The 141,120-nt window shown below is 36.2% G+C and overlaps 1 protein-coding gene across 1 annotated transcript; it reads left to right on the forward strand.

Annotated features, from left to right (window-relative positions):
• Positions 1–37,388: 37,388 nt before the first annotated feature.
• LOC131054347 (E3 ubiquitin-protein ligase APD2) lies at positions 37,389–116,905 on the forward strand. The gene is made up of 10 exons (XM_057988833.2): positions 37,389–38,296; positions 52,044–52,150; positions 52,270–52,392; positions 52,627–52,717; positions 67,631–67,705; positions 91,674–91,756; positions 91,858–92,004; positions 115,839–115,908; positions 116,037–116,337; positions 116,507–116,905. Exons 1-10 carry the CDS (start codon positions 38,029–38,031, stop codon positions 116,580–116,582), a joined length of 1,341 nt encoding a protein of 446 aa, XP_057844816.1. The 5' UTR covers positions 37,389–38,028; the 3' UTR covers positions 116,583–116,905.
• The last annotated feature ends 24,215 nt before the right edge of the window (positions 116,906–141,120 follow it).

Genomic DNA, 141,120 nt, shown 5'->3' on the forward strand with positions numbered 1-141,120 from the left:
GCATGCATAAAAGGATTAATTCACATTGATTTTCAATTGTTATTACTTTAGTTTGTTGATAATGAAGCGGGTATAGTTAGTTAATTTATTGCAACCATCCTTAGTTGCATAGTTGTTCAATTTTGGGAAGATTTTTGTACCAGTAACCACTAATGTGGTTCTACTAAAGCACCCATAGTCGCTATTGATCAATTACTTTCAATTGCTTCAATCTTGTTTATAGGTAATGTACTTTATTTATGTAATGATAAGAGCTAGAACCCTTCACTGCACATTTAGTGTCAGTGCCATCTTTGAGATACGTCCCTGCTTGATAATTTAAATGAGCCTCTATTTAAGTTAGTTGGTTACCCCTTGAGCACTTCAACAAGGTTGATTACATGGTAAATTGTTCCAAAACAATTGAACATAGTGAAGATCAGTTAGTGACACCTTTAAGAATGCCTATGAAAATCCATGTGGTGATAGGATGCCTCTCATTTTAGCTATCTCTACTCCAAACTTACCAACATCAATACATCCAACACATCCCTTTCCTCTACTATTTTCATAGTCTCTCCCACCACCCTATCCCCCTCCTTCACCCACTCTATCCTTCTCCACTTTTAATATATCTCTATCTATCACCACAAATCCATATACCTCTATAGTGTATTAATATTCTCACTCAATGACCATGCTAATCTAACCTCCATAATCTCCTTGTACCCTCAAGTATCTTGTAGATATGCTTTTAGTTGCACTAGTGAATATCTCTCCCCCATATTTTCTCATTTTTATCTATGCTCAATATTCATCTCCTATAAACCTACTCCACTAGCCCCTCCCCACAATATTCATCACCTGAATTCCCTCACTACTTCCTACCTCATATTCTTACCTCCTATACAATCTCCCTACTTTTATTCTACACCATACTTTCTTGTCGTGATATCAATATAACTAGGACATGTTGTCCCCATTATTACCTATAAATTGGTGTCACCCCAACATCCATTATATCTACTCTATCATCCCAATCTACCCACATCATGTAGTGCCTTAATATGATCAATATTTGTACCCCAATATGCCACCTCCATATCCACACATGCAAATACATGTGGCCCCTTTGGCACAATCTACTGTAATTCCAATAATTAAAGAACCTTGTTTGGTTTATTTCTCTCAATAATATATGCATATCTCTCCATGAGATAGCATGATGTCATCACATACCATAGGTATTAGGTATCATCTATCCATCCTTCACCCTCTCTCCACAACCTCCATGTAACGTCCCCTTCCTCCAACTCATTCAATACTCTTTGTTAATCCTCTATCACACTTGTATCCTTATATTTGATAATATGCTCCTAGTTAAAACATTTGGCTCTCCAAATCCCATCTCGACTATATCACCAATTTATAAAAGAACTACATTGTGATTTGAGACCAAAACTGTAATGTAATATAATATGGACAAAAATTTATCCATAGTTGCATATGATTAAATGCAAGTCTCTATATAAGTTCATCTATATACATACACCCCATGCAAACCCCTATCTACTCTCAGCCACCTTTGCTACACCATTTTATAGATCAATACGAAATGAGTGTCTACTCTTATTAAGAAACATGTGATGTTATTCACAAGAGCCCCATGATCACTGGAAATTTTGCTACCATCCCTCTATAGTCATCCAAATCTAAAATCATCATTTTCCTTAGGATGCCTATCCTCTCAAACAATCACTACAAAACTACATGTGAGCCGGTTCTAGACCTATACACCAATCAAGTCTTGATAGCTACCTAGAGTATCCTCCAAACATTCTTTTATATGATGATCATCTCCCCCAGTGGGAGATGGAATCATCTCACTCTACCATCACTCCACTAGCACTATTAGCATGGCTCTATGAGCTCAGATGATAGCAATCCTTACAATCTAATCCAACTTAGCTACTCACAATCTCTCTCTCTCATCCTTCCTTAACTAGGGCATGGGGCTAATCAGTCTCGACCTACTCTATTACTTTTCAACTGAATATAATATCTCCCACATCACATCCCACACTATTCATCAGTCTTCAAAAACATACTAACATGTTCATATGCATCTTGCATTCACATCTCCTTTAGCCAGTTTCCCCAAAGCACAACAACTAAATTTCTTAAAGCATTTGATTTGATCCTCACACATCTGCCTTTTAACATTATTGTACTTGTCTAATCATAAGCTACATCCCTACCCACCTACCATTTTTTAAAACCATAATGATTACATAATTGTTACGAGTTATGCAATCAACCCAGTTTTTGTGCAACAACCAAAACACTATACTATTATTACATTTCCTATCAAAATTGTTGCAACCCTAAAAGTATTTTTTGAAGGGTTATTTTCTCAGTTCAATAATTATGTGTTTGACCTAATTCTACCCCCAACTAGTGATCTAAAGAGAATTAAATGTAAAGCTTTAGAGTACATATTAATGGACTTGCCCCCGTGGGAGCCTATATCTACTCACTCGCTCCGCATGATTTTCTCCAATTGGTAAATGCTTAATCTTTCATTGGCTTATCTACTCTCCAATTTTCTATTGCTAGAGATTAAAATAAATATTTTTTTATCCTCTGAACCCATATATTGACCCCCAATCACTATTTTTGCTCTCATTTCTTCCCCCATCCTTTTTTTTCTCCATTTTTCTTTGTTTCATCCCCATTTTTCGTTCTCTATCCATTTCCTCTACTATTTTTTCCTTTCAAGAGGCCACTCAAATCACTTTTCATCCACTCAACCTCTTAAAGATGCATCATCATACTACTACATTTTCTCATTCTTGCCACATTCAGGCATCATTTTCTCCCCATCACTCCTTGAGTGACCTTTTTTAAAAATAAAATTATTTTAACGCCATGTCAAAGAGGGGCAAAATATAGACACCTAAAATTGACACTTTGTTAATTCTCATTTTTCCTTTAAAATTGTTGATTATCCATATTCCTATTTCCTATATTAATTCAATAATATTTTTATTGTTTAATTAATATTCCCCATCAATTCCTATTATTCTTCTAAGATTCCTATGTTAGTTAAATAATATTTCTTATTCCCCTTCATCATCCAAAATCATTTGAATAGTTATTTAATAGTTATTCATGCATAACCTTACCCATCCCTTCCAAAAATTAAATAAATATAAACATTTATTTTTTAATTACCCCACTCTAAAATCTATTTTCTAATTCTCATGAATTTAAGTATAACCTGTCTTGCATAGGCATGACAAGGGGAACCTAAAAGGGTGATTAAGCTCTCAAGAACTCCCTACTACACGTCCCTTTGAATTAAAGTCCTCTCATTTTTGTAAAATCTCTCCATCCCAAACCATTATCAATTAACCAATTTGAATGCAATGTTATGATGGTACTTGGAGCACTCACATTTTCATATCAAGAGGCAATTCCACTTTTGTGTAGCTTGAAATATTGAACATGGGTTTTTGTTGAATAATTTATGCTTGTTTATGTCTTTTGAATGCCTTATCTAAGTGTTTGTAGTTAATTGTGGTTGATCAATCTTTATTTGCTCTAAGTTGTTCTTTAACATCACAATTACTTGCACGCAACTGTTATTTATTTTTATAGGAGGTAGGTATATTAATGCATGCATTGGATGTATTTTTTATTACTTATTTAGCCAATCATCAATAATCACAATAGGGTGTCCTTGGATTTATATATAGATTTCATACTTGTCAATATAATTAAAGGCATACAATCTTTTGAAGAAAAAATTATCAACTAGCTTTGATCATAAAAATAATGGATTGTTTGCTTAGATAGGGACTACATAATTAAAGAAGACTATGGTCACTAGTTGTGTTGAATGATTATGGTGAGTTGTATGTAGCACAAAGTAAATGAACAATGCCAGTGATTGGTAATATGGTGTAGACTCCTATGAAGATTAATAATATTTTTGAAACTAGATCCAAAGCTTTCTTGATATTTTAGGTCAAAAAGAGCCAAAGATAGTGAAAATATTTGTAAAAGAGAAAAATCATTTTTTTTCATTTAGTGAGGTTTTGTACAAGGAGAGCATACAATTTTCCACTTTCAATAACTTTAGATAAGTAAATTTTCAATACATGTTCAACTGTTATTTCAAAAATTTGTTACACTAACATGTTCTTTGAAATAATATTTAATTTATTGGCTTGATGGGTGTATTTAGTCCCATTCTCCCAAATCAAATATTGTTGATCATATTATTTAATCAATAAATCTATTTATGTTAATATTGTCACTAGATGATTGAGTGGGATAGGCCAATAAAATGAAGCACTTGAGATAGACAATTGTTTGAAGATTCAATGAGAAAGATAGTACCTCATGAAACCCAACTAATCATAATCAACCAAATAGCTTAATAACTTATATGATGTTAATTACCAACTAGACATGAGATATAAATAAGGTGGAAACATCAATCTAATGATAACATGGTTCCACCCTTTATGTTAGTTGTTTGAATTGATGCCTAAAATTCTCTATAGGATACACATATCTAATGATAAAACAAAATTACGATGCTAGCCAACAAAAAATGTATAAAATCCTTCTTGAGATCAATAGGACCTAGGGGGTTGCCCTTTTATAATTTCATAAGTAATAACAATTTCAACAAGATTTTGATTTATCATAATTGTTCTTACTCAACTAGACAAGGATTTATGAGATGAACTAGATATAAACATTCCAAATTCCTTATGAATTCTTAGATCAAAGTCTATTAACACCAAAAAATTAAGTAATTATTTGAGATTTGTCATTTTATGAATTGTTTTGGCTGCTAGAAAACACTATTTGCTTAGATCAGTGTCTTGAATATGGGCTACAGTCATTTGACTTCATAAATGTTTCCTAATAGCAATTCAACACAATTTAGAATGATAATAAATGTTATTTCTTTACAATAATATATCTTATGGATGGCATTAATTGTAATTCTACTTAGCAACCCCTAAATAACACAACAATCTCAACATTCCAATAAATGAAGATTAATTCAATGCTTGAACAAAAGCTATTGATAAAACATTCATTGCACAAAATTTGCAAAGATGAACTCAAAGATACTTTATCATTTCATTTGTGGGAATCTATTGAATTACACATTTCAAAAAATTATAATTGAAGTATTTTGTCATTTACTTGCATATTGAAACACTTTGTTGTGACAAAAAGAAATTATTTACAAACAAACTTCTCTATATCCTAAGACAAAACTATACTTCTCTAAATATAAGATGGACACACACGCTTTTAAGCCTAGTCGACTCATGTGACCTATTGTATATTTGACACCCTTTATATTCAATTAGAACATAATGTGGACAAATCCATTTCAAAGTAATATTCTCTTTTCAAAATTGATTAGCTAAAGCTATTAAATTTGTTGGAGAACGTTAAAATTGAAGTTGAGTGTGCCACTTAAGCAAAAAAAGTTAATCCATTGTGCTATTCATAAATGTAGAATTTGGCTCTCAACTAGCACAATGAATGAAGACAGAGAAAAATTATTGTGTCAAACTCACTTTTTCATTGACTGGGTGACTTAATTATTCCATGGCCTTCCAAATTTTTGGCATAATATTCTTTTCTATGTTCAATGATTTCAATTTACCTTTCAAGAGTTGTTTAAGCTTTGAAATTGGTACTATGTAACTTCTCCCAATAAACCAATCATCTCATGTGTTCTAATTGAATCATTTTAGTTGTTGGATCAAACTTGGCACATTTTTAGACTCTTTGTATAGTTACAATCCTGAAAGTCCACTTGCTAATAATTTCTTTCAAATTCTCCTGATTCTGCATATATTGTGCACATGCATTCTTCAAATTATTATACTCCTCCCATGTCTCTTCAAGTTTTTTGAATATCTTAGATATATTTAACCAATAAAATGATCAATTATATCAATAATTATTGTGTTTATATATCCTCTTTGTCCTCTTTCAATTGTTCTTATAGTTCCTTTCTTTTCAACGATAGAGCATTGTTAGTTGGAACTAATGTGTCAATTGAGCCTAATGGACATGTAACAACTATAGTAGATGCACTTTATGGAGATGGCAACAATGATTGGACTTTATGATACTCCATCATTAACCTCAAATGTTCTACATGTAATTTATTAGAAGTATCTCGTAGCTTGTTAGTGGAAACCTCACTAAATAAGGTAGTGTTCACAACACGAGAGGTTTCCTTGAGAGTATAGGTGTCAAAGAACCTCTTAACAATCAAAATTTTAATTAATTATTTTAGGCTCCCTTCTAATTGTGTCTTATGTGTAGATGGTTTTACCACACAAATTACCAATATTTTATATCTTGCACTAAACCAAACAAAAATTATGTCTACTTTGCTTGTTTCTCAGTGGCAAAAGATTCTTCATCTTACCTTCTAATTATATCCAAGACTATATCCCAATCTTGAAATAGGAGTAAACTAACTTCTTGCACCATTTTCTTTCCCTCAACAGGAGTAATATTGCTAATCTTAAAGTCAACCTATTTCAAAATATCATACTGGGTCTACCTCTTCTTTGTCTCAATTCATTTTTTCTTTGAATTCTTCCCCTTTTTATTTTAGCACAAAATCTTCAAATTCTTTTGACTTCATAAAATTTTCATCTAAAATAAATTGAGTGCAATCCAAGGCCCTTATATCATTGGTCTCATCGCCCCTATCTTTGAGATTAATGACTTGCCTATGTTAGTGTCTATCCAAAAGTTGCATCCTTGGGGGAGAAGGTATATTAAGACTCACTTATTCTTCTCCCAATACGTTTTTTGCAATCTCTATAGTCTCCTTTGCTTCCACAACATCCAAAGTGTATGCAACTAGAGGTGAATGGATAACCTTCATTTTCTTATTGTGTTGCTTTGTAAAGGATACAAATGATTGTTTAGGTCCTTCTTACACCTTTTGAGCTATCATACATGTTTTTTCTCTTACTTTATGACCATATATCTATTCTATTTCTTGTGGATCCCTATTAGTTTGATATTGTGGTCTCTCCTCAAGCTTTGGATTTGGCGTTACAAAAGGTTTGTATGCTAAAGTATCAACATTGTCCATCATTATTTTGATTCTTGTCCTTAGGATTGGAAACATCATGAAGGGCACCTAGATATTTAGAGTCCTCCTTCCTTATTTACTCCTCACCCTTCCAAATTGTAGACCACTTCATTCTTTTTAATCTTACCTCTTGATCGGTCATGCAATTTTGGACCACATCTTCTTTGAATAGAACTTTATGATAGAAATTAAACCCTTTGTCATTGATTCTAACTTGATTTATGAAAATTTTGGGTTATGATCTCTCTTAACATCTAAATATGTTCTATAATATTTATAGGATAGGATACAACAACTCTAATCCTTCTTTGTTAGTGATGACAAAATCAAAGAATACAAGATAAGGGTGGAAGAATGATCCATTTTTTGTGACTCCTTAGGTGAGTATTATATAACTCATTTAATTTCTAAATGAATTCCATATTGGCCGTCCTTTTTGGTACATGTCTAGGAAAAATATGTGGCCTAATTGAAGTTGCATAAACTCTTATGACAATTGTATTTGAATGGAGAGACCAATCTCCTTAAAATTATGTTGAATACCCAATTTAGACATCCTATCCTTTAGTTTCTAAGAATCCATTATATCATCGGGCAACCTATCTGGACAAAATATTCTTCGAATACCACATAATTTACATTTTGGCAGTGCATGTCCCAAATACATGTCCAATATTATCAAGGCAATGGGGCCTTATCATCATCATATAATCTTATTTGCATTTTTCTATCCCAAACCTTTCTTCCTCCATATAGGAACACGTGATAAAACAATGAGTACCATTTGAAATAGACTACCTTATCGCCACTCTTTACTGCAACCAATTGCTTGTGTATATTTTCTGTTATGAATGAAGCAAAGCCAAACTCTTTATGTAGGTCTATATTTTGAATACCAACAACCATCATCATCAAAGGCGCAAGTATCTAAGTCTTGGCATCTATTCCTATATCATGACATAAAGCATGATTTGCCTTAACAAAGTAGTCCCAAAGATCTCAACTTTAAAATACTCTAATTCCACACTATTGAACTTCATTGGTTTTCTATTTGTATCTCTCAACTTGTCCTTTGATAGCCATTTCATCATATAACAACTTTTATCACTATGGTACTCTTTATTCAAGACACCAAAGTTAATAGCCTTATTGGATGCTAAATTTAGGTGAAAAAACTCTACAATGTGCTTGTCAATTTTGACCATCTTACCACCTTTTTTAGCCAAAACAATGCTAATATTAGCATTATATTTTTCTTCCCCTATTTTGATAAAATCCACATTTACAAAAATATTAAGAACTATTAATTTTCCTAAGTCATTTAATTCTAGACAAAAGGAAATAGATTTCTTTCAGAACTTTTTTTTTTTATGAATGTTCAGAAAAGTGACCAACCATTTACATGGATGGTTGCATCCATACAATCTCTATATTGGTCTCTTAAGTGGTCTGATAAGATCCCATCTCCTTGTGCATGCATAGCTCATCTAAATGATCGTGAGAACTGGACCATGAGGTTCTCATCCAATGGTATTTTTACTTTTGAGGGTTGGGAACTGGTTTGATTCATTAAAAGGGTTTTACGAGAATTAGAGTCTAGAAATATCAGAGGATAAAATACAATTCTATCGTACCTTCCATGCAAGTATGAAACACTAAAAATGCGAGAACACATGGATTTGATAATTTTACAAATTAAGGAGAAGATTGATGGCTTAGCTGCGAACACATGTACACCCTAACATGTTTTCGAGAAGATGAAAGAACTTTAAAATTCCATAAATTCTTATCATTGGATGTCTTAAAAGACTTGCAAACTCGATTGAAAGCTGATTGAAAGCTGATTGATGCAAAAATCCATCAAAAAAATCAATTCTCACCATTAATATTTGTCCATGTGAACAGAGTGTCGGGACAAGCTAGGTATTCTACCAATTTGAATGTCATCCGGCATGAGCTAAATTTTAAGCAATCAAGAGTTGAAAAATAGAAGGTAACTTTACACATCATGACAACGGCCCCACGTGACCATACAGCCATCAAAAGAAAGCGAACAACTAGCCGTTGCCAATATAGCTTCGTTGGGCTCACCTTTTAAAATCTTGCTATGTGAAGCTGATTCAATTAGGCAGTTGCTTTACAGAAATAAGGAGAGATACTGGTGCTTGAAAGCTACCACGTTATGCTTTTGTGACATGCATACAACAAAGATGACTTAAAAGCAATTTTAAAGAGCACATGTATTAACAATTATGAGCGATTGAGTGTGCAATTTTTTAACCATCAATGTTCCAGATCACATTTCATAATCTATTATTTAGATGCAAGAGAGTTCAAAGAGATGTAACATAATCTCTTTTGTAAAAAGTAAAAAATATACTATGGTTTATTTGATTCCTTATCTTCAACTTAGAGGGATGAATTTTCCAATCCTCCTTTTTGTTTCTTTGGTCTCTTATTTCCAACTTAGAGGGATGAATTTCTCAATCTTCCTTTCTTTTGTGCAATATTGAATCCTTAGAAGATGCTCTACTTAGATGCTTATCTAAATCCTTAAGATTTCTCTGATCTACTATATTAAAATGACTTTTTCTCATTTTTTCTTTCTCCTTTTCTTCTAATTCGTTGCCTTCTCTTCTTCAAGGGGACTATAATCTATCTCCATAACTCCTCCCCCAACCCACTTGAAAATATTACTACATAATAAAAATTCACCTCTTGAATTTTACAACTGAATTAAAAGAAAGAACCTTTTGGAGAACCAAGTCAAAGAGGTTAAATTGTAAAAGCCTCATTCAAAATACAATATAGTTTATTGGGTACAATTATTAAACCTTCATATAAAAATGTAGGGCATGCACACATAGTATTTAATATACTTCTTTTTCAATCATCCTCATGAACAAGAAGTTATATATCTTTGACATTCCATTGGTTTTATTGTATTTGTTGTGGTTATCAAAATGACTACATTTCTATTTTATTTTCTTCTTCTTTTGCTTTCACTATCTACTTTTAATTATGGAAATTACAAATGTAAGTTGGATAATCTTATATACTTTCTTAAAATTAATGTTATTCATTAATGTCTTAGATATACTACATGTTTAGAAGCAATATGATTCTAACTAACCATATGATTTTGGCCTTTGGTGTTGCCACAATATTCAAACTTGCCCTACAAGTTCAAGAAGGAATTTTCCGAAGTTTAATAGAGATCATATAATTATTAGCTCTTTTAATGACGATGTCATGCTAAATGGAAATATATCATTCTAATAATAAAACTATTCATACTTCTTGTACATCTCTCTACTTTATATATATATATATATATATATATATATATAAACCTATTCATCTTGTTCTACTACATCATAATTCATTAACTAGACACCACATATCATTTCTCCTATGTTCAATTTTTTTCTCTTAAAACTCAAATCAAATCATTGTAAAACTTGTGGAAGAAATAATTAAAGCTTCACAACTTCACATAAACATAAATATTAGAAATATTGCAAGCAAAGAAGAATTTAACTTTGAAGAAGGTATGCCAAGTAGTACATTCTCTTAGCATGAGAGACCTCCTATTATTCATTATACTTATACAAAATCAATGAAGTTGATATTATTACTTTAAAACAAAAAAATCATAATTAGAGAAAATATAAGTTCATTGTCTTGACAAAAAAAAAGTTTTGATAGAAAAATTGTTTGCAGTGTTGGTATCTAATTTTGAGATAACTATTCCAATGATGTGTTATAAATACATTAATTTGGTTCTAACTTCAATCCAAGGTTATGAATTGTTGTAGTACATAACAATTAATCTTTTATCATAAGCTATTTCTTTTGGCATAATTGCTTATATGATTAATTTGTTGTCGTATATATCTTTTGCAAGAAATCAAAATTGTAAATGAATGGACTATGGAGCAACAATTGCATAAAATAGTAAAAAATCATAATGATAAATAAATGCAATTAATCATCACATGATAGAGAAATTGCTAAATTGATTAAAGTATCAAGAAAAGGGGGAAACAATCAAACAATTCTAGATTTTACCCTCAATCTCATGAATTTGAGATATTATATGAATCAAGGGATCTATAGAGCCGTTAGAAAATGTACAAATAGTCAATATGGTGAATAACCCTCCTCTAGGTTCTTTCCCACACCTATAGACATGTGATTATTAATTTTATTTAAAAAATGTGTTGCCTTGCTATTTTCTCTAACTCTGTCTTTTCCCTTTAGATTGAGCTCCAAAAGCTTTGTGCCAATCTCTCTCTTCAAATAGCTAATCTGCTAATAAAATGATGTAACACATTTCTCTACAGGGGAGAATACATGATCTTCTCCTACAACTTCAAGATATTATTGAAAGACAATGTTTTTAGGAGTCAATTTTAGACTTACTGATGAGTTGATTATTGCTAATGTTTGCTTGAAATATTTTCTAGATTGAACTAACCATCATCTTCAATGAGACATGAGTAGTTGCCTTTTGCTGCAAGCTCTTCCTCAGAGAGCATTATGCCAAGAAGTTGGTTTTGCGGTTGCACTTGTTTCTCTCTCTCATTTCCTAATGGATACATTTGTGGTTAAGCTAGAATTTGGAGATGCTTCTAGATTTTTGAGCTTTATAGTTATGTTGGATACCATTTTGATGCCCCAACAATCTTTATTGTATCTCTATCGATTTTGTGATGTTGTTGTTGCAAGTTCTTTGTTTTCTATAACGTTATTGTTCCATGGTGTTGCAATAATGTCTTGGTGCTATAATCAATGATTGATTGTAATACTTTATTATTTTTTTCTAGTAAAAAAAATGGTGATTAAAATAATGACTATAATATAATTGATGTTGATTATTAAGGACCATTGATATATAAAAGGAGATGCAACATATACTTATGATAGAGCTACCATATCCATGAAATGCATCATCACAATGACCAATTTTTCCTCTACAAAAATTTAGATCCATGTAATTTTTTCTCAAAGCGACCTATTTTTCCCTTGTCCACTTTGTAGACTAGCTTTAAATTAGACCTAATTTATGTCTATCCTACCAATTCTTGCAATTGAAGTCTCAAGACTTTAGGAAAAGAAAACATGAAATTCAAAACCTATACGTCAAGGATTCAAAGTTCAAACATTCTATGAACATAAGGAAATATAAAGGCATTAGACCATTCACATGGGGTTGTTATGTTGTAAGAATCAAGGACCCCAAGTCTAGGTAATGTCAATGGATTAGAATATTTGATATAGTAGAAGAGGTTGCTATGCTTATGATCAGAGATTACTTTAGTGGTGAATATTCACCAATGGTGAATTTTTCACATTGGTGACCTTGGAAATGGCGAATATTTTGTACCGACTGGGGGTGGCCATGTCGCCAGAATATTATGAATTTCCGTCAAATTCATGGCCTGATCGCCATATGTTTTATGTAATTAAATTTTTCTATGTGAGGATTTCGACAATACAATATACGGTGGACACATGGTAAATTTAATTTTTTCACCTACACTCTCTGAGGTTGCCTTGATAGATGACCATAATTTGCCTATAGGCATGTGAAGATTTGTTAGCCAGGAGGACCTAATTCACCCGACATTTTGCCGACGCGTGTCTCCATTCACCCCAAATTTCGCTAACTATATTATATTTGCCAATTATTTGGATGACCCATAATCACCCCGAAAATTACATAAGTCATGTTATAGTTACACAAGATTCGCCAAATATTTGTATACCATATAAAATTCACGCGGAATTCGCCATATAAGGCTTGGTATAAATACATGCAAAGATCATATCTATCTCAACACAATCTGGTGGGTTCTAGGCTCTCAATTCTGATCAATGGCGAAGTTTCAAACCAAGGAAAATCATTGTTGTTGACTGCATTGGTGACTGCTAGTGACCTAAAGGTGAGCGATCATATTTTTAAAGTGTTATAATAGTATTCTAAATTTATCTATATTTGTTTGCACTGTTGAGTTCATTTTTATTTAGTGGTGACCCATCAATGCCAAGTGGTTAGCTAGGACATTCAGACCTCAGACATCTAGATTGTAGGTCGTAGGGCCCATGAAACATATATTATACTTTATAGTCTATTATTGCTTCTTCAACAAATTGATATTTTTTTGGCAGCCTTTATTTCGTTGGAGATGTCAAACAGGAAGAAGGGTAGGAAACCTAAATGTGGGGAAGGCCATGAGAGGCCAACAAAAATCAGAATGTTATATTCATACTTTGGCTTTGGAAAATATTGTGGTGAAAATCAAGAAGGTACATCATCACAAGTACAAGTAAAAAATTTGCAACCTACACCGCATGTTGAAGACGACGACGAACCTGATATCTCAGATCAGGATGATCTTGAAGAAGATTATCTGGTAGATGCCCCAGTTAGTCGGAATGATATAATCGACTTGGGTGATAATGCCATTGATGATAATGCACAGAAGGAGAAAAGAAAAGCCAGATCAAAAAAGGATGAACCACAATAAAAAAAAGGATCAGGAGTGGGATATGTCAGTGAGGAATTTTCAAATTAATTAGGCATCAAAGTATCCATTCATTGAACCAGTGGAGAATCCAATTGAAGGCGAGCCTCCAATAGAATGCAGGTGTAAGATTTGCACTTGGAAACATAACAAGGAAATTAGGTTGCAGCTAAAATTTGACACCATAGAAAAGCATATGGGTAAATTTTATGAAAAATAAATGATAGATGAAGTTGAAAAATCAATGATAAGATGGAAAACAAAGGAGGAATGTAAGCATGTGAGCAATGCCGAAGAGTATTATTTTCATGAGAAAATAAAGACGAAGCCTGTTGAAGTTAAAGGTTCTATTGAAGCTAGTTTTGGAAAAGCAATGCAAATAGAAAAACTGGGAAAAGTTGTTCAGTTAAGCATTGTTTTCTATATTTAGAGCAGAGGGTACGCTATAATATATTTCCCATCAATTAGTGGTTTGTTACACTTTTTGAAAGTTCCTAACTATCCTAGTAGACATTCGTTAGTAAACAGTGGATGGGAATGGGCAAGTTGTCTTGCTAAGGTTGAAAAAGAAGATGTAAAGGAAAAAATAAGAGAGTCAAACTTTATTGTATTTTCTTTAGATGAAGTTACGATAGTAGACAATACTTCATGGGTATGCATGCATGTTCATACTGTACAAAATCATGCCCGTCAACCTCATCTACTATCTGTTGCTAAAATGAAGGAGAGTGCGATAGCAGAAAATTTATTTCAACTAGTAAAGAGAAGTTTAATTGAATATGGAGGTATGGATGACATGACGGTTGCCAAAAAATTGGTGTGTGTTGGAGTAGATGGAGCTTCAGTAATGCAAGGTCACAGGAATGGTCTTTATACAAAGATTGAAACTTCATTTGCACCGTACATTACTATAATTCACTACATGGCTCACAAAATGAATCTAGCTTTTGGAATTGTGAACAATCATGCTTCGGTAAAAAAATTGAAATTTTAATCAGAGAGCTCTACTCACACTTCTGTCGAAGTCCCAAACGATTTATGGAATTTCAGCACTTTGCTGATAGAATAACTGATGGGAACAGGCTTCTCAAGGATAATGATACCAGATGGATCTCTTTGGATGGTCTAGCGCATCGAGTTTTTTAGAATATCCATCCTTGATTGGACTATTTCACACAATTCATGATGAATCAGAGCAACAAAAATTTGCTGACCTTCTTCGGAGGTTAATTAATCTAGAGACACTGTTAACTTTAACAGCTCTTCTACCCATGCTAGAGGAAATGAGGAATATTATGAAGGCTACCCAAAAAAGAGCTATCTATATTGTAGAATATGCTACGCTGCATAAGATGACTTGCATGACCCTCGACAATCTCTATCGAAATCAACCAACACTATCTAATGAAAAATTTGTTAAGTGGTGGACATTCACAGATTTGAACAATCCTAATAACTTTTTACAAATTGGTGCAAACGGGGAGGTATGTGCCAATGTATGGGGAGTTGAGATACCAATGCACTTATATGCCATAATCAACCCCGAGTAACCAAGAAAGCGCCCCAAGAAGCAACTAGCAAGAGTTACAAGGGAAGATTTCGACAAGATTGTTGAGATTGTAACTACTTCTGTGAAAAAAATTGTCTATGATCTTTCCTCATAAATTAGAAGCAGATTCCCTCCTGACAACCTACTCGAATCCATGTCTATTGTATTTCCTCAATATTGGAGCCTCAACAATGCAACTGATTTTTGAAGTAAGCTACTGACTTTAATAAAACAATTTTGCATATCTAGAGAATTGAATGGAGTAACTATAAATGAAATATTAGACAAAACTCGTCTACAAGAGCAATCATCTCATTTTGCATACACTATGAGAGACCAATATGGCACAATGGAGAACCCCCGTGAAGAGGGATCAGTAAAAAGGCTTTGGAAATATATAGCTGAGAATGTATCGTTGTGTGATTCAATGCCATAATATTTGAAGCTTGTTGATTTATATCTTACCATGATATTGGGTTCGGTGGAAGATGAGAGAGTTTTCAATGCTTTGGGGTTCCTAAAATCAAAGCTAAGAAACAAACTAGACAAAAATTTGGAAAATTGTTTGAGGCTCTATACATCTAGGTATGATGTCCACACTTTTCCTTACGATAGGGGACTACAAATCTGGAGGTCCAAATGTGAAAGAAGAGGTTTGGGCAAAATTTCAAACCAAAGTGCCAATGGGACTATTGACTCATGTACTGGACCTACTGGTAGAATTGAGATGCAGTTCAATGAAGGTATGCAGACTTAGAGTGAAGAAACCATAGACAAGAATCAAGAAAGCTCTGAATTTGATGAGGATGAATGGCAATTGTAAGAGATTGGTATTTATTAATCTTATTACTGTATCTCATCTTTCATATTACAAAAGCATTTTATTATAATTGATAACTTGATGATACTTTATGAGTCTGTTAACTTTTTGCAATTAGAATTTAATATTGAACTGTAATTGTATTTTTCAACTTTCTATTTCCAGATTTAAAATAGCATAATAAGATACCATAATGTGTTTATTGATACATAGATGTTTATTTAGACATGTTTGAGAACTTAGATTTTCATTAATTCTTTCAAAATATAGCCATATGATACAATTCATTCAATAGTAATACATCAATCTGTGTGATTCTCCATGCAAAATTAAAAGTCAATACAAAGTTTCAGAACCCTTTGCAAATGACCCTGAATTCCCTTTTATAGAAACAAGGGAGCAACAACAGCTTCAGGTCGAATTGCAACATGTGAAGACTCAACATCAAAATCACAAACTCAGCACAAATTTACATGGCCATCACAAGCTGGATTAACAATTTAACAACTGCTACACGTCTGATGTCTCTTGTTCAAAAAATAGAGTTCAAAATTAAATATTAATTCAAGCTATGATAAATTAAATATAGATAATAACAGTGCCCAAAACCTAGTAATCAGAAATAGAGAAATGCAGAAATGTTAAAGCTTGGGTGAATTTGAGAATACAAATTTACAGGTTGAAGTTTTGCACTGTGCATCATAGATTCATAGGCTGGATTAGCAATTTAGCAATAGTGAGTGCTGATTTTTTCCTTTTCATAAAACATAGTTATTTCAAGCGATGCCAAATTCCAAATAAAAAAAACATAAAACCTTGAAATTAACAGTAAAAGAAGAAAACTATGCAATACATACTATGATTCTTAAGATTTATGTGCCAGTTTTTGTAGGGTGCTCCACTCTTCGTCTGATGGAAGGTCAATATTATGTAAACTATGGAAAGTCAACTACAACTTTGTCAACAATCCATATTTAGAAGAGTGACTTGACATCACTGTTTCACCCAATACCGCATTTAGAGTTGTAAATGGTTGGATGAATTCCAGAAAGCTTTGGGGAGTTGTGTTCTTAGGAAACAAGTCTAAATCAGACTTCATTTTTATCTCCATGCTTTTTTTGTAAGCTTCTTTTCCAATGAATTTATTTGATGGGTCAACGGTCTTAGGCAAACCAATTTTAATCAAAGTAGTTTTCTTTTCTTGCAGCTTCAATATCTTTTTGCCACATTTATCCATAACTTTTGATGTTTCCCTTAGTTTCTAGCATTTTTGAAGGATAGATGATGTCTTAACTGTGGCATCAATGTGACTCTTAATTCTCTTGGATGCCAAGTAGCTGTCATTGATATTGTAGACTACTTGCAGAATCTATTTTGCCATGTCCTCTTTTGAATAAACATGTATGCTCTTCTCAAAGTGCCCTTTGATTTTCATATAAATTAATCTCAAACTTTCATTCAATTCAAACCATTCACACAACTTGTCACTCCTCTGCGTTATTTGTCGCCAAATGTTTTCTTGTATATACTTCATTGTATTTTTCATATTATCTTTCAATCTATCCTCCAAAGTTTTAATTTTATCATTTGCATTGTGCAGGTCTTCTTTCATTTGTGCACATTTTTTTCTTTCTTCCTCTACTTCCTCTTCCAAATGTTTTTCTTTTTCCTTCTCATGATCCAATAGGTCCTATATTTTTCTTATTTCGGTAGCAACAGACTCATAACTTTTGTATAATTTTTGAAAAGTGACTCTTTCCTCATCAATTTTTTTACTACTTTTAGTCAGTTTTTCTCTCGAGTTCTTCAATTATGCATCCATCTTTTCCTGCTCTGCAATTTCTACTGCAGAGCCATAATTTTTTATCCTTTTCTATAAATCATTGCATTTGTTATCTGTTGCTTTCCTCTTTGATTTTTTGTTTGCCAGGTCTGCCTGTAACTTTTCTATTTGTTTCTCTAGTTTATTTTTTCTCTCTCCACCTTTAGCAATGAAGTGTAGACCACTTCGTTAGTCCATTTTGACACACTAATTTTGTCCACATTATGAGCTTTGGAAAAATCCATTTGGAAGGTGCTAACTTGAAATTCAAAGGGATCTATCTGACTATGTGGTGGATTTTTATCTTTAGTTGGGGGCATAACAACCATGAACTCCATCATATCTTTGTGTGGGTCATATGTTGGAAATACCCTATTCCTTGCAGGTTGTTCATCTAAAACTTCAGTCAGGGCAACCCTATGAAATGCTCTCTTTTTTTCTTTATTTGCATTTGTTGTGTGTTCAAAATTTTCATAGTAATCACAAAATTGAAAATTTGGACTTGTTGAAGCAATTGAATGTTTGAAAGGTGACATAGGAATAGCAGAGGCTCCAGTTCCACTTATGCCTGTGGTTTTAACTAATGCATTACTAGGATTACCAACAACCATTCCCGATCTTGTCCCACTGACACTTTCATGTGTAGTTTTTATAATCTTTTGAGGTGTGTGATCTGAAGCTGCAAATGATTGATTTGTAGTGTCAGTGGCACTTGATATAGGATTCTGAATAGTATGAGTATCTACCACTAGTGGCCTCTTGCGAGAGTTATTTTGTTGTTGCCCTTGTCCAACACCAAGACAACTAGTATCAGTAGTAGTACCCATGCCAACCCCACCAATCACACCGGCACTTGACTGGACACTAATAAGAATATTATCCCCATATTCAACACCAGTGGCAGTGGCACTTGATTCACCACCAATAGGAATACCATGATGTGGTGGCAGTTGTGGATTTGAACCTGAAACAAATGCAGGTGGATCCTGAGGGTAATGATAGTAACTTTCTGTGATGAATCTGAAGAATCAAGTCCAATGACTGGTTTAACAGGAGCTTTTGATTTTGAATATGATGGAATTTGTACCTCAAGTGGATACCAAATGCCTTCTCCTCTGGGACCTAGACCACCACCTAAAAAACCCATTTTTTCCACAATGTTTCCCCCTTTGCTATATTTTTCTTTCATGGACTTATTGACTCCACCTAATATTTTAGGGACTGTAGTAGTTGTTGGAGTGGCCTCAACCTCATACTCATCATCATCTTCACTTCAGTCATATGTTGTTGTGGGATGCTCCATATTCCACAATTTGCTAAACTCTTCATCCTCATCGATGGTCTCGAATTCTACACCGGTCTTTGGTTCACCGAGATTCTTCCTCATAGTCCAAAAATCATTTATTTTGGTCTGAGTCCAATAACTCTCTTTACATTCTTTCATAATTGATTTGGGAATATATTTGTTAGACGAATTAGCAAATTTTTGGTAGAAATTGTAGGACCTCCTATTTTGGATGCCCTAACCCTCCTTTGTTGTCCTTTGTGTGTCCAATGCCATAATTTGTGATGACATTTCTTCTATTGAAATGTTATTGTCAGCGACAATTTTCTCCATCTCTTTTTTTACCTCATCCCAGGAGTCCATGTTTCTAATCTTTTCTAGCAATGGTTTACTTTCATGTTGACATAACGTTGAAGAGTTCCCATTTTTCTTAAGCCTTGCTTGAACTACACCGATTGGATCATACTGCCAGAGACCCTCATCACCAAAGCTAAAAACTGTCAAAAAATCATGTGCCACATTGAATGTTTTTCTCTCAAATGTGAACCCTCCACATGAGAAAGGCAAGGAAGGAAATATGTTCTTCTTTTGTTTACCATGGAAGTACCTATCTATGCTCTCCAACTTTCGTACATATTCGAATGCAAATAACCTCTCTGTCACATGTATTGGAAGTATGTATGGTTTTACTGCTGATCCGTAAAACCTTAACACAATGTATTCTTCCATGAAGAACCAGTCAGCTAATTCTATTTGACTTCCGAGTTGAATGCAATCTCTACAAGACACAAGCAATCTAGGCATTGGAGTGCTTATAGCTTTATTATACATTGGTGCCAAAAAGAAGTCTACAAAATGGTTGTAATTCTTTCTGTTATCATGCATCCTTATCTTTGGTGTCCATTCATATATTGGACACTCTGTTCTGTTCCAAGTCTTCTCATCAATCTTATAGTTCACAATGTGAAGATTGTTGGTCTCGAATATTGCATGATACTTGGATAGAAGGAGATAGCACAAGTAGGATGAGAACCTAAATGTCTTATAGGAACCTTTTTTTATCATTAGTAATTATTTTTGCATGGATTGAACAATGTGCTCAACAAAATTATATCTTACTGGCTAAGCTACACAATGGATATTAAAAATCATTTCAAGAAGGCTTGTACCCACTTCCCTATCATCTTCCAATCCCAGGCAAAATGACAACAAGGAAATAGTATCCCCAACCCATGGAACAAAAATGTTAGAATCATAAGAGGCTTATGATTCTGATTCAACATAGTACCATGCTTTATTAGACATTTGATAAATGATTATCTGCTTCTTGGATCGAGACTCTCATAATTCTCTGCCAACTTTCCTAGGTCAATTTGGACGTTTGTGTTTTGTGCTTCAAACCCTAGGTTCAACAAACGAGCAAATTCTCCCACGTTTATAGATAGAATTTCCTCTTTTGTATTTTTATTGACAATTGCTTTTTTATCTTCATCATAATTTTTGATGCAGACCATGACAAAATCAGGGCAAGGGAATACTTCAGGTAACACCATGCTTCCCAATCCAGCATCCCACGATGCGATTTTATTTGTTCTTTGTTTTAACATTGTGTTGAAAAGAGTAAATTTTGCCCTGGTTGGATCTGTCGTCTTACTAGGTAATTCATATCTAATATCTATAATACGCTTTTCACCATGGATAACAGGGTCATAAATATCATGGTACTCATTAGTGAAACCTGGTGTTTTAACCAGTTTGGTTAGGTACATTTTTTTTTCACTTGGCTTCCTGTTGAACTACTGCTTCCCATTTTCCCCATCGTTGTTATTGTTAATAATTCAAAATAATGCTATATACAAACGTGAAAATGCTAACCCTCAAATTGGACCACAAGATTAAAAAAATTAAAAAAGGCAAGATGTAGGTGTTCTAGATTTTACCCGAAATTTCTATTTCACTAGATTGGCGCAGACAATCTTTGTTGCAACTTGCATTCCTCAATTTACTAGTTTGTCCATGAAATGAAATACGATTATGATTTATGAGTCACTTATTTTGAAAACTCTGAAAAGTACAAAAGTAATACCTAAAGGGTAAAATATCTAGAATCATGTTGTAATTTTATTAATTATTATTAATATCTATTCGTTGCTGAAGGACAAAACATTCATTACTTCAGTCTAAATTCTGAGGACATTAAATGTAAAACGTTCAATTCTAGGCTAAGTTCTCACAAATGTGTTCACTTCCCACATTTAGGCCGAAATCCACCCTAAGTCATTAATCTGTGCTCATCCAATGGACGATGGTATTTGTTGTTAGTTGTCATGGGTCCCATGACTTTTGCCATTTTTTGGGCATGTCACCCCACTCGAGTCACTTTTCCAGACTATTTTTTAAGTCTTTTTAATCCTTCAACTTCCGCCCCAAATAGAGCTTTATCGACTTAATTATATTTAATTAAATGTAAAACATTCAATTCTGGGCGAAGTTCTCAGAAATGTGTTCACTTCTCACATTCAGGCTGAAATCCACCCTAAGTCGTTGATTTGTGCTCATCCAACAAACGATGGTATATGTTGTCAGTTGTCATGGGTCCCATGACTTTTGCCATTTTTCGAGCACGTCACCACACTCTAGTCACTTTTCCAGACTAATTTTTAAGTCTCTTTAATCTGTCAACTTCAGCCCAAAATAGAGCTTTATAGACTTAATTATATTTGATTTAATGTAAAACGTTCAATTATGGGCGAAGTTCTCACAAATGTGTTCACTTTCCACATTCGGGCCGAAATCCACCCTAAGTCGTTGATCTGTGCTCATCCAACAGATGATGGTATTTGTTGTTAGTTGTCATGGGTCCCATGACTTTTGCCAATTTTCGGGCACATCACCACACTCGAGTCACTTTTCGGGATTGTTTTTTTAAGTCTGTTTAATCATTTTAAACTTCCACCCGAAAAAGAGCTTTATAAACTTAATTATATTTAACTAAATGTAAAACATTCAATTCCGGGCGAAGTTCTCACAAATGTCTTCACTTCCCACATTTGGGTCGAAATCCACCCTAAGTTGTTGATCTTTGCTCATCCAACAGACGATGGTACCTATTGTCAGATGTCGTGGGTCCCATAATAAGAGACATTTAAAGATGTGCAATAGTTTGAGATAAATATTAAATATAATGTTAATATTGTTAGGCCCAATATGGAAAGCTAATGTATTGAGAGGGGAGGGGTGAATTAGTACTCCAAAACTTTTCTTGAATAATAACTTTACTGTTATGCATAAACAGAATAGTACAGTAACATAAAATAAAGTTAAAGCAAATAGATAACAATCATACATGATTCACTCCATAACACATATATTTTGGTTACGCAAAAACTCTTGGTTAGAGAGAAAAACTGCGGTGGGGATGGCACCCACAACTTCACTACTGCAATAATAAAGAGTGCTCGGTTAGAGCTACATTTTAGCTATTTCTGATAGCTTACCCTGTTAGGAGTAACAAGATCTGTTAGATCTACCTTGCTAAAGGATTTCTCTTTCAACTTCACAATATTACAATAAAATCATTACAAATATCTACAACTTTACATCTGAAATGTTATAGCAGATTCTATGTGCTAGAATAGATTACCTTGCTTATAGCATAACTCGGTAACCCATATAGTAACTCGGTAAACCCTTTTGTTTACTCTGTTCTTTGACTGTTCTCTGAAAACCTTCTCGGTGACCTCTGTGTCTCTGTAACAGTCTTCTTACACACACATATATACCCTTAACTCATGTTGTATAAATAGATCTCTTAATACGGTGATCTAATTCATTGCTTCGTTCTTACAAACATGATTCCTTGAATGAATAACTAAACAAAATATTTTATTGGTTAGATTGATCTCAAAATCATACACAATCTTCTGGTGCAATTTCCAATGTAATAACGGTTAGATGTGCCTCGATCTTGTAACACGTTTTCATATGCATGTCCAGGTTCAATGTATCTGGTAACACGTTTCACTTGATGTATATCAACTCGGTGTGTCATCTTTACTGCTCGGTAGACATAAAAAGATACTCGATAGACAGCTCAGTGTATACTACGTTCTGTGACTGCTTTATTCTGTAACCGACTAGACTGTGCATACCGACTTCTCTATGTATACCGACTGCATGATTCGGTAGTGCTAACCGACTAGAGTATATAGTGTGACTTTGAATATAAAAACTAATGACAACTTGATAAGTAGTAGCAAATATTATATTTGTAAAAATATGAAATTCAAAAATAATATAGAACATGAAACTTAGATTCTAGAATTAAAAAAATAACTAAATATAAATATAAATTTTTATATACAATTTGAAAGGTAAAAGTATAATATAAAAAAGAAAACATTCAATATTAAATCTAAAATATTAATTTTAAAGTTTAATAAAATTCTTAAAAAATATGTTTACGATATATAATTTTTAAAAATAGTTTCAAAATATATATAAAATTTCAACATAAATTTAGTGTAATATAAATTTTAATTTAATTTAATTTAATTTATTAAATAAATAAAAAGACTAAAAATATATAAAAAAGTTCAACATAAATTTAGTTTAATATAAATCTAATTTAATATAATTTTAATTTAATTTAGTTCAAATTAATTTAATAAACAAATAAAGACTATAAAAAAAAAATATGATTTTATTTACAACAAAGTTTATAGCCTCTATGAAAAATCCATCGTAAGTCGATGTTCTCTAATTGAGTCTAGAATCTTGAATTTTCTTCTAATGACCTTGGCCTTGAGTCTGATAATATGGTGAATCTTATTGATAAACCTACACCTCCTAAGGACCTATGCAATATGCATTACCTTTGATCCTAGTGAGATTATTGAAACACCTAATAGCCCACTATAAGTCTATATATCATTGCAAAGATCAAAGACATACTCTCACGAGGGGTTCTTATTGATGATTATTAGGTTATACATGCATGGTGAATGTAACAACTTAAGAATATCTTTATACTTTACAATTTCATGAAGTAACATATTGATATGTTAAATTTGATTTAGTGGTTAAGATCTTTGATGGTTTCTCTTGTCCTACTATAGGTTCTATTACTCTTCTCGTTAAGGTTGGTACTAAGTGCTTAGATGTCATTTTTGCTATCATTCCTAAATCCTACATCAAATCAATTTTGTGTGAAGTTGGGAGATCCTTTCCCTTGGTTCTCTTCCATGAAAGCGATCCCATCTACCCTTCATAAATGTCTCAAATTTCTTCATTATGACAAAATCTTAAATATAAATCATAGCATGTACCCAATACCAACCCACACATGCACTAGTTCAAAACTTCAACAACAAGTAATTTGGACTTTTAGTTTTAATTCACTTGTTTTTCGCGAGATAAACATATTTTTTTTAATATATTTATAAAACTATAATCAATGTACAAATAATTAATGGAATGAATTGAATTTTTTTTTTTATATATTAAACATAGATGAAGAAGCATTACATAAAAAAGATCATAGTATTAAATTTATTTCCATTGTGTCACAAAATATTGAAATAACATAGCTCATAGACAAAAAGCATTTGAAAAAATTTCATTAATAAAAATGAAATAGAAAGCATTTTTATATCCATAAGAGGCAAACTGAAACAAACTGGAATTTGAAAAATTATCATTAATATTTATGCTTTGGAAATTTATAATTTTTACATGTCTGAGACTTGAGTCCCTCAAAAACTTTAAAGCCAAAATGAGTGAGCCACTGAGCCTATGAGGTTTCGAGGACATAGGAAAAAAAAAACTACTAGGGGGTCGGGGCTAGGGCACAGGTAGTGGATGGTTTACCCTAACAATCTGGCCCTCCTTCCATGTAGAATTCTTCAGACAACACAAGATGAGAGAATTCTTCAAGCCACCAGTAGTTTGGAAAGTCATCTAGGAGCAACCATTTCAGGAGAAAGTCCCTGCCAATCCGCACCCATTTCCTGTGACACGTTAACTGCTCCGCATTTAGGTTCAAAAGAAACGGTTTCCTAGCCACTGACACTATTTGGTCAGGGAGGAGAAGCTTGGTTAATTCACTCACCCAAGGGATCCCCACCCCTATTTCTGCAAGGACGACAATAGTAACCTCATCTCCAAGGAAGTCTTCCTTAAACACCTTCCTCAATAGCATCAACATATCCACCTTGTCTCCTCCGAGGTCCAGAAGAGACACCAAGAACCGATATGTAATTTTCGTGTTCACGATATCTATTTTCATTTCGCAGAAAGTCGTTGCCTAGCACCATCCGCACAACCTCATTGGTGAACAACCCAACCTCCTTGCAAACTGATTGGAGGGTTGGGTCTCTAACGGAGCCCAGAAAGGCCCTCTGGTCCTCTGCAAAAATGCTTCTCAAGTGGATGTGAGTGTCCATCTCGAGAAACCAGATTACCAAATTAAACAACCCAAGCCTATAGACCTAAACTAGAGGCAAAATTTAAATACCGTGAGCTCTGCCGATTTATCTACCAAATGGCAAAGGCTAATTGAAGATGAAAGAAGCAGAGATCGTATATAAACAGTTGAAGCTCTTGATTGTAATAATTACTTCTCTAACCATATTAATTGCTTAATTTTTTTTTAAATCTTTTGTATCTCTACAAATCTTTCCCATAAATGCACTAGTGTGCGAAATTGGAAACAACTATAAACCAGTACCAAGTTGGCAAGTACCACATTGGAAGTCGTGGGGACAAAGTGGATTGCAGTTAGTGACTAGATATATATTAAATGACCAAAATTATCGATCGTGACATTTGATACGTGTCTATTGAATCCAATTCCATTTCAGGCATTTTCTGGTGAGCTATGTTCTCTTCAGAAAATTGGGCTGAAATAAAACTTTAGACATTGATCTATGATCATCGAACAGTTTAAAATCATTGATGGATTTTAGGTATGTGTCACCCTTCACATGTCAAAGAGGTCGCACTTATTGATACATCATGCAAAGTTCAGACTCAATGTGATGTACTAATGTGATGTGATGTGCCTTGTCTATTAATGGAAATGAATTCATGAAATCACCAATAAATTATATAATTTTCCATAAATAACAAAATATTTGCCAAAACAAATTAAATAATTTTCAAGCGGTGGATCAAAATCGCCAATACATTTAAATAATTTTTCCTTTGGAATAAAATTTTTCACCCATATAATTATATATTTGTTTCTTTTAACAAAAAATATCTGCCTCCTGCAATATATATTTTCCCCATAGAACAAGGTATTATTCACTATAAATTTATGGAATTTTCGTACCCTAGAAAAAAATCGCCAATGCAAAATAATTTTTTTCCCTATTTTGAATTTTTTTTTGCCATTAATATGAAAATTTCCCCTAAAAAATAATGTCTGATTCGTTAGGATTTTACACTTTTTCTCGGGGGGTGGTTTCTTAAAGTTATCCCTGCTTGTGATATAGCTACAAATTGATATGAGGAAATATATAATTTCCCATTGTCTCTCATGAATACGTGGATCCAAATTGGCATGGAAGAAATCTCATTGTTGTATCCATGAGAGGGTTTTGGAAATGGCAAATTTCCTCCATATCAATTTGGAGCCATGTAAGTTCCTCTCCAAGAAATTCATTGTCCTTTCTTGCTTTGAAATCTAGCTCCAAAATACAAATAGATTATGCTCAACCTACCAAGATGTTGCATGTTGCTTGCTTCAAATATACATGTAGGAATTCAAATGTGAAACAATTTATATTCAACTTAGTCGAAATCTACAATAAATTTGGTCACATGTTCTTGATAATTCCATGTAGTCTTAAATGGATATAGTAGAGATGAATTATAACTTTCTTATAGTTGGTTCTAACAATTTTCACATACTTATCTCTAGTAGCCTCCAAGGGAACATTCCTTAGGTAGGACAATAAACTAAATATTAATTTTTTTCCTTTAACTTAATTTCACCATCCTAAAATTTGTTATCAAAGTGCTATTACTAGACTTGATCATTCCATGCTCATTTTCATGTCACTAATCCTTCTTCAACTCTATTGCTTAGATTTCTCTTGATACCATCAACATTACCAATGCGATTCCTGGCATGAATTATATTACACTTGCTTTCCCAAAGAAAATTAAAAACCAACATCTTCTTTGTTTCTTGGAAGAGTCTACTACAACACTCTCATTTGAGATTTGTAGGGCCCACACTCACCAAAACCATTGAATTTAAACATTTAAAATGTTGGTGCTAAGAATTGTTATATAGATTCAAGATACTTGGATTGAATAACCAATAAGTTCCTTCCTTTATTGAACCCAAAAATAACAACAAAAGTAGTACCAAGAATTTTGAATATGATATTAGTGCTCCATATATAGCTAGCACTATTATCCCCACATTTCTTGCTCATAAGCTAAATCTAATTTGTGTGGTATTGGTTTAAAAAAGTTGATGAACTCAAAATATTGATGATTGTACTTCAATTAGGACCACCAATTACAATTGGGGAAATACATGACATGAATGATAAGCTTATCACTAATGAATTCCTAGAACTATCAATGCTTCAATTCTACCATCAACAACCTTGGCCCTTTTCTTGAGCATATTTTGTAAGAAAACAATTCAAAACAAATGATATGACTAGTCAAAATGACTTTATTATTAGTTACTACCAAGACAGGATACAATTGCATCCATTCAATCCACTTTTTAAATTATTTTAGCCAATCAGTGCAAAGAATTAGAATTTTTAAAGAAGGAATCTATTGTGTTTGTTTAAGTTTTATTTTAAATAATTTGTTCTTGCCATGTTTCTTTCTTTCTATTGATTAGAGTAGGTGGAGAATTCAAATTTTCTATTAAAAAAAAAACCAAATTTTTCTATTAATTTTTTTTTTTTAGGTAAAAGGCAAGAGCCCAAATATTTTATTAATATTTATTGATAAGTACATAGTTGCAGAATGAAGAAGAGAGAAGAGAAGATATGCAACCAAGGATTACACAATGCCTGATCATATAGGCTTGGTTCACACATAGCTACACAATTGCAGGATATAAATAGCTAGAGCCTTATGGCAAATGTGAAATACATAAGACTGATATAATATAGCCAAAAAATATACGTCCTCGACTGGTAATCCATACTAATGGATATCTTCCAAAAAGCTTGCAACTATTCATTCATTTTGCTTATACCAAAGGCATTTTCATTCACAAGTTACATAGAATGCTGAACAGGGGACCACATCAGTTCTCTATTTATTATCTGAATGGCATTTGCTATTATTACATGGGACAAGTGGCTCCTTTTATATTTATAAAGGGCATACATTGTTTAATTACTACTGACATAAAAAATAAGCAAATTTTGCCATAAGCTTTTTGCATTTAGTTGATAATTGGGCATATATATAATAAAATGCAGTTAACGTACACTTGTAACTCATTGACAGGAAGAAGGAATGAGAATGCATTGTACTATCACAATTTGAGTAGAGTAGAAATTATTTATCTTTACAATTATCCCAACAATTTGGTCCACTAAGGAAAAGATAAAGAGTATAATCATTAATTACGATAAACAAGGTGAAAATATGATAGAATAATAGTGGCTATTTTGAAACGCTAACACAAATGTTATAAATTAATCGTGAAGTATTCATATAAGCTTTTTTTTTTAAATATAACTTGATAGTCTTTCTTTTTAAAATCCTATCGAGGTCTTTCTAGATTTTTTGTGAGCAATATATTTTTAAAATTTAATGTTGACTATTAACTTGAAGTTGTTGTGCACAAGAGGCTTACAAATGCATTTAATGAAGTTTCCTCTTTTAAAGACAAATTTTGAAAGTAAATAAAGATTTGGAATCATATGTTACTAGTATTCATAGGTTTTATTTTATTTTAAATTATAATTTTCTACTTTTACCTTCAAAGTAATCATAAAGTTTCATTTTTATTAGAACTCAACTAAGATTCAATTCACATTACAATTACAAAATAGAATTACTCATTATTGTAAATTGTAAAGAATAATTACAAGGTATTAACTAATTTATAGAATAAATTATATATATGTATGCATACATATATATAATTTATATGTATATGTATATGTACATGTACACACACACACACACACACACACACACACACACACACACACACACACACACACACACATATATATAAAACTTACAATTAAAATATAGAATTACTCATTATTGTAAATTGTTAACTAATTCATAGAGTAAATTATATATATAATTACAAAGTATTAACTAATTCATAAAATAAATTATCAATCAGTTTTTTAGTGCAAATATGTGTGTGTGTGTGTGTGTGTGTGTGTGTGTGTGTGTGAGAGAGAGAGAGAGAGAGAGAGAGAGAGAGAGAGAGAGAGAGAGAGAGAGAGAGAGAGAGAGAGAGAGAGAGATTTAAGGAATATTTAAATTATGTACAATTAGTTGGTTTAATTAAATCAACATGTGTTATGTAGAGTGTAACTAGTTGATGACAAGTTGTGGACAACAATTGTGATCTCTTGCAACATCTTAGATAAAAAAATTTAATTATTTTCTAGCACCTTCAATGACAATTGAATATTGGAAACTCAATTGATGAGGTCTTAATGAAATTGGTGTTCCAAAAAATACCTATAAGGTTTGTCATCTAGAAAATGAGGTTAGAGTAAAGCAATCAAATACCAACATCCTATGAATGTAGAAGAAAAGTTAAAACAGCTAACATATTGGTATTCACATATTTATTTCTTTACAATTTTTTTGTATGATAATGCTTGCTTTAATCTACATTAATACATTATTTTCTTAGTAATCATCATAACTTTTTTTATTATATTTTTAACATTGTTTAATACTAATTCTTTTTCTTAGATATATTATTATAAGTTAATATAAATTCTATTCTATAGATATCTTCATTGTTAATTTATTATTCGTTGAATATCATTCATAGTGATTATTTCGGCATTTAGCGATGACAATGATGAATTTTAATTTTTTCATAAATTAACTTAATTTATACAATCTCTAAAAATATTTTTGTTTTCTATACAAGCAAAAATATTCATTGTTAATTTATTATTTGTCAAATAGCATCCATAAGAATTACTCTAACATTTAGTGATAGAGATGATGAATTTTAAATTTTTAATAAGTTGAATTAATTTATACAATCTATACAAATATTTTTTGTTGTCATTAGTAAAAAAAAAATTCTTAGTAATATTCCCCACCCCCCCCTCTCTCTCTCTCTCTCTCTCTCTCTCTCACACACACACACACACTTCATGTTTCTCCCTATCTATCTATGTATCTCTTTATCTCTATCTTTCTCTATCTTTATTTCTACCTCTACCTCTTCTTGTCTATCTATCTAGCTCTTTATATCTATTTCTCTATTTTTATCTATCCCTTTTACCACTCTCTATTTATCAATCCAAATATCTCTTTCTTCCTCCTCCCCTCTATCTTCATCTCTACTTTTATTTACTCTACACTAATGACACTATTGGAGGAACTTGACACATTGCGCCCCTTGTTATGAAAAACATTTCCTTCTCATCTACTTCAATTTTGTTTATCAATGTTGGTGCCATGAAAGCAACAACATAACACAATCTCAATGACTACGATTTAATAGAAGATCATTTTCTATTTTTGTAAATTATGACAAAGAGCAAAGGTTAACATTTATATTCAAGTACTTACTACACACATTCCATAATTATAAGTTCCAAAAAGTTTGTTCCAGTGCATTCAGGTTTGACACACTCAATACAATATAAATACAATCTAAAGCACAAGGCATGTTTTCAATATTAACTATGATAAAACCGCACAAATTCAAACATTGTTAGATGTGAAATAGCAAACAACGCTTAGAATATGATTTAAAATTTATATTACTTAATAATTTTTTTTTGAATAAAAGGGGTAAAAACTTTATTGAAACACAGACACAAAAATTACAAGGAGGACCAAAGCCCCGAGGCCACAAAAAAGAGCCACAGGCCCAGTCCAAGATCAACCAACATCATAACTATCCATGTCCTCAACAAAAATCTTCTGCAAGACCTGATAGTAATCCGGGGAGAGATGCTCCCAACCTTCAATTTTCCAATCACTGTCATGTTTCGAAGCCCACTTAGCCAAACAATCAGTTGCTCTATTCCATTCATGAGGAATGTGGATGAAAGACACCTGCTCCATTAAAGAACTAATTTGAAGAATCTGATGAACAATCCCTGCCAGCTGTCAATGAATCCCACTCACCTTCTTCTCTGTCAACAAATTAACAATAATTTGTGAATCTGATTCACAGATAACCTTCCTTCTACCCAACTCCCAAGCCCGCTCCAAGGCATAGAGAATAGCAAGTCCCTCCATAAAATTATTATATTGCCTCCCTTTATGCGCCAAAAAGAAGAAAACCACCTCCCCCATACAATTCCTACCAACACCACCAACCCTTGTAGGGTTTGGGTTACCCCTAGAGGAGCCATCGATGTTAATCTTGATAAACTCATCCTGAGGGGGTCTCCACCTTCCCACCCTTTGGACCGTCTTCATAGCACATCTACCTCTTCTGACACAAGCGGAGGCAGAAGACAACTCCTGCCAGCCAAACCTACTCACAATATCTACCTCATCTCTATCCAAAGGAAAATTCACCTCACATTTAGCTTCCACCATCTCCCGAATCATAACCATGATTCTATTCCACACTTGCTGCACTAACAGTCTGGCCTCACGAAAGATCCTTCTATTCCTCTCAAGCTAGATCTACCAGAGTACCGTCTAGAGGAAGGGGGACAAGATAGGAGGTCTGCCCAAACTGCTCCAAAACTCCACCAGAGAATCTGCGTGAACACAAGGACACTTCCACACCCCCCACCAGTAATGCCAAATAAGCATAGAGAAGGGGCATCTGAAGAACAGATGTGAGGAATCTTCCTCCCCATTACCACACAAAGCACAAATAGAAGGCCCCAATAATCCCTGCTTGCGAATATTATCCCAAGTTAGGCATCTACTCAAGGCCAGAGTCCAAGCGAAGCAGTTGCACTTCGGCCATGAAGAATTTTTCCAAACCTGTTTCTACCAGTGCACCTCTCTTCCCTCCAATATTTGGTTCAACAGTTCTCGGTATCCACTAGCTACAGTAAAAATGCCCTTAGGATTCAGAGACCACACAAGTCCATCCCTACCCTTGAGGGAACTACAGTGTCTACTCACCAGAATGCCATGCAACTCAGCACACTCTTCCTCCATCCCAACAACCAGCCACTCATTAGGAGCCTTCCACCACTCCAACTCCAACTGCCCACACTTGTAAACTGCCTTGAAGTCACTCACCCTTGACCACCCTGCCTCCAAAAACCTCTAGCTAAGGTTCCAAAGATTAGGAAACTGATCAAGGATTGGGGGGTACCCATCCCAAGAGTCGTTCCAGAAAAGGACCTCTTCCCCCATCCTGCAGATCCAAAAGAGTCCTTCCTTAATGAGAGAGGCCCCCTTCTTGAGAGTATACCAAATTGTTGTGCCTTTTCCCTCAAGCGGATATCTTGGAACCTCCTGCACTGGGATCCTCTAAATATATTTGTAGGCCAAAATCTTAGCCCAACCACGATCCTGCTCGACACACCACCTCCAGTACAATTTAGCCGCTAGAGCCTCCCCGAATAAAATAGCCTGCCTTAAACCAAGCCCCTCCGACTGCTTCGAGCTACACACCAAGTCCCAATTGACAAGACTCCATTTAGAAGAGGATAGATTGCCTGCCCATAAGAATTGTCTTGCCAAAGAGTCCAAACCCTTCAAGAACCACATAGGAGCCACTTGAAGCATACATCGATAAATCGGAAGAGCCTGAACCACCGACTGAATCAGTTGAACCCTCCCAACAAATGATAACCATCTATGAGTCCAATGTTCAACCTTCGAGCGAAATTTATCCAAGATACCCTGCCATGACTCCCGAGGAGGGTTACCAGGAGAAATAGGAATACCCAAATAAGTCAAGGGAAAAGAGCCAACTTGGAATCTCAAGATAAGAGAAATCCTCCTTTGAATAGTTCCAGGAGTGTTGAAGAAAATGATAAAAGATTTATCTTCATTGATCAAATTGCCCTAGGCCACCAGATAAACATCCAAAACCTTATGCAGATTAGTAGCTTCTCTGATCCGAGCAAGTCCCATCAAGGCCGTGTCATCAACAAACTGCAAATGAGACTGTCGCTGTAAGTCATTACCCCAGCTCCAACCCTGAATACTACCCAGACCCACATTATGCTTGATTAGCCTCCCCAGGTCCTCGACCAAGAGAATGAATAAGTAAGGGGAGAGGGGGTCCCCCTGACGGAGGCCCCTAGATGCACCAAACAGCTCAGTATGATCACCATTGATTAGCACTGAGAAAGAGGTGGACGTAACTCCACTCATAACCCATTGGATCCATTCCTCAACAAAGCCAAAAGCCTTAAGGATCTTCTAGAGGAAGGACCAACGAACTCTATCGTAAGCCTTAGCCATGTCCAACTTGATAAACATAGCTTTTTCCTTGGAGGTTACCATAGAATGAATGGTCTCCGTAGAAATGACCACACCATCTAGAATTTGACGCCCTTCCACAAACCCGCTCCGTTCCTCAGAGATAACATCCCCCAGACACTTCTTCAGCCTCTCTGCTATCAGCTTAGAGATGATCTTATAAATCACATTGCAGAGAGATATAGGGCAGAACTGGCCTAACCTGTCAGCCCCATCACACTTAGGGATTAGCACAATGAAAGTCGCATTCAAGGCCCGAAGCATCTGTTTATTCCTCTAGGACTCTTGGACTACTTCCAGTAAGTCTAGTTTGATAATATCCCAGAACTCTTGAAAGAATTAAACTAGGAACCCATCCGAGCCAGGGGATTTTCCTTTCCTCATGTGAAAAACAATCCTCTCGAGTTCTTCCAGCAAAATAGGGCCCATAAGCTGCTCATTCGTCTCCCCAGTAACAAGAGGAGGAATGCAAGAGAGAACCTGGTTCTCCTCCACCAACTCCCCCTGATAATCCTCATTGAAGAGGGATCGAAAATACTGTACAGTCTCCCTAGATATCTCCTGCAAGGATAATAACACCTCACATCTATCATTGACCAGAGCAGGAATGGAATTTCCAAGACATCTTGCTTTCACAGAGTTGAAAAAGAAAGCAGTGTTCTTATCACCCGCTTGAAGCCAATCAATATGGGCTCTCTGTTTCCAGTAAATTTCTTCCCTGAGCTCCCATTCCTCTAAAGCCTTGAGAGCCCTGTCCTCCTCCCTAAGTAAGGCTTCAGACAAACCATGCTCTCTGATTTCACTGGTGATGCCATTTAACACTGTTTGGGAAGCTTTCTTAGCATGAAAAATGTTCCCGAAACCCTGTTTATTCCACTATTTAAGCTAAAACTTAACAAACTACTGCTGCTTGGAAAAAGTGTACATAGCAGTGCCAAAGGCCAGCCTCCCCTTCCTCCACCATTGCTCAACAAGAGCCTGCAAAGCAGGATCCCGAAGCCACATAAGTTGGAATTTGAAGGAAGGAGAGCGAGCAACCCGGGCAGAAGAAGAAACCAACTTGATAGGCCAGTGGTCTAACCCTCTCCAGTCAAGAATCTCAGAACTTGTGGACCACCCCCCCCCAACCCAAAAACTGGAAACCAAAAATTGATCCAGCCTCTCTGCAATCCAATAATCCCCCACTCTCCTATTGTTCCAAGTGAACAAACCATTACCAGGCTTAATGTCAACAAGATGCAACGAAGATATACCATCCCGAAAAAGGAAAGAAGAAGGTTCCAGCGACATGACACCCCCCTTCTTCTCACTCAACTCAAGGATAACATTGTAATCTCCCGCCATAATCCAAGGATGAAAAGGGACCAGCCTCCGCATACAAGAAATATGAGACCATAAGTTCTGCTTTCCCTGAAGATCGATGGGGGCATAGATATTAGTAAACAAGATAAGATCCCTGGTCTCAAGACTAGAGGCAACCCCAGATAATGAAGATCTGGAAGCCACCCACCAGACATGGCGAATCCTTGAAGGGCTCCAAAGATAGGCCACCCCTCCAGAGGAACCAACTGCCCCAATACACTGACACTCGCCTCACCCCCAGAGCTTCGACACCAAACCCACCATACTCTCCACCGAGAGTTTAGTTTCTTGCAAGAAGAGGACATCAGGTGAATGATTCCTAATCAATTCCCGAACAACATTTTGTCTAGGGCTGCTATTCAAGCCCCTTACATTCCATGAGAGCACAATCATTTAGGAGGATTGGAAAAGTGAGAATCCAAAGTCTTTATTGACCCTGACTCAACCAAATTCTCTCCCACCAATTTGATTTTATCCAAATCCTTCTTTCTGCCAACCTTTGAGGTCTTCTCCATAGCAATTTTCTTAATATCTTTCTGATGTAGACCCAGGTGAACGAAAGACTTATTACTTTTAGCCCCAGCCGGTTCCAATTTCAGAGCTATCGGAGAACCCTCCCCCCAACCAAATTCACCTCCGAACTAGGAGTGAGTCCCAACTGGACCCCTACTGTCTGATCCATCTCCATTTGCTGGCTTCCAATCACTTGTAGGGCCTGGGTAAAATCCTTAATAACTCTTTCCGGAACCCCCCTGAAGCACCTTGGTCCAAAGGAGTTAACCTCAGATTCACTTCCTGATGGCTAAGGTCATCCAAGGCCTCAAATCTGTTAAAGGTATCCTCCTCATGTCTCTCTTGTAAGGACCTCTTTTGTCCTCGATTCTTGTTCCTTATCTTAACTGAGACAAAACCATCAACACCCACTACCTCGGCCGACATACCAGCTTTTCCTTTATCAACCCTATCTTGACTCTGGGCTAGCTGTTGAGGTTGGCGCACCACCGGTTTATATCTAGGGCACTTACGCTATAAATGACCATACTCATGACACATATGACAACGAAAAGGTAAAGTCTCATAATCTAGCTGTTGAACTTATGAGTAAGAGCTTGCACACATATCTATAGCATCCGACAAAGGTTTACTAAGATCAATTTCAACACAGATACGCGCAAAGGTCATTACCTTTCTCCTTAGGGTTTGCGTTGAAGATCCCACTGGCTTCCCAAGCAGTGCGGCCAACAACCGAAGCACATCCTCCCGACAACATTCCATTGGAAAACGTGGTAAATGAACCCACAGTGGAACCCTATTTGGGAGCTCCTCCGAAGGGTTAAACCCCGCATGCCAAGGTTTGATGAACAACCCCACCTGGTTGTAAAAATACGGGCCTCTTTCAAAGACCCTATTGCGATCCTCCATGCAGTTGAAAGTAACTATGAAATAGTTGTTTGCTAGTAGCATAATCTCCATTTCCCCTTCCGGTGCCCAAGTTCTCTGCGCCCAGTTTTCCAAAAACTGCAAAGAAACCCTCATTCCCAAAAACTTGCAATATAGCGAGTGTTTTGAAAAGTACTCAACGTCTTCAGCTATCAACTCAGGAGGAATAACCAGCTTCGACCTCTCACTGCATCTCTCCAAGCAACCATTAATCTTCATAATGCGAGAGCTACCAGCACTCCCCGATCTAGATTAAGATGAGAAAAGGTTATTGTTTAAAGTCTTCATACTCTGGAGTGGGGGTTTTGAGCCCACCGCAACCCGAAAATCCATGGCGAGAGGTACCTGCGAGGCCTCACCACCAATACTCGTCATCCAATATATTACTTAATAATTAGTTGAACTTCAACTTTATGTTTTCTTCACGACCAAAAAATCATTAAAATAGATAGGAAATAAAAGTAAAAAACATAACTAATTTAAAAAAAAATTATTATTATATTTATATCTTATTTTAAAATATTGTTAAATTTACAAAATTGAAAACATAATCACGTCTTTTTCATATTTGATTCTAACCATCTCCCATATAAACTCCACTATACTTGAACTCATTTCCTTAACAATGATTACAATTAATTACAAGAATTATCAATTATATATTTTTTATCATTAGCTCGTTTACAATTGCTTTCTTGTTTTGATTTCTAACACATTCACTAAATGATTACAATAATTACAAAGAATAATCAAATTCTATATAACATTTCAAATTGCTATTACTTCCACAAATTCCCAAAAAAACACAGATTAGATAACTCAATTCACCACAAAACCAAGATGTGCTCACACGCGACTGGTTAAAATCGAATTCGTATTCGTATACCTCAACAATAATTGAAACATTTAAAATCTTACAGTTCTGAAAGCTCTTAAACTTCATCTTTTTGAACAGTTAGTACATGGGTTAAGAAAGCTGTAATGGAATAGAATGCTCTTAAATAAGTTGCACAGAAATGATCAAGACTGTAAAATTGGAGCACATCTGCTCAATTCATTATGTTTGTACTGACGGCACTCTTGAAGAATGCACTCGTTGTTCTTGCAGTTGCATCAATGGAGGACTGGTTCGATTATTATTCCAAACCATAAAAATTCTAACTTGAGGTATAACAAAAAAATATAAACTAATTAGAATTGTGTAACTTGCCAAACACGCAAAGTGCACACGCTTTTCCTCCGACAGGTTGCGCACAAGTATTTAAGGAAGAAGCTGCAGAGCCTGGTTTTCAGCTGTAAAAATTTATAGAGACAATGATGTACGGCATGTCAGACAAATAAAGGAAGCATTTTGGAAATTCTAGCCAAGAACTAAACCAGGCATCGGATATATATTCAGTTAAGGATAATTGATAAGAGCATAAGAGGAAGGAAAAAATTGATCTGAAGAAGCGAAAAGCTTGGATTTGATGAAGGGCGGAGGTTCGAGCTTTGGGCAGCAAGGGTCTGGAGGAGCAATTAACAGTCATCATGGTAGTTGTGGATCGGCCTTCTCTGGCGAGGGCTCAGGTGGCTCACTCGAGCAGCATGAAAACAGGGCTCAACATCATCCCTGGATTGCTGGCTACGAAAACCCTCCGGTCATCGTCTACCACCACCATGAAAGCTCTAGACGGTCGTCTCGGAAATCCATCTGCTTGGGCTGGAGCTTCACAGCTTCAATCGGTGCGCTAATAGGTATAAATAAGTCATAAAATTATAGGGCAGTTCAGATTGTAAGGGTCGTTTTCTTTCTTTATTTTTTTTTTCATTTAATTTTTTTCAAAATTCTGGTAAATTTGCCATGTGAGAGCAACCTTCGACTTAGATGCCACCTCCTGCAATGGTTTATACCGCACCTAGCGAGCTTGATCCCATGTTTTATCCAATTTCATGTCTTTATCCTGTTTTATGAGACTTTTTAATGTAAAGTGGTAAATTTCTTTCCCAGAGAGTCCTTTGGCTTAGATGCCATCAGGTAGGAGTATCTTTTTGGACAATTTGACTGAGGAATTGAGCCTTCCTTGTGCGTTACATACACCATACTCAGAATTAGATGTGATAGTTTACTCAAAGATTTAAACAATTAACATGCTTTCCATCATTTCTATCGAGAAATTTTACCTGTCCTCTGCGTATGTTGTTCTCATAGTTTACTCAAAGATTTAAACAATTAACATGCTTTCCATCAAATCTATCGAGAAATTTTACCTGTCCGCTGCGTATGTTGTTCTCATAACTGGATGTGGCAGGCTGTTCGATTTCATTTTTACCTAGGAATTGTACCTCTACATCAGGTATCTCTTGCACAAAATCTTGATGTAGTAGTTTCCTGGATTCAAAAGCTTATTTGTGTATATTAACATCTAACTTGTCTTTTGGAAGTTGAATACCCCCTTCAGCTACTAAGGACACATTGATTTACCACTCAAAGTCATCCAATGGACTTATTTTGTCGGAGCACTGTTAAAGCCCTGATGATTTATCACTTGAGTTCAGTCCATTCGACCTGTTTCGAGGGATTTGAATTTGGGGATCCCGTTTGAAGCCCTTGGAAGGTCACTTCACTGGACTTCTTATCTCTATTATTATATAACAATTTTCTTTTCATTTTTGAAAGTTGTTTTTGTAGTATTTCTTTTTAAATTTCAGCTTGTCATTTGACATTCAAATAAGTCTTTCATGGAAGGAATTACTACGCTTGGAGTGAAATCTGCAGGATAAGATTCTTATGTAATTTCAGCTCTCTACAACAGATTTTCCAGGCTATGTACCTAATCCACTCTCTCCCTCCCTTTTACAATACATCACACAACAAATTGTAAGAAATTAGAAGAGGATCAAACTAAATGAGTTGGCAATAAATCTAACTAATCTTCCATAAACCCACCAAACCAGCTGGCTAAAAAATATCAATTAATATGTAGCTACCGAACTTATTTAGAAACTCTAATTCTAGATATGAAATTGCTCCTTTATTCTAGTTTATTCCTACAAATTGTACCTGTTTTCCATTCCTAATACACATAACATCCGAAAAACATGATTACAATAAATAATCATATAATGTTGTTTGTGACACAAATGAAGTATTATTTTTATGTTCAATATGATGCTAGGAATAGATGTTTCTTGGATTCATCAGCTCCTCCTTTTTATCCTCTGGTGACTTCCTAAACATTTGCAATTGGAAATTTGGGAATAAAAAGCTCCATACTCTGCAAAACTGTCTTCATTTTGTTTGGAGGAGAATTGAGTAGCTGGCTTGGCAATATGCTTGTCATAATCAACCTTTTTATTTTTTTTAACACTGTAGAGAAGGAGGACGCTAGCACATCAAATAGAAACCTGTTCCTAACTTCATGCGTCATAATTGACAAAGCTTTACTTGTGGTGATCTGAGAACTTTACTTTTTTCACAATTATTATATCTCTGGGATAGATATACCCACCCAAATGGATTTTACAACTGGCTATCAGAAACATCCTACCCAAGACCATGTCAGGTCCTGCTGCCACATCATCCTACATGTTTATTACATGTTGATCCACTGTATTAACCAGCCCTCATTTGGTTGCTGATCAGCGACACTGATGCAGCTACTTCCTCTTTGGCTACCCCAACCCCTTCTTTTGTCTCCTCCGTTTCTTCCTCTCATTTTGTGTTCTGCTGCTCGAGACTGATGGAAAATCTGATATTGGTTTTACTTTTTCCCTTTTTTTAGCTTAGTAAGAAAGGCTTCTTTTTGTTTGTTTCACTTGAGCTGTCCCTTATGCACCTTACATTCAAGATTGTCATCAGGGCCTTTTAAAATCTCATCCAAATGGGTAAAAGAGTTTGGGAGGTGAGATTTGACTGTAGGTCAATGTTGTTCAGGCAGAGGATCCTGTGAATGGGCTTCTTAAGTGGCTTCTCTGGCTACCTCAACTCGCCTGTGACAGCTTGCAAATGGATGTGGGGAGGCCCCTATCTATCAAGCAGTCTTCTCTTCTGTTCACAGTAGTCTGTTCTGCCTTATCATACTCCAGGAAGGCTGTATAATCTATGTTTAAATCTTTAAGATTCTTTTCCACGGGTGAAAACTTACAAAGAAAATCCTACATACAAGTAAAGGAAAGTTTGTCAGTCATGGACACGGTCCCTGTTTCCCTCCCTTATTTGGCACCATGGAGTTCTTGGTGAGAGTGTGATGCTTACATATGCTAACCTGGATCTCAGATCTGGCAAATATCTTTCGAGCTGTCCAAACTGTAACAACCTCTAATTCTGAACTTTAAGAAAATGATTTATTACCATATATATTAAAAAAATAATAAAACTTGATCTTTCAACAACTTTAACTATTTTAGCTGAAAATGAAAGTTAACTGACTAACTAACTAACTAACTGATATTCTGCGTAAAATGAAAATCTAACTAATTCATCTGAAAGGTAGTTAATCCTTTAATAAACAATAAATGATACAAATATCATTTGCTTTTCAACATGAAAGATGATATTCAATATGTTAACTTCCATTTCAAGAAAAAGATAACAGTTTAGAGATTACAATCAATAAGCTTTCTAATTGGAGATCTTCTGTATCAAACCTCGGCATAGTCTGGAAGAGGGAGAGCATCATGAAGGGCTTTTCCACCCAACCATAGACTTGGTAGTCTCCCGTGCCCCTTCCTGTTGATGATTTATAGCTTCAGTCGGATAAAATTAAATGTTAAATTGGCTTTAAGGCCTTCAACATTTAATAATATATATCATTATGTTATTTATTATTATTATTGTTAAATTGATTAGATAATAATAATTATTACTATATTTAATTGTATAACTAAATGAAACCACGTCTTGCTTAGTGAATGTTCGGATTAATCATAACATAACCGATGATTAATAAATGACTCTTGGCATTAGTCGGTTCCTAATGAAGACGTGCTAATAAAGAGTCGTCTTGCAAGTCCGCCACCCTTAGTGATTGTGTTTGATGCATTTTGTGAAGTCGTGTCACTTGGAAGGGGTGCCCACTCCTGGGTGTAGATCACCTTCATCGGATATAAAGGAAGACCATATCTCTCCTTCTTGGAATGGTAATATATAGTATATACACAGTTCTGCAGATCGTATTCATTCATTGACATACTTCGGCATTCAGAGAATCTTCTCCAGCAGTTCGTTCTTATCCTACAGCGAACAATATACATAGCGTGCAGTTGACAAGTAAAAATCAACATGGTATCAGAGCCAGGTTTCCTTCTATAAAGCCTAACCTTCTGAAGGAAGATCCGATTAAGATCAGATTGATATCTCCCTGAAAGTTTGTATTTTAAAATGACGAATGGAATCAGATTCGAAGCAAGAACTTGTCCTCTCAAACTTAAACTACAAGCTAACCTTGCTGAAGTCAGAAATCCAGACGTATGTTCAAAAAAATATGTTCTCTAGAAGAAACTCAAGATACCTTGTGATTGAGAGGGAGCTTACTAATAAAGTTTGAGCACTTCTGAGGTAAAATTGTAAATATTCATTATTATTATTAATACTAATAATTATTTATGGGCCCTATGTAAAACATAAGGAAGTGACGACTTCCAAATGATTTCCACTTGTATTTTTTGAGGTTATTGAAAGGTGACGATCTTACAATAACTCAAGATTGTGGATAGAATCGCCGACTGAGGCAATCCACACACAAGAGCTTGTGGATAGAATCGCCGACAGAGGCGATCCACACAAGATCTCATGGATAGAATTGCCGACAGAGGTAATCCACATAAGAGCTTGTGGATAGAATCGCCGACTGAGGCAATCCATGTGAGAGCTCATGGATAGAATCGCCGACTGAGGCAATCCACACAAAAGCTCGTGGATAGAATCGTCAACTGAGGCAATCCACACAAGAGCTTGTGGATAGAATCGCCGACAGAGGCAATCCACACAAGAGCTTATGGATAGAATCGCCGACAGAGGCATTCCACTCAAGAGTTTGTGAATAGAATCACCGACAGAGGCAATTCACATCTTGAAACTATGGTCCCAAGATAAGCATATACGATTTATGAATATTGCTCCCAATATCTTTTATCCTCCCTAGCTAAGAGGGAGTGTTGATGATTTATAGCTTCAGTCGGATAAAATTAAATGTTAAATTGGCCTTAAGGCCTTCAACATTTAATAATATATATCATTATGTTATTTATTATTATTATTGAAATTGATTAGATAATAATAATTATTACTATATTTAATTGTATAACTAAATGAAACCACGTCTTGCTTAGTGAATGTTCGGATTAATCATAACATAACTGATGATTAATAAGTGACTCTTGGCATTAGTCGGTTCCTAATGAAGATGTGCTAATAAAGAGTCGTCTTGCAAGTCCGCCACCCTTAATGATTGTGTTTGATGGATTTTGTGAAGTCGTGTCACTTGGAAGGGGTGCCCACTCCTGGGTGTAGATCACCTTCATCGGATATAAAGGAAGACCATATCTCTCCTTCTTGGAATGGTAATATATACACAGTTTTGCAGATTGTATTCATTCATTGACATACTTCGGCATTCAGAGGATCTTCTATCCTACAGCGAACAATATACATAGTGTGCAGTCGACAAGTAAAAATCAACACTTCCAATTGGAAATAGTCCGATCCTTCGTGAGGGTGAAGACTAAGGATTGGATCTAGTTGCCATCTCACCATTTGAGCCTGTGTTTAGAACCAACATGAATCTAGTTGGTCACACACTATAGGTACCCCTAACTAGTATGACCATATGACAGTAGGTGTATCTGGTTCATGTGAACTGATGGTCGCATGCTTAAAGCAGCACCACCTTGGCCAAGGTTTCAATTTGCAAGAACATTTAATGCGCTGTCAGTACACACCACCCTTGTTCGACTTGCTCATACTGACTGGATACATAACATTTAGGTTCAGCTGGCCCATTGGTTCGCTTAACCATTTAATTACATAGTTTGTCTCATGTCAACTAACATTAACAGTCTACAACAACCTTCATGAGATCGTGACTTAATCAGTTTGGCGGCTTTGGCCAACTGCCGTAACTACTGACTCAACAGACTCAACAGACTCAACTTACAAATGGTTTTCATACAACTTTATATTCTGTTTCTAGTTTAGCTGAACAGAGAAAACAAATTAATTTCAACAGATATTTACAGTTCAAATATCATTCTAATTAATTAACTGACTGTTTAACACATTTCAGGACAAGCCATCTGCTTACTGTCCCTTGACCCCAATGGTCTTGTTGACGTGTATTTTGTACACAATCATACACAGAATAAAATACCAATAGGCATCTTATCCTCTCTTGAGAAAATAGTCTCTAACTGCTGAAGATTCGCGTAAAGGATCAGTTAGGAAGACTCCAAGGTTCTGTTAGTAGGATCTCTACGTGTGGACAAGCTTCCAGCGGTATGATGTGATTTGCTGTTTCCTTCAAGGGGTCTTACACATTCTGAAAGTTCAAGATTTTACTAAACTAAAGGAACTTTTCAAAAAATAACAAAAGAGTAGGGTTTTCAAGAAGTCTAATCTAATCTAACCCTAAGAATGACTTCGTATGGACAAGACTTGGTAAGGTTCAACCAACTTCAATTTAGCCATAAGATAACAACTCAATTGAAATTGATGCGATCTTCTAAGGTAACAAAATGATATTCAATGCATCAAAGATCAAAGATACTACCACAAAGGTACATATCCAAGATACAGTAATGATTGAAGATTAAGAGACTCAAAGTATTCTCCAGTCGACCACGCAAGGCGTTCCTACAATCAGCAAGAAGCTAGTGGTTTGGATTACGAATCCTACCAAAGATCAAGTCTCACACAATGTCCTTCAAATTAGCACACTACTTTGATTGAGTATGATTCAAGTAAATTAAACAACCATGAAGATAACCAAGAAAGTTGCAACAAAACACCATAACTTCAATATTTCATTGATTTCCAAGTCATCATGTACAACAATTGCTTGAATTCCTCTCTTCAAAACTCAATCTTGCTACAAAAATAAAATTACTTCTAACTCTAATCTCTCTAATCTCTATTCTCTCTTACATCAACTATTGACTATTACACTATTATCAAATGAAATGAAAAATGGGGGTATAAATAGCATCCCCAATTACAATGAAAGGTCCAGATTGAAAGTAGATCAACGGTCAAGATCATGACACCCAAACCCTAATTAGGGTTTGTTACAAATGGCCTCCTTTTACTGAACAATATTAAATACATAGCCAAATATTAAATTTGGCACAAAAATCTAGGAGACATAAACCAATGACAAATAAGATGCCATGTCATCTATAACAACCTTTCATCTAGAACCTTATTCCCTTTCCAATGTTCTTTTTTGGCATATGCAATGAATCTTGTCACGATTCCTTCGATTTCTGCAATTGGAATCTCGGGAAGATTCTTCATACTCTCTTCCAAGTGGATGACCTGATCGAATGCATCTAGAAAAGCTGCATCCCAAGTAGATTCAAGTTCCTTTGTTCTTTCAATCAGGAGCATGGTGGCAAACATTTGATCATATTGCTCATCTGTAACATTTGCGTCCTTGCAAAAGATGACCTTGATTCTATCCTCTAGTTCTTGCATATCCACATCTGTCTCGACCTCGATCCTTCTGCCAAGAATGGTACGAAGTACCTCAAATACTCTGTCCTGGATCGGATTGATCACCTCCTCAACTTGGCCACATCTAACACTGATGTCTTCGAAGAAAACATTCTTCATATGGAGTAAGGTTGACCACTGAAACAAACTGTGAGATTCCCCATCCAAGATCTTCTCTTGCGCTAAAACTTTCCTTGATGTGTGTCTAATTACCTTCAAGACAGGAATGATGACATCCTTGGTATGGGCAAATGCGGCTACTGTTATCATCAAATTGTGGATTATCTCAAGAACTTGGATAGCTTGATGAATAGTCTTCATCATCCTTGTTACAAATTCTATGGCCACTGTATGAGATCTATCCATCCAATTACTTGTACGTTGGACCATGTTCCTGAATCTTTCTGCTTCATTGATTGATTGAAGTGGAAGTGCTTGCACTGGTGATCTAGCTGGATCCTGACGTTCCAAAGGTTCATTGATGTGACTGAAATATGCCCTCCATGCACCGACCTCTCTCTCAAGCTTTCTGTTCTTCTCCATTTCTTCTCTAAGCTTGTCCTTCAATGCCTCAAATGAATCGGTGGCATCATCTAGAGTCTGCTCTGCTGTAGATGGTCCTAGCTCAAATGTCTGTATATCATATTCCTCTGCTAGGATCTCACCTTCATATTTGTCTGCTGCCGGTGTAGCTATCTGCAGTTTTCTGGATCCAGTCTCATCTCGAATCATCTTGGACATCTTGGTAGCCTTTCTCTTCTCTGTTACTTCGTGTGAACGTCCAACAAGGCTCTCTAAATCAATTGCACTGTCCTCGTCCTCTACTACGATCACCTTAGTTAATCTTTCCTTCAACCAATCTGGGATAATCGATCTTGTTTCTTGAACTTGAATCTCTTTGTGCACTATTTCTTCTTGTCTGGGAGGAGATGTCATTTCATTGTCCTCTTTATCTTCATCTAAATCATAATCTTGAAGAGATCCATTTGGTGAACCATGCTGTGCCTGTCCTTCTTCCTGCCTATCGTTCTGTACCATAGACTCCATGGATTCTTCCACTTGAATTGTTCTTTTCTCTGGTCGAGAAGATGTACCGGATGATCTATCTCTGTTAGCCTCTTGTTTCCTCTTGGAAGACTCTTTCTTTCCAGGTCTCTCTTTCCTCTTCGAACCTCTTGGATGGAGATTGCCCTCACTGGCACATCGAAGGTTACCTTCTCCTGAATTTCTAGGATTAGGATTGCCTTCACTCACACTAGCTCCATCTTCGGCTGGTTTCTTTTCCAAAGTGAAAGTCATAGCTATGCCTTGTTCTCTCAACTTTTGATGCTGCACGTCAACCCATCTGCGAGTACAAGACAAGACTGGTGCCATCAAAGTATCTAGATCCATGACCTCGGGCTCATTCCAATCCAACCTTATTGTTTTGCTTTCTCGATCATAGGAAGACTGGATATGTCTGCCACTGTCCTGAGCTTGGTCGGCCACTCTATAAATCCTGCATTTCCTGATGAAATCCAAAGGCAATCTAGAATGCATTTTCCGTTTCACTTCAAGATCATCTAAGAGATTTATCATAAAATCTTCTATTTGGTACTCATGCCTAAACTTTCTGCCGACTGTCTCCTCTAAATGTCCATGTGGATCAAAGCTTTCTCTCAAAGCAAAAGATGGAAAAGAATACAAGGCTAACTCCTTCTCTGCGTCATCCATGGCTAAAGCATTAGGACATACCTCAACTGAATTGCCCAAAATAATGGGTACTGGAACTCCATTCTGATGTCTGTGTCTGAATGCCTTCACATATGCTGCCAACTGTCTCGTTACTTCAAGTAACACAATTCTGTCTGTCGGATATCTCGGCAACATGTATGGTGGTAAAGGACATCCATGTACTCTAATATAAGTGAACTTGGGAAACTGAATGAACCAAGCACCGTACCTCTTTATGAATTCCTGTGCATCCTAAGATAATCTGTTGTGAATCCCACCTTGCAACGTCCTTGTGATGTTCATCGTGAAGGTATCATTAACTAACTTGTAGTTACTTCCTGGCGGATGATGCAAGTAGGCATAGGAATCACAAGCTCTGACCTCGCCGGTTCCTCTTCCAATCACTCCTCTGTGAGGTAGTCCTGCATACTCAACACTCCTGATCAAGGCATAAATGACATATGAACTCATGTGGAAGGACTTAGTAGCCTTGAGTCTCCTCAACTGTACGTCCAAGCAATGGCTAATCATCCTAGCCCAATGTATCGTACCTTTCCCTTGAACGATCACCTGGATGAAGTAAAACATCCACTTCTCAAAATAGAAGGCGTGAGGGGCTCCTGTAACTCGGTTGAGCATGGTAATCAAATCTCTGTACTCCTCCTGGAAATCAATCCTGTGCGGTGTGTTCGGGACCTTGCTCAGACGGGGACGACTCTTGAGTAACCAGTTCTTATTGATTATGCTTAGACAAGCATCTGGATCATCTTCATACATTGACCTGGCTCCTTCTATGCTCTTGTATATCATGTCCCTGTGCTCTGGAAGATGGAAAGCTTCACTTATAGCTTCCTCTGAAAGGTACGCCAAAGTGTTTCCCTCATTGGACACGATCGTTCTGGACTGTGGATTATAATGACGAGCACACTCGATCATCAACTCATGGCACTGAATAGCTGGAGGAAAGCCTGCCGCCTTAATGATGCCACTTTCAATTATCCTCCAGGCGACAGGTGATGGCTTACCAATGTAAGGGACATCTCGAAACTTTTTCGTGTTGAAGTTACCCAAGTTAGTATCTCCAATGTTGCTCCACTTCGACACGATCTTGGTCTCCACTTCTTCGGTCTTCTGATCTTCTTTCATGAGAGCTGAACGACTGGTGGATGCTCCCGCCTTCGGGGTTGCCATACCTACACAACATTTCATAATGAGAAGCTAGATTTTGCAATAAATAACATAGATTAGAGAATAAATTTTAGGAAACTTCATGATAAGTCTTTGAGTTATCATTTCCTAAAATAAAACGATTGAGCTAGGAATTCAAAATTCAAAATCTAGGCTATGACGATCAACTAATAAAACAATAAAATCAAATCGCCATACCTCAGTAGAGAGCTAACTCTAGAATGCAAAATAAAAAGGATTCGCCTAGGCAAAAATGACGTATAAATAGTCCTCAACGCAATCTCTCCTTTAAATATCAACTTCGCCACCTTTTGAGTTGTCTTTGACGTGATCTTCAAGCTTTGGCAAATTCGCTCAAATGAAAACTTCTTCGCACTTCTCCCTTTAATCGCTTTTGAATGATAAAATGGTGATGTAAAAAAAAATGAAATCTTTCACCCCTTTATAGGCGCTTTTCACCATAATTACCTTAGGCCGACTTTGGTAAAATAAAGCAATTTAAATGATTTTAAATAAATAATAAAGGCCGACCTCCATATCTTAGCGCTCTTTTTGATTTTTTATTAATTAATAATTAATTAAATGCCTTTGTTTTTAAATTATCAAATTCGATTTTTTAAAGGCAAAATAATTAATAAATGTTAAGCGCAACATTTAAATGCTAATTTATTGAATTTAAAAAATTATCGATTTAGCATTTAAAATAAATTCAAAAATATTTGCTTGAGCGCCAAAATTTGAAAATGAAATAAACATACCTCATCGCCCTGGTCCCTGACTGAGGGACAGGAGCGATCCATCAATTTGGTCTTGATCTTGCAAATTTTACGTCCAAAGTCTTCATCTCTACGTTGGATTTGGCATGTTCGTTGAGTCCTTCGAGCTAGATCGACTTGCATGTGTGAATGAGTGCCTTAGGATGTATTATCGCCCTGGTCCCTTGGAGAGGGACAGGAGCGATCCTTGTCTTCTAGCTTGAAATTCATCGTTTTTGATTCTAACTCTCCATTCATTGCCTTCCAAATGGCGTTTTAGACCTTGTGCAATTTGTTTTGCTATGATCTTCGAAGGATAACATGTGCCTTGGCAAATATCGCCCTGGTCCCTTGGAGAGGGACAGGAGCGATCCTTATAATTTCTCCTTGACCTGGCATCTTTAATCTCTAATCTTCATTGTAGGGTGAATAATAACATTGTTTGTTCATTCCATGCTTGTCCCACTTGATTTTTGCAAGGCATTTAGACTTTAGAAAGATTATCGCCCTTGTCCCTTGGAGAGGGACAGGAGCGATCCATGTGTCTTGGCTCAAATTACTTCGTTCTTGATCTTAACTCCACGTTCATCATCTTCCTAATAGCATCTTTGACGTTGCCTATCCTTGCCTTGTCATGATTTTGATGGAACATGAAAGATTTTATGCAAATCGCTCTGGTCTCTTCCTGAGGGACAGGAGCGATATGAGTTCCTTGGCTTTATTGATAGCATTTTGACGTTTGGAACTTTTGTAAATCACCTTCAAATGACACCTTAGACCTTGTGTAATCCCGAAAAACCTTGACTTGGCATGAATTTGAAGAAAAATGAAGGATCCTAAGCAAATCGCCCTGGTCCCTTGGAGAGGGACAGGAGCGATATAGCCTCTGTGTTCACTTTGATGATCATTTTACGTTTGAAGTCTTTGTATATCACCTTCTAATCATGCCTTGGACCTCTTACGACCTTGCAAAACCTTGACCCCACGTGATTTTTGCATGAATTGGCCAATATAATAAACATCGCTCTGGTCCCTTGGAGAGGGACAGGAGCGAACTTCAACACTTTGAGCTTATGCTTGCGTTCTCCAACTTGTAATTGCTATCATCGTGTAAAACGTAGTCTTTTTGATCCCCTTGGTCGCTTGACACTTGCTTAACTTTTGAAATCTATGCCTTTATGGAAATATCGCTCTGGTCCCTTCCTGAGGGACAGGAGCGAATTAGGTGTCTTGATGCAAATTCTTTAACTTGGCGACCTTTGTAACTTTGTGCTTGATGGAGATGTCTTAAAACGTCGTTGCCACCTTGTTCTTCGCCTTGGAGTGTCCTGAACTTGGAGGAACGGCAATATAACCATTATATCGCCCTGGTCCCTTGGAGAGGGACAGGAGCGATCTTGCTCTTGTAGGCTTCACTTTACTTCATATCCTTCAAAAATTATATTCAACGGATTCGCAATGTTCCATTCCATTCATCTATGCCTTGGGATCCATCCAAACTGGGCAAGAAAATCATCTAAAACAAAAATCGCTCTGGTCCCTTCCCGAGGGACAGGAGCGAACTAGGACATTTGGGACCCTTGTTGACGTTTCAAAATCTTCAATTTGTCTTCAACGGGTTCAACTCATCGTCTTTCTTGCCTTCAAACTTATAACTTGCTTGATCTTCGCTTAGTACATGTCCTATGAAGAATATCGCTCTGGTCCCTGGGAGAGGGACGGGAGCTACAATGTACTTTGCCCTGGTCCCTTCCTGAGGGACAGGAGCGATTTTGGCATTCTGGACCACTCTCCTTCATGTCGGCACTTCAAGTTATATTCATTTGATAAAACATATCTCCTTGGACCTCTTCAAACCGTCAAATCATTAAAATCTTGCAAGGACAAAGCAATATTTGATTTGTAGCTCCGGTCCTTCACTGAGGGACAGGAGCGATTTTGCTCCTACAGGTCAAAATAACATGATTTTGCACATTTAATCAATTCACGAGGCAAAAACAAATCATTCCCAATGCCCGGGATCAAAAATCAAAAAAGTCAAAATTTGGTCAAAATTACTCAATTGGACAAAAATTCACATTTCATCATCAACACTTAGACAAATTTAAGCTCTGCACTCAAAATTCCAATTGAAAATAGACCATTTTGGCGAAATCATTGCATTCAAAATTTGCATCCTAAAAAAGGAAGCTCAAAAAGCTCTCAAAATTGACTGGATTCTGGCCTAAAAAGACGGCAATTAAAACCCTAAGGCTTGACCCTTAATCCAGACAACTGACAATCTAAGAAAACCCTAAAAACGAAACGAAAGGCGAGCAAAAAACGAGCAAAAAGAGGGGGTCCCCATTTGCAATGGGGCGATGTGTGAAATGGTCACAACAGGTCTCTACTATCCACTGGATCAAGTAACTTCAGTTCCGACTGCTTTAGTTATTTAAAACATTAAAAAAGCAAATTCAAGAACGTCAAAATAAAGAAAATACCAAGGAAAGAACCTGTATTTGCATCCAAATTTCTTACTTTTTAAAATCCGATTCATGCTCCTATATGTGATATAATTTTCCATGGTTTTAAAACTTGCTAAGTACTCATCCGTTTTTTACACAGCCAAGAAACTTGCCCATTTATGCTTGGGTTAGTTTTGGCAAGTTTTATATAGCAACTCATGGTGAGTATTTGGCTAGTCTTTAGGAGAAATTTGCATACGCTGACTTTTTGGGAGTCTTGATTTTTTTTTTTTTTTTTAAATTGCTGAGTTTTACTTTCTTGTCAAGTCCAAGTCAATGTTGGATTGGCTGACTCATGGGTTTTAAACTATGATAATTTCATTTGTCATACTTGGCAGATTGCCTGAAAATTTTGAAATTTCTTTGAAAGAGCTCTATTTGTTAATTATAAAGTTTTTTCCCTGAGGATATGGAAACTATTCTTCTCTAGAAGTTAGGGGAAAAAATAAGTTTTTGATTGCTATCTTGTTTCAGGTGCATTTATGAATCAGACAATTGTTATTGTTTTGTACCTTGTAGACAAAATATTTTCATTCTTTTGGAGCAAGCTAAGTGTGTTAAAGGAGGTTCTATGTTATCTATTTAGCTTCTTTATTCCTGACCATGTCATATTACCTTTGACTGATTGCTAGGATCATTGTGGATGCTGTTTGGTTTATATGGTTCTGAACATTTGGAAATGGGCCTCAACTATTCTCGGATTGTAAGAGCCAATAAGTTGTTTGTGCAAAGCATCTCTGTAAGTATTTTCAAAAGATCCTTTTGGATTGGGATATTTTGAGGGAGAGTGGTGTAAGGGGACATATCTTTCCTTTATATAAGCTGTTGTGTTTGACTTCTCTCCTTGTGGCTTTACAGGTAAAAAATCGTGAACTAGCTCCAGGCCCTAGATTATATGGGTTCCATAGTCCACCTAATCTTGATGATGAGAAGGAGTGGTCTGTTGACCATGACGTTACCATCCCAGGATTTTACCACAAGGCATGTATACTTTGCCTGTGATTTTGTTTTTTGATAAGTTGCACTTGCATTCATCAAAACACAATTGGAAAATCATGATTCACTATTTATGCCTACATTTAGGGCTTTGAGAATATTGAATAGTGAAACTTACCGTCAGTGGTACCATTTTTATCTTATTGTTCAGTAATGGGTTTTGTAAATATTGAATATCAAAGCTGACTTTGGTTACTATTATTTATTTTTATGGTCTAGGAATGGGCTTTCTGGCTCAACAGGAAATCAAAAATGAAGTTGGAATACAAAGTAGCATCACCTTCCAATTTGTTCCTTGTAATTGCTCAAGGTACTACATTTTTGGTTATTCTCAACCTCCTTTTGTTTTTGCTGCAAATTATTCTTTTGACTTTTACTTCAGAAACTCCTGTATATTACCTACTATGTAAATTTTGTCACTCAAGTTTTTGTTAACCTATATAAGGTGTAGCTTGATTAGCTAAATAGTCTGGGAAATAACTTAATAAAATAATTAGGAAGGAATAAAACACTTTCTAGTTGTACTCTCCAAGAAGTGAGTTCTTAATTGTTTACTAACTTATAAGAAGTCTCACTCTTGGAATGGTGGTGTAAAAGATAACTAATACCAATAACCATACAGAGCCTGAACTTCATAAATTTCTGAGTGCATGGATTCAAATAAAGACTTGATTACATTTATAAATTTCTGTTGGTAGAAATATTTCAGTCTCTGCTATTGTCATGTTTAGCAAAGGAATTGGTAACTGCATATTTTATCATGGTTGAAAATGTGGGCACAAAACAAGTCTTGTTAATTTTAAAATACTTTCTTACTAGGTAACTCGTAGAGTGAACCATGCATGACTGATTCTTGGAATAAAAGCATGTGTCAAAAATCTCAATGCATTTGTTCTATCCATGTATGAGAAAATGCGATGATTTGGCTTCACTTTGATATCCACTTGGATACTTGCTATGTTTATGCCAACTTTATATCAGGGATTGTCCCACTTGGGTACATGATTCCAGTCCCAAAATAGAAGATACTACTCTTGAGTATGCCTGTATTTGCACATTAAACTCAGTGTTAGTAAGAAGACAGGGTATAGTATGAATGAAGACTGTCAGCAGATCCTTTTTAATACTATCATCAAGTAGCAAGACCTTGCAAGTGGTGCAATTTTGCATTTGTTGGCTGCTTAGGGAGGAGGCAAGCCTATGAAATGCCAAAGATTCCACCAAGCAGAGGGCACTTTTGTATGACTACACAAAGTATTCATGTGTACCACAATAAACCTTTGGCTATTTTTCTAGACAACTACAAGCCCAGGCTTGCCTAGGCTGTGCAAGCAATGCTTTTGTAACTAGCCGTTAAATAAACATCCATATAGCATGTTGGAAAAAGGAGAAATAAAATCAACTAGAGATAACACTGTAGGAATGCCTTACAATTTCCATCTTCTTGGCCTTCTCCATCTAAAATAGAGCAAATTATGTGATGGAACCTCATTACCAATTTTCCCAATATAGGAAATGATTATCATCAGGCTTTTAGTACGGAGTAGCCTTATTTTCTGGAAGAAGGGCAGCAAAGCAATCTTTGAAAAAAATGTGGCAAGTTTCGTCTGATTTCAATCTGCTAGATTCTAGGGGATCATTATTGTTATCCCTTATGATATAATTTTCAACTATTAGAATTGCCTTGGATGCTTCTTGGAATCACTTTGGATACTATCTCTAGGGAGAGTTTCCTATCGATCCATAAAATGTTCCTTGGATTCACATAGTGCTATGCCTGTACTCTTCAACCCCTTCTGATGTTTGAGTTGAAGAATGGAACGAACCACTTCCTTTCACACTCCTTTTGAGTGTTCTCGTTGAACCTTTGTTTACCTTGATCCTTTAACCCTCATGACCTTGGGTTGATGATTTGAATGAATCACTTCCTTTAACATAGTTGTTGTGTGTCTTTTTGACCCTTTCTAAGTAGGCTCCTCATAGGTTTCTTTATTTTCAGAATGATTTTTTTCATTTGATAACCCCCGTTTTGACTTAGTCAGGTTAATCCTACAGCCTGGGTTGGGGGAACATGTAACATTTTTTAAGGTGGCTGATGCACCTGGGTTTCAGCCAGTGCTGATAATTTACTTGTTTTATAGTATATACATGAATGAGACGATGCAAATAATTAATCTAGCACAGATCCATCCATCTTACTTGGATCTGACATGTCACCCATATATGATACATTTTTCTTATCTGAGGCTTTTGATCTATAAGCCAAAAAAAATAGCATGCTGATTGTGTATGGGGGGTAAGCCATACCTACCAGTTTTGAGAACAAAGGCTGTAAACTTTTGTTCTCTCCATAAGGATGATAGCTTCTCCCTTCTCAATAATGACCTGTTAGATCTTTTAATCAGGCAGACATTGATTTTCTTTTTTAATCTCCCTTTCTTATAACCTCCAGACTCTTTTACTGCTAGTCATGAAGTTGACCATAACTGTAATGTCCCCTATTAGGAGATAACCTATTTTTCAATAATTAAACACATCTCATCGTACTTATTATATTTTATTATGCACTTGTTAGCTCTAGGGAACAATTAGCATACATCATACAAGGGATAATCAACATAGCCAGGTCTAATTCCTAATCAATCCTAATAATCAATCATAGCGGAGATTGGGAATTATCTTTGTTAGAGCGTCAGAAAACCATCCTCCACAAGTAGTGCCTTTGTATGATGTAACATATGTCCTTTACACCATAGGCCTTATCCATTGCCTTTGTATGATGTAGCACATGGCCATTCCACCGCAGGTCTTATCTACCTTGCGAGGTATTAATACCACGTTTCCCTAACAATTCCACATCCAATGCTAGCATAGGTATTAGCAGAAAAGCAAGGATTAGGCTATGAGTATACTAACTTCTCATGTATCATGAATATCTAAGTTACCGGTTCGGGTTCGAAGAACCCGGTACGCCGGTACGGCAAAATTTTGAAAAGGGGTTTGGGTTTGTTTGGGTTCGTTAGTACAAAAACATGTAAATTCTTTTTATATATATATATATATATTTTGATATTTGTGAAGCCTATAAGCATGAATTAAAAATTTGCATGTCACATAGCATCATATAAACAACAAAGCAAACATCAGTCTTCAACTCCTCCTCTTTGATCTTGGAAGCCAAATTTTGTTCACCCTTTCTTCGACCTGCTCTCATAAAACATATGTTTGCAACACAAATGAGGTGAAATGAGTGAATATAATGTTTTAGAAGTCACTTTTAGGATATAAGTTTCACTTTTTAGCAAGCGGAATTCAAAAAAAAATTAAATTTTGCATATAATTTGCTTTTTTGGGCCGCCCAGCTGCCTGGGTTCGACCAGGGACGAACCACCTCTGGGTTTTTCGAACCCTGGTCGAACCCAGTCCGAACCGGACCCGAACTAGGAACCCGTTCGAACTAGGACCGGTACCAGGGGGGTCCAAGGGCGAACCTGGTAACTTAGATGAATATATATGAAATTAAGTATGACTGTCATACATATTGCAGTCTATATTAATATTACTATTAAATTCTGCATAAGAACATTATCAGGTGTCATATATTAAGCATACATATTAAGCACATCCCCATGCATACCACCACGAACAAGGATGTTACTGCCTGTAACTTAACCCTTCTGATCTGATTTGATCGATGGTGATGTCACTGGAGGCTTTTGATTCTTTTCCTTTATATCTCTCAATGTGACGAAGAGGTCACACCTCTTCATCATGTATGCCCTTTGGCAAGAGACACACTATTTCACCATTAGCACCCTTTGAAAGAGTGCAACTCTTCATTATTTCTGCCCTTTGAAAGGGACACAACCTTTCACAATCAGATCTGCACTTCTTATTTAAATCTAATCTGCACTTCTGATTACCCAAATTATCCCCCTCTCAAATGAGGTTCTCTTCTCCCTTTTATATCTCATGTTTGAGGGAGTCAAACTTTTCATTCCATGTCTTTTGACCATTCATTAACTTAATTAAATTTTAATTATATTGTTTTATATTTTAATTTTAATTTAATTTTTATTCTTTTGCATTTTAATTAAATTATTATTATTAAAGTGGGGACATTACAATAACATTATCCTAGTAAATGCTTGAATAATTTCAATGAGGAAGGAAACCATTGTGAATAAGGGAGAGCTTTAAGAAAATTGGCACAACCTGGGAAGTTCAATGTACAAGCTGCATCGGTGATTGATAATACTAAAGAGAAACATCAGTATAGTATTCTATTTTAATGCTCCTTATTCTTTGATCGTAAGGGTCAATGTTAGTTTTTTCTCAAGCAATCTGTATTCTGGGACTACACTCCATTCAATTGGGAATTTTGAGTCCCTAGATACACTATAAGAGGAATTACTTCATTCGACTTGGACCTTGGAGCTAGAACCACATACTCACCCTAAGAGGAATTATTTATTTATCAGTCTTGAAGCTCTACATAGACTTCATAGAAAGGAGTTACCCTTGAAAAGAAAAGGGGTTTGCCAAACTTACTTCTGCCAGGACTGTACTGGTCAATTAATGTAGGTGTTATGACCAGTAATTCTATAATGGTAGCTTAGTTTTTTAATCTTGTCTATTGAATGAAAAGAGTACTTTGAGATAATTTAATATTTTCAGTCTGCAGCCACACAGGTAAGCAAGCTCAAGGGACCGGTTGATGTGTTTTTCATGCACATGCGAACACAAAATAAAATACCCAAAAGTATCTTATCCTCTCTTGATCAAAGTCCCTCAAATGCTGAAGATTCGCTTAAGGATCACTTGAGATAACTCGAAGGTTCATAAATATGTCAGGTCACGATGTGTGGATAAGCTCATTGGTTTGATGTGATAATGCTGGAATCACAAGGGGACTTACGTTGGATGTTTGAATACTTGAATAGCTGGAACTTAGATCCTAACTATTTGCTGGGAGAATAAAAAAGAGCAAAAGATGTGGGGTTTAGGAAGACTACGCTACTCCTAAGAATGCAAGAGACAATGAACGATTGAATGGAATTCAACTAAGCTTCGCTTCGCCATTAATGGACAACTCTACAAAGCTTAGTGCGATCTCCTAAGGTAGGTACGTGATGTTCAAATCACTAACAACAACAAAGACACCATCAAGACAATGCATATCAAAGTGTGAATAGCAATTGAAGTTAAACTCATTAAGAATCCCAGTTGACCACGCAAGACAAACTCACAATCAGCGAATTGCTAGTGGTATGGATATTTGTATTTCATCATTAATCATTCACAATTTCTTTCATTCATCTAATCAACATGAAAGCAATTGAGAAGTAGAAACCATGGGACTTGTTGAAATAACACATTTCACCATAACTTCAATGAAAAGAGTATCTCATTTACAAGTCTTAACAACAATTCCTCCTCCTATTCTAATCTAACTACTTGCTATCTAACACCTATCAACTATTCACTATTTTTGCTATTAGCTATTCTCTATTAACCATTAACCCTTATTAACCATTAACCCTTGCAAATGAAGAGCTCGAGCTTTATATAGAGAGCTTATTACAAATCATAGCCCAAGATCAATTTGAGATCAATGGCCAAGATTTTACAATGAAACCCTAATTAGGGTTTGTTTTAACAAACTCTATTATGGCCAATGAAATAATTACAACATTTGGACACATGTCCTCTTTAGAATATTCGACCAATAAATAGTGGGGGTAGGTACATTGAAGTTTGTGCCCCCATGGGCGAGCTTGGTTCATTGAATCCGGACATGTTGAGGTGGAACTCCTCTGATTGGTGGGATGATGACTAAGATGCCATCTCATCTTGCTTGTAGGTTTGATTCATCATCATGAATGAGTATTAAGTAATATCTCTTGATACTCAATATTATCCAGTTTGCTCAACGTGATGATGATGAGAAGCATTGTCATGATATAACAATCTTTGATTAACTCTTCTGAAACTATCTATTTCCTTGATCATGTTTGATGTAGACTGTGTGATGACCTTGATTAATCCTCCCTTGTACATGATACACTTGATGAATGGTGCATCCAGTTGAATTTAGCTCCTCAATGAACTGACTTCGATTCTTGGATTCCTAGAGGGAATTCAAGATTGTAAAACTTTCCTTCTTTATTAAGCTGTCTCCTCCATGCTTCGATGCCTCGACTTTCTTGTGTTGATCTTTACTTTGCATGACTCGAGCTTGATCTTGATGTTGACTTATCCTCGATTCCTCATTTAATCACCTTCTATCAAAATCGCTATTGTAGAGAGATTTGCCTTCAAAATCGTGATTTCAGAGATGAAGATCTGAATGTTAGTCTTCCAATTGATTTCTCCCTCCTTGCAAATGAGTGTTTGATCAATGAAATGATCAAACCTGCAATCATAATCGCTGATGTAGAGAGAATTCGCCCTTCTTAATGCTATTTGGAGATGATGCAAATCAGAAAATTCGCCTTGCTAATGTAGACAAATTCGCCTTTCAAGATTGCAAATCTGAATGTTGCCTTATGAAGTTCGCTGTCTCCTTGAATTGCAGAGCAAAATGTTGTAGGATTATATCTTAGAATGAGAATTAACACCCCTTTATGTAGGCGTTGGAAGCACAGGGATGTGTCTTTTCATCTCATATTCTCCTTTAGGCCGACTTGCTTATTGAAAAAAAAAACTTTCTTAAATTGCTCTTTAGGCCAACTTTGCATTTTGCTCATAATATTGACCTTTTGACTTCATAATCTAGGCGGACTTTGAGAGCAATTTTGGTCTTAGGCGGATTTTAGTGATAGCATTGCAAGTTTGATCACTAAGTCGGCCTTTTGGGATAGCATTGCAATCTTTGACCAAGGCGGATTTTTTTTAGTGGCTTTGCATCATTTGCTAGTGGCGGTCTTTTAGAATACCTTTGCAACCTCATCACTAAGGTGGCTTTTGGCAACACCTTTGCAAGCTAACACCTTGGGCGGTATTTTTGATGACCTTTGCAAGCTAACATCCTGGCGGAAATTTGGGACACCATTGCAATCTTCATTTCAAGGCAGCTTTTTAACTTACCTTTGCAATCACACCTTGGATCGACTTTTTGAACCACCTTTGCAAGATTTGCTCTAGTCGGATTTTAGTGTCACCTTTGCATCTTAGCCTTCATGTCGGAAATTTTGATGACCTTTGCAAGTCATATATCTGGCGGCAATTTAGATGGCCTTTGCAAGCTAACATCTTTGCGGCATTTTGGGGGGTCATTGCAAGTTCAGCTTGAAGGCGGCTTTCTAACTTGGCATTGCAATCACACTTTAGGCGGCATTTTAGAAGACCATTACAACTTAGCCATCAAGTCGGAATTTTAACTCACCTTTGCAAGTGTTGATCTTGGCGATGTTCATTACCACCTTTGCAACTTCAATACCTGGTCGGATTTTTTGAACAACCTTTGCACTCCATCTCCTAGGCGGCAAATTGAGGTAGCATTGCAGGATTTGATCAAGGCGGATTTTCCTAACACCTTTGCAACTGTTGATCAAGGCGGCTCTTAAGGAGACCTTTGCAACTTAGCCTTCATGGCGTAAATTTGGATGACCATTGCAAATATTGATTGTGGCGGCATTTAGAAGGGCCTTTGCAAGATTTGATTTGATCGGCCATTTTAACCTGCTTTGCAATCCTTAACATGATCGGCCATATTAGGTTCCTTTGCAATTTTTCACTTGGGCAGATTTTGAATGTTGCTTTTGTACAAGCAATTCGGTGTTTCCTCATTCTTTTGTGTAAACAAATCTGTATTTTGATCTTCTTTGTTTGATGAGTTCACTATTATGAACTTGTTTAAGACAATCGGACCTCCTTTTTTTCCTTTTGTAGTTCGGTGTTTGCAATTTCAATTGCATCTGGATTTTGACTTTGTGGTATCCCTCAATTCAATCGATCATTTCCCTTTCATTGGTATCACAAGGTCTTGATGCTTTTTCTTATTCATTTGTATAAACAAAATCTGCCCCTCATCATTCATTCGCATTGCATCAAGTCGGTCTTAGGTTCTCCATTTGTATTACCTCATCCTTGTGTGAACAAAACCTACAAAACATTCACTCCCAAATCGGTGATTAAAGTTCCATTTGCAGAAGGTGATTTGGAAGATCAAGTTTTACTTGTCTTCACTTGCACAAACAAACGAACTTGATCAGATTTTGATCACTCATTTGTTTTGTTCTGATCTTTAATCTTGATTGCTGGAGTTGTCTCTCAATCTGCACCTGCACTGAATTAGACTGTTTAATGTTTGAAAAGAATGACCTATCATCCCCTTCCTAGCTTTCCATCCTTCCATCAAATCAGAACTTGGAATTTCTCATTAATGCCCGATCTTGCCTAAACTTGCTGTTGTTGTTGTTGTTACATGTCTGATAATGTAATAGAATTCCTTCAAAATCTGCCCCTTTTCTTTTACCTGCAAGACAAACTAGAAGATATCAAACATCATAAAGTACATATTATCTTTACCTATCCTTCATCTCTTATGTGCTCTAATCTTATATGATCAAATGATGTTTTTAGTTCTGACAGGTCATTTTCTCGGTCTATTTCACTGTGCCTTCATGCATTGAGCAGAACTTTAATTGCTTGGATGATGTTTTGAAAATGAACTGGAATGCCTTCCTTTTTATGGGCGTTGGATGTTATGGACTTTTTTCACTCTATCCTCATTTAAGTGACATGTCTTTATTCAAATGCCAGCTCCCTATCTTTCTTGGTGTCACACCTTGCATTATGCCTCATCGTGGCTTATGCTGGGATATTAGGGGTCAAGGGAATGGTGAGGTGGCTGTTTCTATAAATAATATGCCTTAAAAAACCTTTACCTTCTCTCCAAAATTTAAGTTTTGGTGGGCCCAAGCAATGCTGTGGCATGGCAGGGTTAAAGGTAATTAAAAACACTTAAAAATCTCCAAGCCAAAGCTCGGTGGGTTCCAGCAAAGAGAGTTCTTCAAACCTTTTTAAATTCTCCATGTAAAGGCTCATAGTGGGGCCCAAGTAATGCCACGTGGGCCAAGGGAAGTGAAAAGCTGAAGGTGATAAGTTTGGAGAGGTGGGGGCCACGGGAGGAAAAAGATAAGGGAATGTAGGGTGAAGAAAGGTAGGGAGAAAGTACGGGAGGGGTAAGTGATAGGAGGGAGTTAATAAGGGGGGTGCTGCGGTAGATAGTAAAAGGGGTAAAGGGGAGGTATGGGTGATGGTGTGAGTTATAAGGGGTAGGAAAAAGGTAAAGGTAAAGGTGTAAGGGGTTAGGATAGGGATAGGATAAGGGTAGGCTAGGATGAGGGTAGATGATAGGGTGGAAAGGGAGTGTGGGTAGGAAGTAGGAGGTGTGCGTTAGGAAAATGGGAGTTGGGGAATGAAGGTAGATGAGGATAGATAAGTGGGTAGGGAGGATATGATGGGAAGGGTAGGCTAAGGGGTATAGAGGTAGGAGGGTGGAAGATGTAGGTGTGGGCAAAGGTATGTGTAGGTGACGATATAGGTAGGTGTAAATGTAGGTGAAGGGTAGTGGATGAGTATACTAGGATGGGAAGAGGGTTAGGTAGGTGAAGATGTAAGTGAAGGTAGGGAAGGGAAATGGGAAGGAGACGGAAGTTAAAGGAGGTGGAAGTGGTAGTGGGGTAAAGGTAAAGGTAGGAAGAGGAGTGGGAAGGTTAGAATGTGGGATGGAAGGAAGGGTAGGTAGGTAAAGGCTATTGGGTGAAATGAAAGGCAGTGAGGGGAAGTGGAAATGGAAGGGAAGGTGGAAGGGAAGCGATCGGGCTTGGGCATCCACTGGTAGTGTTGGGAAAGGCAGATTGGAAGCTTTGGAAGGCCAAGGAAATGTTGAACCTCACTTCATCTCAAAGAGAGAGACTTGACCAACTTTTGAGCAACTACATGTCTTACAAATGAAAGGCTAATATCAAAGACTCAACAACTACTAACGGCCAAGCTAAGACAACCAACAAAGAAAGCGAAAAAGTGGGAGTCGTGTGAATATGTTACAATAGGACCCGGTTACAAAATTCTACAAGTGATACTGTTTGCACTCGTTTTCTTTGTGTTTCAATTTTTCAACAATGATTTTGTGGGTTCCTTAAACTATGCTCCATCAATGATTGGCTCAATGGCATCTGAACATTGGAACAATTGTTAAGGCCACAACATGGTCAAAATAGGTTTTTGAACTTAAAATGACTACATCAATTGGACATTCATCCTCTTAAAGTCATCTATGTCCAAGAAATAAGACTTAAGAAAAAATGCTACAAGGGAAGTGTATGCTGGTTGTTATGGTACCTTTCAATATTTATATCCAAAAAATAAAAAATCTATGGCCATCTCTGATTAGGTCTTTCATGTAATGCCCCGTCCAAAGTACCAAGGCAAAACCTGACGGAACAACATTTTTTTAACATCAACACCAAAGTTACAACAACACGTATTTTCTCCACAACGTGCACGCAAGTGTCATATGGAACATTACAATACAATGTTAATGACAACTAGAATTACCTCACCATTGCACACACAAGGTGGCATCAATGGAAGATTGAACAGTCATGGGACAAAACCACCACGACAAACCTATTAGAGAGAAGGGACATCGCCTAAAAGATGATCAGGTATAAACCCATGAATGCTTTCTCTTGTGACACAACACAATGATAGGATGAGGGAATCATCAACCTCTAATCCAGACCAAAGCACACTTTAAAACACTTTTGACATACTCAGAAAACAACACCAATGATGGTTGTCTAGTAGCTAACATGGCTCAACTAGATGAAGACACTATTGATTTCTAAGACAAGGTGTAGGACGAGGGCACTATCACCAATCCACTCTACAGGACTGAGGATGATCCTCAACACAAAGGCCAACCTACACGAGGTTGCCAAACCGGGAGGACTTACTCCCTCTTGACCTTGTTGGTCTTCAGTGGTCGGGGTTTGGCATTTTGCCTTTCCTCTTTCTCAAAACAAAATAACTTGGAAAAGAGAAAGCTTGAAGTTTGAAGATCAAAGAATTAGATTGGGGTTCTAGCTTACCTGCTACCTAGCGAGGATGTAAACGGTAAGGCAAAAGCTTGAAGTTCGAAGCCCGACAAACTTGTGAACTCCAAAGTCTGAAAGGGGACTAATCAAGGATCGAGTGCCGGGTTTTCAACTTACCTTATTCACAACTTTTGCTGAAGTTTGTAATGTCCCCTATTTATAGGCTGTCAATTCCCAAAGAGAAACATACATTACTACCTACTATGTTACAGTAGTTATGAATTAATGACTAGGGTTGCTCATAGTATAGTTAGTTATTGTCCTTATTCATGCCTAATTTTAATCCCCTTCTAATTTCTAATCCCGGATGGGAGACTTGCTTGTCTAGGGCGCGATGATACTATCTCCCTAATGCAGCCCAGATTACCGGAACCTCAATCCATTAACCCTTGGGGCCCACAGCCCAGATTTCAGGATCATGAGTTCTTTCACCCTTGGGGCTCATCTATCATGAGATGGTTTTACTACATCTTTCCCTAATAGTATCACACCACTCCTCAGAAAAAAGGAATTAGAACTGGTTAAGAGCTTGGGACTGTAAATATGTCAATATCTTGTTGCACTATGAAAGTATATGAAATTAAGTATGACTGTCATACATATTGCAGTCTATATTAACATTACTATTAAATTCTACATAAGAACATCATCAGGCTTCATATATTCAGCACATCCCCATGCATACCACTAAGAACAATTATGTGACTGCCTGTAACCTGATAACAATTCTGATCTGATCTGATCCATGGTGATATCACTGGATGCTTTTGATTCCTTTCCTTTATATCTCTCAATGTGAGGGAGAGGTCACATGTCTTCATCATGTATGCCCTTTGGCAAGAGACACACCCTTTCACCATTAGTACCCTTTGAAAGAGTTCAACTCTTCATTATTTCTGCCCTTTGAAAGGGACACAACCTTTTACAATCAGATCTGCACTTCTGATTCCCAAATTACCCCCCCCCTTCAAATGAGTTCTCATCTCCCTTTTATACCTCGTATTTGGGGGAGTGACAACTTAACATTTCATGCCTTTTGACCATTCATAAACTTTAATCAAATTTATTATATTTTAATTCAATATCTTTTATTTTTATTCTTTTGTATTTAATTTTATTGTTCTTATTTATTATTAAATTATATTTCAAATTGCGGACATTACAAAGTTTCACCTCACAAACTTAAGCAAAAGTTGTGAACAAGGTAATTTGAAACCTTGGAACTCGATCCTTGAAACTTCAACAAAAGTTGTGAATAAGGTAAGTTGAAACCTTATTCCCCCTTTAGGACTTCGGAGTTCTCAAGTTCGTTGGGCTTCGAACTTCAGGCTTTCACCTTACTGTTTACATCCTTGCTAGATAATGGGTAAGCCATAACCTTGATCTTTGAAACCTTAATCTAGTTCTTCGATCTTTGGGGTTTCTCTTTTCCAAGTTCTTTTGTTTGCGAAAGAAGTAAAACAAAATGCTGAACCCCGACCATTGAGGACCGATAGGGTCGAGAGGGAATAAGGCCTCCTGATTTGGTAATCTCTTGTATAGGTTGGCCTTTGGGTTGAGGATCATCCTTGGTCCTATAGAGTGGACTGGAGGTGATAGTGCCCTCGTCCTACTCCTTGTCTTAGAAATTGACCATGTCTTCATCTAATTGAGCAGTGTTGGTTCCTAGACAATCATCATTGGTGTTGGTTTCTGAGTATGTCAGAAGTGTTTTAAAGTGTGCTTTGATATGGATTGGAGGTTGATGATTCCCTCATTCTATCACTGTGTGGTGTTACTAGAGAACACGATTGTGGGTTTGTACTTGATCATCTTTTAGGTTAAGTTCCTTCGCTCTTGTAGGTATGTCATGGTGGTTTTGTCTCATGAATGTTTAGTCTTTTGTTGGTGCCACCTTGCATATGTAGTGGTGAGGTTATTCTTGGTTTATTAACGCTGTGTTGTAATGTTCCATTTGACACTTGTGTGCATGTTGTAGTGCAAGTGTGAGTGTAACATGTTGTAACTTTGGTGTTGATGTTGTTTGAAAAATAAAAAAATTATTTTGTCAGGTTTTGCCTTGGTCTTTCAGACTAGCCATTACATTTCACGACTTGTTATTAGAATAATATATGAAAGTCGTATTCAGATTGTAGGCAATTCACATGAATGAGAATGTGAAGGGATACTATTCTAAAGAGCATGAAATGTATTGATATGAACACTAGTGCTAATTTTTATAGAGAATAAATTATATGCTTAATTATAATAGCTACAAAAAGCAGTTCTTGCTGATGATGACTAATTTGGAAGTACAAACTAGCACATTTCTTAGTAAATCCCTTGATGTTATCAATAGAAACAGTTATCATCAAACCTTATTGATCCTATGTCTTGCCCTTGAGTTTTGTTGGATGACAAACTACTTCACAAGGTGACACTCCTACAAGTGAGTCACTTCTGAGTACATAATGAGCTTTTTGGGCCAATGGTTCAAGCCAGAAACATTGCTCTGAAAAGTCCTTGATCAATCAAATTCATCATTCCTCTCAAGTAAAAAATCTTTATTGTTGATGATCTATAAGTAGAGTAGAATATCCAATTCCATTCTAAGTGCATAAACTTTCTTCCTTTCTGATTGATGATTTGCTTGTACAAGAGTGTTAACTTTCTTTCTAGTTTATTAATTCCTTTTTGAATTTGGATTGACAGAGCACTCGGTATGTTTGGAGTCTTAAAGGATTAAATGAACAATTGTATTTTGTGTGACCGAAGAGGTGATGTTTGAAGGATTTTTTTGTTGGTCAAGGTACTATTGAGGTGGGATGGAAAAGTGTGTGAAGTTAGGTTGTTTGTAGAGTAGTGGCCTCTTGAATGTCATTAATTTTATGCCATTTTAGAACATTGATGGGAGATCATAAGCACATGACAATTGGTGATTTTAAGAGACAAATGTGATGCCTACCTTTCAACCTAGCATAGAGGTGGTGGTTGAGGTACAATAGTCTTCCTTTACCTTGGAAAGTGGACTTGAGTCTTGTAGTATTTGTCAAGGTGTCTTTCATGTTGGCTTCATAATTGCAAAGTGCATTTGGAACAAACACTTTATTGGGCTTTTGCATGATTATTTGTTTTGTCTTTTAGTGACATTGACATATCAACAGGGATGGTAAACTTGATGGCCTAATCAATTGATTTGTCTTTTTGTGGTATTGACCTATCAACAGGGATGGTCAACTTAGATGGTTATTTATTAGACAAACCTTGCTGGAGGAGACAATGTAATTTTGATTTCTAGAGCTGGCATCCTTGTTGGTAAAAGTGTCTGGATAGGAGTTGGGCTTCACTGGTTCAAAACTTAACTGTTTTTGAACGCTAAAATTGGTATGATGGATGCTATGCTATACTTGAGTGGGAGTTGGGAATTGAGTAGGAATGAATTGATATGTTTACATTTGGGAGGAAGTTTGAAAGGATCCCACTAGAAGGCTTCCTGATTTGCACAACATTTATTCCTATATAACTGTTAATTTGTTCAAGTACAACAGTAACTATTTTTTATTTTCTAGTAATATCTACAAGTTAACTTGAGAATATCATGAATCAAAATATGTAACATCACCGAAGGCTAAATGAAAATCTGCATTACTCTGTCAGTTTGACAAGAACAAAAGCTACCTGCTCATGGCAACAAGATGTGTAACATTTGCTAACAGCTAACTTTCTTGTTCCGAGTAAATATGTCAATCCTTTTTATGAAAAGATATTCTTTCAACTAAAAACATTAGTGCCTTTGATATTCCACATATCTTCTTATGTCATTAACGGAAGCTTAAGCTAAAAGACTGATATGGTTTGCAGGTATTTATATCCTCCTCTGAAACTTCGGTTTAGATAATCTTTCCAACGATTATTTCTTTTTTTTAACATAATATAAATGAATTTTCGAATGCAAGTATGTTAGCATAAATTTAATTGTTATCTAAATTCTTGAGGCTTTTCTGTTGTTTAGGCCAAAAAAATAAATTGCAAGCAGTATTTCTTACTCTAAAAAAAAATGGATGAATGTACAAATGCACACGTGTTAGTGTAAATTTAATTGATTATCTGTATTTCTGAGGCTTTCTCTCTTTTAGGTAAAAACAATTACAATGAGTGGATCCAGGATACAGGCAATCCAGATTGGTGTCTCTTATGGAAACCTGTGCATGGTATGTAGTGCTGGCTTTTGCTCCATTAATAATGATATTTTGTGGCTCATATAATATTTGGGGCTAGTTTCAGACTGTCGATTAGATGTATATATCATTATCTATCAGATGCTGCTTTCATGAAACTGTTTAAGTAGTTTAAAGTTTCAATTTTTGAATCCTGGCTGCAACAATGATATGGAGCTGGATTTTGGAAAGATGTTTTTGGGATATCTCATAAATCCTGTATAAATGAATCTTTTGAATGATCCCAGCTTATTGTCACTAAGCCTGGTGGTAAAATGCCTCTTTTTTGTATCTGCATTAGAAATTTCATAAGTACAATTTTGAACATTTTCTAATGTAATTGATTATAATTGATATATGGTGTGTAGAAAACGGTTATGATAATGTTCTATTGTAATTGGTAACAAGGTTTCAAAACCTGCCACTTGGCAAACTCCGCAAGCCAAATTTGACTAAGATTTGGCAACTCGGCAAAACCCAGCAAACTAAAAAAAATACTTAAATTCATGAACTCATCAGCAACATGGGAGTACTTGGCAAACCCTGGTTGGCTAGGTGAGTTAATGGAGGATTTATTCAGCTACAAAAATAGCTTGTGGGTTGGGCAAGTACTTAATGAGTTTTGAAACCTAGACCATAACTGTCAGCATAGTTGAAATGATGCAATTGTGCATCATTTGGCATTCATACCGTATTGTAATGCTCTAATTTTGTTGAAAGAAAAATTGCTGAGGCCACATCACTTTCTGTTGCCCAAAAGTATTTAAAAGTGTTTTTGTTTTGGGAACTGGCACTTCCAAAATCTTGTTAAAGCTGAAAACATCACACAGAGGCCAGGCGTCTAATTTTATAGATGTAAAAATAAAGAAGAAACTACAAGCAACAAAAGAAAAACAAAATGTGAAAAAGAATAAACTACATAGAAGAATTAGATGTCTCATTCATACATTATATTAAAATAGTGAAGCAAGAAGTTCAGTTATATCAGCATTTTAATGGTCATGGTTCAAAACTTGATCGCCAAGCTTTACCTTCTCAAAATTAAGATTTACATTCCCAAAAACTTAAGCTAAGTGAGATAGACCACTAGTTATCAAGATAAAAGAAAAAAACCATGCTCATGAGGATCTGATCCAGATCAGTGAATATGAGTGTCTTGTTTGGTGCTGGATCAGGCAATGCTGGAGAAAACCCTAGTGCACATGTAAAAGGCGGGGATGCCTCTTTAGTGTTGCTTTAACTTTAACATGTAAAAATGCTTTAACTGCAACATCTAAAAAGATTTTCTTGGCATTCATATTTTTCTAAGTTCTTTTTTGTGTTATATTTTTCAGATTTGCAATTTACATTACATTTAGAAAATATCTATCAATCTTCATTGTTGGAACTGTGTGTCACGTGGGCTTACACGGGCCTCTTACAAAGTTTCCTGAAAATTATTTCTTTATGAAACACTACTTAAATACACAATCTTTGAGAAACATGGGGAAATGTTTCTAAGCATATCTTCCATTGTCTTGACTCTAGAAATTGCAGTTGGGATAGAGTTTATGAAAATCTAGTATGTTGATTTTTTAACTAGCATGGATATCTTAAATACATATAACTAGAAGACATTGATAAACTGTTAGCGTTTTATAGCTGCGGGAGCTATTCCTAGAAGCAAGTGGGCCTATTGCAAATTATTATTTTATATTTATAAGGACCGACCCAAGATGAAAAGTCGCCTTGGTTTTTGAATGAGGCCGACTCTTGTGAAGAGATGCCTTGCTTGAGAAAAGGCACCTTACTTTGTATATATAGAAGATTATATGATCATTTCATTTTGATCAATCAATTTAATGTAAGAGATATATTCTTGGCTGGGGTTTTTCCTCCCTCGAGAAGGAGGGTTTTCCCAGGATATATGCTGTGTTCTATTTTTCATGTGCTGTTGTATTTCTGTGTTTCTGTGTATTGCAAATCTGATCATAAAAACAACATGGTATTCAGAGCGGGTTCAGGAAATCCGATCAGATTTGTCTAAGCAACATTGCAGGTTGAGAGGAATTTAACATTTGCGGTAGAATTCACAACTGAGCCAAACTTGTGAAGTCTTCATTCGAAGACAAATTTACAGAGGTTTATGGTTGATCTGGAAATAAAGATAGGTAGAACAGTAAGCCTGCTCTTTGAGTGGGATATGCTGGTTTGAAGATTTCAATTTTGAGGAGTTCAATGGTAGATTGAAGATATTGTTGTGTTGATCTCAAGTGAGTCCAAGTAAAAGGAGAAGAGTTTGATGCAAGTTTTTGGCTCAACTTTATTGGGGCCGCCAATTTTTTTTTTTGGAATAGGAGGCCACATTAAGGAAGTTCAGGTCGCAGATCGGAGAAGTCTTCACAAGTTAATTATCCATTTCATATGGAAAATCACTAGAGAGAGTTATTAAGGATTATAGAGGAAGAGCTTGCTGCATCCTGTGAGGAAGTCATGCAGGCTGAAGAAATGTATGGAGACACAACTTGCAGCCATGGGACTGAGTTGCGACATCTCTTGAAGAGGAAGAACCTATACAGATTGCAATCAGTTTCTTCAAAGAGGAGGAAATAACATTTAGAGGGAGTTTGATAAACCAACAGAGGCAACCTTGGACAAGGAGGTCGGGAGGTTGATACAAGAACTTGGAGCTTTAGAGGGAGCCACATCATCATGAAGATTTGTTGTAATGTATATTTCTTTGGGATGGAGAATTATGAGGTAAAGCCCTTGTTAATGCATTTTTCTTTGTGACAGAGAAATTTGAGATGAAAGCTCTTGTCTTTCCACCCTCTGGGAGACTCCACGACAACATCACGTTGAGAGACTCCGTGATGAATTCTTTGTACTTGTGTTTTTCCACTCATGGGAGTAGCCATGACGACATCACGTTGAGAGACTCAATGATAACATCACGTTGAGAGACTCCGTGATGAACACTTGTACTTCTGTTTCTTTCCACCCATGAGAGTAGCCATGGTGGACGTCATGTTGAGAGACTCCATGACGATGTGTTTCTTTCCATAAATGGGAGTAGCCATTGTGGGCATCACGTTGAGAGACTCCGTGATGAACTTGTGTATGTCTCTGAGATTGAGATGTGTCTTTTCCACAAATGGGTGTAGCCATTGTGGGCGTCATGTTGAGAGACTCCATGACGAGGATATTTGAAAAATACCTCCCTAGCTAAGAGGGAGTATTAGTGTTTTATATTTGCGGGAAGTATTCCTAGAAGCAAGTCGGCCTATTGCAAATTATTATTTTATATTTATAAGGACCAACCTGTTGTGCGTTCTGCACACACGCCCCATTTGCTTCACAGGGGACCCCCATTATTGGTCTGAATCTGCTCGATAGAGGAAGAGAAGGAATGAATGATCCTGCAACTCGGAGCCATTAATCCCGAGTCAAATCAAAATCGCACAAGGAGGTCGAACAGTTCAAAATCGCGCATTTGTGCAAAAACCCTGAATTTCGTTTGTATAGCCAAACACAAAAATCACACGTCTTGCAGAATGGCCGAAATTTGAGGGATAGGCATTTAAAACCAAAAGGGAATCATCTTTCAAAATCATCCACATACTGGAAAATCATCAGCAAAGGGCGAAGTGTGAATTTCGTGGTTACAATGAAATCGCGCGATTTCATAGAAATTATTGAAGTTTGTAAAATGCCTAGTTTCGCACGATGATTCAATAAGCCAAAAGTCCTCAAAGGCCGAAAATGAGAAAAGGTCGACAGCTTCAAAATCGCGCAATTTCTCTTCATAAGCCGAAGATGATAAAAAGGTTAAAGTTTGCCAAATCGGCTCATAAGCCGAAAAGATAGAAAAGGGTTCAAATCGCGCAAAGTTAGCGTAAAGGCCAAAGATGTAAAAGGGAAATCTAAAGCGCACAAAGAGAGCTTTGAGCCGAGGATAACAAAAAGACTTCCAATTCGCCCATTTTGATCAAGAAAGCCGAAATAAACCCCAAGTCGACGCCACAGGAGGGAAAGTTCGGGCATTTTCCTTAAATTCAAATGCTGTTGGTCTTTCAAAATGCCTTCAAATGCCAGGAGTAAATGATGTGTTTTCATCGCCTGTCAAAGTCGGGAAATACCCGATAAAATGAAAATCACACATATTTTGCCAAAAGGCCGAGCATTGAATCTGTGCACCTTGTCTTGGAATGATGTGATTGGATAAGTGATGCCTAGGTGCCACCTCAGCTACCTTGGAACTTGTCAGAGGTTGATGATTGATGCATATCTCTTGATACTCAACATTTCCAAGCTCAATCATGAATGAGACGAAGGTAGGAGATATTCCCAAATCGCATCATCTTCTAACTTTGATTAGCTCTTGTGAAACTATCTCTTGTCTTAATCACCTTTGTCTTGGAGCTTCCATCTTGCTATATTGGCATTGATTCTTGGATTTCCAAAGGAAATTCAAGATATTGCAAAATTTCTTCTTTGTACAATGTTATCTTCTTTATGCCTAGAGTTTTCTTGTGCTCTCCTTGATCTCTTCTCCATGCATTGTAGTGCTTTGTGTTTGATGCCCTATCCTTGTGTTGCCCTTGCTACTTGCTCGTCCTCTATACCTTGATTTGCTCTCTTGCCTATAAGTGTGATGTTCCTTCCACGCCTTGAAGTCTTGACCTTCTTCTCATTCCTTTGCATGTTCATCCCACTTGCATCAAACCTGGAACAAACATAATTCAAATCAAAACATTATAAAAAGTACTTAATCAAGCTTTCCACTACCTTTTCTAAATCTGGAAATGAATTTTCTGATCATGGAAACATCTGATTTTAAGTCTGATTTGATAGGTTTCAGGTCAGAGACATGCCTGATTTATGTTGGTTTCAGGTGTCAAAGGAAGTTTGTGGATCTCATAGGGCAAAGGAAGTGACTTCTTCCTTCCATTCTTAGCAACCTCACCAATCTTGTGACAACAATAACTTCCAGAAACTTAAGCAATTTATCCAACCAACATTCAACTCATCGAAACAAGAACATATCCTGCCTAATTGGACTTTTAGAGAGGCATTGACAGTGACCTCAAGCCTAATCGAGCTTTTAGGGGGTCATAGGAAATGCCCATGAGGTAGGTCGGGGATCTAGGAGGGCAGAGGAAGTGGTGTCAATGCCTTGGTTGGGCAAAGGAAGTGATGTCAATGCCTTGGTTGGGCAAAGGAAGTGATGTCAAGCGTTCAATTCGCTCATGCAACTACCTTGCCTATGTTATGATTGTTTAAGCCTTGACTTGTCCTCCCTTCAAGAACTCATTCTCGTTTAACATTTTGCCTTTATCAAACTCAGCACTTCATCTCTGATTTTGCATGCAATGGATGATGATCAAATGGAATGATCATCATGAATCGTTCATTTCTAAGATATTGAAAAGTCATATTGACTCAATTCCACCTAAAGGGAGAGAAATGACCTGATTACTTCTTGTCAACCTGAGACACTATACATCCTCGAGTGCGAGGCTAATAGATAAAGACACTAGGACTAACCTAGAAAGTAGAAAAAAGTGGGGCTCCCCAATTGCAATGGGGCAATGTGTGAAAACGTCACAACAGGTAGCATACCATTTGATTATTATTATCATCTCTATTTGTCTCCCCTATCTATATTTCTTTACTTCTCCGTGTATCTCTCACTTTTCCCCCTCTACCCTTCCCACCATATCTATTTCTCTATCTCTCCCTCTCTCTCTCTCTCTCCCTCTTTTTATATCTCTCTACTTCAATATCCTCTCTCCTCCTTTCTATCTATTTAATTTTATCTTTCTCCCTCTTTATATCTATCTCCATATCTCTTTCACTAACACACATTCTATATTTCTCCTTCCTTATCTCTATCTCTATATCTCCCACTTATATAGACACACTCCCGATTTCTCCCTTTCTATCTCTATCTCTATCTTTGTATCTCTAGATCCTATACACTCTTCCTTCATCTCTCCTACTCTCTCTATATCCCTCTCTACATCTCCATATATCACTTCCTATATCTTTATCTTTCTATCTTTCTATCTCTCTATTTCTCCCTCTCTCATTGTCACCCTCTTTCTATCTCTATTTCTCCCACTCACCCTTTCTCTCTCCTTCCATTGGTCCCTCTCTCACCCCCTTTATATTTTACCAAGTTATCTCTACTCTCTCTCCTTTCTATCCCTATCTCTATCTCTTTCTCTCCCTATATATCCCCCTCCCTCTCTCTCTCTCTCCCTCTTTCTATCTTATCTCTCCCTTTCTCTCTATCATTCCCTCTTTTTATATCTCTCCACTTCTACTCTCTCTAATGCATATACACACATACACTCCTTGTTTCTGCCTCCCTATCTCTATCAGCTCTATTTCTCTATCTTTTCCCCTCTCTATCTCTCTCCCTCTCTCTAAAGTCTAAACCTTTCTCTCTATTACTTGTCTTTGTCACCTTCTTTCTCTCTCACTCTTGCCCCCCCGCCCCCCCCCCCCCTCTCTCTCTCGTATTCACTCCATCTATCTTGTACAATTGACGTATGTTCAAGTTTGCACGGGTTGAGGGATTGTATTGTGTTGAGTTTGTAGAAGGTGTTGTCTTTCAGAGGCCTCTTCAAGATTTGGATGTCTCCATGCTTATTTGATATGTTTCAAAGGATAGTGTATGTATCTCTAGCGTCAATTTTTTTGACCTATTGTTATTGTAATGCCCCCTGATATAATAACTCACGAAATAGGGACATATAACTTGTAATAATAAATTGCAAGAGGTTTATTTCCTTAATGTTCTTGACTATATGCTGGTATTACTTTGCAAATGGTGTTAAATATAAAATATATCTAGTACAGATGACATCTCTGATTTAACTATAAAATATAGGCACAACTATTTAGTTTTTTGGAATAAGATTGTGTTGATGTGTTTTTTATGCACATGCGAACACAGAATAAAATACCAAGGTATCTTATCCTCTCTTGAACAAAGTTTCCCGATTGCTGAAGATCTCGCTGAAGGATCAATCGGAGTAGCTCCAAGGTTCTGATTGTAGGTTCTCTACGTGTGGATAAGCTCTTGCAGTATGATGTGATTTTGCTGGAATCACAAGGGGACTTACTTTCGATGACCTGAGCATCTGATTTGCTTTGGATATTACTGGAACGTGGAATTTCACCGGCCCTTGATTTTGAAAAAAGGAAAAAGGATAAGGGTTGGAACGAGATCTATTTCTAACACTAAGAACGTAAGAGCAATGAATGACCTTTGATGAAATTCTAACTAAGTCTTGCCTTGACATCCTAGGATCATCTCCACAAGATTAGTGCGATCTTCTGAGGAAAGCTTAAGCTGAATGATTAGTGCGAAGTCTCTGTAAACGGTGGAGAGCGCGTGATGGGTTATCAACTTCCTGAAGCGGCAAAGAATAAATGTTGGAGAACGTCTTGAGATCTGTTCAAGGTTGTATTCAATGCAACATGATTAACGGTCAGGATTGAATTGACTGAATTGTTAAACCTAAATGTTTAGGGTTTATGCTACCGACCTATCTGTTTCCTATAAGGTCGATGATGTTTTTCATTTTGAAGGTGTTGGCAAATGCTATGTGTGTATCCAAGTGAAGAGATACTTGATTCTTGCCAAACCGGAGAAGTGTGTTGATACCTGCAGAGTGTGATTGCAGAAGCAAAGGAGCTAAAGAGGATCTGCCTTGGCATTGTGTGCTGTTATCAGATCAGTATATTACCTGTTGACTTCTAACCATTTCAGCAGTTGGAAAATCCCTTAACCGGGTAGCTTTAACAGGCTTTTGTGTAAATCCTTTAACAGGGTGACTCAATTCAATGAGTTCTTCAAATCCTCTTGCGAGGTAACCTTTAACAGGGTTCTAACCTTTAACTGGGTATTTAGCCATCCCTTAACCGGGTGATCCCTAGCAGGATCGGTTCCTAGCAGAACCTATTGTAAAAGTCTTTAACCGGACTAGGCTCATAACAGAGCGGACTTCAGAAGAGTTCAAAGAACAGCTTGTGGGTATTCATCCTCACCATGGTTTTTCCTAGTTGGGTTTCCACGTGAAAAATCAATGTGTCATGTGTGATGCTTTTCATGTGATGCTTTAATATTTTATGTCAAGTGGTAAAGCATGTTGAATCAGTAGTCATTATATTTATGATGATATATTACTTGTTTAAGCATACAGATGAAGTGGAAATGAGATATTAGATTGTGTGGAGATCTATGTGTTACCGGTTTATGTCTTTCACATTCTCACTGTGTTTTACCTATAGTGCCCTGATTTAGACCGGTGTTATTGTTTACCAGTTAAGTGCAGTCTTTGCAGTCAAACTGGTTCGGGAAAGTTTTTTGTCTGTACTGATTCACCCCCCCCTCTCAGTACCGGTTTGGTACTAATTGTTCATCATTATTCATCAATTGGTATCAGAGCATCCTCCAGGTCCTCTATGTTGTAAGCTTAACTGCTTGAGGAAAAGATCCTACTTTAATGATGAAGAGGGAAGGTCCAAAGTTTAACAGAGATAACTTGAAGATATGGAAGGACAGAATGAAGATATACATCAAAAGCATGGGTGCTCAACACTGGAGCTATGTTGAGAATACTTATGTTGTCCCTACCGGTACTCTCACCGATGATCAAAGAAGATAAATTCAGGAGAATGGACAAGTCATGGAGGCTCTTATCAGCAACCTTTCTGATGTTGAGTTTATTGATGTTCAAGATAAAGACAATCCCAAAGATGTATGGGATACTCTGGAGTCTATCTATGGCGGTGATGAGCATGTAAAGCAGGCTAAGGAAGAAAGCCTTAGAGGAAAGTTTGAAGATATGCGAATGGTTGAAGGAGAGACCATTCAACAATATGGGATAAGGATTAAAATTGTTGTTGGAGACATCAAGAGTGTAGGAGGCACAATGGATGATTTCACCATTGTCAGCAAAGTTTTGAGAACCTTATTACTGGTCTATGCAATAAGCGTTGCCGCTATTCAAGAGTTGAGATCTATTGACAAGACAAAGTTGTCCCTTGATTCTATCATTGCTAAGTTGACCGCTTATGAGCTAAACAGTTATGATGGTAGTGTTCAGAAGACTGAATGAGCCTTTAGAGCATTTGCTGCACCATCTAGAAAGGGAAAAGAAGCTAGTACCAATTGTGAACCAAGACAAAGTAGAGAAATGGATGATGAGGAGATCCTGATGGAATTTGAAGCTCTTCTTGCCAACAGACTTCCTAAGGGAACTGGTAAATATAGGGGTAAGCTCCCTTTGAAATGCTTTTCTTGCAATAGGATAGAACACATTGTTGTAAACTGTCCTAATGGTGATAATAAGGACAAACCAGAGAAGTTCAAGAAGTTCAAAGGAGGAAATAGGAGAAACTGTTTTGTAGCAGTTGATGAAGGTGTCACTGATGAGGAATCAGAAGATGAAGAAAGTGAAGACATTGTGTTTGTAGCAGTTAAGGAAGATGTGTCAGACAAGAAGGCTCTTGTCTCCCGCTTTGATAATTCCAATGAGTGGATTATTGACAGTGGTTGTTCTCACCACATGATTGGTGACCGGAGTAAGTTTCTGTTTGTGGAAGAGTATGATGGTGGTGTGGTCCGATTTGGTAATGATGCACTATGTATGGTAAAAGGCAGAGGGTCCATCTCTCTAAATGGAAAAAGCAGCGCTGATAATGTGTATTGGGTAGAAGGTCTCAGGCACAACCTTTTGAGTGTTGCCCAACTGAATGATAATGGACTTACTCTGGAATTCAAAGATGGAGTGTGCAAAATAAAAGGAAAGAGTGGTGAACTAATGGCCACCGGTATGCAGACCAGAGGTAACTTATTTCAGCTGAATGCAAATATCAGTACATGTCTAATGGATAAGTTTGATCATAGCTGGATATGGCATAGGAGACTCTGCCATGTAAACTTTGATAATATTGTGAAGGCCAACAAGATCAAGGTAGTTAGAGGATTGCTTGTGCTGAGCAAACCGAAGAATCTTTTGTCAGAGAGTGTCAACTGGGGAAAATGTCTTCCTCAACCTTCAAAGGTAAATCTTTCACTGCAGACAATTTACTTGATCTTGTGCATACTGATTTGTGTGGTCCTATGAAAACTAGGAGTGTGCAGGGAGATAGGTACTTTATGATTCTCACTGATGACTGCTCAAGAATGATGTGGGTCACATTCTTGAAAGATAAGTCTGAAGCTTTTGAAAAGTTCAAAGCCTTTAGAGCACTGGTTGAAAAAGAAAGTGGTAAGAGAATCAAATGCCTTAGAACTGACCAAGGAGGTGAGTTCACTTCTAGTGAATTCAACAAGTACTGTGAAGAGAACAGCATCAAGAGGCAACTGTTTGCCCCCCGGACACCATAGCAGAATGGCCTAGCAGAGAGGAACAACCGGACTGTAGCTGAAGCAGCCAAAACGATGCTGATTCAAGGAAAGGTTGCTCACACCTTCTGGAGAGAAGCGGTGAGCACTGCAGTCTACACTATGAACCGGGTACTCATCAAGAAAGTAAGGATAAAACTCCTTATGAGTATTGGACGGGTAAGACACCAGTGGTAAGCTACTTTAGAGTGTTTGGTAGCAAATGTTATATCAAGAGGAGTGAACACCAGAGCAAGTTTGATGCAAAATGTGATGAGGGAATATTCCTAGGGTATTCCACCAAGAGCAAAGCTCTCAAATGTTTCAACAATAGGACTCAGAGAATTGTTGAAAGTATCAATGTTAGAGTTGATGAAACCTCTGAGAAACCTGAGGAAACTGGCAGTGAGCGAGTGGTAGATGAACTGGTTGTAACCTTCTGGGAACTGGTTGCAAAACAACCTAGTACCAGTAACAGTGTTTCTACACCGGTAGATGCTGATGCTGATGAAGATGAGAATGACGAAGAAAAGCAAGAGGAAACAACTAAGATCATTCCTAGGTATGTAAAGCTGAATCATGATCCAAAGCAGATCATAGGAGATAAGGATGCAGGAATTCTTACAAGAAGAAAGGTCAGAGAAAATTCTTGCATGATCTTTGAATTTGAGCCTAAAACTTTTAAAGAGGCACATAAAGATGAAGACTGGATCAAGGCAATGGAAGAGGAACTTAACCAGATAGAAAAGAATGGTACATGCTCTTTGGTACCTAGACTTGATCATAAAAATGTCATTGGCACCAAATGGGTTTTCAGAAATAAGTTGAATGAAGATGGCACAATGGTAAGAAACAAAGCCAGACTGGTGTGTAAAGGATATGCTCAAGAAGAAGGAGAAGACTATGGAGAAAACTTTGCTCCAGTAGCTAGATTGGAAGGAGTTCGTATGTTTCTTGCATATGCAACCTTCAAGGGATTCAAAGTATATCAAATGGATGTAAAATCTGCATTCCTGAATGGAATACTTGAAGAGGAGGTTTATATAGAGCAACTAGATGGGTTTGCCCTATCAGAAGACAGTGACATGATGTGTAGGCTACATAAAGCCTTGTATGGATTGAAGCAGGCACCTAGAGCATGGTATGAACGCTTACACTCCCATCTTGTGAAGACTGGATTTGAAAGAACAAGTGAAGATAGAAATATCTATTTGAAGTCAGAAGGAGATCAGATTTTGATCTATGAAGTATTTGTTGATGACATAATTTTTGGTGGAGATGACAAGATGAGTCATGATTTTGCAGATGAGATGAAGAAGGAATTTGAGATGTCACTTATAGGGGAGATTAAGTTCTTCATTGGACTACAAATTCAACAAATGAAAGATGGTATCTTTATCAGTCCAAGTATGTCAAAGAGGTGTTGAAGAGCTTTGGCATGGAAGACAACAAACTGGTTGGTACACAGATGGTGACCGGTTGTAAATTATCAAAAGAGGATGACTCAACATTGGTGAATGAGAAGGAATACCGATCAATGATTGGTAAGTTGCACTACGTAGTACACTACGTAGTACATAGCAGACCAGACATTGCACATGCAGTGGGCATTACTGCACGGTTCCAGAAAAGTCCAAGAGAATCCCACTTGGTAGCAGTCAAGCGAATTCTTAGAATTTCTGAAGGGAACTATTGACTACGGATTATGGTATCCATACAGTAATGATTTCAACCTGAAAATGTTTACAGATGTTGACTGGGTTGGTAATGTGGACGACTGGAAGAGCACAACCGGTGGTGCATTCTTTCTTGGTGGTAGACTAGTCTCATGGATGAGTAAGAAGCAGAGTTGTATCTCTCAGTCTACAGCAGAAGCGGAATATGTTGCAGCATTTATGAACTGCACCTAGACAATTTGGATGAAGCATGTATTAAGTGGTTTCAGAGTTCCTGTATCTGAACCGGTAAGTATATTCTGTGACAATACAAGTGCAATTAATATTTCCAAGAATCTGGTTTTGCATGCTAGAACCAAGCACTTCGAGCTCAAGTATCATTTCTTGAGGGAGAAGGTTCAGAACAAAGAGGTTTTATTGGAACATGTTTCCAGTAAGGAGCAGTTAGCAGACATATTCACCAAGCCTCTACCGAAGGCTACATTTACCTATTTAAGAGGTGAATTAGGGTGCTGCCCCTTCAAGAGGTGAACTAAAGGTGTGTGCTCCACATCAGTCAGGTATTGCATTGATAAATCTTTTTCAGGATTGGTGTGTTGAAGGATGCTACTCCTTAGGGGGAGCAACATGGTGGAACATAGCTGTTTGTGCCTCCACTTTGGCATTGTTGTCAAAGGGGGAGAAGATGTGAAGCGGAGAAGATATCTGTAGTATTGGGGAGAAGATGTGAAGCAGAGAGATATCTTTGTATATTGCCATCAATGCCAAAGGGGGAGATTGTTGGCATATGTGCAGAGGTTGATGACATGATGATATTGTATGTTGTCATTGATGTCAATATGCTGAAGTATGAACCGGTATATTGAAGTAAGCAAACTGGCAAGAGAACCAGTATGATATTATGAACTGGTATATGGGAAAAAGTGAAGTGGTATGTTGGAATGAGAACCGGTATATGGGAAGTTTTGTATCGGGGTTTCATTTGGCTTGACTACCAGTTGGTAGTCTTAGCTTCAGGGTTCCCAGTTGATGCATTCCAAGCCTGTGTGATTCAACTGATGACATCTTGTGATGAAGTTAGCATTGTAATGAAGATCAGATCGTGTTGCCACATCAGCCTTGTGCGCGTGAAGGATTTCCTTGAGGATCTTGCATGGAGATTGATCCTATCTACATCGGGAATGTGCGAAGTCTCTGTAAACGGTGGAGAGCACGTGATGGGTTATCAACTTCCTGAAGCGGCAAAGAATGAATGTTGGAGAACGTCTTGAGATTTGTTCAAGACTGTTGTATTCAATGCAACATGATTAATGGTCAGGATTGAATTGACTGAATTGTTAAACCTAAATGTTTAGGGTTTATGCTATCGACCTATCTGTTTCCTATAAGGTCGATGATGTTTTTCATTTTGAAGGTGTTGGCAAATGCTATGTGTGTATCCAAGTGAAGAGATACTTGATTCTTGCCAGACTGGAGAAGTGTGTTGATACCTGCAGAGTGTGATTGCAGAAGCAAAGGAGCTAAAGAGGATCTGCCTTGGCATTGTGTGCTGTTATCAGATCAGTGTATTACCTGTTGACTTCTAACCATTTCAGCAGTTGGAAAATCCCTTAATCGGGTAGCTTTAACAGGCTTTTGTGTAAATCCTTTAACAGGGTGACTCAATTCAATGAGTTCTTCAAATCCTCTTGCGAGGTAACCTTTAACAGGGTTCTAACCTTTAACCGGGTATTTAGCCATCCCTTAACCGGGTGATCCCTAGCAGGATCGGTTCCTAGCAGAACCTATTGTAAAAGTCTTTAACCGGACTAGGCTCATAACAGAGCGGACTTCAGAAGAGTTCAAAGAACAGCTTGTGGGTATTCATCCTCACCATGGTTTTTCCCAGTTGGGTTTCCACGTGAAAAATCAATGTGTCATGTGTGATGCTTTAATATTTTTTGTCAAGTGGTAAAGCATGTTGAATCAGTTGTCATTATATTTTTGATGATATATTATTTGTTTATGCATACCGATGAAGTGGAAATGAGATATTAGATTGTGTGGAGATCTATGTGTTACCGGTTTATGTCTTTCACATTCTCATCGTGTTTTATCGGTAGTGCCCTGATTTAGACCGGTGTTACTGTTTACTAGTTAAGTGCAGTCTTTGCAGTCAAACTGGTTCGGGAAAGTTTTTTGTCTGTACTGATTCACCCCCCCCTCTCAGTACCGGTTTGGTACTAACTGGTCATCATTATTCATCATAGAGACCATGCAAATTGTTGAATCGACCCATAGAATTCACCATTTCTTCAATGTAGTTTACAAGTCTTTTGCAACAATATCCTGGCAACAATCTTTGCCTTTTCTTTCTACTCTACTCTAACTATTTCCTACTCTGACTATTCACTATTAACTAACTATTAACCTTTACAAATGAGGAGCCAAGGCTTTATATAGGGAGCCCTTTACAAACAGACGACTTTGATTGACTTAGAATCAATGGCTAGGATTACAGGATAGAAACCCTAATTAGGTTTTGTTATAACAAACTTCCTTAGCCAATGAGAAAATTACATTCGAGGAGTGAGGACCAATAGGAAGCAGGGGTAGGTATACTGAAGTTGGTGCCGCCTCCGATAAATTAGGTACATTGAATCTGGTCATGCTGAGGTGGACCAATCCAACTGGAGGAATGATGACTGGGATGCCACCTTGTCTAACGCTTGTGACTTGGTTGATCCTTTTCTGTCTCTGACGTGATGAATGATGTACTTCCTTTGCTTGATGAGCTTTCCTTATTGTCAAGTCTTCCTTCTCCAGTAGCATATCTTGCCCTGAAGTGCTGGCAAAGCCTTTCTTTGTCATCATGTGGTTCCTTAGCGTGTTGAAGTGAAGGTTTTGGCAACCTCTTGAACACCTGTAGTTTTCCAAGGCTTCAAAACACCTTGAGTCCATCTTTGTGCTCTTGGAATGTCCTTGATGAGGATGGACTGGAATAGGTTGCCCTTGTCCTGGCTTGGTCTCCTCCCATCTGCAAAATAAACCAAAGGATGATTAAGCACATATGACTTATTCATTTCAACATAGCATTTTCCACCTTAAATCATTAATGAGAAGACATCAAAATGGAATTTCGCTCAATATCCTCTCTAGGGACAGGCCTTATAAAAATTTCGCTCTGGACCCTTTGGAAGGGTCAGGAGCGAATTTTGACAAAGTTGCTCAATCAGACCTCATTTTCAACATTATTCCACCAAGATCAAGTCATTGACCTCCAAAATTGCCAAGGACAAGGTTTTGTTCAAGTACCCAGGCAAAATACTAGACCACTTAGGAATTTTGCTCTGGACCCTGTGGAAGGGTTAGGAGCGAAATTTGCATTCATGGCTCAAATTCTTCTCACTTTGTGACCATACTTGCTCAGATAAATGTCTAAGGATGCCCTCAATCTCAACCAAAACCAAGTTTGATGCAAAATTGGAGCAAAATGGAGTTTTTTTAAGGTTTCGCTTTGGACCCTTTGGAAGGGTCAGGAGCGAAATTCACATTCTAGGACAGATGAATGCCTTCCAAGGAAAGCATACACTAGCCTTCTCTCCATCAAAGCCTAAGAATCCACCCCTTGACCTTCATTATGAGCAAATTAGGTGAAATTGAGAATTTCGCTCTGGACCCTTTGGAAGGGTCAGGAGCGAAATTCAAGTTTTAGACTTGATCCTTCATTTCCTTCACTTCAATTCATCTTATAAGGTAAAAATACATTACTCCACCTTCAACCACGCCATAGGAATCAATGTTTTGGCTTCACACAAGGAGAAAATAGGTGGTTTGAGGAATTTCGCTCTGGACCCTTTGGAAGGGTCAGGAGCGAAATTCTTTCTTTGCTTGTTTTCTCTTACTTAGCTCCATCCTTCTCGCTTTGTTCTACCTTGACTCTCCCTTTGGATCCTTCTCTCATGCTTGCAACACTTTGTTTGACCTCAAAATGGCTAGAAAGGAGAATTTCACTAAAAATCATGGCCAGGGACAGGACCTATCTGGGATTTTGCTCTGGACCCTTTGGAAGGGTTAGGAGCGAAATCCTTGTTCTTGAGCTCATTCCTTCAATCTTCCACTTCAATTCACCTCCAAGGTCAAGGAAACGTTACTCCATTCCTATCTAGGCCATAAAAACCAAAAAATTGTCTTGTTATGAAGGGCAAATAGGTGATCTTAGGAATTTCACTCTGGACCCTTTGGAAGGGTCAGGAGCGAAATCCTAGCTTTTGCTCAATTCCTTCACATTTTTTGATTACTAACAACTCAAAGTCATGCCCAAGGACATCTCCAATCCTAGTTCACCCCGATCCACATGTCTTGGCATAAATTTGACAGAAAAGAGAGGTTTTGGGGAATTTCGCTCTAGACCCTTTGGAAGGGTCAGGAGCAAAATTCACACTCTAGGCTTGATATTTCATCTTTTCAACTCCAATCTTCTTTGCAAGGTAAAAATACATCACTCTTCGCCCAAGGAACAAGGTTAGTAGCCTAAGCAAGGAAGCAAGTGAGGTTTATGAAGAATTTTGCTCTGGACCCTTTGGAAGGGTCAAGAGCAAAATTCATCCTTTAGGCAAAATCTTCATTTTTCAATGCTTTCAACCACTTCTCAAGGCAAGAACATATCAATCCACCTTCCAACATGCCTTAGAAACCAACACTTGGCCAAAACTAGGAAGGAAATGAGAGCTATGGGGATTTTCGCTCTGGACCCTTTGGAAGGGTCAGGAGCGAAATCCTCATTCTTGGTTAATTTTCCACTTCATTCATCCAATTCTTCCTCAAATGTGATCAATTCAACTTCCTTCCACCCTAATCAAGGCAATCCACCATCAAACTAGCTCCAAACAAGGCCAACCTAGGGCTTAAGGCAAAAAAAGAAGGTCAAATGGAGGATTTCGCTTTGGACCCTTTGGAAGGGTGAGGAGTGAAATTCTCCTTCCAAGTTGATTACCATCATTTTATTGCTATAAACCTTCTCTCCAAGGCAAATATGCATCCAAGTCCCCCAAATCATTCCTTAGAAGCTCCAAACTCGGTCAAGTTAAAGAGCAAAATAGAGAAAAAATGAATTTCGCTCTGGACCCTTTGGAAGGGTCAGGAGCAAAATTCTTGTCTTGGACAATCCACACTTTCCAATGCCTTCAATCACTTCCTAGGGCTAGAACATATCAATTTGCCCTTACCATGTCCAAGGAACAAGACTTTCAGTGCAAACAAGGAGAAGGGTCAGGAGCGAAATTCATAAATTAGGTTGATTTCACACTCCATTGTCTCAATTCACCTTCAAACTTGTTCAAATTCACCTCTCCTTATCACCATCAAGTCTATTTGCCACTTACTTAGCTCAAAACAAGGTCTTTCAAATGTCCTAGGCAAAATAGAGGGTCAGATGAGGATTTTGCTCTGGACCCTTTGGAAGGGTCAGGAGTGAAATTTCCATTCTAGGTTGATTTTCACCATTTCATTGCCTCAAACCTCCTTTCAAAGGCTAGAACACCTCAAGGTCACTCCAACCATGCCTTAGAAGTCCAAAACTTGACCATAACAAGGAAGAAAATGAAGGTTATATGAATTTCGCTCTGGACCCTTTGGAAGGGTCAAGAGCGAAATTCTTTCTTGGGCTCAATTCTCACCTTTTTCCTCCCTTTCTTGGCTTGATATAACTTCTTAGGCCTCCTATCATTATCAAGTCAAATTGCTCTCAAAGTGGCATTTATTTCAAGGTCTTAGTGAGGAAATAAGGTCATTCAAGAATTTCGCTCTGGACCCTTTGGAAGGGTCAGGAGCGAAATTCCTGATTCTAGGCTTGATTCACTTTGGAATTAACTTGACTTTGCCCTAGACTCAACCCTTGGTGCATATCCTTCCATATCCTTGCCAATTCGCTCAACCACTCTTTGACTTAGGTGAAATCTTGGGTCCTTGGTAAAATTTCGCTTTGGACGCTTTGGAAGGGTCAGAAGCGAAATTCAAGTCTAGCTCAAGCTTCTTGACCATTTCATCAAATCATCATGCCTAGACTTGGCCAAGGCGTCTCCAAAGGACAGATAGGTCAACTACTCATCAATCAACCCCCAAGATTTCATCACTCACCATTTTGACTGAATTCAGACCTTCAAAAATGATATTCACTCACCAAGCTTCATTGACCTCTTCAAAAACAAGACACAATTAGCAACCATAGCAAAACTTCACCCTAAGGAAGACTTTCAAAGATGACCCTAACCCTGAGCATCCACTGCCTCACCCTAGCTAAAACAGAGCCTGCTATCTTAGCGATCCCCCTGACGATACTCAAAACGCAAAGGCTAATAGACAGGACCCTAAAAGATCTAGAAAACAAACCCTAGAAAGCAAAAAGGTAGGGGTCCCCATTTGCAATGGGGCGATGTGTGAATACGTCACAACAGATTGCTCGCTGTTTCAGATTTGAATAGGTATAAACATGCAAAGAATCTTAATGTCTCACTGGGTTTACTGGTACAAATCTTTCCATAGTATATAAATCTGCAGTATCTTTATGATGCTATGTTTGGTTTAGTTCCTTATAAAGCTATGCAGATTACTGTGTCTGATCTATCTATGGGAATGCGCAGATGTAGTTATTGGTATTAACTTGCTGTCATATGCTCTTGTGTCTAGTATTTATATACTTGCAACAATGTATAAAGATGCTGTTCCTGATATAGCTGTAGAAACATGCAACGATTTGGTGCTCTCCCTGATTTGGAATCGTTCCTTATGCAACCACTATGTGTGCCAAATGCAATACTCAGTCTGAGCGATCCCAACTGGAGATGAAATAGATGATGAATGTATTCCTCTACTGAAGTGATTTCTAAAGTCTTCTTATATGTTGCAATTGGAATGACAGGTCGTGACCCTTCACCGTCATGTTCATTCCTCATACTAATCGCACCTTGTTGAAGATGATTATGATTTATCAATTAGACTCCTTAATCGCTGCTCAATGAATGATCATACCTTTACTGATTATCATATCTCCGTAAGTATTTGCGTTTCTGTTAATATGTCCTTTTCCCAACATATGATTAATTTCCTTGTATGCTTTGGCGGCTTTTATGATTAATCTCCACTTATTGATTAATAAAATTACTGTTTGCACATTATCGTGTATCCTGCTAAATGGTCTTCTCTCTTCAATCGATTCCTATCCAGGAGCCTCCAAACTTCTATTTGTGCTCCCGTACTCGGGACGACCTTCATAGTGGCGGAAGATTTAACGTGCCTAAGTCTGGCACGTGAATATGGAGATATTCATATTTCCCTAATTATAATATACTGATATATACAATCCTATTTATTTTGAGAATCTTTATTTTAGGAATTGTAGTTGTCTCGAAAATTATATCTATTATTAGTTATTTATTGATTTTATTTATATATTATTATTTGATAAATATGAAATGAATATTAATATAAATATAAATCATATATTAAATCTTGTTTATTATTATTATTAAGATTTTATTTGATTATATCTATATATTTTATATTTTAATTTGTATTATTATGCATTATTAAATTCTATTTTAAAGTGGGCATCCATTTTCTCACTGTTTAGATGGGGATATCACAGTTATTTTTTATTAGTTGGATTGTAAAACCATTGCAAAGGCTTCGTAATGATTTGCTTAGAATAACATATGGAGCTTCTTTGAGAAGGAATGGGTTATTGATGTATATCTAATTACATAATATCTTTCTCCATTTCAATTTTTTATTCTATTTCCTAACGAGAATGGCACCAGTCCTAAGTGGTTAAGTGATTAAATCTTTCTTTAAATCATGTTTCTTGTCCTCTCTTGTAGACTAAGTAGTTTAGGTCTTTCCATCTTGCATGGTTTAGCAATATAAATTTTCTCGTGTCTTTTGAGAGTTCTTGTTTGATATACCTCAAAGAGCTAGGCTTCAATGTATTTCCAAGTTGCATATGCACTGTGCAAATTTTAAAGCAGCTAATCTAGGTGAATGTGGAACAGTTTCAAATCATTAGTTACATGTGTAATGTGTAGTTTAGCTGCTATATAAGAGGCCTGTATATGTTTCACATTAGTAAGCCAGTATATCAAATACTTAGTGACAAATGTTTGGGGTATTTTGTATGCACAGAGTATGGCTTGCATGAGACCTATTGTTCTGTCATTTCTTTTTTTGCCCTGTTTAGACCTCTAGGATTACCCTCCTTGATCAAATAGAGCCAAAAATGCAAAGGAGTTGCCTGCTTTTCTCAATTGGCAATTATATACCCACACATTGGTCATGAGTTTTGCCTTTTTACCCTAGATTGACATACATCCTTGGGTCTTGGTATTGAGTTGCTTCTCTAGGATTTTGGGGTAACAGTTTGGAGTGTAAGCACCATTTAAGATTATTACAAGTAACTCCCCTACGATCTAGAATGAAATTCCGTTCTTTTGAGTTGGAAGGATAGTTTTTGTTTGAATGTAACTGATAAGGATCCTCGCTAGCTAGTTAAGTACACCTTAGTGCATGGTTCTGAATCTCTTTTCTTAAAAGAGTGCCACAACAGTTCTTCTAATAGCCCTATTAAAAGCTCAAGGTTTCTTAACCTAGTCCCCTTTTATTTGGGCACACACACACACACACACATGATTATATCCTTCCATATAACTAGAGCACATTTTTGTGGGTGGAAGCATTCTCCTTCTATAGGAAGGAGTGAAAGATAGTTGTGAACTCCTTGATAATTGTTGATGGGGAGTTGGGGACATTATAATGGAGAACAACTAGATGGGCAGCCTATAGAACTGATTGAATTAGCTGCAACCTACCTGGAATAGTGAGACACATGCTTTTCCACGAGTCCAATCTAGCTCTTATTCTCCAGAAAAGGATTTCATAAGCCTTTCGACATTCTTCCCATAAAAACTGGAATTCCAAGATGCAGGCTGGGAAGAGACCCAATCTGAAATCCCATAATAGCAAAAATAGGCTTTTGCTTAAAACAAGGACATTAAAGACAAAAAATGTTGGACATCTCACTACGAATGAGCTGGCCCATACCTTGCGTGTAAATCTAGGAGATTTTTCATTTGCATAGCCTCCTCAGTTGAAACAACTCTGAAATGGAGGTTATTGTCAATGAATTGTAAATGGGTAAGAGATTTCATTTTTGAAGAGATTTTAAGCCCCTTTATATGCTTATGGGTTCCAGCACTAACAATCTCCCTTAGGGCTCAAAACATTGGCTAAAATGATGAACTAAGAGGACAGGGTGAGCCCTTTTTGGAGGCTTCTACTGCAATCCAAAAACTTATTGAGCTTGCATTTACCAAGATAGAATACTTGGAAGGGAAGATGAAAGTGCAAATCTAATTTACATATTTAGTAGAAAAACCCAGTTTTGCAAGGATTTTAGGTGAATGTTCCATTCCACTCTTTCACCTTCCCTTTTCCTTTGGGAGATACAGTGTACCTGTTCATGAGTAAGGATGGATGCATGTAGGATTTGCATCCCTTTCCGCAATATTGCCTTTGCCGGGCTGACAAAGATGAGGCTCTTATTAAATTTATTGGCAATTTCTTTTTATATAATCTTATAGACTGTATTACAAAGAGAATTGGGTCTAACAGCAGAAATCCTAACATAATCCATCCTCTTCATATTCAGAGCAATTTCTTTTTATGATGTCCTTTTCATGATCTCCCAGAAAGGTTGAAAGGTGGTCGGTAGGAAGCCATCTAGCCCAGGGGCCTTTTATGTAGCCATACTGGAAACAGCAGAACAAATTTTCTCACCAAGATAGAATACTTGGAAGGGAAGATGAAAGTGCAAATCTAATTTACATATTTAGTAGAAAAACCCAGTTTTGCAAGGATTTTAGATGAATGTTCCATTCCACTCTTTCACCTTCCCTTTTCCTTTGGGAGATACAGTGTACCTGTTCATGAGTAAGGATGGATGCATGTAGGATTTGCATCCCTTTCCACAATATTGCCTTTGCTGGGCTGACAAAGATGAGGCTCTTTTTAAATTTATTGGCAATTTCTTTTTATATAATCTTATAGACTGTATTACAAAGAGAATTGGGTCTAACAGCAGAAATCCTAACATAATCCATCCTCTTCATATTCAGAGCAATTTCTTTTTATGATGTCCTTTTCATGATCTCCCAGAAAGGTTGAAAGGTGGTCGGTAGGAAGCCATCTAGCCCAGGGGCCTTGTATGTAGCCATACTGGAAACAGCAGAACAAATTTTCTTTTCCTGAAAAGGGGACCACAAATTAATTGTCATTCGTGATGACCTTGGGATTTAAATTTAGAGGTGAATATAACCTTGAAGTAGCTTTTAGCCTTGAACTTAATTTCCTCCATATTAGTAGTGGTTGAACCATCTGCCCTGATTAGAGAATGGGTGTGATTTGCATTTATGTGGGGGATAGTGGCATGCTGGATTTCTTTTGAGTTTCTGTCCCCCCTCTTTTAACCATGTCTCTGTCAACATTAAACCTCCTTAAAATAGATGTCTTGTAAATCCTTCAACAACTCCTCCCTATCAAAAAACTCTGGAGAAAGACTCTACTCGTGAACGGTCTGGTGTACAACAGTCATTTCAATTTCAATTTCTTAGTGTGGATTCCTACAAGTCAAATTGCCAATTCTAAACACCACTAAAAAACTTGTAATGCTACTGCATCAAATTGTAATAAAAGTAAGAGTGCCTGGCAGTATTTTCCATACAATATAGAGAGGTTTTAGACTGAGACAATATTTGGTGATGTTCACTACTTGTATAGGTCCGAAAATTATGTCGCAAAGTAAAAAGTTATTTTATGCTTGTAGTTCAGAAACTGAACTGAGCAAGCAATTGCCAGGCCAAAATTTTGATTGGACTCTAGACTAGGGAAAATCTTGGCATATTAAAGAAAACCATAAATTCACGGAATAAAGTTAGATAACTGCAAAATAGTGTTAAAAAGCATAGGAAATGAACTTAATTCTTGCATAGCTATGAAGAATGTTGAGAACTATTCAAATCCGCAGTAGAGGGAAAAAATAAACAATTGAAAAAAACAATTGAAAAAAACAAGAGAAGATTTTTCTGCTAGCTGGAATATTTTTGGAGAATACTTGGCTAAACATTGGTAAAGCTTGGTGAATGCTCCAATAACTTCCCTGAGGCATTTGGCTCACTACTTGGCTATTATTTTGTTGAGTTTTAAACTATTTTTATGCTGGCCGTGTAGCTTCATTAGGGTCTGGATCCTTTCATTTTTTCAAATTGTCTAGCCAAGGGGCCAGAATAGTGTCTTGTGTAGTACATAACTTATTGCCTGAACTTGTACTATTTTATTTTAACTGCTGTTTTTCTTATTTACTTAGTTTCTTTTGTACGCAATTGGATTTCTTCCTTCAGCAATCACTACATTTTAACTACTGGAAGTATGTGTCCAAAACATCTAAACAGCAAATAAATTATCACACTAGAGTTTCTCATTAGAACCAACATGAATTTTCTTAGGGTAAACTGGTGAAAATGAAGGTGAACATTTTTGCATGGCATAGCTAGCACCCGTTTACACCTATTTGGGATATGGGGTCCTTAAGTAGAAAATGGTGGAAAATGGTATGTAAACCTTTATCCAAATATGTTATGGACTTTGTAGTCCCTTGAGTTACAATTTTGTGAGAAAAACCATAACAAAGTCCAACAGAACATGTTCATGCCTTGGGGATTGGGGATGATGGTGCTTCTATGAACATTATCAAATGTCTCTTTTCATCAAGACATATTTTCTTAAAAAATATTTGAAATTGCAATTTTACTATATAGGTTTAATAACTCAAAAGATCTGTCCTGTAATAGTCTTTTCACAATTTCATTTGCATCAGGACACGGCCATATTACTTTTGAAGCAACCAAGGACGATGAATATTATATTGGCATAGCAAATCTTTACCAAACGAGCATAGAAGTGAGTTTGGACATCAAATATAAAGATTGTTCTTCTGATTGACTCAATATATCTGCTTTTCTATAGAAATAATGACTTTTGCAAGTTGCTTTGGGAAACAGTTAGAGCTCAATATGGAAATAAGAGCCAAAGTTTATGAAACAGAAGAGGCTGATTTCTGGTGCCCCTTGGATGTAAGATCATGTACGATTGCCTTGCCACTGAAGGGATCTGAAGTTGGAGTTATAACAACACCAGATGAGTCACAGGTATCAGCATGATGAACTTTTATTTAAGATTCATTGATATAGTTGCATCTGACTAGGTTTATTATGAGCATGACAAAAGCACAATATTTGGTTAGATCTATATGGACTATGGAAAAATCGTTGTGTTTGCAATGTGCATCAAACGTGCACCTTTTGTTATGTTTGCAGCCAACCATGACTTTTGGTTTTTTTGTTTTAGTTTAATCATGAGTAAATGTTATATAATGCTAGATTATACCATATAAATGGGGAGACCATTTAGTAGTTTTGAAAAATAAAACTATGAAGGTGTTCAATAAGTTACAACTTACAAGTGCAAATGATCAGAAAACAAAATAATTTGTGAAGCTACAAAAATATGTTGATTAGTATGTGATGCCTATATTTATCTCATATAATGGTTAAACAGTGGGATAAAGTAAAGACCCTGATGATCTTTAGCTTTGTGACTGAGTCAATGTTTAATAGTTTTTGGGTCCACTCATTGATGAGAATATCTTACAGATAATTTCATGTAAAGATGTCTTCATCTAATCCTAGCTTTTACACTTGTCCTGATGCTCTATAGAATCATAATTTTACACATATAGTTTACTAACTTCATCTCAGTTGGATTTATGAGGTGTCTGTGTACATATACAGTTTGCTAAGTGCATCTCAGTGAGAGTGAATGAGTTGGCCTTGCACAGGTATGGCTCACTAACTGTGCCTCGGTGAGATTGTATGAGTTGACCTTGCACATGTATGACTCACGAACTGCATCTCAATGAGATTGAATAAGGTGTCCTTGCATAGATACATTTCACTAACTGCGCATCAGGAGATTGTATGAGTTGGCCTTGCACATGTATGGCTCTCTAACTGTGTCTCAGTGAGACTGAATAAGTTGTCCTTGCATAGATACAGTTTACTAACTGCATTTAGTTATAGCTTGAGTGCATTTTCCTTGTACATGTTGAATTAACCAAGCACTTGGTTGGGAATTTTTATCCACTTATCATTTTTATGTTTTAACTGTTTCGGAGACATAATTTTCTACCAAAGCCTTGTTGAGGTCTAGTCCAAATACATGCAAAATTGCTTGGGATTAATCCTTGCTGAGTACCCTTTTTCTCAGCTGTACCTGCCTTTTGCAGTCAAACTCTGACATTGCTGTTTCTACATTTAATGCTCCTACACAGTAGTACAATATTGTCTGCCTTTTGGCCGAGCTGTTGTTCCTTACATGCCAGCATCTACCTTATTATTGGTTTTCTCTTCTTAGAATCATTCTTTGCAAGCTTTCCTCTGTGCCTTTTGAGCAGTTGTTCACTTTGTTTCTGGAACTTTCATCAGCAGCACTGTGGGGTCAAAGATTGCTGCTTAAATCATGTCAGATATGTACAGGGAATGTTTTCAATCTGTTTTCTTGAGTTCAATGTAGGAAAAATCAGGAATAAATTTGACAATTGGTGAGTAATTAGGATTTGAACCTGTTGGTGATTTGATTTAAATTAGATTGCTGATTTCTCTTGTTAACTTGGGCATGATTCCTGAGAGAAAAAAAAATTAGGAGTAACTTATGACTTAATCACGAATTTTTGAATTAATTGGGAAAAGATAGCAATTTATTTACAAAAAACTTGCCTTTATTTTTTTCTTTATTTTTTATGAATTTTTCAACATTTTTGAATTTCCCAAAATTTACCAAGTTTTCCCAATTAAATCCTGATTGATGTACAAACTCATTTTCTTTTGGTTTAATGAATTTTTCTTGAGAATGATTTATACTACTATGACACATAGTTCAATAGCTCACTTCTAATGTGTTTTCAAGATACTATAGTACTTGATTGATGAACTAATGAATTACGTATTGCGTCATTTTATTTTTTAAATTTTTGTAATGCCCCAAAATGTCAATTTCTTAGTCTTGCAAAGTTCTTGAAGTCTAAGGCTGTAGGTGTATAGGTCTACACACTTAGTGTTGATGGTGATTCATAACTATAACCTATCTATTGTTGTCCAATGAAAATATTGTGATGTCTTCACACATCGCCCCATTGCAAATGGGGACTTGTTGATGTGCTTTTTGTACACGACCAAACACAGAATAAAATACCTAAAGGTACCTTATCCTCTCTTGAGCAAAGTTTCCCGACTGCTGAAGATCTCGCCGAAGGATCAGTCGAGGCAACTCCAAGGTTCTGTTATGTAGGATCTCTACTCGTGGATAAGCTCTTCGTGGTATGATGTGATTTTGCCGGAATCACAAGGGGACTTACACTTGATGACTGAACGTCCGATTTGCTTTGAATATTACTGGAACACAGGATTTCACTAGCCTAGATTTTTGAAAAAAGGAAAAAAGGATGAGGCGAGGAAAGGATCTAATTCTGACACTAAGAATGTAAGAGCAATGAATGACCTTTGATGAAATTCTAACTAAGTCTTGTTTTGACATCCCAGGACCATCTCCACAAGGTTAGTGCGATCTTCAGAGGAAAGCTTTATGATGTTCAGATCATCACTACAGGCATAGACACCATCAGGCTGATGCATGTCAATGAAGAAGCGACAATTGAAGTTAAGCTCAAGTTGAATGATTCCAGTTGACTACAAAAGGCAAGTTTGCAATCAACAAACTGCTAGTAGTATGGATATACAAATTTCACCATCAATCAAACACATTTCTTCCACTCATCTAATAACATTAAATCAAATCTGAGAAGTATAGAGACCATGCAAATTGTTGAATCGACCCATAGATTTCACCATTTCTTCAATGAAGTTTACAAGTCTTTGACAACAACATGTTGGCAACAATCTTTGCCTTCATTTTCACATTTCTTCATTCAAACAAGCGTTTTTACCTTCATTCAAGCTTGGGAATGCGTTAGTTCTAGGTTTTGGTCAAAGTAGAATGTCTTATGGAGAATTTCGCTCTAGACCCTTTGGAAGGTTCAGGAGCGAAATTTGACATTTTGGTCTCTCCGTTAGGATCATTTTATGGAATATAACATTTAAGTATATTATACTTTAAGTTATATTCCATATATACTGTCAGGATGTTTGAGAGTGGTTTTGGACCTCCAGGAGTTATATTGCAAAATCTAGTTTTTGGAGGATTCTTCAGTTTTCCAGACTTAGTCAAATTTCAGGATTAGGACATTCTAGACTTAGCCAAATTTCAGGGCATTTGGAGATTAGGATGACATTCCAGACTTCTTCACTCACCAACTTGACCTAGCTCGGACCTTCAAGAATGATATTCACTCACCAAGCCTCACAATTAGCAACAAGAGCAAAACCAGGCTCTAAGGAAGACTCTCAAAGAAACCCTAATTTTGGGGCCCCAAAGACTCAACCTAGCTCAAGCAGAGCCCGCCATCCTAGGGATCCCTTTGGCAACACTCAGCATGCAAAGGCTAACAGACAAAACCCTAAAAGACCTAGAAAGCAAAACCCCACAAAGCGAAAAAAAGTAGGGGTCCCCATTTGCAATGGGGCGATGTGTGAATACGTCACAACAGGGCCCACACTTTTTTTGGCTTTGTGGCATAGGTGTTTTAGCTTAGTTGCCTCTACTTGGCAATAGTTGTAGTTTTTAACCTTTGTTTATGAGCGAGGTTTGTCTTGTTGGTCTGAGTAAGGTATGTTGATCAGGTCAGGGAGTCATGTTTCATGTTTGGAAACCATGGTGGAGCATCATGACAAAGTGTTAGGGGCAAGATTGTGGAAAGTACAAAATGTTGTCAAAAGATGTAAAATATTGTCAAATTTTGTCAAAATTGCTCAAATGTTGTTGAAATCGACAAAAAATGTCAAAAGTTGCAAGATCTTGTCAAGTTTTCAAAGTTGCTAGAATGTTGTCAAGATTGCTAAAAAATGCAAAAAATGTTATAAAGGTGTTGTTAGTGTCAATTACTAGGGATTTAGGGTTTTTGAAATGCTAAGCATGGAAGAGATGGAAATTTGATCCCTAGACAAGGAAATTCCTTGTCAAGGTTGGATTTTCCAACCTTGACACGGGAGGAATAATGAGAAAATCTTTAAACAAAATGGTGTAAAGAAATTCTTTGTGGGGAGTGCAATTCGAAACTAACTTGTGGATTTTCAAATTAAAATTGTTTTTCCTTAGCAAAATTCCTATGTTTTCACTTGGAAATCCTTCACCAATGCTTTGTCCTTAGGAACTTTTGTTCTAAGCATAAAAAATCCAGCTCTGCCAAGGAATTGTGCCCAACAATCCAGCTAAAACATGTTCAAGACATCAAAAATCCAGCTCAAATGTGGATTAACGCTCAATATTCCAGCTCAACTAGGTTCTAGAGCTCAAAAGTCCAGCTTAATTAAGAAATCACGCCCAAGAATCCAGCTTACACAAGGGATAGCGCTCAACAATCCAGCTAGACCATGTTTTGGTGCCCAAACAATCCAGCTAACTGATGGATTAGCACCCTCATGTCCTTAAGTCGTCTCACCAAGTGTTCATCACAAATTTTGAGTCCAAGTAGCACTAGGGTGAAGTTTTCTTTCGAAGTCGGCCTCCTTATTGACAAAATCAAATCTTGGAAATGAAAATTGAAACACGAAAAGCAAGTTGGCTTATGTGGATAAGAATTCAAATTTCAAAATTTCAAAATATAAGCCAAGTCGGCCTTACTAGAGGGGTGCAATGTCAAGTGTGAGAGAGGCCTATAAATCAAAGGCAAACCTAATCATTCAAACATCAAATTAACTCAATTCCAAGGTGAACAACATAAGAGCAGACCTGAGTGAAGATAACCAGTAGATCTGAGATGAATTTTAATCAATTACCTTTCAATCTGGAGCGAATTTTGTTAAGGGCAGATTGTAATGTTGTGAGACATTTACATTAGGGTTTGAGGCAGACCTAATGCGAACTACCAGGTCTAATTTAAATTTTCAAATCAGACCTGATTGAGAACAATTTCCACCGGTAGAAAGTCATTTCCAGACTTGAAAATTCAAATTCCAGATTGGGAGGAGCTTTTAGGAAGTATGATGTGTGAAGTGTTAGTATTTATCTCATTTATTCCTTGATGTTTTGATGCAAATTTTTTTTGTCTTTCAGGTTCAAGTTTCAACACAAGGAGGCAAGATAACATGAGTTCAAGATCTACATGTCACAACCCTCCTTTATCACTTTTTTTGATTTAAAATACAAAACTCTATTTATATTCTTTGGATGAATTATGGAATGAATATTGTAAGGGAATAAATTAATAAACCACACACACATGGAAAATGCATATATATTTTAAAATTGTTATTTAATTTCCCTCACCCAAATTAAGGCACATGTTGTAGGAGGAATAAGAAGCTTCTAGAGGCTTCTCCACCTCCTTGCATGTAACTCCTCCCACTAAGCCTAATTAATTTGCATGGAGGCCAAATTGGGAGAAGAATCTCTTTTTTAAATTAAAAAAATAGGTAGTGGGAAATGGTAATTTCTTTTATAAAATGGGAACAAGTTTCAAAGGAAAAGCTAGCTAATCTTGATAAGAAATTTCTGCAAGTTGAATTCTCTTTGGTAGTCCACTTCATTGGCAGCAAGGATTTTGTTGGAGGATTTTTCTTCAAATTGGAGGATCAAGGAGGACTCCACACCATCTTCAAGCATCCAGGTTCCTCCAAATTAGTTCATGCATCTCATTTTTATGGTAGATTAGATTTGATTAGATTAATTATGAGTATGAAATTTTAATCGTATTTTGTTAAAGAATTAGTTTAGATTTTGTAGAAAATGAGAATCCTGGTTTTAATAAGGTTCATTGTTAAAATTCTTGATATGAATTTAGTTTTTAGATTTTTGTAAAGAATGAGATTTATTGTAAAATAAGATTCATTGTTTAAATTTTAGTTTCAGATTTTAGAGAATAAAATTCATTGTTTTTGTCTTAAATTTTGTAGAATGAAATTCTTTTCTTTTGAAAATAAGATACATTAGTTTCAGATTTTAGAGAATAAAATTCATTGATTTTGTCTTAAATTTTGTAGAATGAAATTCATTTCTTTTGAAAATAAGATACATTAGTTTCAGATTTTAGAGAATAAAATTCATTGTTTTATCTTGGATTTTGTAGAATGAAATTCATTTCTTTTGAAAATAAGATACATTAGTTTCAGATTTTAGAGAATAAAATTCATTGTTTTATCTTGGATTTTGTAGAATGAAATTCATTTCTTTTGAAAATAAGATACATTAGTTTCAGATTTTAGAGAATAAAATTCATTATTTTGTCTCAGATTTGTAGAATGAAATTCATTTTCTTTCTTGAAAATAAGATTCATTGTTCTAATTCTGATAAGAAATTAGTTTTCAAGTAAATGGAAATTAGATTATTATCTTCAGTTTATTTTGATAAAAATTAGATCTCCCTGTGTGTATAAATAAATCTCCTCCCTCTGTGAATGAATTTTCCCTGTGTAAAAATAAAAATAAAAATGGATAACTTTCTCTGTGAATGAAATCTTTTTTTTCTTCCTGTGTAAAGGAATGAATTCCTTTCTCTGTGAATAAGCTTTCCCTGTGTAGGAAACAGAAGAATTGAAAAAAAGAAATAAACTCCCTCTATCTGTGAATGAATTTCCCTGTAGAAAACAAAGAAATGGAAAAAAAGGAATCCCTCTGGTTATTGTTTCATTTTGTCCCTAAGGCAAACCTGCAACATTATTAATTACCTATTTTTTTTGTTATAATACTCCTGTATAAAATGATAATGTCAATACTATAACAAATATATATATATATATATATATATATAAGTAACCCAAAAAAAATAAAAACAAAAAAAAATTAAAAAACGAAAATAAAACTTTCGAACTTCACCCTCGCCCGTAACGCATGGCGTTTTGCTTTAATGGTAGCCCGCATGCAGGGACGGTTACATAGTAACCGTTGCAGGGTACGGAGGGGCCCGCAGGGTCCCCTCATCCCTGCGGACCTGCGCATGCAGGGCCGCAGGGGTGATGGGACCCGTGGTCCCCACCCCGCAACCCTCTATATTATTATAAAACAATGCAAGCCCTCTTTGCCATTAAGTTAGAATTTAGTTTTTTTTTTATTATTATTTAAGTTTCGAAATTTGAAATTGTAATTTGGTTATTTTTTTTTTTAAAAAAAAAAAAGGAAACAAAGTTAATTTTTATTTAGTCTTTTTTTTCTTCTTTAGTTGATAATAATGACATTAGGAAATGATGATTTTTTTTTCCTTAGTATGAATTTAAGGATATCGACTTTCAATTGAAAATAGGATTAATGTGTAGCAAGATTGTAATTAAACTATCCTAAATAAACTTTAAAATTTTTAAGACACTCGATTGAGATTAACTTACCTTATTACAAGTACTTAGATTTAATCGTTATTTTGGATTCGTTAAGTCATCTTTCATCATAGATTAATTGCTTTCGTTAATGGTTCATAGCATGCGAATTTTTTTAGGATAATTATATCTTCCATGCAATTACTATTATGCAAGTTCATTTGCTATGCAAATTACACTTCAAGTAGTTACTTCAATTATTTACGCTTTCATTTTGTCATTCGTAGTTAGAAAATTAAATAAAGGAAGTTGGAAAACCAAAACTAGCAGCGTTCGGTATATATGGTGCCTCTGGGTCACGCTTACGGGTAATGCCGTCGTGTTGAACTACTGCACTTAGCGCCTAATAAAGCTGCATTAACGACGTCTGTGGCATCGTCCCTATAAATCGTCGGGGAGTAATAAGGGTCATTTGGAAGTTAAAAATCCAAGGGGCGGGTAATCCCTCTTGGATCGATAATTAATAAGATAACTTTTAATTGAATTTCACATCCGTTGAGATAAACCATAGTAAACCCCTCTTAGGGATGGTCTAGTTAAGAGCTCTCGTGAAAATGACTTTATTTATCTATTTATTCACCTCGAAGGGATATTGGTGATTTGTAATTGGGTGACGCTCATGTTAAGTATTAGGATCTAGTTATTTTGTTAGGCCACAAGCAATAGGCCATCTTGAGCCTTCGCTTAAGTGCTACCTTCGTGGGTAGCAACCGCAGAGAAACTGTCTGGGACACTGACCCTAGAAAGGGTTGCGTACCCACAAAAATCAGTTTACATCAAACCATAGATTAGAAGATAGAACTACATACTTTACGCCTTGATCCCACGCCGAAGTGGGTATGTAGGCAGTCTTGGGACGGAGTTGTCCCTCGTACTCAGGCGTTCGTGGGTGGGGTCTAGGCTTGGTTGAGTAAGAATCCTAATCGAAAGATAAGATAATCAAACTCAATTCAATGCATACTCGGAAGGAATCCCGTATGGATTCGCTTGACTTCCCGAGGCTTTAAGCCAAATTCCGAGGCGGAATTCAAGCTTGTCTTATTTTCTTATTACTCCTAAGGACGGCGACCTCGGTGCATTCTTGTTAGAAGAATGTAGTACTTAGTGAGTGGCTCAGGACCCGAATGGTCCCGATGAGTCTAAGTCTCTGGCCAGAGCATCTCCTATCCCGTTTGGATGGATGCCTACCCTGTATGGGTAGATGCCTATCCCGTATTTGATAGATGAAATTTACGTCCCGTATGGACAACTGCCTAACCCGTATGGTTAGAAGCTCATCCCGAATGGATGAATGCCCAGTCCTATTTGGATGGATGCCCAGAGTATGCAATTGAATAAAACGTAATAAAGAAAAAAAAAATATACTCAATTTTTGTTGGATCAATTTTGGTGGGTTATTACACTACACATTCAAGCCAAAGGGAGATGAAGGATTCAGCTGTGACAAGGATTTCTCGACATCAAGAGGGAAGATCAGCACATTCACATTTCAATGATGAAGTCAAGGAGAAACATCATCGCAACTTCAAAGATGCAACTTGGAGAGATGACTTCACAAGGATGCACAAGGGGAGCAAATCAACATCATGAAGGACTTACACATCAATATCCACGCTTCAAGAAAGGAATTTCAAGTTCAAGACATTCAAGAGGAGGGTGATCAAAGTGATGGAACTCATCAAGAACGTTAGAAGGGGAACAAGAGAACATTGCTTTACAAAGGGAATTTTACAACATTGTCCTTGGATTTCCAAGATCAACATGAGGACTTTACAATAGGGGAGATTGCTCTACGCCAAGGAAATCAAGGATCCTCAAGGACAATATGGAGATGATGGTGAAGCATGGACAACACTAGGACAAGGATCACATTACAAAGAGGTAGTGGGACATTAAGGAATTGCAAATACAAGACAAAGAATCCAAAATGATAGGATATACATTAGAAGGGTTTCCACATCATGAAGTCTGGAACTACATCAAGGAATTTAAAAGTCAAAGATGTCCAAGGAAGGGATTAATTTCAAGATTCCAAAATTGAAGGTGGAAATTCATCATAAGTAGGTGAATTCCCAAATGCCAAGATGTGAAAGTGAAATGTGATCAAGGACATTTTGATAGTTTCAGAAGAGTTAAGTAAAGTTAGAAACTTGATCACTGAAATGATGCCATTTGGGAATATTATCCATCATCACATCAAAGGATTGGAAACGTTGAGTATCAAGAGATATTGCCCAAAAGAAAAGGCTTCTTTGTGATGATCAAAAAAAGAGAAAGCTGAGTTGGTGCCTAATCACATTCAACCAATCAAATAATTCAAAGTCAAGGCTTCCAAGTTCATTATAAATGACTCATCCTACGAGGATAACAACTATACATGTGGAAGGCACTAAATTCAATGTACTTAACCTCATTTTTCATTGGTCTGAATTCAAGGAAGGACATGTGTCCAAATGTTGTAATAATCTCATTGGTCAAAGAGGAGATAGTTGTAACTAACCTTAATTAGGGTTTCATAATCTTGGCCATTGATTTGTAATCAATCCTGGCCCTTCATTGTATTTGGGATGTCTATATAAGGCATTACCTTCTCATTTGTAAAGGTTAATAGATCAATAGTGAATAGTTGATAGTTAGCAAGTAGAAGTAGAGTAGGAGGAGGAAGCTAGAGATTGTTGCCAAGACTATGGTGGAATTAATACATGATTTTTATCGAAGCCTGGTGGATCTTTATGTGTTGTTTCAACATTTGCATGGTTTCTTGGTACTTCTCAAATTTAGTTTAAGTTCATTGATTATAATGGAGAAAGTTCATTGATTATAATGGAGAAATGTGATGATACTTGATGGAATTCTGGTTCATACCATTTGGAATTTGTTGATTGTAAATTGTAGTGTATGGTTAGTTTGAACCTGATTTAGCACTAGTTCTATTGTGGATGTTCACTTGAATTGCGTTAGTATTGGGTATTTGATGAACATTTACAATATGAAAATCCTTCGTTTCCTTTAGAGATTGCATCGGTTTTGTGTAGTTGTTTCCTCATGGTGAAGCAAGGCATGATTATGGAATCCATTTATCTAAGCCCTATCCTTTATCATCGTTGTCCTTAGGTTTAGATTAGATTTTTCAACCCTTCATCCTTTTGTCTTTTACTTTTAAAGTCAATTAAGTGTTCTGCATCCAGCAAAACGTAAGTCCCTTTGTGATTACTGGCATTATCACATCATGCACACCGAGTCTATCCAGAATATATGATCGATTGTTCGCATTGTAAACCTTCGAGTTGCCTTATTTGATCACATTATTTAGCACATGAGGTTTCTTTGGTCAAGAGAGGATAGAATACTTAGTATTTTATTCTATGTTTGAGGTGTCATAAAAACACATCAACATAAACAAATACTGATTTTAGATTATTCATTTCCAAAACAAATTAAATAAAGCAATTGCACTTCTTTTTATAATTTTATCTTTTCCGTATTGAGTCATGTTTTCATTGTTTTCATTGTCTAATATAGCATTCAGTAGTGCAGATACAAAAGAGAGTCATGTTTGATCCCAAATATCATGCAACCCCTTGTCCATGATAAGACAACCATGCCTAGGATGGGTTATGAACAAACCGTAGGTAATTGAAAGAGTATTTATTGGAGTTTATTGTTCTTGTATGGATTCTTACCTCAAACAAATGTAATGTATTTAGCAAAGCTTAGATTCCCAACCTACTTTGCTGGCTATGATGCATTAATAACTAAATTTAAAAAATACATCAAATGATATACCTCTATCAAATAACCGTTCATATTTATTCTAGACCTAGTTGGCATTATATCCTTCTTGCAATGGCCATGGTCTTAATTGCAAGTTCAAAATAAGAATTATAATTGCTAACTGTTTTTTAAATTTTTTTATGGCCATACCAAAAGAATCTTTGATTTTTTTCTCGCATAGAGAACTTGAAAATCTAGTGCATAGAATTTTTAAATTTTTTATAAATATTTATTTTTAATAATTTTTAAAGTCAAACTTAATCAAAATACTATAGTGTTTATGGGATGTTAGCTTTTGTCTAAATTTTTTTCATTAAAAAAAATTATGTCCTCTTGGAGTAGATTCTCTCCTATAGTGCACAATATATTTTTCAAAATTTCAATTATATTTTAATATTTAATTTTTTTTCTTAGTTAACCTCGTGGATGATCGTAATAACCTATTTGCAATAATTTTTAAAATTACAGTAAAACTAATCAAAATATATGTATAATTTTAATTTTTTGGATGTTAGACTCCAAGCTCTACCAAAGTGTCTTCTCCAATTTTCATGGAAGTAACCTTGGTTGAAATTTTTTGGAGTTGAAGTTGAAGTTGAATATGCCTCAAAAGAGGGGTCAAGTTACCGTAGGCTGCCACATGAACAGTTTTGGGTAAAAGAGTTTAGACTTGAACTCTTTCGTGTAAAAATGTTTCAGTTGAAACATTGCATGTAAATTCAAACTTGGTTTGAGTTTTAAAATTAAATTATAACTATTTGATGGTTTTGGGTGAAAGGGATTTGCTAGAAAATCTTTGTGCAACATAGGTGCCACGTAGTTTCAGGTGAAACTATTTTGCTTGAAACTATTTAGGGCGAAATTGTTTCATTCGAAACTACTTTGTTGGCTAGAAGTGTGACAATTTTGAATTTTCATTGCTCTAAAAGATATGAATAACCGATATAAATTTTGATATTTGTGACAGTTCTTAGTATTGGGTGAAATTGTTTGGCCTGAAACTACTTTGTTGGCCGAAAGTGTGAGATAGTTTTCAACTTCATCCATCTATAAAATATGAATAACCAATATAACTTTTGATAATTTGCAACAATACTTGTGAATGCAATGAGAATCGATCTATTTTTCATAATTTACAACAATACTTACGAATGTAATGATGATCAATCTATCCAAGATTATCTTGATGGACACCACATAATGCTATGAATTGACATTTGTGTTTAGCTTATTTGAAGATTATTAACATGAACATTGTGTATTTTATAAAAAAAATTGATTAAACTTTGTAAAACTCTAACCCTTTAATTGTATGCATTGATAAGAATTAGGATGTTATGGAAGCTTATACAAGTTTTTTAATCACACGTGGATTGACATTTATGATTGTTTTGTTAACTAGCAAATCCATAAATCTATTAGATTGTAGTGTTGCATTATCATTGCTGGACACCTTATCACTTGAATCAAAATTTGTAATGGTTTGGCCTAAGTTCTTTCTCCTTTTTGAGTGGATGAGAGAGTATGTCCTCCAATTCCTCTTAGACTAGGTTATTGGGTTCGCCTCTGGGCCCCCCTGGTTCGGGTCCAAGTTCGACCGGGTCCGGTTCGACCAGGGTTCGAAAAACCCAGAGTGGGTTCGACCCTGGGTCGAACCTAGTCGAACTTGGGGTCAAACCTAGGCGGTTGGGCGGCCCGTAAAGTCAAAAAACAATGCAATTTTTTTTTTTTTTTCAATTCCGCCTTGTAAAAAGTGAAAGTTATAACCTAAAATTGACTTCTAAAACATTTTATTGACTCATTTCACCTCATTTGTGTTGCAAACAAAAGTTTTATGAGAGCAGGTTGAAGAAAGGGTGAACAAAATTATGTTTGTTTTGTTGTTTATATGATGCTATGTGACATGCAAATTTTAATTCATGCTTATAGGCTTCACAAATATCAATATATATATATATATATATATATATATATATATATATATATATATATATATATATATATATATAAAATTTACATGTTTTTGTACTAATGAACCCAAACCCCTTTTGAAAATTTTGTCGTATCGGCGTACCGGGTTCTTCGAACCCGAACCCGTGCCTGAACCCGAACCGGTAACTTAGCTCTTAGATGAAGAACTAGCAACCTGTGAAGAAAAGTAGAGAGAGAGAGAGTTATGCCTTATAAAAATTTTAGTTTAAATTTTTTTTAAATGAAACATTAAAGGTAATTTTATTTATTTATTAAATTTGTGATAAAATTTTGATTGTGAGGGGTTGTAAGTGCTGGAATTGTTGGCCATGGAAGTACGATCAATTGTGAGCATTTTTTTCTGGAACTTATCATGAGGAGCCTAAATATTTTGACCATTGGAGCATAGAAAATTAATGAACTCACTCATGAATGCATCTTGTAAATCAAGATTAGGGAAGAGCCTATGAAATGCTTCCTTGCACCCTTAAATTACTTCAGATTCTCTATATCGGGCAATCCTTGTTGGCATAAAAAGAATTTAAGCACTTAAGTATTTTGGACTTAGTGCAAAGGCAAAAAGATATAGTGTTGTGGTCATTGTGTTTCATTTCTCTTCAATAATTTTGTGCACTTGTTTGAAGAAAGTTTATTTCTTGTTCTCATTCATGATGGCCTTCATCTTTATAATCATTGAGTTGATGCCATCATGTATCTCTCCCAATCAAGTCTTGTCCATGTTAGTACAACTAATTATACTCAAAATGGGTTTGGTGAAACCAAGGAGATACTCCACATGATCCCACCAAGAGTCATCAAGGATCGTTTGCTTAATATTTCTTTTGCCTCCATATAGACCAAGGTTGGCTGATGACTATGCTAGAAAGTGCCTCTTGAACCTTAACAAGTCATCTCAAGACAATTGTCTTAGAGGTAAAATGGCTCTTTTAACAATCTATTACAAAAAAAAAAATTAAAAACAAACTTTAAAGAAGAATTAGAATACACAATCAAATTAAGACTTAAGTGTAACTAAATTGAAAAGAATAAATTTTCAACTAAAGTGAATCTAAAACATAAAATTTTATATTGCTTATCTTCAATGCTCCAATTTTGAAAATGATTTAAAGTTTAAACATTCCTTATGATATGTGGTGGTTGGTGATGAACATTTGGATCTCCTCAACCTATGCATACAGCTCTTTGATTCAATCAATTTTATTCTCAATATTTTGTAGCACAAGATTGAGAGAGTGGACTACACAAGGTGTCTGAAAGATGTGTGAATAGCATTTTACAAACAACAAAATGGCAGCTCTACAATTCTTTGTGTTGTAGTTGAGCAATATTATGGGGTCGCACTTCTTCAAATAAGAATGCTGGTAACAAATTGACCATCCTTCATTTCCCCCTCACAATCCATGACTCTAAAAAACATTCCCCTGTGAGGGGACATTGCTATGACATTGATCAAGGACTGATTTTTAGTATCTTATTATCCATCAAAAACAATGAACACCCCTATCTCAACCCGTGAATCTCTTATGGACTTTAATGAACTCATCCAATAGTTTGCAACCAAAATTGAAAGCCAACTCATTAGCATAAATGCATCTTTCTATGTGTTGATCAACAATATGTTGGCTCTCATTTTGAAATGCCATTTTCAAATCTCTTTGGTCTCCAATGTGTAGTCTGTTGTTCCTTAGGAGTGGCAAAAAATGGGTGGCTTTCTACCACAACATTAGAGGAATAGATGGGGGCATATGGGGTTTCATTTCTTTTGATCTTCTTTTTGCTAAAGGATGAGTCACTCTATAACTTGTTACTTCATCTGCTTATTCCTGCTCATCTTGGTCCAATGGCATAAATACATCATTGTCTCGAGGCCAAGTTTTGATGCTTAGTCAAGGAATTTCACACAAATGGGCTTTCACCCAACTATATGAACTTGAATACATGACATCACACCTCTTGCAAATCCAAATATAACCCCTACCACTTTCAACCAATCGTATCATATCAACATACTTTCAAAGAGAACTCGGATCTGTTTCAAATTTAGGCTGGGGCATGGAGCTACAAATAGCTGCCATTGTAATTCTTGTGGCAACAAATTGAAAACAAATAGAAACAAAAATTAGATATATAAAACCGAACTCTTAAAATTTTAAGAATAGTGATTGTAATTCTTGTGGCAACAAATTTTATAAGCAACAAATTCAAAACAAATAAAAACAAAAAATAGATATATAAAACCTAACTCTTAAAATTTTAAGCATAGTGATACATTTGTAGAAAATTAAAAGAAAACAAAGCAAGAGCATTTTTTACATGTTTGTAAAGCAAAAAAGCAAGAAAAAAAACTTACCTCATTTCAAAAATATTCTTCTATGACCTTTTAGAAGCAAATGGACACTTGCACGTGTAGCAATAGCAATACAACTATTGTGGAACTTTAAGTGATCAATCTTCACCTCTCTTAGTTGAATGATAAGCAAGAATGAAAGTTCAACCTTTTGGAATAGTATTTGTCTTTTGCAATCAAAATGTGTTAAATTGGGTTTTTTTACTATTTGAAATGCTTTCAGATGGCACTTTTAGGGTTAGGGATTCATTTTAGCGTGACCATGTCAAAGACAAAGATGAAAATTTAAAAAAAAAATCGTCCAAAAAGTGATGGATTCATTGTGAGTTTGCTACGATATATTTGGATCCTTCCAAGTTTCGCTTGGGTTCTTCCGAGATGAACCCTTCCTTCAGTGCCCATTTTGTTAGAATTTATAGAGGAGTTGGATTGGATCATGGAATTGGTTCAAATTGGATTTGAATTCAGCCAAACACTAGGTGGATTCAATAACAAAGTTTAAAAGCTTTTACTATGAACCTTTTAAAAAATCAACTTTAAAAACACAAGAAGCTTATCAATTGGAAGATATTTTTGTCACAGAGACAAGATTACATTGATCAAATGAATACAAAAGCAGATTTGAGTTGAGGAAACAATATTTTTAAATACATTAATATTTTAAAGTGCTTTGAGTATACAAAACTCATGAATTATGATATCCATGGCAGCAAAAACAAAAATCATATGATATCATGACCTATGGTAGAGAGGATCTTGTATCGTTTGGCATTGCATCATTAGCTTTGTGTGTGGGCCACTTGTATTTTGGATAAGTTTGAAGTTTTGCTACAACCATAGTAGTATTATTCAAGATTAAGATCGACTTGGTAAACTAAAAGTATAAATGTGATTCAATTACTTGGAATTTAAGTGGGGAAAAATCGAGAGAATTAAAAAAAATGTTGCTTTTTTATTTTTATTATTTGCATATTTAAACTAGAGTTGTCTTGGGGAGCAATAGCCCCGAGCAAGGTTGAGGGAAGTGTCCCTTGTGGGGGATTTAGGATCAAAACCCCTTGTAGTCAACATACAATATTGTTATTATGATTTGATAATATGGTTATATCCGACTATGTATTAATTTGTTGTCAGTTTTTGGATAGTTACAAGAGTTGGTTGATAGATAGTTGTGTTCTTATGGCAATTGTCAAGTCCTTCAAATAGCCTTTGTGTATTCAAGAAAAGTAGTTAGATACTTGGCTGACCATCTTTGGTCTACTTTTCTATTAACTAATAACTTCATGTGCAAATAAAGATATATTTTGCTCCTATATCTAGTATGCATTGTTACCTCTACCATTGATTCAAGCTTTAGTTTTATAAAATAGAACAATAAACATTTGATGCTATTGTCTTAAAAGAAATTGGGTCAAATTTAAGAGATTCATGTCCTTATGCACCAATAAGGCGGGAAAGAGACCACAAGATGTTTAAGACCAAGAGAGCAAGCAATCTTTAAGGATTGTAGGGCAAAGAGAACAAAGAAGAAAACTACAAGAAATAGGCCAAGAAACTCTAGCAATTCAATTTCAAAGTTGGAGCCTACTTTGAGAGAGAAATCAAAGTCAGAGCCGTAGTTAGAGAAACAAAACCAATTCCACTACAACAAAACATATGAAGGGAGAGTGGAGATGATATCCAAGCACTTACCACTACTTGACGAAGTGTGGGCCAATCCTTTTGAGTAAGTGGAAAAATTAGGACAACCTTCTCTACAAGAGGGAAGTTTGTACAAGAGTAATGTTTGGGGCTTTGAAAGATTTTCAATCAAAGGAGAAGAAGTTGAGCCAAGGGTGTATAAAACAAAATTTGAAGGTGGAACAATTGTGTGGAATTTCGAAGTGGAGGGAAGGTTGAAAAATTCCCATGTGTCCAAGAGTGCGAGAGAAGCATCAGAATGTCTGAATCAAAACTGCCTAGCAGGTAGGGTGTAGGCTTTAGATTTGCATCAGAACAAAACCATGGTAACAGTTGCTCAAGTTCACAGGCAATGGATCAAAGGATCTTGTCAGGTACTATAAGACTTGTGAAACAATTTGGGTAGCAAATGGGCAAAGACAATAAAGCAATTTGGCTATGTTCTTTTCTAGCTACCTCGCCAGGTGTAGTAATTGATTGGTATATAGAAATAGACCAAGCTTCTTGAAACACGTGGAATTAAAAAAGGTCTTTGAGGAAGAGTTAAAGTTCCTTTGAAGTGATAATGAAATAGTAGAAATTACAATTAAGATAAGGTAAGCTCAAAAGCATATGAGCTTATAATAGTAGACTTAAACAATTGCTTGTAAAATAGAAAAATAATGGGTTGACAATCTCAAGAAAAGATGGATCAATGAAGGTCATATCATTGGTAAAAAAAGATGAAGGTAGAACTACCCTTTTCCTATGTAGAAGTCCACAACATGGGAAATGGACATAGAAAGTGAAGACAAAATGTCCTCCCATAAAAGGAAAATAGATAGGTTTGGAAATTTGGATGATAGCAGGGATAGTGAATCAAGAATGGTATAAGTTTTTCGAAGGGACATGCTCTGGATGAAAAAATTCAAGGAAAAGAAAGAAACCAACAAAGAAACTAATGAGCTATGGTATATTGAGTGCAAAAGTGGTCACACCAAATGTAACTATCCTAGGAAAATGTTTTGTGATATTTTCTAGGTTATGGGTCATTCAATAAAAGAGTGTGCATGTAATTTGAAGACTAATAGCACACAAGTACTCTTTGCACAAGGAGAGTAGTCCACTCCATTGAAGTCACATAATGCATCTCCAACAATTATTGAAATCAAAGAGGAGGTTGAGTTCAAACACAATACGACCCCAAAGGATGCTTGAAGCAGTCACCGGTTAGGAGGGACCTCAAAGAGATCAATCCGGGCCGGTCAGCAAGAGTAAACACAACAGAAACACAAAGACATGATGGAGGCAATGTAGAACATATTGAATTATAACATGAAAATTGATTACAACCAACCGGTAACAACCGGGTTACAAAAACTGGCTCACAGGCCTTCTAAACATGCTAAAAAATACAAAATAGGTCACAACCAGGACCTTAAATCTTAAGATCTATCTTCTATGCTCAGTCTAACTTCTTCATTACATTCTAATGCTCTATTACAATGATTTATACGATCCAAGGGAATCTAGTCGGCCCAAAAGAGGGATCAAAACCTGAAGAACAAGACCTAACGTGCAAAACCAATAAGGTCAGCCTCCACCAAGAGATTCCTTCGGAAAATCCAAAGGATGAAGTGTAGATCATGGGAAAAGGTCGGCCACATGCCAAGGAACATTGGAATCAACGCTCAAGGCTTCGCAAGCTACGGAAGGGATCTGGTAGATCACCAATGCAAATAGGTCCAGGCAACCAGTAATAGGAAACTGTCTCGGAAACCGGTAGCGATAACTTGCCGGAAAACGATCCAAATGCTCCACGGTTTGGGAATAAGGAAGATGATCAAGTCTTCAAGCCAAAATCCAATTCCACAGAATCCGGTGAGCCAAATCCGAGACACACAGAAAGAAATGCTGAAACTGTAAACGGAAACAAAACAAAAATAAAATATTTTTGGTTGATGCAAGATTGCTATGAACCGAGGATGCTCCTGCATCAGACATCTGGGGTTGATGAAAAAGTGAGTTTCTCACTTTGCTGGGGTTAGAGGATAACCAAGGCAGTCTACCTCTGCCTGAGAAATCCAAGATGAATCTTCAACTAGTCCGTCCTTCCACTTCACAAGATACTCCTTATACTGACTGCTCCAGGTACTACGCCCAATCCTATTGTCCAAAATGTCTTCAATTTGATGTAAAAAATTATCAATTTTTTCTTAACAATAAATTCAAACTTCAAATATATTAAAAATATAAACGATACAAGTCTAGAGATGTAAAAATATTATAAATTACCTTGTGTCCAAATTCTATAAGGTCTCGTTCTACACAAATTTTCAAAATAATTTTCAAAACATACTTAAGAAAAAAATATGACATTTCATTGCAGCAATTTAAATGGAATTTACTTTCAATATTATATTATTTATTTAAGTTAATTATATAATGGTATTTTTATATTTATATTTAATATATAATGTACTTAATATTTATTTAGTATTATTTAAGTATATATTTATTATATATAATTTATGTTTTGGTGTATTTTATAATAGATTTATAAATATAATATTATTTAATTTAATTATCTATAAAGTCATAAGTCTTTAGTTTTACAACCTGTATTTATTCTTCCGTTTAGGAAAAAATTATTAGTTGTTCATAAGTTATTATGTTTTAAACAATTTAAGTATATTATAATAAAATATATTATATGAAAATTTCTTTATTTTAGTTTATTGTTAATTAGATTATATGCTTATTTATTTAGAATAAGTTAAATGAAGAAATTTGCATATAATATATGCTCAATTTTTATTTATTATTTAATTATATAATACATATCTTATACTTAATATAATGTATTATATATTATTAAATAAAAATATAAAATTAATAAGCATGATATATTATTGAAAACTGCTTTTCTCTCCGTCCATTTGTCTCTATCATCCTTTGTTGCTCTATCTTCACTTCTACCTCTATCTTCCTCTCACTCTATCTTCATCTCTTCCCCTCTATCTCTAGACATGTCTCCCTATATCCATCCATCTCTCACCGTTTCTCTCCCTCTCCCTCTTCATAGACCTCTATATCTATATATCGGTATCCTTGCCTCCCCCTCTCTCTCTCTCTCCATATCCCTCTCGTCCATCTCCATCTGTCTCTTTACCCCCCTCTATCTCAACCTATTGCAAACATAATGTGAGCCTTTTGGTAGGCCCCAATTGACATCATCTACTACAAAAATTTATGCAAAGAAAAAACCAAAATTTTCCCTTGTTGACCTTTCACACCTCTTCGGCATACCCATTGCACACAAAGGTGCAATTGCTAGTTATTTTTAAACCACCTTATTCTGCATCCCACGATAATTATTCATAGAGAAGACAAATTAAATTATATGTCAAACTTTCTCCATTGTACAAACATATATAACTACAGCCTTGATTGTATGACCACATATATTTGTTTCTACTGTACAACCATCTTTCTTTGTTGTCACGGTATGGTCATGCTATATTGCTGCCACCATATCTTTCTTCTACTTCTTCATCACACACAAAGGTGCAATTGCTAGTTATTTTTAAACCACCTTATTCTGCATCCCACGATAATTATTCATAGAGAAGACAAATTAAATTATATGTCAAACTTTCTCCATTGTACAAACATATATAACTACAGCCTTGATTGTATGACCACATATATTTGTTTCTACTCTACAACCATCTTTCTTTGTTGTCACGGTATGGTCATGCTATATTGCTGCCACCATATCTTTCTTCTACTTCTTCATCACACCTTTTATTATTGCCACCATATGGTCTTGCAAGGAGCTATTTGACTTTACCATAACATTAAATGAAGGGGACTTCATTGTACTGTCCAAATTTACACCTTAGGATTATATGGTTTATCTTGTTTCAACCACATAATCTCTTTCATCTATCTCTGTCGTACAATCTTTCTTGTCTTTGTTGACACTACGGTATGGTCTCTTGTAGTTGGTATACAACTTGCTCAAGGAAGTTGTGATATCTAGTTTGACACACTCCACCTTTCTCGGCCTGTATGATCTACCCAGCGTAATTTTATTCATCTAGTCTTTGTTGTATAGGATGCTCAGGCTTTAACTACTTCAAGTGTATGGTCCTTATGGGCTGCTCTTGATCACTTTATAGATTATGATGGTGGAAAAATAGGGAATTCCTCACACAAATTGGTAAATTGGATGAAAGTGCATTCTTGGAACATGAGGATACTAAACACTATTTTCATGATTAGAATGCTTCCGAAGTGCTTGCAGTATCATTTGGATCTAGTGATAGGTCTGGGTGAAAGATTTTCTAAAGCCAAAATTCTCCTTATATTAGGTGTTTTGGATATGTTGGTTCTACTTATGTGCCATGTCTACTTCCAATGGAAAGTGTTAGCATCAAGATTCCTTGTCTATAGTGTCATTACTAGTTTGGAAAATTATTACAAGTTTTTTAAAATCTTCCCGAAGGTTTCTTAATTCTTGTTTTCCTTCTTATCTGGAAGGCGACTTTTTCTTTCAGGGGGGATGATGTTGTCAGCTTATAATACCTTTATTACGATTTGCTAATATGGCTACGTCTAGCTATATATTAATTGGTTGTCGTCTTTTGGATAGTTATAGTAGTTGATTGATGGATGGTAGCCAATTGATGGGCCTTTGTGTAGTCAGGAAAGGTAGTTGGATCCTCGGCCAACCATCTAGTCTACTTTTGTAATAACTTCATATGTGAATAAAGATATACTTTACTCCTATATCTGGTATGCATTGTTATCTCTACGATTGATTCAAGTATTAGTTTTATTTGATGGAGCAGTAAACAACCCTCTTGGTGTTGAGAGGTACTGCTCTAGGCGTGCTTTGTATTATGACATAGGGCATGGTCAAGGGGCAAAGCCCATACCACCAAGCCTAAATTTAAGGCCTTGGAGACCACACAGGGCATAATTTTATCATTTTTAACCAATCACTAGTAGTCCAGATTCCAAACCCTCCAAAAAATGGAGTGTTGAAGCCAACATGTAGTAATTAGGTCCTGACTATGTTTGTTGCCAATATGTTTGTTGTTTTTTTCTTCAATGGATTATAGTTTTAACTTAAAGTGCTTTTGTTTTCTCCTTGTCTATTGCTTGCAAATGAAATGAATAGCATTTAAGTGATGCAGGTCCTTAGGGTTTTAGGTTTTAGTTTTTGTTATTTTATTTTAGTTTTTTTTTTCCAACTTTCCGTCTTTATTCTTTATGACAGAGTCTAAGGCTTGAGAATTAAGGAGTCTGACCAAACTGGTCTGAATCCCTGGGACTCATTTAGTCATGCTTGGCTTGGAGCTTGCCCATTCAGGCCAAAAACTGTCAAGTCTTGTAACTAAGATACATATAATACAGTTGATATGGGGGATGCAAGGACTTACCTTGTATACTCCCAAGAAAATGGTGGACGTCCCTTGATGTCGTGGGAATGTGTGGACATCCCAAAAAACTCTCTAAACAAGGACAATTCAAACACTAAAAAAATCTTGAGACTTCTTGGAACATGGGGGTGATGGGGAGGAGTAGTGGAGAGGTGGCCCTTTTGCATTTGAAAAATGTTTAGGATAACCCAAGAGGAGGGGGGCGCATCTCAGTGGTACAGTGCAGTTTATATTTAGCATTTAGCGTTTTGTAAACTGTAAACACAAACTTGAAATTCTAACGAGGGGTGTGCTATCTTATGAAAATTCTTGTGCTTTATCTCAGAGGATTGGAAGGCCCTGGTATGTTCTGAATGGATGGGGGACATCCCTCAATAGCTTGGGGATGTGCCCCCTAAGCCAGGAAACATCAGATGCCAAAGAAATCCCTAAACATCCCTGGAATGTGAGAGAGGGCTCCTCTGCATCCCTGAAACATTCAAAGATGGACTGAGACAGGGGACAGGGGCCATGTCCAAGTGGTGCATTGTAGTTTACAATTAAATGACATTTTCTAAAATCATTCTGTAAAGTTAAAATGCTAATGCGGGAGTGCAATCATTAATGTTTTTTGTGTATGACCTGAATTGAATACACTTGTCAAATGAAACACGTTCAAGAGCAGGGGAAGTATTTAAGAAATATCTGTCTAATTAATTACTTAATTAATTAATATTAAATTATATTATAGTCAGAGGATTATTACTAATCTCAGAAATGTTTTAGATTAGCTTATATTCCCAAGAACTTCGCCCTAATATTGTTTTTAATTATATTAATTTTTTAGAGGTGGCCAGAAATTGTGACCTGTTTGCTCTCAAATTTCAAAATATATTGGCTATGTTGAAAACTTTATATGTCATTGTAAACTATGTTCTCTGGGATATTTGCTTGGAAAAATTCATGTTGGCTTCAACACTCCATTTTTTGGAGGGTTTGGAATCTGGACTACTAGTGATTGGAATCTGGACTACTAGTATATGTCCTTGTTCTCTTCTAACTTTATTTTTTTGCTCAAAATGTTTTTTGATTTTTCTTTTTTAAGAGTTCTGTAATTCATTTGTTAAACATGGCTGCCGCAGTTTTTTTTTTGGATATTGATAATCATTGGATTTGAAATTTTGGCAAAGTAATTGCTCAATGCATGTTATTGTAAATAGTCAATAGACCTTGAATTTGACTTTGTCGATAGTGGTTTTTACTTATTTGAATAATTATTGGCTTGGTTTGATTTCTCCATGCAGGAAGGTGTTGATTTGTGGCATGTGACTGTCTCGTACGATACTCGTTGGTCAACATACATTGCCATATATGGTTAGTTTACTGATAAAGAATCATAATGAGATTGGTAGAGGTTCCACATAAATCAATATTTTCTGTATTCTGGTTTGAGGTCAAAGATTATGGAGATTTTAATGAAGTATATCCAAATAATTGTGCAGGTGTGTTGGGTTTGCTACTGTTGTCAAATTGTTGTTGTCGATTAAGGTCCAAAAGAAGAAGAGATTTTTATCAGGAAGTTGCTCCTTTAAATTCAGAAACAGCTGCCACTTGCTTTCGAACCAATCCAACGATTGGCAGCTTATGCCCACACAATGAAATGCAGACAAATTCTACAGAAGCTGACATGACAGCACTAGAAATATCTGATGAAAATCTGTGTACCATCTGTTTTGAGGATCGGAAGAACTGTTTTTTCCAGCCATGTGGTCATTGTGCAACATGCTACAATTGTGGTCTGAGGTGAAGCATCTACTACTCGACACCACACTATATTTTCTTCTGCATAACAGATGTTGATAATTATTAAGTCCCAAGTGAAAGACAGCGATTATTAAATTTCTTTTTAGCTAAAGATATGCTTTCTTTACCATTTCTTAATGATAATTGTTTTGCACTTTTTCGTCATCAGGGTAAAGGAGGCTTCTGCGGCATGCCCAATCTGTAGACAGCCTATTCAAGATGTACGGAAAATATACATTACTTGATCATTCAAGGATCTGCATCACTTTCCAGTTTATTGTGATTCTAAATATTATCATGTGGTCAAATACTGTTTCAAATTTGATGCACATGTACACAAATTAATAATAATTGGAATTAAAAGAAAATGTTTTATAACAGATGTCAATACCATCTGAGGATCTTTTCTAAGATATTTTATTGTCATTGAGTAAAGCTATAATACTAGTATGAAGTCATCGACTACTAAATTTTGTGCATTACCAGGAAATTCTCAAGATAAAGGAACATCATATAGCAGATTGTATTTTATTTAATAAATGAAAATCTGTCATCTATTACCAAACCATCATAATGCATTATGCTCAAACGATTTTGAGGGATTGATTTTGTTACTCTAATGTATTGTCCCAATACATTGCTTTAGATGGCGATGTTCAATTTGTATGTTGCCAATCCTAAAATTTCTGCATATTCATGTCCATTTTATAACATTTCAGACGTGTTTTTAAAGGCATGTAATCATAGCCGGTACTCGTTTTTGGGCATTAATTATTATTTTTTAGATCCTAAAGCACAATCTCGGAATGTCAAATAAAACCTTGTTTTTCCCTATATTTAAGATTATGCCAAGTACAGCTCCCATTCTGAGTCTCCAGCCTAGGGGTGGAATCTGACACAAGGATAAAGAAAGATACGAAATTTTTTGCTTTTAGATGCTGAATTTTGATTAGTTTTATGAAAAATTTGTATGAAGTTGTAATGTTGATATTCTCAGACTACGGAGGTAGATAGGAAGTTTTCTGCAGAGCTCTGAATAAACTTTACCGTTATTTTTGTGGGATGAAAATAAGTTTAATCAGGGATATTGCCCTTCTTTTGAATTTCTAGTTCTAAGGTAGGCCCAGAAGGGCAGGAATACTGATATTTTCCATGTAATCTGTAACATTAACCTTTTAATATTAACATCTTTGGCTCTGCTGTTTATCGACCAAAAAAAAATTATGCCTAGTGTTTTAAATTCCTAAGTGCAAGCTGTATGCCAAAGAAACTATTTTGCCCGATACATAATATCAGAAAAGGCTTCTTTAAATCCTATGAGAGCAAGCTTTGTAGGTAAAAGAAAACATTGTTATGGCTGATACATAATATCACAAGAAGCCTTTTTCAATCCTTTTGAGATGTTTCGTATGCCAAAGAAAACTTTGTTATGCTTGATATACAATACCACACCAAGAAATCTGGAGTAGCTAAAACTGGATTAGTGTTCAAAACATAGTTGTTTTGAGCTGCTTAAAGGCTCCCTTTTTTTCTCCATTCCAGTGAAATGTATACTAGTGGAGCTGCAGTGTGGCCATAGTTCTTGATAAATCTACGGTAGTAGCTTTTAAGTCATAAGATTCTTCTGAGGTTCGTGATAGCTGCAGTGTGGCCATAATTCTTGATAAATCTACGGTAGTAACTTGTTAGTCATAAGATTCTTCTGACGTTATTGAGAGCCTTGGTAGGTGGTACCCAGCCTTTTTACTATTCTGTCCTTCCTTTGATCTTTTTGGGATCTGGTACCTATACTGTAAAAGAACATTTGTGAGGCTTTACATAGAAGCTGGTGTTTTATTTCAGTAGTAGTTGGTGTTAAATTACCTTCATGTATGCTGTAAATGAGAATATAATTGAAGGACACCGATATTAACTTAACACAAAGGATTTGAATATGGAATTCATTGAACTGTGAAATGTAGGAGCAAATGTACTTACTATATTACTGAAAATTTAAAAGGGACCTCACGTTTTGAAGGAAATAGTTGGAATTCTCTTATCCTTCATCATGATTTGGTGATATCTATATCTGAGATCCATTTTGGTAAAAAATAATGCCTTATTTAAGTCTCCATTAAATCATTTAATTGTTAACTTATATTTGATGGACTTTAAGTGTATAGGGGGAAATTGAAATGATAAAACTATTGTAAAACCAACAAAGATCCAACCACAAAAAAACCTTAATTTTACAATTAAGAATCTACCATACACCAATGAAAAACCTAAAATATGCAAAACATCAAAAACTTGAAAGATTATACCATTCATATGTTTCGTAGGGTTTGATCTCCATTGTTTCTTATCTTTATTGATTTTGCTTCAATATGATTGCTCTCAGATTTTGTATTGTGTTAAGAGCTCAATAAAGAATGAATTGTGGTTGACGCTTGATTGCTTGATCACATGAAGATTGATTGATTGCCGAAGACACCTTAGAAAAATGGAGGGATAAGATTAAGAGGTGAAAGATAAATGGTCGGCTAGGATTAAAAGGTAGGTAGGGGAAATGATAAAATATGGAGGTAGTTAAGATAAATGAAAAATAAATGACAGGTGTCATGGAGGGGAAAAACTAATGAATTAATTAAATAAATGAAGATCGATTTAATTAATAGAAAAAGTGGGAGCAATCAAATAAAATATTTATTTAATTTAGAGAAAGGATAATTTAAATAAATAAATTTATTTATTTAAGTAGGCAAGGAAGATAAATGAATTAATTAAATAAATAATATATTTATTTAATTATGAGGACAATTTCAAGTGTCTACATTAAGAATATTGAAGCACGCTTCTAAATTATGTGGATGGATTAATGTGAAGCTTTAGCATTTGCACTTGTACACGTATTGAAGCTTTAGTATTTGTACCTTTCTAGAAGGAAATTCACAAAATAAAAATAATGGTCTAACACATTGTTTTTATTTACTATATCTGTGATAATTAAATAATTCAATAAACTGAATCATGCTCAAACAAGTACTACAGATTGATTGTAATTGTCAACTTATTTGTCATGATAGGTTGCATTGCACATCGTTTTGATAGATTGCTATAGATGGACAAATGCATTTTGTATATTGGTAATATTATTGTTCCTACAGATGAATTTGTGGATGCATTGTTGAATGGCAATCACATATAATCAGTCTACTTATCAAGCAATACTTATTTCATAAAACCTATGATTGCAAGCTTTATGTTAAAGAACATTGTTCGGCGTTTGGCAATCTTGTGAGTGCAATCTCTAAATGTTAGAGAGCTCTGGTACATCTGATGCATAAATATAACACAAAGCTTCTGTATATCCTGTGAGTGCAAGCTCTATATGATAAAGAAAGCTTTATCACACTTGCTACATAATAATACTAGAGATATGAAACTAGAGTGGGGCATGTTATTGTTTTGCCCAACTGCCCCGGTTTCTCCATCATTCAAGTGAAATGAGGCGTCTTTCATTAAACTATTAGTGGAAGTGCTTTGTCATACTTTATATATCATAAACACCAATAGATATGGACTAGTTGAAACTGGACTAGGGCACCTTATCGCCTTAAATTAAATGCTCTGCTTGTTTCATCATTTAAGTGATACGATACATATTTCTTCAAGTACACTATTAATGGAACTGCAATGTTGCCATAGTTCACATCAAGTCTAGAATAGCAGCTTGTAAGTTGAGTGCCTTACGAATCAGCAGTTCTACCATTATCTTGATCTTGTGGGATCCTGCTTTTACACCATATGAAAATGTTGGGACCGATTTACTCTTCTTGTACTGCAAAATAATACTTCGAAGGCCTTGCATAAATTTGGTTTTGTTCAAATAATTGTTGGACTCGATCTATGTTGTTCAGGCATTCCTTTTGAGTTTCATGGTAATGAGTTTATCATCAAAGAATATCAATACCAACTCATGAAAATATGGTTTGAATATGGAATTAATCAAACTCCAAAATGTCAGCATTTTGGAGGCCGAGTGACATAAGTGAAAATTCATTTGAGTATAATCATCATTCCATGATATAAAGATTTGTGACTTGGTGACTGAAAATTCATTGGAATATGAAAATTCATTGGAATATCATTATCCTTGCATAATATTAAAATATGAGATCTAATTTGGTGAAGAACAATGTCCCATTGAACTCATCAATAATGGGAACAAGAAACTTGTGTTTGATGGCGATAATTTTTACTGTATCTTTGAATTTAAGCTTTTGTACTCTATGGACTGTTTTAAAATTTTGTCTGGGGGTTAATGCTCCTAGAAGAAGATCCCAAAATATAAAATGGTAATAAAACAACTTGTCTCTTCTTAAACGAAGTCCGTGATTTCTTAACAAAACAACATAATAAATTATGTTTGGAAAATTATCAAGGATTGAATTTTTTTAACTGTCTATTGTCATGATAGAATGTTTGATATGGGTGATCCAATTTATATATTTGTTAATAGTAATGTTTCTGTTTTATTTTTTCTTTTGTAAATATGTTTTTAAAATGCATGTCTATTACTCAAGGTGAATGGTTTTGAATGAGCCCACTTAATGTCAAGTCTTGTGAGTATAAGGCTCGAACATTATAAGGGATGAGGTTGGGATCATGTTCAAGGTGACTTTGGTGGATTGGATATCCTCAATGCTTGACTCTATGTGAAAAATATTTCAACTTAAGATAAGCAATTTTTTAAGATTTAATATAAAGCCTTTCAAAAAAAAATACATATAATCACACCTGTTGAATTACTAAGATAATTATACCTTTATTAAGCCTTCTAAGAGCAAGCTCTATATGACAAATACAGATTTATTTTGTCTAATATATCTTATTACACAATGTTTTTGAATCTGACAACCTTTTATGTAAAAGAAAACTAGTGTTCGAGAGGGGAAATGCTTGTGGGGTACTTGGATGTTTTGGGGTTTTAGAGGGGATGTCCCCCTTTTTCAAGAGTGGACAATCTATTTTTTATGTGCATAAATAATAAGAATATAATTAAATAAATTGATTTTTTTCTATTTTTATTTTTTATTTGAATATATAATTTTAATCTATGTTTTTGTTTTGAAAAAGGGTAAAAATTTATTCAATATAAATCTAGAAGTACACCAGAAAAGGCTTCAAGCCCAACAAAGACATAAAACAACTACCAGGAGAAGTTCCAAAAGGAACAACCCAAAAGGAACCATTACTTATTCCTATCCTCCATGATTAACCTCTCCAAAGTCTCATAATAATCCAGGGGTAATAACCCCCAGTCACCAACATCCCATTCCTCTAAGTTCTTAGAATCCCACTTAGCTAGACAATATACCACTCTATTCTATTATCTGAGAATATGATAAAAAGAAATATAATCCAAAGAGAAACAAAGGTCCAAGATCTGCTTAGCCACTAAGGCTAGTTGCCAATTAACTCCCTCCAACTTTTTCTCATTCAACAACTCCACCACATACAATCTTCTTCCAACCAAGGGATCTCCCTCTCTCAACAACACACAAAATAGTAAGAGCCTCCATCAAATTGTTAGAGTGTTGTCCTTTGTAAATGGAGAAAATGAACACAACACCACCACCATTGTCTCTACCAATGCCACAATTCCCACAAGAGGACCCATCAGTATTAACCTTCAAGATTCCCACAAGAGGAGGGAGTCATCTCCCTTCTCAACGAATCTTTTGTTTGGCTTGTTAACACATCCTACCAATAGAAAAGCCCAAACTACTATCTCCCAACTTCAAATTCCTTATAACAACAAAATCACTAGGATCTAGTCACAAAAATATCACATTTTTTTAGAAATAATCTTTTGAAGCCTACTAATAATCCTTCGTCACAGATGATACTCCACTAGTTTGGAATCATGAGGTATCCCGCGCTTCCTTTCCAACCAAAGATTCCAATTAATAAAATTATGATCAATAACCCAAGCATCCTAAAGAAAAGATGTCTTAGTTGGAGGTCCACCCAAACTTTCCCAAAATTCAGCTAAAGAAGTGCATGAACATTAGTATGATGCCACACCTCCCACTATTGATGTCAAATCTCCTTAGAATATTGACACTAGAAAAAATATGTGGAGTGCATTCTTCACTATTATAATAGAGAATATAGATAGGACCTTGGGAACCCCTCTTTCATAAATTCTTCCAAGTGAGATAGTTATTTTGGGTCACCATACATAGAAAAAAATTACACTTTGGTCATGAGAATTTATTCCAAACATGTTTCCGCTAGGGCACACCAACATGACCATGCAACTCTATCCAACTTCAGATAACTTGGCGCAACATAAAAATTTTCCTTCAGGTTAAGACCCCAAGCTAGAGTTCCCATCCCTTTAAAGGAGCTACATAACCTACCTACTAAGATCCTAGCAATTTCTTGATGATCTCCACTGTACCATCCACAAGCCACTCCTGTGGATCTTTCTAACAAGTCACCTCCAACTGACCCACAATCTTAACAGTTTTAAAGTCCACCTTATTCAATCGAATTTAGATAGGATATTACAAAGGGATTGAAGGTGGGCCATTTTTGAAACACTAAGGGATTGACCATCCCTAGAATCAATCTAGAAAAGAGCATCAACTCCCTAATTACAAATCCAAAAAAGACTCCTCAATATGTTTTGCTCCTCTTTTAAGTGTGTCCCAAATCATAGATCCTTTACCCACAAGACTATGTTGAAGCACAACAAAGCTAATCAAACCTCGTAGATACTTATGAATGAGAATTCTAGCCCAGTCCTAATCCTGACAAGTACACCACCACTCGTATAACTTAGCAGCTAAATCCTGACCAATTATACCAGTTGGTCGGAGACCAAAACCTTCCTCTTGCTTCACCCTACAAATTGAGTCCCATTTAACCAAACTCCACTTCAATGATAGAAGATTGCTAGACCAAAGAAATTGACGAGAAAGAGCATCAAACTATTTAACAAAGCTAGAAGCGATAACCTAAACAAAACACCAATAAATAGGCAAAGCCTACACCACTTCAAAAGAATCACTCTTGGTAGATGGAAGCCATCTACAAGTCCAATGAATACCTTTCTTACAAAAATTATTCAAAACCTCCTACCAAAACTCCCTACATTGAGATTCCACAATAAGGGAAATCCCAAGATAAACTAGAGGAAGAGACCCAATTTGGAATCTAAGAATATGAACAATCCTTCTTTGAATAAGTCGAGGGGTATTAAAGAAGAATATAGAAGATTTAGCTTCATTAATTTTTTGCCCCAAGGTAGCCACAAGTAAGTGCCCAAAGCTCTCCTAAAATTCATTGCTTCATTGATTCTGGTCATACCCATCAAGACAATATCATCCACAAACTAAAGATGAGAATGAGGAGGGAAAGCATTACTCCAACTCCAACCCTGAATCAAACCTTGTCTAACACAAGATAATAAATCTACCCAACCCTTCAACCATGATAATAAACAAATAGGGAGAAAGAGGATCCCCTTGCCGAAGTCCTAGAGAAGCACTAAACAACTTTGACAACTCCCTATTGACAAGAATTTAGAAGGAAGAGGAGGTAACACAATTCAAGATCTAATTAACCCAATCACCTCCAAAACTAAAAGCCAAAAGGACCCTCTATAAGAATGACCATTTGACTTTGTCATATGCTTCTGCCATGCCAAGCTTGATGAACATTGCCTTCTACTTAGAGCCGCCATAGAATGAATGGCCTTCACAACAATCACAATCCCATCAAGAATGTGCTTACTACCAACGAATTTTCCTTTCTCATCAAATATCAAATATTTAAGGCATGGTGTCTTTCTACTATCAATTTAGTGATAATTTTATAGGTCACATTACACAAAGCTATGTGCCTAAAATGATCTAGACTATTTCCATCATCTTTCTTAGGAATATGGACCAGAAAAGTGGAATCATAGCTTAACATTTGTTTATTACTACGTGATTCTTGAACTACCTCTAAAAGATCCAATTTGATAATCTCCCAAAATTACTGATAGAATTCAATAGAAAATCCATTAGGAGCTAGGGCTTTACCTTTATTTATATGGAACGCAACCTCCTCCAATTCCCGCAACGAGATGGGATGAATGAGGGCCTTATTCATCTCATTAGAAACTATTGAAGGAATGCACTCTAGGATATGGATTTCCTCATCAATTGCTAGGTGGGAGTCTTCAGTAAACAAAGCAGAGAAATACTGAGAAACCTTCCTAGGAATATTTCTTATTGAAGACAATCAAGAACCTTTAGAGGACATGACATAGGTAATAAGATTACCATTCCTTTTGTCCTTAACAAAGTTATGAAAAAATTAAGCGTTACTATCCCCCTCCTGAAGCCAATCAATGTGAGACTTTTGCTTCCAAAAATCTCCTTACAAAGCTCCCATTCTTCCATTTTCTTAACAACAATTGATTCCTCTCTACTTAGATCCATGGTCAATCCTTGATCTCAAATCAACCGAGTGATAGTATCAATACAAAATTGAGCTAGCATTTTATTGTCCTAATGGTTTTCAAAGCGTTGTCTATTCCACTCGTTGGGCTTATATTTCACATAATGCAATATTTTAACAAAAGAGTACATATCTCTGCCATAAGCACACTTACCTCCTTGTCACCATTCAGTCATTGGGCCTTGGAGAGAGAGATCCCACAACCACATAAGTGGAAACTTGAAGGAGGGGTTTTTTGAGGCCCTACAGGAAGCAACTTTGAGTTTGATCAACTAGCGATCTGAATATCTCCAATCCAAGATATTAGAGTTGGTAGTCCACACATCACCCAACCAATACAAGGAAACAAGAAATCTATCAAGCATCTCTAAAATAGCCTCTTCTCCACTACTCCTATTGTTCCAACTGAAGATGCCATTGTTTGGTTTCACATCAATTAAGTTCAAGAAATCTATATTAAACCAACTCAGTTTTCTTCCAAACTAGCAACTGCATTAAAGTCACCAACCACAATCCGAGGGAGAAGGGGAAACATAGACATATGAGTATAATGTGAGACCAAAGTTGTGATTTATCCAAGAGATCAGTAGGAGCATAAAAATTAGCAGTGAAAAGACATGTTTCACCAGAATCTAAAGTAGAAGCAACCAAAGAAATAGAAGAGAGACTCGAAATCCACCATAGAGGAATAATCTTCTTTAGGTTCCAAAAAAAATAATAGCCCTAGAGTTACTATGTGCCCCAAACACATCAACAAGAACCATGATTTCGGATTCTAGGAGCTCTGTTTAACAACCACCCATAGTGAATTTGGTTTCCTGAATGAGAGCAATGTCTAGAGAATGAGAGTTAATTAACTCACAAATAGCCTTTTGTCTAGGGATGCCATTCATGCCCCTTACATTTCATGATATGAAAATCATTTATGAGACTGAGAAAAAGTGGGAGTCAATATTCTTCATTGACCCAGATTCCACTAATGTCTTACCAGTTAAGTTCACTTTCACTTGGTTTGTCTTACGTCTCATATTTGAGGATTTCTCTAGAGGACCCTTCTTAAGAGGTTTTAGCGTCCCCTCGAACAATAATTCCACTTGGTTTTGGTCCATCTGGAATTTGAGAGGGTAAGTTTGTATCCATCTACCTATCTTGTAGATTCATGAAGGCAAATTTTGGTTCTTATTCCCACCATTCTCTGATAAAAGTACTGTAAGGTGGTGAAATCAGGGCTTCACCACTTAGATTGATAAGGCCACTAACTTCACTTAGGACCAACATTAAATTAAGGATGGAATTGAGTTAGATTGATCCAATCCTAAAAGGACATAACATAGATCAAATTAATCCTCATAGTTTGAGTTGAAACTGAATTTGAATTAGGGTTAAATTGCAATGCTAGATCTAGGACAAACAATGAGAAATTGATCTAAAATAATAGTAATAGAATGTTTTAGATATCATGTAGGGCTATGAAATTAGATTTGAGAATAGAAAATAGATAGTATCTTGTGATAGAAAGTTCAGGAAGAATTGTTAGGACAAAAGGGGTGGACTGTCTTGGTCCTTCGAATATTGAAGACAGACAAACTTGATGTTTTCTAGTTCAAAGTGATTTATATAATCTACAATTAAGTCACCAGAAACTCTTAGGTCAAAGGGGGATCGACCATCCTGGTCCTCCACTTTTCACACCTTCAAAAGCTGAGTTTGATTGTTGTTGTCTACTTTGCCAGATTCCTCGGTCAAAACCTCTAAATCAATTTCTTGCACACAAAAAGAAGGAAATAGGGTTGTTGATGGGGGTTTTCCTTAGGTCAAGTCTCAATTCATGAATTAACTTTAAATTAAATTGAAATAGGAAATGTAAATTATGAAGTATATGCTAGATTATATACCTCATATCTGAAAGATTGATGTAGGTTGTTGATGCAATGTTCTCTGAATGTGATCACAAATGTTGATGCAATAACATGACAACACATAGAAAACTCAAACACAAACATATTATTGCATAAGGATTGATATGATTTACTCCATGATGCTTGAATAATATAGTGGGATGAATGTTTCCTTGAATGCTTAAGAATGTTTGATGAACACATAAATGATGGGGTGGATTGTGGATGTCAAAATGAATTGATAAGATGCGTCTATATAGGGTTTTCTAGGTAATTGATTGATTAGGTCGACCTCCAATAGTTAAATTGACCCATGGGGACCAAAACTCATTGGTAAGGGAAAGTACCCTAACCTATTTGAATAGGATTTGTTTAAGGAGGACCATGGCGCCTTGGGCACCTTAGTCCGGACAAGGGTGCCCCAAGTGCCCTTGTCATCCCCCAAAAAGGAAAATAAATAGGTAAATAGGAGGGTATAGTCCCAAGATGTGGTCCACTCAATCATGCAACCAGGTGACATAAGATTTGGAGTAAAAAGGGCCAAAATGAACCCAGGGGAGAACTAGGATGGGACATGTAGGGGCACAAATGTGAGGTGCGAATTGTACAAGGTTACAATTTACGATGCTACAAGTACACCTAAAGACCCAACACTAGAAGGCATATCAATTAGAAATCTCTCTTTCTGGATCAAATCATTCAAAGTATCAAACGGGTTCAATGCCTCATCATTTTGCCTATCCTTAAAAATTCTCATTTGTCCTCTCCCCTTATTACAAGGCTTGATTGTAACAAAGCCTTCCTTATCCACACACCCTTCAATCATAGGAGACTTCCCTTTATCAACCTTAGGAGTATTATGTTGAACACAAATGGACACTGAGAGGGGGGGTGAATCAATGTATTTTAAAACTTAAGTTCAGTGTGCAAAATTTAGAAATGTAATGCAAACACAAACACACACATACATAGGAGAACATCACATAACACCAGATATACGAGGAAAACCCAAAGTGGGAAATGTTTGCTTGATGATGATGTTTTGATGTAATAAGTTGAATGATGACTTGTTTTATGTCATCATTGATGGAAACTATGTTTTGATAGTCATCTAAGTCTTTTAGGCCAATCGGTAAAACTTAATCAGTAGAGGAGACAATTTATCAGTGAATCGGCAAATAGGACTTCAACTGGTAAACAAGAATAGAGTTGTATTCAAAGCAACTGGTATGAGTGATCAATGAAGAGTTAGGTGATGCGGTTCTACAAGAATGTTGGAGATAGGTAATTGTAGGTATATTCAACACCGCATTGGTAGATTCAACAGGATGAGCAACTTTTGATAAACATAGCAGTCAATCTTAAAGGATAGTCAACTGATAGAGCATAATGACTTAAATTGGTTAAACCGGTAATGATTATGTTTTATTTCTGTCTTGCTATGCCGGTGGTCGACATAAGTAAGGCGTGAAGTGTAAGATTGTATACATTCATTGAACCTAGGAAATTGTTCCAAGGTTATTAGCCGACTAAGTTGATGTTTATAAAAAGTGTGATGAGTTATGAGATGTAGAATGAGATCATAAGAAAATATTGAGAGTTTGATTGTGTGGTAAATTGTAAAGCTGTGTATTGATGTTTTGTTGATGTATTGAGTGGAACTGAAGCGAATCTTATCAGGCACAGAGGTGCTACATGCAAATCATTTTACTGTTGTTTTCCTAATAGTTGCAACAGTCAAATCCCCTAACCGAGTAGGTCCTAACAGACCTGAAATTGTAAATCCCCTAACAGGGTATCTCATTAAATTGAGTCTAAATCCTCCTGTGAGGTTGCTCCTAACAGGGAAAAGCTTTTAATAGGGCTGAGGTAAATCCCTTAACCGGGTGACTCCTAACAGGGTCTGCTCCTAACCGGGCATATTTGTAAGACCTTAACCGTTCAAAGATTTCTATTCTGCAGATAGTGAATCTTGTGGGTGCTGACTCCCACCGTGGTTTTTCCCTTTTGGATTTCCATGTGTAAACCATTATGCTATGTGGAGTATGATATATTGGGTGTTAGCTTATGTGGTGATATTTCTTTTTTGTTTATTAAGCATTAAGTTATTTAAAGTGGTCATTAGATTTGTGTTGTTGTTTTTTCTTGCACTGATTCACCCCCCACCTCTCAATTCCTTATAAGTTTATCAGGAGAAACCTCAGTGAGAATAGTTGTTGGAGTCTACTACTCCAATCCAGCCTCACAAGAAATCACTGATTACAATATGTTTTAGGGCACCAACCCAAGGAGCACCAACCTCTGATATTCTGAGCACCAACCCCTAGTTTTATGAGCTACAACTCAAAGGAGAACCTACCCCTTCTCTGAGCACCCACTCAGAGATTACAAAAAGTATAGATAACAAATGCACGTTAGATACCTCATTGCAAATGAGTTTTGGAACACCTTACTGGTTACTCTTTTTTTCTTTCTTCTCTCTGATTTCTGCACTTTGCCCTACTCTTCTCTCCTTCTATTGCTCTTTTTTCCTCTGCTCAACTTCTTGCTGCCTCTTCTAGTCTTTTTCTTTTGCACTATGTTTGTTAATCTTTTATACTCTGTCTCTGAATCTGCAACAACTCTTAGCTCACACACTCTATTCTCTCTCACACTCCCACACTCCACCATTCTCAATCTCTTCTTTTCTTAGCAGTTACACTCACTATCTGATCAACAACAACTACTAGCCAGCAATACCCTCTCTACATTACTTCACATCTATCTCAGTCTCTTCAGTAACAACTACCTTTGTTCAATCACATTTACTGCTCTACTCTATCAGTTCTTCACCAGAGAATGCTTTTTCCTCCAAATTAGCATTTTTAAAAATGATTCATTATCTGTCTAAGGATCTGGTCAGTAGCAGATTGGATTTTCTCTCTTGAATCGACCATTTGCATTAAATGACTCTTCTCTGGTTTCCTAGACAATCCTTGTAAGGGATTGCTATTTTTAGCAATCTAAATCTGCCTCATAGATTTGATTCTGCCATTTTCAATCACCTTGAGCCCTGCAAAAATCTCATATAATAGGTTCACCATTAATGCCCCTCAATCCTCTATCAACCTACCCTAAAGAAATCGACAACAATCTCCATTGTCACCAACCTCAGCATATTTGATTTGTCCTTCATCCTCTGGAAGCCAAATTTTCTCATTAACATCGTCCAAGTCACTCTGTCAGTCCTAATTAGCATCCATGTGGACCTCTGAGTCAATCGGCTTGCAGACATGGCCGCAGAGTCGATTATAGACTTCAATTCTGTCAACAAACAAACCATTCATTTTTTCGATAGGTGTCATCTAATTCTCTCCATACATGCTACGTCGTCTATGTTGGCATTCTACACTCTATTAGAATGGTTGATGTTTTCATTGATGGCAACCAACCGATAACAGGTTGTACAGGTTCACCGACAACACAGACATCATACACCGATAGGCACATTCACCGACATCTAGTTTACACTGGCAATGAAGTATACCGACATTTAGGCTGACATGAGACAAGTTCTGTTTATATGAATTGTATTGTAAATGTAATTAATTATTTGTAAGTCGACATGATGCATTGTAAATACTCATATATGTATGAGATCTTATAGGTCAATTTTTGATATATAATATAGGATAGAACAATATTATGTAGAAGATAGCAAAAAGATTTTGTAATAAGGCAGATAGGTTATGTGAGTGAATTTTATTCACCGACAAGGTTTTTGGTTAAGGTTTGTGACAAAGCTTAAACCGGTATTGAATCAAGAATTGCAGATGCTAATTTGACCAGTACATTATCTTGGATTTAATTATCCATCTTGTAGTCAGTGAGACTCTTCTATTGAGCAGTGAGCTCTAGGTTGTTGGCCTTCCTGCATGTGCAAACCCCTATTGTAAGTAATATTTATTCATATTGGCCAGTGAGTAAATATTGTGGGTCACGAATCCCACCGAGGTTTTTCCCTTACCGGGTTTCCTCACCAAAATATCTTGTGTTATGGTGTGCATTTATGTTGTCTGTGTTATTTCTCTTTACTGCACTATTGCTTGTTTACCGGTACATTAATTTAAGTTACAAAGTTGTAAATAAGTTCAAATATTCCATTAACCGGTTAGACACTGATTCACCCCCCCATCTCAGTGTCTTTGGGACTATCATTGCATCTAACAATTGGTATCAGAGCATGATCCTCTATTTGCAAAAGCCTAACAACTTGAGGAAGATTTTGAAACCGATACTGATGGAGAATTTGAGAAAACAGTTGGAAGGAGCTCTTGATGATTTTGATGCAGAAAAATTGAAGAATATCAAACTTGAAGATGATCTGAGGACTGGTAGGAAATTCATTAAAGGACTTAAGGAGAACCTGGTTATAGCACAAAACAAAAGGAAGGAACTTCATGAGAAAATGCAGAAACATGATGATGAAAAGGAAACTCTTAGAGATATTGCAGAGAAGTTGAGACAAGAGAACAGTAATATGAGGAATGAAATGCAAGATTTAATCATGAGGCTATGTAAGGATATTGAAGATAGGAAGAAGAATGAAGAAGACTTGACTAGGAGACTTAATGATGGAGCAAATGAAAATCTGAGACTTTGTGATGAGAATGATATGCTAAAAATAGATCTGATTCACATGCAACATGATAAAGAGGAGCTTAGGAGACAAATTGGCATTCTAGAAAATGAGTTGATCACTGCAAATGAGCACAAAGACAAACTCAAGAAAAGTTCAAAAAGACTTGATGACATGCTGAAAAGACAAAAACCTGATGGAGATACAATTGGACTTGGATTTGAACATGGAGAAAGTTCCGGGACTGCAAATAATCAAGATCATAGTAAACCGGTAAGACAACCTAATGCTTATAAATTTAATGGGAAATGTTTCAATTGCAACAAATTTGGTCATAGAGCAAATCAGTGCAGATTTATAAATAATCAAAATACAAATTTACCCACCGGTCAATGTTCCAAATGCAATAAAGTTGGTCATAACTCAAAAAATTATAGAATGAATGTGGAATGCTATGTTTGTGGTAGATTTGGACATTTATCTAATCAATGCAGAACACAAATCGGTCAAGGATATAGAAAATCTATTCAAAGGAATAATGTAACTTGTTATGCATGTAACAAGATTGGGCATATTGCAAAATTTTGTAGAAGCAAGACTATATCGACGAACAACAAAGGATCTAATGAGAAAGGAAAGGAAAAATTAATCGAAATAAAGCAAGAATTTTCAAAACAATGGATTAAGAAGAGAGATTAGAGAGTTGATGAATCTGTCTCTGCACCAGTAGAACAGAGTAATACTCTACCGGTAGGAGATTCTTCATCTAACTAAGGAATAATCCTTAGAGGGTATGGTAGAAAGTTGACAATCATGCATTTTCCCTCGGTTGATGGTAAAAAGAAATATTTCTTCTTTACTGGCAGATATGTTAAGAATGCACTTAACCGACAAGCATTTAATGTGGTTGATGAAGGATTTTTTATTATAAAACACCGAAAAACCCTCATTTCAACCCACCAAGCATCCAAGCATTTAGAGAGCGCAAAATTGAGCAAAGGCATCCTAAAGGCAAAGCAGCAAGGTGTTCTTCAGGCATTCAAAGATTTCAAGTAAGAGGTATTTATCTTTCGAAATGGCATCTTCATCTTTTGTATCTGAGTTTATTGCAAACCCTACTGTGGTAGAGAACATTAAGCACCCTAGACCTATATTTAAAATCATTCTCAAGATCGCAAAGAAAGATGATTCTATTAGAGCCTTCTCTAAGATTCTGAAGGGAGTTGCTTTTGTCGAAGACTCGAGGATCTACATTCACTGCAACATAGAAAATTAAGGGTCTGATGCTTTTAAGAACATATACAAGGATGTTATCACTGATAAACAAGGTTTGATTAAACCGGAGCATAAGATTGTAGAAGACTTAGGATTTGTTAAAATTTTGAACATTCTTGAATTTCTGAATGAGGTAGAACGTCTTGTACTGAGCAGAGTTCATGGGGAGATTATGTGGCTAGATTCTGTCTTTAAAATCACTAAGAAAGCAATCAAAGTGGTTACTGGTTTACCCTCAACTGGTACTAGGCCTGACAAAAAGAAGAAGATACCAAACAAGGGTGTTATGGACCTAACCAGAGCTACATTTGACAACAGATCTCTTAGGGTTAATGATATCACTAATGCAAATGTGAGATATGTGAGCATGGTATATGGTTATAGAGTGACTCATGCAAATAGATTAAACTCTGTTTCTAGCTTATGTATTCATAGTGCATATGAGATGGTTAAGAACAATGCTAAAATTGACATCTGTGAATGGCTTAAAGATGAGCTGATAGATAAATTGAAGAATATTAAGGGTGACAAGAAGGGGACATTCCGTTTTGGGAATCTACTTGTATGTTTAATGCTTTACTTTACAAAGGAGATACCTGACATTGGTCACAAGGAATTTGCATATGACATCCCGGTAGGTAGACAGATCAAGGAAGCTATTACTAGCATTGGTGCTAATAGTAATGACATGGTAAAAACCAATTTTAAAGACTTCCAAACCAAGATGAAAGCCAGAGAAAGGATAACACAGAGCATTGTAGATAAATATGACAAAAAAATATGTTTTATGTAGTCACATAAATCTGTCCATTTAATTAAATGAATATTTACCATTTATTTGATTAATAAACCCACTAGCTAGCAATTAATTAAATTAACATTTAATTAATTCCTCCTCAACCATTCTCCTATTAATTAAATAAATTATTCAATTTATTTTAATTAATTCATTAAACCAAATTCACAATCAATTAAATGAATAAATCCTATTTATTTAATTTAATTCCCTTTCCTCTTTTAAATAAATAAATAAAACATTTATTTAAATCATTAAAAATCCCCCCACTTGCATTCTCCTACAAATGCAAGTTGCAACCACAATTGAAATAAACTAGTTTTATTTTAGTTTAAATCCTATTTTCCCTCACCCACCAAACCCACTTGCAATCCTAAATCCCCTTCTAACCACTTTCTAATCATTCCTAATTAGCCTAATCCATCCCCTAAATATTGTCACATTCCTAAGCAACTTGGAGTCACTTCTCAAAGCCTTCAAAGTCTTTGAAAAGCATTTAATGCTTTATGTGTTCAACAAGCTAACCTCTAAAGTCTTCCAAACCACTAATGGCTCTTACATGACCATTAATGGCTCTTAAATAACCATTTATGGTTAAATCCACTTGCCCCCATGGTTAGAGACTTTCCCTCTAACTCAACCCTCATTTAACCCATGGGTCTCTTCAAGCATTTATTGCTTTGACCATGGTTATCCTCACTAACTCTTGCACAAGAGTTTATCCATTGGATAAAGACATTATTTATTGGATAATGGCTTTATTCTTTCAACTCAACATTAACCTTACCTCCCAAGTTAATCGTCAAGTCATGTCAAGCATTTAATGCTTATTCCCTCCCCTCTCAACCCATCTCTTGTTAACATTTGTCATCCTGGGATTGAATTGAAAGCCCTCACATAGATCATAAACTCATCAATCCTGACCCTTGATTGAGATTACTCAATCTCAACCCTCCATTGCTCCATTTTACCTATAAATAGAACTCATTTCTTCATAATCCAGATCCTGAAATCTTGTATGCATCTAATTTATAGTGATTTTTAGAGATCATTTAGCAAAATCATCTATATTTGTCATTTTGGGCTAAAACTAATATTAGATAATTAGATAATATATCATTTTAGCTTGTTCACATTTGCATTCTCATAATCATCCATTCTATAATCTTGAACCTCCATAAGACATCCAGAATAGTGCAAAAAGCTACTGAGAGCTACACTCCTTTGGGAACTCGGAGAGGAGAGGAACAAGGGAGGAGAAGCTACAAGCATGGTGGAGGGAATTTGGAGATGTCTTGTTGCATTTCTTAGTTTCATTAAGCTTTCTATTTTGTGTGTAGTGTCTCTCTTGATATGCTTGCTTAGGATAGTGTTTGATTTGTGATTTTTAACACTAACACTTGTTTGTTGCTTGTTTGTTTGTGTTGTCTTGACAATATCTTAACCATTCCTTTTTGCAGAGCATCATTTGGTGAACCCGACGTGAATCAAACACACAACCTTCTGATATCTTTTTTTTCTGAAAACTACTAACTTTTTCATGTTTTAATTGACACATAGGTTACGCTTTAGCTCTATTATTCACGCTCTAGCACCTTCAAAAGTCGGTACTTTAGTGCTATTGTCTCTCATCTGGCGCTATTGTCTTTCTTTTAGCACTATTGACCATTAAATAGTGCTATCATTCCTATTTTTAGCGCTTTTAGCTTGCTGTTTGACATAATTAATTATGTTTGACAGAGTTCTTTTAGCGCTATTGTCTCTTTTTATAGTGCGCATGCACTTCTTTTAGTGCTTTCATTGGTTATTTAGTGCGTTCGTGTTAAATAACTCTTTTGTTTCCACACAAAGTAGTGTTATTGTAACAGAGAGTTGTAAAAAATTTCCTTGTAACTGAAAAACAAAAAATATTAGGCTTGTAGAAGCCTGCCAAACATGCGGATTTTACTAACTTGTTATCTTTTGTGCAGGTTTGGACTAACCCCGTTTTTGAAGGATTTCAGAAATCAAGCTTAGGAAGTAAATTTAGTTATGTTGCTAACTTTGTCTTTAAAGTTAGGATAAAATGAATTCACTTTCTTTTCTTGGTTAAAATCAACTTCACTTCCATTTTTGGGCTCTTAAAAAGAATCACACATTTTGTTTGGGCTTGTAAAAAAAGAACCTCATTTGTCAAGGTAAAAAGAACCACAAATTCAAAACCCAACAAAATTTCTTTTTGCAAGATAGGAGCAATCTTTATTTTGGTGCTTAAAATGAACAAAACAAATTTTATTTCTTGCATCAACTTAAAAAAATAAAATAAATCACAATCCACACTTCATTTTGGGCAAGAGTAAAAAGAACAAGTCATTTTCCCTTCAAGTTCAATCGATTTACTTCAAGCAAAAAAGTGTTCTCAATTCAGTTGACCAGGATTTCAAGTTCTTAGATTACAAAACATTTTGCCTTGAAGTTAAAAAGAACACCATTTTTGTTGGAGCAACATCTCCAAATAGTTAGATCACATTGCTATATTTTGGTTAAAAAGAACAAGTGTTTTTGGTGATTGGCACACTTGTGCAAAGTTTGTCGAGTGGTCCTACTTCTAACACACACTATCCTCTCCCTTGGCTTCATGGTCCTAGGTGCAAGAGAAAAGTGTTAATAACACTCAAAATTTTATCTTTTTAAGAGAGGCCTGCCAAGAGACACATCACTCTTGGGAACAACCTCGCGCGGTAAATCCTTCAAGCCGCTATAAAAATTAGGTGTGAGCGAAAGTTGTAGCCTTGGGTATAGTTGTTCCTACAGCGTAACTTGCCGAAAGGACATATGGGCCCCACCACAAGTTACAAGGCTCTTAAGTGAGTCACTACAGAATGAACTTATATCCAAAAACATCGAAAATTACTAGACACATTTTTATATAGAAACCCACCCGTTCTATTGATTGTGGATATTTGTGATAAATTCAGTGCAAGAGCATAGATGGTTTTTCTCCCAAGATACTCACCATACATATTTCCTTGAGTAGAAATAGGGCTTTTTGAAAGGCTACTTGTAGCTTGATAAAAGTGGTGACTCCCCCATCATAGGGATCATCTATCAGTTATGCTCACGCAAGACTTAGTATATCACATCCTTACCTGCTACGACGGGATTCATAAGGTATGTAGTACCAAAGTTTAAGAAATATCAAGATGTGGGCTGAAATTATCGCAACTGGCCATTTGACCTTAGGGATAAAGTGTGTTTGAAGTGTCTTCATTTTGTGTCAGACCAGTGATAAATTGAGCCGACTTCAGGGTTTTGGAAAAACATACACAAAAACATTTAAAAAGGGGTCAAAAAGTTCAAAGATTGGGTTGATTTAGACCCACACTTATTTGTACCTTTTGAGGGAACATTATTGTGTTTGTGTGCTTTCTTTGTTTTCTTGTCAAAGAAAATCAAAATCAATTAAAAAACAAGTATTCATCCAACACAAATTTTCAAAACCAACATTTGGCAAAAATCAAAACAAAGTGCAAACAAGATATCAAATTATATGACCATCCTTCACATTTTGAGAAAGAAGAATCTTCATCAACATATTAGTTTGAAGAAAAGACCATTAAGTTCAAAGGATTTCATCAAAAGAAGGAAATTTTTCTATCTCAATAGAAATTTTTGTGTCTCACACAGACCCTTCTTGCGCCATATGCGTTTATTTCTTCAAGGAAAATCCAACGAGTTTGATCAAGAGTCTTTGAACAATAGAGCTTTTACTCAATATAGAGCTTTGAGTTATCATAAAAACAAAGGAGGCAAAATCAACCCTGCCTTCTTTCCAGACATCTGCATTACATATAACATAGCTTGGGAAGAACCACCAACCCCCAAGAGAGAAGTGGAAGAATTTGTCCCATATGTAACACAAATTTTTTATTGAAGTTCCCATCCATTCTCACATTCTCACATTCATACATCATCAATCCATTCCAACTCTCAAAACATAAAAAGGTCTTGTCCTAAGTTCTTTTTAGATATTGCTTGAATCAAAACAACACATCACTTTTTAGAGTGTCTCTACATCTAGGATAAACTCATCCTAAGAGGCATTTCTACACAGGTTAAAACTAGTCTATGAGTGCATCCTCTCATTACTAGTTAGCTTGGTTTGTAACACACCTCAGACCTTGCTATACCTTATCATATCAAACATTGTTGACAACACAAAAAGCAATTCATAAAAGGACTTTGGTAACATCAAACCTTTAGTGTTAGAGATCCATATGCTAAACTCTTCACCAAACATTTATCTCTCATTCCATCACCAACTCATAATCATTTTCACCAAACTTCAACAACAACTTTTAAACAAAATGGCTCAAACTAGAACAAAGACTAGACAACTAGAGGTCGAGGAAGAAGAGGATGAAAATATCAATGAATTTCAAGAAGCCCTTGGAGGAAATGCAAATGATGAAATTCCTGGTACTCCCACTCTTGGAGCAATAGAAAGGGCACAACACAACCCCCTCTTCAATCGACTTTTTGATGAAATTCTCAAAAACCACACTGATGCTCATTTTTTGAGACTTTCTCAAGAGGGAGCAAAACTACCCTCTGATTTTGATACTGCACAATTACGACAAGCATCGAAACACCATAGTCATAATGAGGATGGAAGAGGTCTAGATAACTTCAGATATGACCTTAATCAAGGAAATCCCCCACCTCCTCCTCCTCCTAATGACATTGAGGCAACAAATCGAGAATCTATCCCAACAACTCCACAGTGGTGTGAAAACTACCTAGTTTTCACTTAATGATATTTGTCCCTATCCCTTTGATAGGAATCTACATATGCCACCTTTTCCATGAGGGTTTGAAACATAAGCTCGAAAAGTATCGGGGAAAAGGAGACCCTAGAGATCATGTCAGGTAATTTCACTCAGCTTTCCTAGAAGTGGCATATGAAGACACATATCTAATGCACCTCTTTCCTCAGAGTTTTGGGGGAACAACCACGCAATGGTTTTCCCAATTAATAGGCGACATTACGACATTCGAAGAACTGGTCCAAAAGTTCATCGCACATTATTCACACAAAATAGAACGTGATGTTACCATGGCAGATCTGTGTAATACCAAGCGAAAACTAGGGGAACTATTTTTAGCTTTCCTGCAACGGTGGAGACAACTATCTAGTAGGCATTCTCTTCATCTATCTGAACAATCTATCTAGTGAAAATATTTATTTCCAACTTGAACGATGAGATGGAATTCCACCTAGACATGAAGGGCACATAATCCTTTGCTGACATGATCACCCAGGGGTTAAAATGTGAACGGGCCCTCATTAAAAAGGGACTTATCAATATATACAATGAGCCAAAAGATGGCCCTTGCACGCGCTTTAACAATGATAAACCCATCTTCTGAAATAGAAAAAAAACATCATCAATGATGGGGTTGTAGATGCAAGGACTATAAAGAGTGCATAGCCTGTGGTCTGATTTGTGGGGAAAAATCCCCCTCCTAAAAACAACATGGTTGCTCCTCCACAAAATCAAGGACGCAATGCACCACAAGAGGAACCAAGACAACGACAGCAAAATTCTAAACCAAAATGTACATACACTCCCTTAGGGGAACCTATTGAAACAGTGTTACGTCAATTGGTCTCTTCAAATCTGGTGACCTTACCAAAGAATTCTAACTATGAACCTCAGGTCAAACCTCCATGGTAGAGAGATAATGAACATTGTGAATTCCATCAAGGGAAAGGGCATAAAACAAGTAATTGTCAAAGACTGAAAGATCTTGTTCAATATCTTATTGATTGAGGAGAGATTGAAATTGAAGGACACGACCTAAAGACCTCAAATAATGATCATCTCATGTTTAAGAATATGTTTCCATCACAAGATCAAAGGGGTCCTTCCACTTTAGGGCGAAACACAGATACAACTGATTATACGCGAGCCTCCTATAATTACATTGTGAATCACCTATACGATGCCAATGAACAAATTGCAACCACTACCATCAAAGATCTAAACCCTACTTGCAATGTTGTTACATGTCGTAGCAAGATCACCATTAAAGCAGCTCCACAAGGCACAACATCCATTCCAAAGCAGTATAACTAGTTAGATAAGACACCTGCACTTATATCCATTTTAGAGATTTTGCGGCTATCCCCGTCTCATAAAACAATCTTGGATCAAGCTCTCCAAGAGGCGTCGGTTCTTGCCAATCTAAATACAGATCAATTTCAAGCCATGGTTGGTAATTTGAGGTCATCACCATGTCTCACTTTCTCTGAAAGTGACAATACATCCTTCCAACAACCTCATAATGCCTCACTCCATATTGAAGGATTTATCAACCGACACAGGATCAAGCGAGTCTTGATTAACAATGGAGCATGCCTAAATATATGTACATTACAATTGATCACAACATTGGGATATGCAGTTGAATCAGTGGACCCCCACAAAAAGATAACCATAAAAGCCTATGATGATGCAAAACGTTCTTGAAAAGGAGTAGTTGTGTTACCAATCCGAGTGGGCCCAGTGGTGAAGAACATCATATGTCAAATTATGGACCTTCGTTTGCCATATAATTTGTTGATAGGAAGACTTTGGATACACACCATGCAAGCCGTTCCATCCACCTATCACCAGTGTATCAAGTTTCCTCATAACGGTGTAGAAATTAGAATCCTGGGTGATGCAAATCCATTTGCATATTATAACAATATCAACCATCAGCCAGAGATTACCATTCCCAACAACAGAGAAGCTATCCCATCCACATCATATGTTAGTCCAACCTCTCTTTCCAGTTCAAACACCACTATACCAAAGCAAAAGAAGCTAAAAATGAAAATGGCAGAGGAAGGTCCTGGGGAATACAATCTAAGCCAACTCTTTTATGTTGGGTAACTACCCACTTACCCTAGAAGTCATGATAAGCGTCAAAGGTTACTTCAAGCACCAGTGGTCAAGCTAGCATGCACTTTGGTGCCTTTTATCCTTGGAAAGAGTTAGGGAGAGGAGACCATAGATGAGGACTTAGCAAAATGGATCTAGAAAGACCGTATCACCATGGAAATCCCACAAGCTAAGCTTCCCACATATCAATATGGCAAAGGCCTTACCATTATGAAAAGAATGGGATATGATGGTCAGAGTGCTTTGGGACCTTGCAAGCAAGGATGACATGATTCGTTGCAGCCTAAATTAAAGCCTAAATATAACACTAGATTAGGATTTCAAAAGGAGACTCTTCCTAAGCTCAGATTCAAAGGGAAACCTAGCAAACCTCTATATCAGCCTAATACTCTAAAGAGGCCACCCTTGATTATATCAGCAACACCAAGAACTACACCAACTACCCCAATGAGGCTGAGAATCCCATCAATACCATCCACAACACCAATCATACCACCAATCAAACCAACCACCCCATCAACATTAGCAACCACATCAACAACACCATTAGCAGTATTAGAACCCCCGATAGTATTGACAACACTGATAATTACATCATAAATAATAGATTCAACAACGTCGATTATCCCAGTATCAAATTCACTGATCCCAATAATCCTCCCCACAACACCAACCATTCCATCTCCAAAGGTACATCGGTCGATTAAGCCTGCAGTGTGTAACTCAAAAGATATCCCAGTTTGGTATAGTAATCAGATGCTGAAAAGC

The sequence above is a fragment of the Cryptomeria japonica genome, chromosome 3, assembly GCF_030272615.1.
Source record: "Cryptomeria japonica chromosome 3, Sugi_1.0, whole genome shotgun sequence".
Lineage (NCBI taxonomy): Eukaryota > Viridiplantae > Streptophyta > Pinopsida > Cupressales > Cupressaceae > Cryptomeria > Cryptomeria japonica.

Bases quoted from the DNA above. Each gene is read 5' to 3' on its own strand.
- LOC131054347 (XM_057988833.2), top strand. From the start codon at position 38,029: ATGAAGGGCGGAGGTTCGAGCTTTGGGCAGCAAGGGTCTGGAGGAGCA. The intron at 91,757-91,857 runs GTGAGTTTGGAC...TTTGGGAAACAG, and splicing joins TTTACCAAACGAGCATAGAA to TTAGAGCTCAATATGGAAAT. The intron at 92,005-115,838 runs GTATCAGCATGA...TTCTCCATGCAG, and splicing joins CAACACCAGATGAGTCACAG to GAAGGTGTTGATTTGTGGCA.